This window comes from Erpetoichthys calabaricus, chromosome 7, assembly GCF_900747795.2.
Source record: "Erpetoichthys calabaricus chromosome 7, fErpCal1.3, whole genome shotgun sequence".
Lineage (NCBI taxonomy): Eukaryota > Metazoa > Chordata > Cladistia > Polypteriformes > Polypteridae > Erpetoichthys > Erpetoichthys calabaricus.
Window position 1 is genome coordinate 145,607,608 of NC_041400.2, and position 144,179 is coordinate 145,751,786.

Here is a 144,179-nt window from a genome sequence, read left to right on the forward strand (position 1 = left end):
AAATGACACAGAAGAAGAACATTGCACAATCATTCCAGCTGTTGTGTTTCCGGTAATTCACACAGAAAATTGCAGAAAGCAAAGCTGGCAGAGAGTCTGGAATGTGTTTATAACAGCAGAAGACTTTGTTAATAGATACTAGCCAGCAGATTCTGGCAGGTTGTCAGGATAATGTTATCAATTCACTTTTGAGATAAATGAAAGGCATCATCGTTTACTAATATGGGGCCAACCAGAGTCACTGATTAATTAACCAAATACATTTTGAACCATTGATCCATCCATTCGTTTTCTGGTGTTGTCTTGTGTTGTTCATGTTTCACAGAGCAGAGTATATTCAATCAGCATTGGTTAGAAGGCAGGGATCAATCCCAGGCAAGACATCAGTGTATCGCAAAACATATCTACGCTCCTTCATTCCTAAATAATTCAGATCTTCCAATTCATCTAACCTACCAATACCAAAACTCAGTTTTGATGCTACTTAAATTTGCATTTTTTTCCATTGCATAATTACCATTTTCCCCAATTACGTTCAACTGGATTCGATAATAAATAGATAGCCAGTACAAAAGTCCTGAACCCTTTAGGCTACAATTGTATATATTTTTATAATTTACTGAATTGTCTGAATTTTGTGTTCACCCACATCTCCAAAGACATGTTGGTCATGTTAAATGGTCATTCCAAATTGGCTCCGTTGATATTGCATAAGTGGGCCCCAAAATGGTATGTCTCCGTGCCCAGGATTGTTTCCTCCCTGAACCTGAATGGGAAGAAGCAGTTTTTCTGACTGTTATAATTTGTTGTGTATGTACATGGTGTTCTGATGTCACTGGGGATTCAAAGCATTTGTTGCCAATTATAACTCAAGGAATGAGCAGTGTGTCTGTACTAAAGCAAAATAAATCAAAGGTTATTTAAGTCACCAAGGTTCAGATTATGCAAAAATCATGCTCATGGATTTACTGTCCTCAGTGAAAGGCATAGCTGTTTCTAACACGATTATAACAGAGATAAGATTCACCCCGGTATACACGACTAATTGTGCCTTGGCTGTATTCAGGCTATAACTCTCTTAGGCTATCTGTGGGCAGGGCTATGAGTCTGAGCTAAAGAAGATATTCTACTAGTAATGAACTACTCAGTGAACTTTGGATTATACCCACAATATCCATCTTATTAACCTGCTCCTCCAGAGAAGGGACAGCTTTAGCCTTTCCTAGCAGTCACAGGGCACAAGGCAGGATCTGCACCAGGACAGGGCGGCAGGCCATCACAGAGTGAACACACATGCATACACCTTAGGCAAATTTAGCAAAAATGGCATTTATTTCTATAACACTTTTTCATGCACAGGCTGTAACTCAAAGTGCTTTACAAGATATCAAAGAAATTAAATTAGGTAATAATAATAATGAACAAATAATAAAAATAAATCAATACAGGCTTACAAAGGTCATAGGAAAAGACAATTTCCCCCCATGGATTAACAAAGTATATATATATATATATATATATATATATATATATATATATATATATATATATATATATACTGTATATATATATATATATATATATATATATATATATAAATAATCAGAAATAAATAAATAACATACAGTAGATATAAAGTTAGAAAAGCAGTGTCCTTATATCTTCTTATATAATACGCTACCATTGCTGTCCGTTTGTCTGTCCAGGATTTTAAATCACCTGTAGCTCGCAAACCATTTGACTTATTGACCTGAAATTTGGTACACATACGGTATACTACGTGACATCTACTATCCACTTTCGGGGTGATGATTGACCTCCAAGATTATTCCTCTTTTCATTTTTATTTTATTGTAGAATCAACTCTTGGCAGCGGGTAGCTGGGCGGCCATGTGGTGCATGTGTATGAGCGCCGTTCTCATCTTTCCCACCTTCGCCATCACTTCCCCTACCTCTTCATATCTAAAATCATTCTTGAGGCAGATTGAAGACTTAAGTGCCAGCTTAAGTGAAAAATTAAGGAAAACGTACTAAGTAATTGCAACACAAATACTGACTTAATCAGTTTTAAAAAGAAAAGATCCTGACGAAAGACGAGAAGAAGCGGGCCGCTAGGGTAGAGAAAAGAAGAGCTGCTCAGGAAGCAGCAAGCGCATCAACCTCTGAGCAAATGAATGGTAAACGTACAGAGAAAGAAAGAGGATGAAAACTAGGAATGCTCAAGTCAAGTGTATTCACTGTATGTTATTGTGCAGCGCGCCGTTACTGGTATTATCATTTTCTAAGTCTCTCACAATGAGCAATGCCAATTCACTTAAACTGCATGTATTTGGATTGTTGGAGAAACTCCACTTGCACATAGGAAGAACATGTAAGCTCTATGCAAGTAGCACCCAGGATATGAACCCTGGTCTCCTTACAGCCAGACAGCAGCTCTACCTCTGTGCCACTCTTAGATCTACAATATATATAACTTATAGGAGACCAAGGAGCTGGTGGTGTATTTTAGGAGGCCCAGGCCCCTCAATTACCCCGTGATCATCAGAGGTGACTGTATACAGAGGGTACAGACCTATAAATACCTGGGAGTGCAGCTGGATGATAAATTGGACTGGACTGCCAATACTGATGCTCTGTGTAAGAAAGGACAGAGCCGACTATACTTCCTTAAAAGGCTGGCGTCCTTCAACATCTGCAATAAGATGCTGCAGATGTTCTATCAGACGGTTGTGGCGAGCGCCCTCTTCTACGCAGTGGTTTGCTGGGGAGGCAGCATAAAGAAGAAGGACGCCTCACACCTGGACAAACTGGTGAAGAAGGCAGGCTCTATTGTAGGCATGGAGCTGGACAGTTTGACATGTGTGGCGGAGCAACAGGCGCTGAGCAGGCTCCTGTCAATTATGGAGAATCTATCTATCTACATGAGAAATAAAGGCCATTTTATTGTTGTCATATTGAAAGGACTTGATTTTTTGCACCGATATAGATGTTGATTTAACAAAAAAAGTAATAATAATAATACATGATTTCATGGAACTCCTCTGCCAATGACTTCAGTTATGTATAGATAACCAAAAATGTACTGTAGATTTGGCCAAATTATTTAAATTATTTATTTTTGCTCTATATGACAAATCAAAATGGATATGTTTAAATGTGTGGACTGGTGAAATGGGCAAAAAAATATTGTAATCATTTTTGCAAATAGCATGTGCGCTGGTTTTACTGCATTTAATTAAAAAAAATTAAAAATATAATTGTAGTTAAACCAGTGCTTTAGAAATGCTGAAATGAATTTATAAAAATTCATTTTCAAACTCACTACTTGTGGCTGGAGTTGATGCTGGCAACACAAGTCAGTCTTATCAGCATCATAGGCCCCTTGGTAAAGTAGTGTGCTGGAGCCCCTTTTTTGACAGCAAAAAAGAAACACTCATACATAGGCATTAGAAACACTGTGGGTCCATATGCTCCTGGGGCCCCCACGTAATGCCCATTATGCCCATACATTAAGATGGCCCTGGGCACAAGGCAGGAAACAGGCCTGGACGGGTTATGTCCCGCTCACACACACACACATTCACGCGCACACACACACTCACACTAGGTCCAACACAGACATGGGGAGCACAAGACAACTCCACACAGTTGACAATCAGAGGCAGAAATCAAACCCAGGCTTATTGGATCTGTGATGCAGTAAAACAGTTCGAACGATCTACTCAGGCATCCATTTACTCCCTCGCCGACTTGTAAACTGTGTCATTTCTAAAATACTGTAATCGTGCTAGCTTTTATAAAGCACTTTTGTCATGACATGGTATGAAACGTACTGCATAAAATACATATTTCCTGATTGACAGATCAGCCGTTATTGAATCCACTTAAATCAATAATAGACAATATAAATAAATTACTGAGTTGCATTCAATTAAAGGAGGGCTACCTACGTAAGACATAAGAAAAAAAATCTCGGAGAACATCGGACGTCGCTCACATTTTAACACAATTAAACATGCCTTGAGTATCTAAAAAAAGGAGGCTTGAAAAACAGAAATCGGGAATGTGGAGTTGGAAAGAATTCACGGGCGCTCTTATCTCTCCACTGCGTGTTGCGTTTCAAAGGAAATCAGGACAGTTCCCGTCATTTGTATCAATCGCGGCATCTCGCCAAAGATAAAGGTAAACAAGCCATGTGTGTATTACTGCTGCCTGCTGCCTTTCACTTGGGGGCGGAGGGCATTAGGATCCGCGACTGGAAACAGCCTCACTTCGGCTGCTTTGCAGTGGAGCGTTTTCCGCTTAGCGCTGCTTGCTCCGGTAAGTCTGGGCCGTTGGCTTCGCTTGCTGGCGCGTTCAGCATTCGAGTTCAGTGCAGGGCTGGGCACGCAGCGTACTCGACAAGAAACTGCAGGAGAATTAAGGAAACATTTGAGGGCGATTGGATAGGAAATACAAGTAAGACATGTAAAGTATGATCGCGCAGACCGAAAAATTTGCTTATACTTTAGATTATAAACAAAATCTTTATACAACAATAGGTGAAAACCATAACAAACACATTCGTGCAAAATATTTATAGAGAATAAAGTGAATCTAAAAGTATGCCGAAGACGGGCAGTGTGCTTATAAGGAGTATCGGGAACCAATCTCGGACGGGACGCAAGTTTATCGCAGCGCACAGTCGCACTCACTGCCAGTCTGCATAAAGTGCACATCACCAACATGGGCCGGCGGAATGGCGGATGGTTAAAATCGACAGACTGTGGACAGGTCAGGAATGCAATCGGCGTCTCCGGGGTTTTCAGACAGTGTTATTTCTTGGTGATTCGATGTTGAAATGTTTATTCGCTTAGTTTTTAGGCTTAGCCAGTCTACACAGAGGGTATAATTTGCATTGATTGGTCACTTCATAGTCTCTTATTATTTTCGCTTTAGTTTTTCTAAATACGTTTAATTTATTGTTTTGAGATGTACATACAATTTATTGTCCAAACTTTCTTTGCAATTCATGTTGTAAATATTTTTTTCCTGTAACGAATTAGCGGGCACAACGGTTCAATAAGACGTTCTGGGGGGTTTTCTCTCTTAAAATTGTGAGCGGCTAGGTTTATTAATAATCGGACCTTGAAGTCTTCAGTCGTTAGGTTTAGTGACAATCGAGCTAAGGTCCTCCCTCTTTGAGGTTTTGTGTGTCATGTTTTATTGAAAATCGAGCGTAAATCAAATAAAAACGTTATGGTGGACCATTGCTAGTGAATGGGTAGCTTCGCTCCTGCTTTAATATTTCCAGAGGAGCACCTTCCCTAAAACCAGCGTAGATAATGCTTTTGGCAATAAATATTCAATTTGACAGGGTTTGAACCCTGCTTGAAATCTGGCAAGTACTTTCCATGACACCAAACTTAGTGTCTTTGCCCTGGATATTTGGAAGTTGTGCCTTAGTCTTTAACTGTTTGTGTTAGTAGGTGGCAGCCTGTTAGATTATTGAATGCACGTTCTTTTAAGATGATGCATGTAAAGGCTTCTGGAGCTGAGATAATGGAAATAACGGGTTGCTGGCTGGATGGATAGTAATCAGAATAAAAGAAAGAGTAATGGATGTGAGAGTGGATGTGTGATGAGAAGGCGAGCCACCTGCATCCGTGGATAGATGGGCATCATTGGCATGTTTAATCGGACCCAAATGTAGCAAACACATGCTTATTATTTCTATTTACATTCTTTGGGTGGCCTTCTATCTTTATGCATATACTGGACTGCCTCTTCTTAACAGCATTACAAAATCACAAAATCTAAAGGGTTCTAAAGCTTTCATATTTATGCAGTGTTACCTTATTTTGTTAAAACATAATTTTATTCTAAAATGGTCTTTTTGCAACTACTCTTGCATGATGTTTTTCTCATTTCTTTATATTCAGTCTACTTTTTAAACTTGGATAGTCAGTACACAATTTTGTTCTTTTGCAGTGTGATCGTCTTCTTAATTACTTTGTGAAGCTCCTTTTGTAATTACTGTATACTTAGTAAAAAAGATCCTGTGAAAAGAATCAAGCAAAGAGTGTCAAAGCATTGGAGCTCCAGCTGAGAACTCACCTTTAATGGCAGTTGGGCTGGGCAAAAGTTTAGAAAAAGGATGATGATGGTTGCTCAATAGGACCACTGCCATCTTAAGGGAAAGAAGCAAAGTTCCTGCGAGGGTCTTCTGCTGTGGTTGGTCTCTTTTGGTCAAATGATGCCACTCTTTGGTAGCGTGAACTTTTTATTCTTCCTGGGTAGGAGGGTGGCAATGAAAGTTACACCAGTCTTTTTCCAGACAGTGTTCCCCCACTCTAGAGAGGGAAACAGAAATTGCGTGAATAGCTATTCCACCCCTCTCCCATTACCCCAGTTTGCCAGTCAACCAGTCCCAGTAAGAGACCCCAACACTGCCATGTTCGACAATCCAATAATTCATCCATTTTCTAATCAGTTAATTCAGTTTAGAGTAGCAGCATCTCAGCCACCCTGGTCACAAGATCTGAAGCAACCTTGGCTAGGGTGCTTTTCCAGCCCAAGATGGCTGCATAAAATAAACTTTGACTCATATTTTATGCCGTACTTTTTTTTTTTTCAACAGGTATAAACTTCCTTCTGTGCCATGGGGTATTTGGGCACTATTCCCATATTCGTGATTTTTTGGGGTTTGGTTAAAGAAAATGGAGCATGCTATTGTGACCGATACCAATGGACCCCATGGACATCATGCACCAAAACCTGCAACTATGGGATTCAAACACGGCAAAGGTTAGAAGTAGATATCTCTTACAATAGTTATAACTGCAGGAAGCATTTCTTGTGCACAAATGAGAATGAAGTTAAAAAATCAGGAGTGGTCTCCCCTAGACTTTCTCGTATACTCAGATACGGGGATGGATATTTGAGGAGTAAACCGCAAGGCAATAATTATATTTTTATATTGTGTACATTAAAGAAACATCAACAAATCAAATCAAATTAATAATATATTGAACAATTATTATAAAAGTAAAGTTGAAAAAAAATCGTACTCTGCAGCCACATGAATAAAAAAGTAGCACTTCCAGTTAGTGGAAATAACTCAGAATTTGATAGAAATCAACGTTTTGTACCTAATACTTGTATGCAAAATTTGGCTGACCTAAGTGAAAGTGTACTTAAGTTATCGTGTTTACATATACATACACACATAGACAGACACACAGACATAATTTAAAAAATGGTATTTTTGGAGTCAGGGAGGTCTAAAACATCGAGATTAATCAAAATCTCGAAACTGAATTTTTGGATGATTACAATACTTTCCCTATACTTTGTGTACGAGAAAATCAGGGAGGTCTAAAACATCGAGATTCATCAAAATCTCGACATCGAATCTTTGGACGATTACAATACTTTCCCTATACTTCGTATACAAGAAAGTAAACATAAGGAGTTGTGCAATGAAGAAAATGTAATTTATACGAATAGGGGAATGGGGCACAAAGAGCAGTCTCAGGAAGCAGTGGTTAAATTTGGTGCAAAATAGTTCCCAGCACATTTTAATTGTTGCCATTTACTGGAATTAATAAAGTCTGAGTGGAGCAGTAAGAAACACATCCGATTTAACACATCTTCTCAAAGGAGAACTAACTTCCTGTCTCTTGGAGAACAAGTTGATAGGTTCAGAATTCTCAAATTCTCTAAATAAAATAACGAATAACATACTCAAGGTGCGTCTTCACACAAAATTAGGAATAAATTAATAGTAGATATAGACGAACTGGTACCATAAGAATAATTTTGACAAGAACAGGCTGTTAGATCACATAAAGCTTCTCAGTCCTATTTACTTAATTTCTCCAAAAGGATATTGAGTCAAAATTCGCTTTAGTATTATGGTCTACCATCGTGCTTGGTAAGTTATTTCATGTGTCCATTGTTCTTTGTGTGAAGAAAAAAATTTAATTTTTATGAGAATTGTTTCAACCGTGTCCCCATGTTCTTTTTCAAGGACTGCCTTTAAAGTAATATTTTGACTCCACTATATTAATATTAAAAATGTCAACCATGTCACCTGTTAATTTTATAACAGTGTCAAGATGAGATACTAGACCAGTGTAGCTCTTATAGTGAGTAACTAAACAAGCTTGATGTACTGAATAGGTTCCTTTTTCTTTTGCATTTTGTTTATGATGTAATGCTGGAGAAATTATATTCACATTAAAATATGAAACTAGTAACTTGGAAGCAACATTGAGTAAGAACCATACTACAACCATTTATTTTAAATACTGGACACGTCCCATAATTGCTAGGTCAATATGTAATTACATTGTGTAATGTAATTAAATGACATTTTATGTATGCTACATTTCTAATTGGGGTAACATGGTGGAGGAATGGTTAGTGTGGCTGCCTCACAACTCCAGAATAATGGGTTTGATTCTCAGCCCGGTCATTGTCTGTGTGGAGATTGCATTGAGACAAACAGTTAACCTACCTGAGCATGTTCTGCTTGGAATCAAACTCAGGTTCTTGAAGCTGTGACACCGCCCTGCTAAACACTGTGTGACTGTATGCCAATGAAAAAAAAATACTTAGGTTAAAAATGTAATGTAAATAAGAAAATGTGTTTTTTAATTACTGTTTTTGTGTGTTACCAATAGGCAAACTGTTAAAGATGAATACTTCCATAAGAACTTTTGTGAAACGTTATGCACATTTTCAGAGCAAAGAGCATGCAATGAAGAAGCCTGTCCCATGAACTGTCATCTTGGAGATTATGGGGACTGGTCTGAATGCTTGGCCTGTGTAAATAAACAGGTAATGTGAACATACAGTAGACTGTACACTTATTGTTGCTATGAATGCATTGTACTGCAGTGGTGCACTGATTTTCTTTCAGTGTTACAAATACATGGATACATTTGCAATTAGAGAATATGGCATGTAAAGTGGGTGAATGGTGAAACTCCTCTAAAAAACACAAATTATTTGTGGCTTTTCTTACACGTACTCAGTTGCATGATAATATGAAGTGTCATCCTAAGATCTATCCTTATGCTTTTAGATCCTTGTGTCATGAGGGCAAATTCATTATGTTGACAGTATCACATTCTATTTCTGCATGCTATAGTAGTTAATGCTTAAAACTGTGTTAGTCTGTTAATTTTAATCCAATCATTGAAGGATTCAAATCTGAGCCAGTAACATGGTGAAGTTCTCACAAAACAGATGTGATTAGTGGAGCATGCAGTACATTATTATAACCAAAAGAATGAAAGGAGAGAAAAAATGTTTTTGGAAGAATGATAAGCTAGTTTCATATAGTGTTCTGTATTACTATTATTTCATTTATTGCTAATGCTTTTTTTATTATTAAACTGGTTACATTGTAAAACCACATGTATGCAACTGTAATGGGTCAGTTGTTGAATGTTGTAGCATTTATCCAGCTATCCATCCAACCATCCACTTCAGAGGTATTTCCCGAAGCTCTGGGCACAAAGCATGACCAACTCTAGACAGGACACCAGTTTACTGCAGGACTCACATATGTACAGACCACGCTCACTCTCTTGTGGTTAGTTTTAAATTGCCAGTTTAGCATATGTGTAGGAGTACCCAAAAACAAACCAAACTGCACCGGCTTAGGGAGGACATTTGTGGCCAGGCCAAGAAATATATACTGATGCTAGATTGTCTCATTTCAGTTTTGTTTGTAAAGTGCTGTATGGGACATTTGCTGTTTATCTGCTTGGTTGTAAATATAACTTGCTTAACACCTTGATAATTTTATAAACTTTTCATACCAGATTCGAACAAGGTCACTGCTCCATCCTAGCCAGTTTGGAGGTCAAGCCTGTAGTGAAACACTGACTGAGTCGAGGAGGTGCTACCCAAAGGACTTGTGTAAAACAAAGACCACCGACTGCAAGAAACTGTTCTCCTGTGATAATGGTGAATTAAACCTTAGCTACGTAGTTATCAAGAGGATCAACAGGTTTAGACTGGCACTGATCAATGAGCAATGTTCTAAACTTGCTCTGCAAGTTATCGTTTTTCTACTAGCCTGTTGTGTTAATTTATGTTACCAAGTCTTCACTTACTTTCCATTTTATTTTTGTATATGCTCATATTTTATGGACTGATGCATAATACCAACTGAAATAAACATTACTTTAAATTATGAAATATATGTGTAGAGTGGTACAGCAGTACTCCTGCCTCACAGTACCAGATCCTGGGAATGGGCACTGCCTGTCTGGTGGCTGCTAAATCTCCACGTGTCTGTATGGATGTTTATGGTGGGTACTGTAGTTTTGGATGTGTGCATGAGTGTGGCCTTTGATGAATTTGCACTTTATGGGGGGTTCATTACTGTCTTGTGTCCTATGCTGCTGAGATAGGCACCAGTTCCCCATTATGCACAACTTGATAAGCAGTTTAGAAAATGGCTGGATAAATATATCTAGGGAAGTAGCTGAGGTACAGCTGATTTACCAATAATGTTTTTAAAAATGACAATGACTGTGGTAAAAAATCTTGATTTTTAAAATGAAAAGTAGTTTTGCATTACAAGATGGGCAAGCTTTATAACAAATTATTACTGGCATCCTTTGGTAAGCATACATATACTGTAAAATGTCTTTACATTTCAGAGTGTTTAAGAGGATGGAGTGTGTGACTTTTTTGTTTTGTCCTAGAGTTTATTAGGCCACATCAGAAGTTAAGGATAATTTCAAGGTTTTGTTCAATTATGCATCATTTGTGAACAGTGGCAGTGGAAAATGTAAGATGCGGTGCTTTCATTTGTTAATGACGTGGTGTAGACATTCGTTTGTTTTGGCTGCTATCAAAAAAGCACATTTGTTTCTACTACAAAATTATTTCAAAGTAAGAGCGAACCATTGTGTTATTAGTTTGGGATGAATTGAAACAGTTTTTACAAATTGTACAGAATTTGTTTTATGTTTGTTACTCTTCTTAATTCCATATTGATTTCTACTTCATTAGGTAAGAAAAGGTTCATTGATCCAATATGTTAAAACTAAGTAGAAGTAACTAATTTACATTTGCTGTAAGGTATACCATTTAAGGGGAAGTGTTTGTGCTTACAGACCAGTGACAGACTGGCACAACGTCAAAAACTGGTCTATACCTTGGTTCTAATGTTGTTAAGATAGATTCTGTATTGGAATATAAGGCAAAGAAAACAAATAAATGGCTATTACATGATATATGATATTTATATTATAAACAATGACTGATTTTGTCAAAAAGAACCATGTTGCAGTTAAATGCCATCTTTACAAATGTAGTTTCTCCTCATTCTTGGTTTATCAGGTCGCTGTATCTCTCCCAATCTGAAATGCAATGGAGAAAATGACTGTGGAGATGGGTCAGATGAGCAGGACTGTGTGAGAGTGAAGAAGGTCTGTAATCGGGTATATGAAAACCTTCCAAGTGTTCAGCTGATGGGAAGAGGGTAAGAATTTGTTCCATCCATCCATTCTCTGTACTTGCTTTCAGCCTACAGTGTCAGCCTACATGACAGCGGTATTCTTTAAACCACACACTGGTCGACTGCAAGGCCTGCATACATATCCATTCCCAATCTCACTTCATTTATTTGTTGGTTGATGTGATATGCAGTCATCAACATGGAAAAAATGGTGTGAAGCTCCAAAAAGAGCCGCAAAAGCAGGCCACCACCTTCACCAGTCAGTCTGAAAGAGGCTCTTCCCAATTCAGCTAGTTCCCCAACTCATGCCTGCAGGCTTTGGCCTAAGCAGGCTCCAGAAAAATATGAAACTGGCATTAAAAATTCAAAAATATAAAGAAACCACAAAATATTTTAAATTGTCTCATGAGGGAGAGGCATCCATAAAACCCAGGCTTATAGAGACAAGTCAAAACAGGAAATCTTTAAAAGTGAAGCTGTATTTAGGAAAATAGGAAAATAAGGTGATCAAAAAAAAACACAAAAAAGGACTTGCGTTAAAGGCAATCCACAGCAACCAAATCCTAAAACAATATTCACAAACAAAATTCAATAACAGAAGTGACAAAAATCCAAAAATCAGAAATGAAGTGATGCTTAAATAAAGACCTCCTAACAAACGCCATGCACCACTACTGTATCTTCTCTGATTCAGTATATAACCAGGGGAGGTCTCAATAGTGGTGACATCAGGGTGGCCCTGTCTCTGGGGATTCCACCCACAGGACACAAGAAATGGATGCACATTTAAACAGACAGCATCCAAGTAAACAAAACGTACAATATTGAGAATAACATCTAAACATGAAAAATAATAATTCAGAGATGGTAAAATCAACAATAAATTAACAAATAAATACAAGCCAAGGAAAAAAAAAACTCCGGCTGTAACATAACATTGAGAACCATCCAAATAACATATACGTTAACTATGGAAACTACAGTATGTCCCCCAAACAGAAACCAACAAAACACATGGAGAGCATTCAGTGTTCAAACAGAAGGTGTTCCATTTCCATGTGTGACCTTTTCCATGGCCCACTAATATTATGGAGATAATGGATGCTATTGGCGTATCCATGTTTATAACTGGATGTCATACTTCAGTTTATATAAACATTTCTGCCTACAGAACTTGTTAGGGAATATATTTGAAATTAATAGATGACATCAAGCTCCCCTATTTTCTTTTAATTTGTTTGCCTGCTTTTTAAGTTATTCTCACAGACCATATGCTTCAACAAAACCATACACAGTATTAACCTCACCGTTGCATTGTCACTCTTAACCATATAACTTGACATTCTCATACACCTGTCAGAAAGAAATGTTGGAGTACCACCCTGGTAATCCCTCTTAATTATACAGAAAATAAAAAGGCAATATGGGTACTTAAGTACACAAGTAAAAAGACGCTGACTTAAAGTCAGTCTTGCAGGCTTTCTCGCTCTCTGCTCTCACATTCTGGTATGCGTCTCTTAATGAACTCAGGTCCAGGACCCTTAAAGACGCCATAAGAATCAACCTTCCTGTACTGTCAGTTTATGTGGCGGATCAACCAGGGGTGGCGGGGCTTGTCTCAGAAGTAACATTTGGATGGGAATACCCTCAATGGGAGTCTCCTATAGGCTGTGGAGAAAGGACAGGATACTGTTAGTGACAGCGCCCCCTCTCACCCAGAGTCGTATTGTTTACCTCAGTTGAGCTTGCCTGGGGACCCCCAGATGTGCGTGTGTGACAACAGTAAAACTAACAGATTCTTGGTTACATTAAAAATAATCTTTAGCCCAAATATGTTTTGTAGTTATCCCTTTTCTTAAAGCAAAGATTTTCATAAAGTATCTAAATTTTTATTGTAGAACCTTAAGCATATAACTTGACATTCTCATACACCTGTCAAGCACATTTTTCACTCTCTGGGCATAGTCAGGGTGAGTTCACTATTATTTACACTCCTTTAATTAAGTGTCTTTTCTCTTTCCAAACTTTTTCCCATTGTATACACAATGTTAATATATTTAATTCCTTTATATCATGCATACACTCCATGAAAATAGTTTTTTTAAACTTAATTGCAAGCCCATAAAACCACACACACTCATCTTAAAACAGGTCAACCAAATACAAAACACTTAGCAATTACAAAAAATAATAGTTTGACTTTTGGTGTTGATATAGCATTAATACAATCATACTTCACAACTTTACCAGCTATTTTCAGTTACAGACCTCATTTACGTTATTTTAGTGATTTGGGGGCAGTCGTGGATCGCTTTAGTGATTGACAATTATATAGTTTGACATCATCCCCGAGACAATGAAACTGGACTCCATCTCACAATGCAACACAATCAAACAGATTTTTTTTGTCTTAAGTTGAAGAGGCAGACTTTTGTGTGTGTGTGTGTAAGAGCTGACAACCAACGAGAATTCATCTGGAAGTACAAAGCATACAATGTAATTAAGAGAAAAGAAGGAGCATGGCTGTTTGAGACCAAGCAAACAAAAGAGTGGCTTATTTGTCTAATGTGTTGTGTTTGTTGTACCATGATAAAAATGACAAAAGAAAATATAGGCTAAACTTGCCAAACCTGATAAGCCTTTATACAGACCCAGGCACAGTCAGCAGCATGTTATTGGCAGTCAGAACTTGGCAAACTCGACATATTTTGGAAACGTGAAACTGTATTTGTGAGAAGTGTGTATGGTGTTATGTGATTTGTCATAATCTGACATCCTCAATGTTACAAGATCCAGTGACTGTTGTTATTAAGTTTGACATCCCCGCTGACTAGGGGTCGTGTAATGTGCCGCCGGCCTTTGCTTTTACAAGCAGCTGTAGAAATAAAGACCATATCATAATGATCAGCAGAGCAGTAATATCTTGTCCAACAGCTGAAATACAAACATATGTCAATATCCTGCCTATTGCTGAGATTGTGACCCTTCACCTTTGTCCAAGTAGCTAGCTTCAGAGAAAATAGATTCAAAGGCTGCTTGGAATTTCTGAATGACAGATTGATGTTAAAATATGTTTAAAATATGTATAGTCATAAATGTTTACTTTTTGCCCAAATTCATTCTACAAACAGTGTGACCAGTGGCAAGAAAGCAGTCAGAAGCAGGAAGAAATATTGGAGTACCACCCCAGTAATCCCTCTTAAATATACAGAAAATAAAAAGGCAGTATGGGTGCTTAAGTACACAAGTAAAAAGACACTGACTTAAAGTCAGTCTTGCAGGCTTTCTCGCTCTCTGCTCTCTCTTTCTGGTACGCGTCTCTGGCTCTTACTGACCTCAGGTCCAGGATGTCTAAAGACGCCACAAGACTCCACCTTTCTGTACTGTTGGTTTATGTGACAGATCAACCGGGGGTGGCGGGGCTTGTTCTGGAAGTCACAATCAGATGGGGATATCCTCAATGGGAATCTCCTATGATAGATAGATAGATAGATAGATAGATAGATACTTTATTAATCCCGATGGGAAATTCACATTCTTCAGCAGCAGCATACTGATACAATAAATAATATTAAATTAAAGAATGATAATAATACAGGTGAAAAAAAAAAACAGACAATAACTATGTATAATGTTAAATATTAACGTTTACCCCCCCTGGTGGAATTAAAGAGTCGCATAGTTTGGGGGAGGAACGATCTCCTCAATCTGTCTGTGGAGCAGGACAGTGACAGCAGTCTGTCGCTGAAGCTGCTCTTCTGTCTGGAGATGACATTATTTAGTGGATGCAGTGGATTCTCCATAATTGATAGGAGCCTGCTGAGCGCCCTTCGCTCTGCCACAGATGTTAAACTGTCCAGCTCCATGCCAACAATAGAGCCTGCCTTCCTCACCAGTTTGTCCAGGCGTGAGGCGTCTTTCCTCTTAATGCTGCCTCCCCAGCACACCACTGCGTAGAAGAGGGCGCTCGCCACAACTGTTTGATAGAACATCTGCAGCATCTTATTGCAGATGTTGAAGGAAGCCAGCCTTCTAAGGAAGTATAACCGGCTTTGTCCTTTCTTGCACAGCGCATCAGTATTGGCAGTCCAGTCTAATTTATCATCCAGCTGCACTCCCAGATATTTATAGGTCTGCACCATCTGCACACAGTCACCTTTGATGATCACTGGGTCTATGAGGGGTCTGGGCCTCCTAAAATCCACCACCAGCTCCTTGGTTTTGCTGGTGTTCAGGTGTAGGTGGTTTGAGTCGGACCATTTAACAAAGTCATTGATTAGGTCCCTATACTCCTCCTCCAGCCCATTCCTGATACAGCCCACGATAGCAGTGTCATCAGCGAACTTTTGCACATGGCAGGACTCCGAGTTGTATTGGAAGTCCGATGTATATAGGCTGAACAGGACCGGAGAAAGTACAGTCCCTTGTGGCGCTCCTGTGTTGCTGACCACAATGTCAGACGTGCAGTTCCCAAGACGCACATACTGAGGTCTGTCTTTAAGATAGTCCACGATCCATGCCACTAGGTATGAATCTAATCCCATCTCTGTCAGCTTGTCCCTAAGGAGCAGAGGTTGGATTGTGTTGAAGGCGCTAGAGAAGTCTAGAAACATAATTCTTACAGCGCCACTGCCTCTGTCCAAGTGAGAGAGGGATCGGTGTAGCATATAGATGATGGCATCTTCCGCTCCCACCTTCTCCTGATATGCAAACTGCAGAGGGTCTATGGGCTGTGGAGAAAGGACAGGATACTGTTAACGACAGCGCCCCCTCTCATCCCGGAGTCGTATTGTTTACTTCATTTGAGCTTGCTTGGGGACCCCCGGATGTGCAAGTGTGACAACAGTAAAGACCAACATGATCTTGATTTTATTAAAAAGAATCTTTAGCCCGAATTTGTTTTGTAGTTTTCCCTTTTCTTAAAGCAAAGATTTTTATAAAGTATCTAAATTTTTATTGTAGAACTTAAATACTTCCAACTAGGAGTATAAGTGCAAGCTAAACCCAAGTGTAAAGATGTTAATTTAGCAATCATATACAGTATATGTCTCTTTAAAGAAAAGTTTGTTACTTTTGATATAAAAGTAACTTTTTCACAATTGTGGTATATGTGAGCCTGTAAACACGAGTTGTTGAACAAAGCAATTTTTTGAAGTTAAACATAAATATTGTCCCCCAGTGGCTTGTGTGAAGATGCGGGTTCTGCTCCATGCTCCCGTCTTGCTTCTGGGAGCTCTGAACCCGACACCGTGGGCAATGTCACTGATGAGCTGGACAGTGAGGCACAACAATGAAGCAAGGGATGGTGCAAAAAGTGCAAAGTGCTTTTATTTAAAGTCAACAGAATCAAAAACAAAGTATCCAAGTTAAATAGTGAAGTGTCTCAAAAATAAGTCATTAAATAAATAATCCGATAAAAAAACGAGTGAACTAGTGGAGGTTAAAAACACAATGAATAAATCCTTTTTAAAAAATGAGGTTAAAATAACGGCTGGAAGCAGTCTTTTAAAACACAAAGCCCGGTGCATCCTTCTTTAACCTGGCAACTCCCATGCTTCTCCCTTCCAGGCTATGCACCAGGGGAGCCACCCTACCAACAAAAATGCAGCACCTTCAATACTGGTGTGATAGCCCTCCAATCCCCGGCTATGTCGGGCTCCAGCCGGATCGAGGCTTGGGTTCCTTCTCCAGCAGCCAGGGTGCTAACGCTGATGCTCAACACGGCCAAAGAGCCTCCACAACTCTGCTCCATTAGATGGCCAGTCGTCTCCACTGCTGGTCACTCCAGCTCCTCCCAATTGCTCAGCTGGAGCGACCGCTTCAATCTGCCCCCTCTAAGAGTTGGCCAAACACTCCTCCGGGGCTCTCCTACCAGCTGCCTGCCTTTGCTCAAGTGAGCCTGCTGTCGCTTGCACCGGCACCCCACTTCTCCAGCCTTCTTCCTGCCGTCTTCTTCACCATTAACCACTCTTCACATTCTTTTTTTTTTCCTGTTCCTTTTTCTCCTTTCCTAGCCGCCTCGCGCTTCTATTTATTACGTGGACGTGGATCAGATGTGGCAATCAACAGCTCCTGGCACCAATTATGGATGCGGACGACTCCTCACTTGTGCACTTAAGTGAGGACCATCCGCATCACGCATCACCCGGGAACCGCTCCAACCACACTACCACACCCCCTCTCTAAGCTGCGAGTGCAGCAATTATTTATTTAAAAAGTGGCCCTGTTGACTTGAGCTGTGGACCCGCTACACCACAGCTTGTAATTGGGGCCAGCAGAACACCAAAAGAAATGTGACATTAAAGGTATATACCGTATATTACTAAAAATATATAGACGTTAAAGTTGACAGGTTATGGTTTCAGAAAGCATGCTTTCAGTGTTCTGGTGGTATGTTTATAACAACAAAACAGAGTTAAAAATGTGTATTTTTTATTGCTGATTCTTTGTAATATCTGTTTTCAGAGAAGTATACATGCCTGTTCATGGTGATTAGTGTGGGCAGAATTTTCATGTAAACAACAGCTCATTTAAAGGATAACTCGTAATCAAACGGAAAGCTGTGACAGGTAGCAAATGATGAATTCCCAAAATAAAGCAAATTTGTATAGCTGTTTAGTACATAATTGCATTTTAGCTAGGTGGACTTTAAAATCTGCATGATTATGATGTGAAAAAGACATATAATTGCACGTGTTCCTCCATTCACCAGCTGTCCAGTGACTTGCAAAAGCTTCTGCGATAAAATCCCTCTCTCCCTCTTTCCAATTCTGCTTCCTTTTTCTCTGAACGTCAATCTATGGCAGCTCTTTATGTGTGCATTCTGATTCATAAGGTGAGAATTAGCAATAAGGCTGAAAGTTTTGTCATTTATGTGGATAGAAATATTGATCATATAAAATGTGCTTAGAAAAATTTTAACTTTCACCAATTTTTGGTTTTGTTCTCTATCAATTTTGTATTATGTTAAGCGTCTTATTGTTCCTTGTTGTGCTGTCCTGCCCTCTGTTTGTGGAGCCTGGAGAGGTGGGGCCACCTGCTAATGTAGCCAGGAGACTGGCCTAGCTGCATAAAAGGAGAGGCTTCACATTATGCTGATGTTTTGGCATTCTGTTTTGTGAATATTGATTTCAATTCTTGATTTTGTGCAACATATTTAGATTCTCTAGCTTATGACCCCTGCTTTCACTATAAGGTATGTTCTACAATATTAGTTTCAGATTTGAATTTGTTTGTTTTTAGGCAAAACGTATGTCGCCCTTTTTCCTGCTTTGACTTTGTGATATTCATTTTCCTGTAAAGGGTGGCACGGTGGCGCAGTGGTAGTGCTGCTGCCTTGCAGTTAGGAGACCTGGGTTCACTTCCCGGGTCCTCCCTGTGTGGAGTTTGCATGTTCTCCCCGTGTCTGCATGGGTTTCCTCCCACAGTCCAAAGACATGCAGGTTAGGTGGATTGACGATTCTAAATTGGCCCTAGTGTGTGTTTGTGTGTGTCCTGCGGTGGGTTGGCACCCTGCCCGGGATTAGTTCCTGCCTTGTGCCCTGTGTTGGCTGGGATAGGCTCCAGCAGACCCCTGTGACCCTGTGTTCGGATTCAGCGGGTTGAAAAATGGATGGATGGGTGGATTTTCCTGTAAATAAATCTGCAAATGTAAACACTCTTTGTTTTTGTTGTCCTTGGGACCAGAGCTTCACAGTTTCCTTCTCCTCCTTTATGTAAATTTTTGAATTTTTGAAAAGCTGTAGTCCATTTTTTTGTGCCTGTAAAGGCAGTAGGCCAACCCTTTGAGTTTGGGCTGGGCTGCATGGGACTTGGCCTGTCCTGTGGCCCCATAACCGTAAAGAGTACAACTCTGGCCTTTTGTGTGTGTGTGTGTGTATGTTTGTGTATGTGTTTCCCATGCCTTCTATCACAACACCACATCTTTGGAAGTGGAAGGCTGATGCATCTGGAGAGAAGGAATGAAATAAAGAGTGAAGGCAAACCTCTTTCAAAATAGTGAAGTCTCACAAAAAATATTTTCGCAAACATTGCATGACTGCGCAAGGTTTCCATATGTGTTCTCCACATGTTCATCTCCACATGTTAATCAACACCATGGAACATTGTCAGTTTTGAAGTGGATGCATTTACTAAGTTTATTGCTTTTGTTTCACATTTTCTCCGGTGCCCCACTGGTATAAGCTGCTGAGGTAAACACATTTTTTAAATTTGCAAGTACAGTTTCACTTAAGAATGCAAGTTTGTAGAAAAAAATGAATGTATACCATGATTGTGAAACAAAATCACTTTAACATCCAAAATGCCAAACTTACACTATAACCATTTAAAACATAAATCACAGTGAGAGAGTGATAATTTATTACTGTGGCCTAAAGCTTCCATAAACACCAAAATCACATTGGAGCAGCTTTTGAAAACAAATAAAGTGTTTTGCTGTAAACCAGAAGGATTTTATCTCTAGAGCCCAACTACAGACATATTGAATGTCAGAAAGACTATGCCTAGAGAGAGGAAATAATATACTGTTAAGTCATTTGCATTTTGTTCGCAAAATTTCTAAGTAGGACTTCTAAACAAGTGTGAGTGAAACCAAAAACAACAGTGAGCTTTGGGCAGTGAACGTACTTAAGGTTTGTTTAAGGCCTGAGTTGCCTGCAGCTGGCATCTTCATCTGTTGCACTGGAACATCGATGGTCATGCATTGAGATGGACTAGGGCAAACGAGGACACCGAACAACGATATTTGTGCAAGTGTGCAGAATACTTTTGATTCAAAGACAGTGTGGTGCACATCTTCTACAAATAAATAATTACTCTCATAAACATAAGTACAGAAGCTCTGAACCGCACAGTGAAAAAAAAAATTAGATAACCCTATCTCATACGCACAGGAAACTTTCATGCATGTACAAGATGTTTTCACACACATAAGAGATAAAGTTAGATTAAAAAATGATAAAAGTGTGATTCGGGGGTACCTAATTACAACTTTACCAAGGCTGCAGTGCTTTAGTTTTTTTTTTACATTTTATTAATTTTATTAAAATCAAATAATATTCAATACAAGCAAGTCAATTTTAATAAAACTAGGTTCAAAACAAATCGACCCCCACCCATCGCTGTGCTTCAGTTTGACGTCACTTTCATCTGTTGTAGCACGGTGATATAAAAAGCAGACGGGTGGGCTTTCATTTATTAAAGGAGTGTGGAATGCTTTAGCTACATGCTTTTTGATTACAATTATAAGCCTGTACACTTGTACGGAGCCCCTGAAGGGATATCATGTATTTTTTTTTCTGGGGGTGGCTTTTCTAATAATTTACAATGAGATGTCAAACAAAATGACACCTGTTATTGACTAACTGAACAAATTACGATATTCCATCTTTCGAGGCAGCTAAGGTCCCTTCTTCAGGCAAGATTTTACTTAATTTTATGGGTGATAAAAATTAAGATAATAGACCTGTAATGAAATCAACTTAGGAAAAGAGGTTATAGATGTTCAACAATCAAAGATGGATGACTTTCTATACAAAAGGTGAGCAACACTCTCTCCTCGTTATTAAATTCAAAACTAAAATATTTCTTTGCAGTTTTTTAGTATTTCATTTAAGACAGAAATTTTTTGTTACAGCCATGTAATGGACTAGCGCCCCATCTAAGGCTGATTGTACCTGATGCTGCCAGAATAGCCTCTTGCTCCCAAAACCAGAACTGAATTCATTGTGTTGAATAAGAGGGGAATGGATATATGGTTTGTTATATGCTACTTAAAATGTGTCAACTTTGAAAACATCCCATTTTTTAGGTTTGATGCTATGGCAGAAGAGATACGAGGGGATGTACTTGAAAACACATTTTATGGAGGCAGCTGTAACACAACCAAAAGCAAAGACAACCGGAAATCCTATAGAATGCCCTTTAATGTTGAGAGTGTTGAATTTAAAGTAAGTATACATAAATATTAAAAAATACAGCAGCTGAGAAAAAATAAATATTTTTAGATATTTGTGCTTAAAGATTAGGGGAAAATGTTACTATAAATAAAAAATAATCTGGGCATCCTTTGATGGCATTTGTAATAATGAGCAGGCATCTGTAGAAGTAACATATGGAAGAATATAATATTAAAATATGATGTTTTGAATAAAGAAAGTTTTTGGTATAAAACCTAGAACCTTAGCAGTATAGCTAAGTAAATGCAAAATAAGCATCAGCATTGCTCAAGCAGAATGTAAAAGAAGGATAGTAATATTAAGTGCCCGTTATTTCAATGTAATTACACTTTAGGTTTTTATTTGTTACCTGGCTAAATATTGTGCTTCAGAAAATGTAGCAAGAACAAATACTGCAGGGTTGCAGGGATATCGACCTGTTCAATGTGGAATTCTTACCTTGTTTTTCATGGTATTATAGTTACTCTGCTGTACTTATGTTACATAATGTGTATGAAGATCTGAGATATTAGGATTATGTTCATTGTGATTGCTGTTGCATCCTGGGACTTTTTGGGCTTTACCTCTGCTTGCTGTTTTGCCATGTTTTTGGATATTTGGCTCATACAGGAGGAAGCAGCCTAGGAGACAGAGAATTAAAGCAGAGTTTTCACTTGGGCCAGGGTAAAGACAGTGCTTGTGCAGCTGGTTTTATTTGCCTGGTCTGTTCAGTCTCATTTTTGGAAGCATGATCAAACTAATGACTATTGCTGTCTTTGTCCTGTGACACAAGATAACCTCATACTTTCTTGGTGATGGTGCCGGAGGCAGCAGAAACACTTAGAGTTTTTTTTCTGGGGTAAAATTTGACAAACAAACATCACCAAACTCAGGTGTTATAATCCCTGAGAGAATGGTGCAGGTGAATGTCTGGTCATTATTGAACTTGTCTTTTGATTTAAATGATTTTATTGAGAACCACTGCCTTGACTTTCTGTTTCTGACCAAATTGTAGCCCACTGCCAATGACTTTGCCCCAGTTGTGATACCTATCCATAGAATTTGTATTGTTACATCCTCTAATTGAGTTTTTGGTATTGTGGTGGTTTTTAAAAGTTGTTTTGAATGTCATTTAATACAGACTTAACAATTTGAGAGGTTAAGTGACTGAAGGTAATACTTTTCTGCTCTTTGCATTCTGGAATTGTTCACTGACTTCCTAGGCAAATAATGCATTTAGTAATGAATTTTCTGCCTTTCTATCATCACAGTTACTTAGTTACTATGAATCATTTGTTGGTTTTGGCCAATTTTAATATCTGAATATTCTGTCCTGAAATATCAATACATATTGAAATTGGAAATATCATCCAACAAAAAGGTCCAGTGACCTACGCAGTAGAGGGATTGCCAGGGACAAAGAAAACTGACACTTAATATCGCCAACCTCAAGCCTTGGTTTGGCCGTACGCAATGGCCTGGGGGGGGGGAGAGAGAACTTCACTACCGTGGAGAGAACTTCACTTCCCAGCAGCCCAAGGAGGTTACCCGCATAGAATGACAGGAACGGAATTAGGGGCTGCTGGGGCCAAAAAAGGCCAGCGGGAAGGTTTAAAAGGGAGGCCTGGCGGAGCAAAAGGAGATTAGTGTTTTGTGTATCCTGTCCAACATGTCGTCTAAAAAGTCAGTTGTGCCCTGGATCGTTTCACGTTAGATGAATGGACTGTCTCATGCCTGTCTGTCGTGCGATAGTAGTGGATTAATTGTCATGTGTCTTCAAAAGGAGCACTCCTGGAAATCTCACTCCTCACCGCTCAGGACTACTGGTCGGACTGTTTCATTCATTTTCTATGGAAGCTGTTCTCGGGATTCTCATCGTCACACCATTTCACCTGCTTTTGCTGTGTTGGACATTGTCTTGAGTGTTTATTGTTGTGGTTTGTTTGTGTTTATTGTACATTGCCTTAAAGGGAACTGGGGTGGGATTATTTAGCATGTAATTATATTTTGTTTATTAGTGTTTAATACATTCTTTAATTGTTTTATCACCTGTTGCTTTTTGTCTCTGCTTGTGAGTGTGTGCGGGTCAGGCCAAGGCTGGGTGCTTCCCTGGAATCTCTACCAATAAAATAAATAAATCACCATCTCTTTGATGGTGTGAATTTTAGCAGCACCAGACCGCTATATGCTTAAGGACCCCTTACACTTATAGCAGTGGGCAACTGGCCCTACACATGTCCATGAGCACACATACTTGATTTGTTTGGTTTTTTATGGGCTTCACAATTTCTGATTTCACTATTGATGTTTCTCCACTGTTGGATCATTCTTTAATTTTATCTTCTGTTGAGTTACTTGTAGCTCAGTCTGTAACCTATCAATGTGGATCTTTTACATCAGGCACTATAAGTTTCTTTTTGAATGTTTTCATTGACAGTCCTTTATTTTCAATCTTGGAGCTATCATAAGCCTCATAAGATAACGAGGAGCTTGTAATCTTATTTATCTCAACTTTCATGGTAAGTTTAGATGACTATTCCCCCAGTTAAAGTCAGAATGTTGAGCTCTAAGGCTTATCCTTAGGTAAATATTGAAATTTGTTCTCTTAGAAGAACCTATAGGAGAGCAAAATGGCAATGGAAAGATTGATAAACTTCAAGTCTCGTATGATATCTTTGGTCAAAATTTTGCTGAAATCTGCTGAAGCCTGCTTGGTCTGCTAGGTCGCCGTATTCTGCAGATCTAACTGTGAACAACCTGAATAGTCCAAGAGCTGTTTAATGTTATAAATGTTGGTGTCAATCTGACATCTAAGTCTACTTTTGTATAAATTAGCTGTGAAAAATATTAAACATTTTCTATTGATACAATTATTGAGTTCAGGTGTGGTTTTGCATTTTCCAATTCTCCTGTTTAGAAGTGATATCTTCGTTTTGTTTGGATAGGTTTGTTCCTGTCATACCTTCCAATCTAACTGTAGTTCCTTTTAGACACAATTGCTCTAATGTTTCTGTGTATAGTTAGTAGCAGTTTGGCTAATTGAGATGTTCCATCAGATTACAAACGTGCTATGGTTGAACCATTAATTAAAGAACTGCATCTCACTTCCTTAAGTAGTTGAAGATCTATTGAAAGTGTGGTTCCTAAATAAAGTACCCGAGAAAATGATAATAACATTTTATTTATAAATTGTTGATAAATTTCAGTCAGATTTCACAGCATAGAGAGCCTTCTGTTATAAGAGGTGATCAATGATTTATTTGTTCTTTATGGACTTTACTTCTGCTTTTGATAAAATTGTTAATTCTATTTTGTTAAGATATTTAAAGCTTAAAGCTGGTATCTAAGGGATAGCTTTGAAGTGCTGTACATCATATCTTAGAGATTTTTTTAAAACCTATAATTGCTTTTTCTCTGTAAGCTCTATTGGCTTTGTGGAGCTCCTCATGGATCTGCTTTGGGTCCTATATTTTTTCTAAATGCCATCATAAAGGAGCATAATATTATGTACAATTTGCATGCAAATGATATTGAGATTAATTGGTGTCTGACTTCTGATGATACTCGATGATTTGAATCTCTTGTCTTCTTTTTGAGATCAAGGACTGGATGACACAGTGTTTTCTTCTGTTAAATCAAACCAGAAGTGTGATAATAGTTTTTGGCAGTTCTGATAAGGTTAACAATTTGAACCTAAGCCTTGGGAATATTACTCACAATGTAACTGTTAAGAGTTCTGGGCTCAAATTTGAGGATCAGATTAATTGTCTTTCTAGGAACCACTTTCATCAACTCAAGTTAATTTCCAGGGGTAAGCGTTTCCTCTGTTTTAAGGACTTAGACATAATTAGGCATGCTTTCATTAGGTTTGATTAGATTACTTCAATGAATTATACTTGGGTGATAATTAGTCCAGAATGTAGCTGCTAGGATGCTTACTGTTACTGTGTAGAGGTTCAATTTATTTTTGGCCACTCTTTATTTGCTTTCAGTAAAGTTCAGGATATAATTTAAGATATTGCTTTTGGTTTACAAAGTCCTCCATGGTCTGGTTTCCTGTTACTTCTCTAAGCTTTGGTGTCCAGTATCAGTTTTGAGATCTTTAAGATCAGTAGAGCAGTCAGTTTTGATTTTTCCCAGCTTTTACCTTAAATCATTGGTGCACTATATATTTTTGGGAAGTAGATGACCTTGGAATAGTCTACATATGTTTATTATAATTAAACATTATTTTATTGCCTTAAGACTCAGCTTAGGGACTTTATAATTTTCCATACTTTTAGGGGTGCGCTAGTTAAAAGTTGATTTAATGTGATTTTGTTTGTACTTTTCTCAATTGTTTTATTACTTTTTTGTTACTTATTATTTTAATTTTGGAGTTTTAGACAATGTGTCTCTGTCAAAATAATGTCTTCATCTGGTTATAAAACAGCATACTAAACCTGAGGAGTCTGGTATAATCCAGTGGCCTACAGGGGTGACACTGGTGGGTGGAGCTTAACCAGGATCAAAGAGCCCCTTCTAGGTTGACTTCCACCTAACTGCGGAGAAGAAACAGTTACATGAGTGCTCATACAACTTTAAACACTGTACACCAAATGGCCACATGTTGGACACTAGTCAAACCTGCATGGCAGTGGGTTTCATATTCTATGGCCAGGTATTATTGATTATGAAGCTTATTAAAGATGGACACTTGAAGATATTTTTAAGTTTAGTGTTTTGCCTTGACAGGGTCCTAGGTGACTCTATTTAACCCTTTTCTACTCTTTATTATGTAGACTTTACCAGTATGTCTTAAATCCTACACAATTCCCAAACTAGCAGGTACTGTAGAACATTAGAACATTAGAACAATCTAGATGAGAACAGGACATTCAGCCCAAAAAAGCTTGCCAGTCTTATCCACTTAATTCTTCTAATAAAACATCAAGTCAAGTTTTGAAAGTCCTACAATCAACCACATTACTTGGTAGCTCATTCCAAGTATCTATGATTCTATGTGTAAAGAAAAACTCCATATTGTTTGTGTGAAATTTATGCTTAACAAGTTTCCAACTGTGTCCCCATGTTCTTGATTAAGTCATTTTAAAGTAACAGTCTTGATCCACTGTCCTAATTCCCTTCATAATTTTGAACACTTCAGTCTTAATCTTCTTTTGCTTAAACTGAAAAGTCTCAGCTCTTTAAATCTTTATTCATAATTCATCCCCTTTAGCCCTGGAATGAGCCCAGTCTCTCTTCTCTGGACCTTTTCTAGCACTGGAAGTTGATAGTGTGGAGTCCACTACAACTCCAAAATCCTTCTCATAAGGTGTCCTTTTCATTTTCAGACCTCCCATTGTGTATTTAAACCTAACATTTCTACTTCCTACATGTAATACTTTACATTTACTGACATTAAATTTCATCTGCCACAAATCTGCCAAATCTCTCCAAGTCCCTAAGTAATGATTCAACAGATTCCAGATTTTTGCCAATCCAGCTATCTTGGTATCATCTGCAAATTTAACCTTTTTATTACTTATATTCCTATCCAAATCATTTATGTATCTTAGCAATAGCTGCAGCCCTAGAACTAACCCCTGTGGAACACCACTCTTAACATCAACCAATTCTGATAAGGTTGCATGCACCATAACCCTCTGCTTTCCGTGTCTGAGCCAATTTTGCTGCCGTCTACAAACATCACCCTGAACTTCCCAATTCTTTTAGACTGATGCCCAGGCTCTCGTGTGGCACCTTATTAAATGCTTTCTTAAAGTCAAGATAAATAACATCATATGCTCCACTTTGATCATATCCTTTTGTTGCTTCCTTATTGAATTCCAGCATGTTAGTAAAACATGACCTTCCTCTTCTGAACCTATGCTGACTGTTCAGTAAAACTCCTGTCCTTGCCAGGTGTTACTTTATCTTATCCTTAACAATTCCTTCCATTAATTTCCTGTGATGCACATTAAGCTCATGGGCCTATAGTTGCTTGGATCTGCCCGATCACCTTTTTTATATAACGGGATAATATTTGCCATTTTCCAGTCCTTCAGAATTTTCCCAGTGCACAGTGACTTTCTAAAAATATGCATCAAGGGTTTATAGATGTACTTGCTAACCTCCTTAAGAACTTGAGGATAAATATTATCTGGTCCTGGTGATTTGTTTGATGTCAGCCAATTTAATCTAAGCAGTACTTCTCCCTCCACAATTTCTAAATCCCTCAGTACCTCGTTAGTTGTCGCTTTACCACTTGGAGGTTATCCACTTCTTCACTTGTGAAAACCTCAGAAAAATGCAAGTTCAGAGCATCTACTATTTCACTGTCAGTAATTTTTAATTCTCCTTTACTATTCCTGATGCATTTCACCTCCTCCTTGACTGTTCTTTTACTGTTAAAATACTTAAACAATCTGTTTGGGTCATCTTTTGCCTTTGTGCTGTATTCCTCTCTAACTGACTTTTAGACTCCCTGATATCATCTATATATATAAAATCCCTATGTGCGTCCAGCTGTCCGTGTGTGGGTGTCTTCTGATGAAGTGCGCATGCGCGGGGCACGGTGCGATGCGCGATATTACTGTTAGAGAAAGTTAGAGGCGTTTTACGGAAATACAAACCAGTATTACTGTGAGAGGAAATTAAAGGTACACAATACAGTGATGCATATTACAGGGACTTACAAGCCAGTATTACTGTCAGAGGAGATTAAAGGCATATTACTGACGCGCACGCCTGTATTACCGCCAGAGAAAATTAAGAGTATATTACGGACGTACAAGCCAGCGGACGTACAAGACAGTATCCTTCAATAAGGGCGCGCACAAAAAGGAGAGCCTCAAAAGGGCGACCTCAATTGGGTGCAGCGAATAAAGGCGCACGTAAATAAAGATCTGCACCTTTGTTGCTCTTCACATATTCCAGAGCCATTTGAACTAAATTATCTACGAACGCCTTTATTCGCCACGCTCAATTGAGGTCGCCCTTTTGAAGCTCGCCTTTTTGTGTGCGCCCTTATTGAACAGAGCCGTACAAGACAGTATTACTGTCATAGAAAATTAAAGACACACAATACACGTCGGCAGCCCACGAAGAACGGTCAGCTCAGCAAGTAAACATCAACAAAAGAAAGGCTGAAAGAAAGAAAAATACGACCAACAAAAAGAATGAGGTCAAAGTCCCTTGCCATTTAATATAGACTGTTCCTACTAATGTTTATGCACTACTGTTCTAGCGCCCGTTATTGTAACGGGCTAAATGACTAGTTCTTAATATTTGCCCTCATGTTCTCATATACACTATGATTCACATTGCCATTATTAATGCTGTTTTTCCTTTGCAGCTTCTTTTTTAACTCTCTGTTAACCCACTGTGGAGTTTTTATTAATTTCCTCCTAATTCCAAATTTAGGTATGCACCTGTCCTGCATTGCATGTAAAATGTTTTAAACCTGTTCCACTGCTCCTCGACTGTCTCCACACTTAATAGCTTATACCATTCTATCCTCTTTAGACTGTGCTGCATCTGCTCAAAATTTGCTCTACCAAAGTTAAACTTAACAGTATTAATCTTAACATCCACACTCTTCCTAAACACTAAGAATTGTACTATATTATATTCACTTGATCCTCGTGGTCCAATCATCTCTACAACCTCAATTCAATCCTGATTATTACAAAATACTAAATATAGACAGGCTTCACCCCGCTTTGGTGCTTTAACATACTGTGTTAAAAAACAGTCACTGATTACTTCTAAAAACTCCTGCTCTTGTGCTCAGCTATTTGCAAGGTTATCCCAGTTAATATTTGGGTAGTTAAAGTCTCCCATGACTATAAAATCCCCCTTTAAACTTGTCTTTTTAATATTTCTATACAGATGTTCATTGAAATTACTGTCTGCATTGGGCGCTTTTTAACACACTCCTAAAATAAGACCTCTTTCCCTAATGCTTTCCAGGCTTAGTCACATGTCCTCACTAAGATAGGGCTCATCATCCAACTGAAGAGGATTTGTGTTTAAATTCTGTTTGACATAAACAGCAACCCCACCTCCTTTTCTGTTCAGTCTATCATTCCTAAAGAATGAGTATCCCCCTGTGTTATACTGTCCCCATCTTTGTTATTTAGCCAGGTTTCCGTTATTGGTATAATATCATAATTATGCTCCTCTACATACAATTCCATCTCACTTGTATTATTTTTGACACTTCTAGCATTAAGGCAAACTATTTTCAATATGTTACTCATTTTGCTTTTATATTTAAAATTAGGGTTAGAATTTACATCACTATACATTTTTATTTTTACACTATTGTTTGTTTCTCCATGTACCTGGCCTGTCCTAAATTCCCTGTCCCCCATTCCCTAGTTTAAACAATCCTTGACTAACCTACTCATAATCCTCTCCAATATATTGTTACACTTCCGGTTCAGATGTAACCCGTCCAGCAGAACAGGTCCCATCTGTTCCAAAATGAGTCCTAATGCCCCATAAACCCCCTTCTACCCTGCACCAAGATATGAGCCACGCATTAAGCCTTCTGCTCTCCTCAGTCTTACCTGGACTGGAGTGTGGCACAGGTAGAACTTCAGAAAATACTACCTTGTCAGTTCTGCTCCTCAGCCTGGCACCTAACTCTTTAAATTTGCATCATAACACTGACAGACTACCCTTATGTATGTCATTTACTCCAACATGAACAATGACAACTGGATCCACCCCTTCTCTTACCAAAAGCCTATCCAACGTTCCATGTAGGTCTTCTACCTGTGCATCTGGAAGGCAACACACTGTGCTTCAGTCCCCATAATAATTGAATCCCCAACTATCACTACCTCTCTTTCTGGGAACTGTTTTTGAGGTCCATTGGAGCTCCCCATCCCTGCCTACCACCTCAGAATATTCATAGATACTGTCCAGCTCTGCAAGGACCTGAAAACGGTTTCACACTTCCAATTCTGGGATTGATGACCCTGGACAGTGTGCACCCTTTACCTTACGCCTTATGACCATGACCCACCTATCTCTATCTGTCTGGTCTGGAATCTCCTCCCACGCTACCTTAGGGGGTACACACTATTTTTCTAAAGGACACCTGGGCCAGGCCCGTCAATTCTCTTCTACAACGCAGGCCAGCCAACTCCTCCACCAGTTCAATGACCTTAAGCTCGAGGTGCTGGATCAGCTAGCATCTCCTGCAGATGTAGCCTTCATAGAAGACTGGCTCCTCCAAGCCGTCATCTAAGAAGTCCAACATCCAACAGGACTTGCATTGCACTGGCCTCATTATTAAAATTTTAGTTGGGATTACTAAATCTGCCTTAACTTTTTTTCTTTTTTTTTAATTAAAATTAAATATTTTAACTTAAGTGGGCGGCACAGTGGTGCAGTTGGTAGCGCTGCTGCCTCGCAGTTAGGAGACCCGGGTTTGCTTCCCGGGTCCTCCCTGCGTGGAGTTTGCATGTTCTCTCTGTGTCTGCGTGGGTTTCCTCTGGGTACTCCGGTTTCCTCCCACAGTCCAAAGACATGCAGGTTAGGTGCATTGGCGATTCTAAATTTTCCCTAGTGTGTGCTGGGTGTGTGGGTGTGCGCGCCCTGCTGTGGGCTGGCATCCTGCCCAGGGTTTGTTTCCTGCCTTGTGCCCTGTGTTGGCTGGGATTGGCTCCCGCGACCCTGTAGTTAGGATATAGTGGGTTGGATAATAGATATGGATGGATATGTTTTAACTTAAATGGTAAAAATAAAAATAAAAAATTGAGCCAAAGAAATTAAATTAAAAAACTGCTACAGTTGTTTTATACCTTCTGGCCTCTTAAGCTCTTGTAGTATTTTCCCCCCTCAACTACCTGCTGTTTGTTCTTCTATGATGTCAACTTCACTTTTCTCTATCTGCTCTCATAACTTTGCACTTCTCTTATTCCTTACTTAAAAGCTCTCCACTCACAGTTTGTAGTCCTTTGCATTAATGAATCCTTATGCTCTCGCTCTCTGAACTGCTCTACTTCCCTGACCAATAAGAACTGTTCAATCTAAAAAAAAACTTGCATAGTGAATATCTGCTGCTAGTAAACTTCTTACTGTCTTGTCTGCTCCTACCACCGCTTGTGTCTGATTGATGTCTTATTGAAGGCCGCCTGCCTACGTACCGCTGAGCCTTCCCCTTTATTGCTTTGAAGTCAGCCAGTGTCTTTTTTTTCCCACTAAGGAATTGCTGTTTCTGTTACTTATTAACTATTCATGTCTACAATGCCGGTTATTTACTTACAGATGCTGCTTACTGCACTACTTTGCCGAAACTAATTCGAATACAAGTAACAATAACAAGAACAAGTACATGTAACAGGTTACAAGTAACTTTTCCAAATGCACCCCTTGTAGTTCAGTACTTCCTCCCCCCACCCTTATATCCAACCTCAGGCAATTAGACAGAATAAAAGAACAGGAGAAGGTTTTACATTTAATTATGTATTATATATCGAAGATTTTATTACAGCTAGTGTCATAGTAGTACTAGGGTGTTGTACCGTGTTAGCCATTATGAATGTAGAGAAAAGCCAAGCAAAATGACACCTTTTATTGGCTAACTAAAAAGATTACAATATGCAAGCTTTCGAGGCAACTCAGGCCCCTTCTTCAGGCAAGATGTAATCATTACATCTTGCCTGAAGAAGGGGCCTGAGTTGCCTCGAATGCTTGCATATTGTAATCTTTTTAGTTAGCCAATAAAAGGTGTCATTTTGCTTGGCTTTTCTCTACAGCTAGTGTCATATAAATCAAATAGAATGTGGCATTAAAGAACAATCTGTATAACCTGATGATGGTAAATGTGTAGTGTCAGCTGGCAATTTAACTTGAAGTTGCACGTGATTCTTTCTGGTCAGATCTCTCTTCAGATTATCATTTTGGTCTGTTCTCTTCAGGATGGAAAATGGCAGAGAGAATGAGCCTTTGCAATGCCCCCGTTATTGTCGCTCTGCTGCTCCTGACACACATACACACCTCCTGGGTTATTCACCAATGACACAGTTTAGGCACAACCCCCCACCTCAAGTTCAGTTTTGCTCTTTTCAGCATTTTCCCCCAGTTTCAAACAATCTAGAAAGAAAAATTCCAATTAAGTCATAAAACTGGCCCTGTTGGTTGTTCAAACATGTACAGTATATATGGTTAGGCATAAATAGTAATAAAATTACCAACCTATATGATAGATATAATTATTTTGTATACTCAACCACAGTTGGGAAGAAAAGAGTAAAGTTTGGATAGCTCATTCTGCTTACTATCATGTGCATCTCTGGAGTAAAGGGCAAGTTCTACTTTAATAGGGTAAAGGAATTAAACCTCCATAGTCTTCAGAATATTAGGATGTGCGGTGGCTTAATTCACATGCAGATTTCTCAAAGACATCAGTTAAAGTTATCCATTCACAAACACTTATGGAAATTAATGAGTAGTACATTCAGGATGGATGCCAGGAGCCATTGCTGAACACAGACAGTTTGTAGAAATCTGTAAACAACAAAAAAAAAATGAAAACAACCAAGTCAAGAAGATGAAGTGGGAACTTCAACAACTTTATAATCATCTGTATGTGATACTGGGTTCACTGTTGCTCACTTAGCAAATCAAAGGAGCTTGACAGACTGAATGGTCTCCTCTTGCTTGTCAAATGTCTTATGTTCAATATCGCTCTTGATTCCAGAACACTAAACAACATGCTTTAAACTTGACTGTATTATTATCATGTTCATCACCCAACCATGCATCTAAGTGACCGTCATGCCTCATTTCAGAATGCTCCCATCGTGGTACCCTCCTGTACCCTCATCTTTAACTGCTGTTTAGTTCTGAGAAAATACAGATCTTGATGTACTTTTACTGCTAGGTTTAAGTGACCAGATATTAAGTATCAGGGAGGTAAAAGATAAGGAGAAGCATATTTGAACTTTTCATTTTTTCGCAAAGTATATGTTAAGACCACATTATTTATAAAGATTAATTTTTTAGGTAGAGAAACTTGAAGATTATGAGGCAGAACCTGAACCAGTTGAAAGTGAACCAGTGAATTTATCTTCGGATCAACATCATCAAAGTAGTTTTTATGAAAATCGTCCAGGATCATCCATATGGATCCCAATCTTTTATTCGAGTAAATCAACGGGTCATAGGAAAGGTTCTTCAAGTTTTAAAAATGCAGTTCGTGCCTCACAACAAAAGGTAGGTAACCTCTTTGAATCAGAAGTAAAGCACATTTAGTGAGCTGCAGAGTTTAAATAAATGTTATGCTGTGAAACATTACACTTTTTACATTTTTAAGGCAAATCTAGACATTTGTTTCATGGAATCAGATAGTAAACAAGTCAAGAGACTTCACCTCAGTGATTTTGATTTGTCCGTAGCAGCAATATTAGTTACGGGCTTTCTTCAGTGAATGTGATTTGAATTCCGAATACAAGAATATGACAAGGACAGCAGAAAACTCTCCAACACGAGATTCCACCTATACTTTTCTTTCTTTCTTTTTTTTTTAACTGAAGGGCATCTTTCCAAATACATTATACAGTAATCCCTTGCTATATCGCAATTCGACTTTCGCGGCTTCACTCTATCACGGATTGTATGTGTAAGCATATTTAAATATATATCGTGGATTTTTCGCTGGTTCGTGGGTTTCTGTGGACAATGGGTCTTTTAATTTCTGCTACATGCTTCCTCAGTTGGTTTGCCCTATTGATTTCATACAAGGGACACTATTGGCAGATGGCTGAGAAGCTACCTAATCAGAGCACGTATTACATATTAAATTAAACTCCTGAAATATATTGTGAGCAGGGGGGCTGTTCGCACCCCTAGAGCAGGGGTAGGCAACGTCGGTCCTGGTGAGCCGCAGTATGTGCAGGTTTTTGTTCCAACCCAGTTCCTTAACGAGAACTCAATTATTGCTGATGAAGCACATATTGCTTAAGTGACATTTTGATGCTTCATTTTAGTGGTCTCGCTTGTTAAGGTTCTCCAACCTTAATTGCTTATTTCAATCTTAAACTGCTGCATTCAGTGTTTTAATTGCTCCTTATTAGCAATAAGATGTAAAAGACAAAGCAGCCAGCAGTTCTCCAGCTAGCTTTTTTCCAATTACATCTGTGTGTGTTCATCATGCACTGTTTGATTTAATAAAACACTTAATAGAAAAATGTGACAGACTGAAAATGATCTGTTTTAGGCTTCATATCATTTGGATGATATCCTTGGAAAGGAAAAAAATCTACAATATAAGAGCCTTACATTGCACAGACTAACAAGCCATAATATTAAATAAGGTCTGAGATTGGCAATGATTGGTTTCTAATTAAGCAATTGGGTTGGAATGAAAACCTGTAGCCACTGCGGCTCACCAGGACCGACGTTGCCTACCCCTGCCCTAGAGGATACGGACGCTCCTCAAAAACGCTGAAAGACTACCTTCACGTTGCTCCCATCCTTGCTGGGCTTACTTGTGGCTGCTTTGTCAAGTGATATGCTTCCCGCACGGTGCTTCGCATACTTAAAAGCTCAAACAGCATCTATCGGTTTTTGATTGTTTGCTTTTCTCTCTCTCTCTCTCTGACATTCTCTGCTCCTGACGCACACTCCTTTGAAGAGGAAGATATGTTTGCTTTCTTTTAATTGTGAGACGGAACTGTCATCTCTGTCTTGTCATGGAGCATGTTTAAACTTTTGAAAGAGACAAATGTTCATTTGCAGTGTTTGAATAAAGTTCCTGTCTCTGTACAACCTCCTGTGTTTCATGTGCAAATCTGTGACCTAAGCGTGACAATATAAAAATAACCATATAAACATATGGTTTTTACTTCGCGGATTTTCACCTATCGCGGGGGGCTCTAGAATGTAACCCCTGCGATAGGTGAAGGATGACTGTACATCTCTTTGACACAGAGCTACACTGTACAACTTAAAAAGATAAAATGATAAAGACTTAAACTTCTTCTATTTAGGGTGTTACCATTTCTAATTTTTTCCACTGAAGAAATGTCAGAAAGAATTTTAACAGTGTGTCCATTATTTCATATTACTTAACTTTAAATGTGACTAAATTCACTTGTGTATTCAAGGTAAATGACATGTTATATATTTTAATTACTTTTAAATCTTTTTGAGGATTCCAAATTCTTCAGAGTCCACCAAACAGTAGGAGTATCCAAATTCAAATTAAAAGAGTCCAATCTACAAGTGTCTCAAGTATTCCTGGACATCTTGAACAGTCTCCCCTTGACTTACAACTATGCTTTATACAGTGAGGTCTTCCACCGTTTTGGAACTCATTACTTCACTTCAGGCACTTTAGGTGGCAGATATGACGTCCTTTACCAATATGACAGAAATGAACTCAGCAACTCTGGTAAGTATACATTTAAAAATGATATACAGATGATACATGTACAGATAATGTTTGCTGCTTTTGGAATGTGCTTATCTGCTTTATTTTCTATTTCTACAGGAAGTAATTGTGTTTTCTATGTAGAACTCATGTCAAGAAAGCTTTGTTGCCCATGAGAAATACTGCTTTATGAGATATTTTAACATGAGGGCACCCCACTAGGCATTTCTCCAATGTGGTGTGTGTTTTAAAAAATGATGTATTATAATTTCAGACATACAAAGGGGTGATGAAAAGGATAACACAAATTATCAAAAGAATATACAAACTTGTGATGAGGAGTATTTTGTATTATTGAATTGTATTTCTGTTGTGGCCATGATAGATTGGCCATCTAGCTCTGTGAAGACGATTACTTGTGTTCTGTTTTGTACGTTGTATTTACCCCAATTTTTGAAACCCATTGTACGGCCAAACATCTACCTGGAAGTGGGTCTCACTCTTAATTGCCATTCCCAGGATTTCTTCCTTTTTTTGGGGGCGGGGAGAGAGTTTTTTTTGTTGTCTTCTTAGGTTGTCAAGTTTTGGGGACTGTTAAAAAACACAGCCTGTTAAAGGCCATTGTTGAATTCCTTGTGTGATTTTGGGCTATACAAGAAATAAATTGTTGCTGTTGGTGGTTGTACCTGTTTGTCAAATGGGATGGATCCCTAATTCTCTGTCTTCTAAGTAATCCCCATCTCTTTCTGTGTCTCTCACTGTTTATCTTTGGCCATTTTTCTTCAAGAAAAATATCTTCGGATGTGAGATTCATGATTCCATAGTGAGAGACACCGTTTAATCCCCATTCCATGAAATCACCCTTCCCTGTCATGCTTATTCCACTGCTACCTGTTAAAAGTTAAAATGGCCTCCTGTCACTTTTCTATGACAGTTTCTTGGTGGAGAAGGACACTGTGCTGAATTGTCCACACCTGAGCATCATGAAAGAATGAATATTGCAGGGATTCTACCAAGGAGCCATAAAATCTCTCTCTTTGGTTTGATTTCAGAAATGTCTTCTGTAGGACACAGCATGAAGTGACTGCACTTCTCCTTAGTTTTCTGCTGTTCCAGAAAAACATACAGAAGAACACCATCAGCTAATGTGCATGTTTAATTTTTCCTTTGCCCCTTGAATGGCCTTGTTGTTTTTAATATTATATATTGTGACTGACCAGGACACCAACTGTTTAGAAGAACCAGGGGGGTGGGGGGGGGAGGGCATCAGCAGGGCAATACCTTCCCTGGGTCACTAGAGGGCAGCTTGCCTGGCTGACTGTGGCACCATGGATTCCCACAGAGTATGCTGGGAGTTGGAGTTTGGCACAGCCCTGTTGGGTTCCATGGGGGCCACCAGGGGGAGCTGCAGAGCCCTACATTGGGCTCTCACCACACCTGGGAGTGATTCCAGGTCAGATTAATGAGCCACCTGGAACACTCCCAGGGCCATCATAAAAGGAGCCGCCTCACTCCATTCGGGGAGACAGTCGGGTGGAGGTGGGCGAAGCTTGCCAGAGAGAGAGAGAGAGGAGGCGGAAGGACTGAAAGGGAGAAGAAGAGAAGAGAAGAGTCAAGATAAAAAGAACTGGACTGAGACTTGTACTATGGTGCATGGTGCTGTGCTCTGTGGGTAGAGAAAAGCAGCTCCCCTCTCTAAATAAAAAGTGTGTTGTGTGCTGCACTTGCATCTCTGCCTGTCTGTGTCAGGTTAGGGTGGCTGTACGCACCCTGGTGATCCACAATATATATTGGATTAATGCCTCTATCCTATATGACTTGTAAGATCAGCATACATTCGGCAGTTAATGTTTTTTGTAGTTGGTGTACAGAACATTCAAATAATAATATAGTGGTACCTTAAGATACGAGTGCCCCAACATACGAGTTTTTTGAGATACGAGCTGTCACTAGGTTTTTTGCCTTGAGTTACGAGCGAAAATTTGAGATATGAGCCATCAAAGAGCTTGTCACCACACATTCCATGGAACTGACAGTGGAGGAGATGACGGAACTACAGACTCAGCAACATCTGCAGGAGATTGGTATCGAGATAAAGGAAGTGTTGGCAATGTGAGAAAAAGTTTCAGACTTTATTGAAAAGAAACAGCCTGGAAAAGTTGCAAATGGTCATGCAGCGGCGCTATTTAATGACACTTGCCTAACTCATTTCAGAAACATTCTAAAGGGGAGAAAGAAACAAAGCTCCTTGGACAGGTTTCTGTTGAAATGCTCTGCAAATGAAAGTGATGAAAGCGTGGTAAAAAAGAAAAAAACTAGTGAAGAAGAAAATTAAGTTAAGCAAAAGTGAAGTGAAAGAAAAAAATAATACAATACATTAATTGGCTTACCACCAGCATCTGTTTATTTCTTTAGATTCTCTTTTATGTATAAGGTTTTATTTTGTTTGTATACAATATTTGTTCATTATGAATACATTTTTCTTATGTTGAAAACATTTAACAAAAAATTGGGGTGGTTTTTTGGGGGCTGGCACGAATTAATCTCATTTCAATTCATTTCAATGGGGAAAATTGATTTGAGATACGAGCATTTTGACTTACGAGCTCGGCCATGGAATGAATTAAACTCGTATCTCAAGGTTCCACTGTAATAATAACCCATTTTATTTATATAGCGCCTCGCCCAAACTCAAGGTGAATGAATTCCTTAGGATCACATAGTGAGGCATGTATAAGAACTGAATCAGGAACTTGGGGTTTTAGGTTGAGTGCCTTAGCCATTGCACCCTACTGCTCCCTATGCTATCCTACAATTGCAAGCTGGCCAATTCTCTATTTGGCATTCAGGTTTTAGTTTTTACCAACCAAAAAAGAATTCTATTCCAAGTGTGAAATGCTTTTTAAGCATAACTTTCTTTTAAGCAATAGTGTTCTCACAGTCTGAACTTTAGATTATTCATGTGTTATATTTCTAAACTAAACAGATGTTTAACAGTAATATTGATGTCTGTTTCATTCCCTTTTAACAGGTTTCACAGACAGTGAATCCAGTGAATGTGTAAGGTCAGAAACAACAAGACGTGTCTTAATATTTTTCAAACGTACTACAGTAAAGGAAAAATGTGTTACAAACAAAATGTCAGAAAAATATGAAGGTGAATGGGAATTAAGTATAACTATTTCATAGAGTTACTTAAGTAAAAAATGCTATTTGTTCATTAAATCAACCCACCTAGTCTAATACAGATTTGTGAGGTAATGTTGTAGAACTTTAATGACAGGAATGAAGACAGAAATATGGCTCCAACATTACATCATACCTCTTCCAGTATGTTTTGCACTATTAAAGAGTTAACAAATTAATAATAATAATAATAATAATAATAACATTTATTTGTATAGCACATTTTCATACAAAAAAGTAGCTCGAAGTGCTTTACATAATAAGGAACAGTAAAAAAAATATAACAACATAAGAAATTAAAATAAGACAATATTAGTTAACATAAAAAAAAGAGTAAGGTCCGATGGCCAGGGTGGACAGAAAAAACAAAAAAAAAACTCCAGACGGCTGGAGAAAAAAATAAAATCTGCAGGGGTTCCAGGCCACGAGATCGCCCAGTCCCCTCTGGGCATTCTACCTAACATAAATGAAATAGTCCTCTTGTGTCTAGGGTTCTCACGGAAGGACTTGATGATGATGGACATGCAGACTTCTGGCTTTTAATTCTTTACTGTTGGAACATCATGGTGCTTTGAGTAGATGCCAAAAGGACACCGGAAAAAGAAACAGAAGAGAGAATAGGGGTTAGTACAGATTTTAGAGCTACCTTGGATAATTATTATAATGAATTGGATATACAGAGTATCAGGATTAAATTACAGTGAAATTATGAGAAGGCCATGTTAAAGTAATGTGTTTTCAGTAGTTTTTTAAGTGCTCCACTGTATTAGCCTGGCGAATTCCTATTGGTAGGCTATTCCAGATTTTAGGTGCATAACAGCAGAAGGCCGCCTCACCACTTCTTTTAAGTTTTGCCCTCGGAATTCTAAGGAGACACTCAGTTGAGGATCTGAGATTACGATTTGGAATATAAGGTGTCAGACATTCCGATATATAAGACGGGGCAAGATTATTTAAGGCTTTATAAACCATAAGCAGAATTTTAAAGTCAATCCTGAATGACACAGGTAACCAGTGTAGTGACATCAAAACTGGAGAAATTTGCTCGGATTTTCTTTTCCTTGTTAGGATTCTAGCAGCTGCATTCTTCACTAGTTGCAAACGATTTATGTCTTTTTTGGGTATTCCTGAGAGGACTACGTTACAGTAATCTAGTAGACTGAAAACAAACGCGTGAACTAATTTCTCAGCATCTTTCAATGATATAAGAGGTCTAACTTTTGCTATGTTTCTTAAGTGAACAAATGCTGTCCTAGTGATCTGATTAATATGCGATTTAAAATTCAGGTTACAGTCAACAGTTACCCCTAAGCTTTTTACCTCTGTCTTGACTTTTAATCCTAATATATCCAGTTTATTAACAAATTAAGTCAGTGATTGAATCAATCAATCTTTTATTTAATGCAGTATTCTTCATAAGGCAGTTTACAAAGGAAACAAGAATCCAATTTAAAATGGTAAATTATAATACTAGATTTCTTATTCATCCATCCATTTTATAAACTTGATCATTTGATTTCATAGTTACTGAGTGATGAACATAAGCCAAGGACCAACTTTAGATAAAGGTGCTCTTCAACAACAGACCACATTTGCTCATGCCAGCTAATTATTTTAGTGAACGTAATAGTACTTTTCGAGTGCTTCCAAAAATCTTATAGCATTAGAGCAAAGGCCGTCTAAATATATTCAACCTAGTGCCATGACCATGTGCCAACCAAAACAAATTGTTTTTGCATGGTGTGCCATTCTGAGAAATCCTTGTATTGATCTAAAATAATACAAAAAAAAGCAAAGTAAACAAGCAAATTAAAAGTCTTAGTTTCATCGGAGTTATCAGAGATGGTGTCTCTCTTTTCTTTTTATTCTCCGTTTGCTCTTCAGCCAACTGCCTAGCCTTCGGGGTAGGAATTCTTTGGTGATGTTTCTTCTTTAATGCCTATTTGGCAGATGTAAATGGTGCTCAATTCCCTATTGACTACTGGAAGTTAACTTTCCATCTCCTTTCCTGCCCAAGGGCAGTCTTCAATTCCTGGTCTTGACATCCATAGGCTTGGTTAGACATTCAGGGACTTACAGCTCACTGTCCAATCAATGGTTTAAGCTTTCATTATTTTGTTATTCTCAGAAACATGAACATTATTCTCAAACAGTTTAAAGAATTAAATAGAAATCACTTTATCTTTTTAAAAAAGGATCCTTTCTGAAGTCATCGGAAAAGTGTATTTCAATGGTAAGAGGAGGCCGAACAGAGTATGCTGCAGCTTTAGGCTGGGAAAGGAAGGGAGTTCTACCAGAAAGTACCGTTTATAAAGACTGGGTACAGTCAGTGATGGATAATCCAGACATTGTGGAGTATGAGGTAAGAAATACTTGACTCCTTTAAAAGATATTTCTGAAAGATTATAGGTGAAAATTTAAGAAAAATACAGATAAAAAATATTTACATTAGGTGAAACTTTATTAATTTCATGGGGAAATTCAAAGCATACAGCAGCAAAAACATGAAAGACAAAAATACAGACACATAGGACTGATAATACAACCAAACAATCAATAGATAAATAAATGCATAAATAATTAAATAAATGTAATGAGTATATCGGATGGAAGCATTAAATTGCCTGATAGCAGTAGACAGAAAAGACCCCCTAGAGGCGCTTCTTAGCATACTGTGGTGGAATGAGCCTGTGGCTAAAAGGGCTCTAAGAGAGCACCTCCTGGATGGGATAGGGAGGATTTTTCATGATGCATCCAATTTTGCCACCGTCCACTTTTCCACAACAGCTTCCAGTGTACCCAGGGTTTGCCCTGTAATGGAGCAGGTTTTCTTGATAAGTGTACCCAGGGTTTGCCCTGTAATGGAGCAGGTTTTCTTGATAAGTTTGTTCAGGCATTGTGCTTCTTTTGTGCTCAGGTTGCTTCCCCAGGAGACTGCAGTGTAGAACACCACTCTGGTTACTATGGACTGGTATAACATTTCTAGCAGCTTGTTGCACACATTAAAAGTTCTGAGTGTCCTTATCAAGTAGTGACCCTTCTTGTAAAGATCCACTGTATTGTCTGACCAGTCCAGTTTGTTGTTTATCTGAACTCCTAGGTACTTGTAGCTCTGCACCACTTCCATGTCCTCCCCCTGAAGGGTGACTGGTCTCAGAGGCTTCTTGGCATGTTTGGAAATTCACCACTAGTTCTTTTGTCTTTTGCCAGTGCTGGACAAATCATCTGAAAATGTCTGTAGGTGGCAAGTGCTGGTATTATGCTGGAAGTCTGTTGTGTTTCGGGTAAACAGGATGGGAGACAGGACAGTTCCCTGAGAGTCTCCAGCATTATACACTAACATTGCTGACACACAGTCTCTCAGCCATGATCCAGGAGATTGTGCGAGCATTTACATACAAAGCCTTGAGCTTTATCTCCATTTGATTGGCCAAATGGTGTTAAAAGCACTGCAAAAGTCAAAGAACATTACCCTGACTGTGGTAACATCTTTGTCCAAGTGGGAGTAGGTTCTGTGGAGCATTTAGATGAGAGTATCCTCAACACATATATACAGTATGTGCCTGTGTGTAAAAAGAATAGCAGGAGTGAATGTTATTGGCTTTTCTTACTATATTATAGAGGTGTTATTTTAAAAATTAGTTCAGTAAACTGTGAACATCTAAAATAACATTAGTTGGCATATCCATTTAAAGCATAAATTGCCACAATGTTTTTAATTACTGTATTGAGTTTATTTACTAATGCCCTTGATGTCTTTGCTAGAGAATTCACTCAGGGAGTTGCCCCGTCTCGCTCAGCCACATGCCCTCCCTGAGAAGGTGACCCTGGGCTGCAAATCTTTGCTGTAAGGATGGCAAGCAGCGAGTTTTGCCACTGTTATAACAGGCAACTCCATCATCCAGTGGCTGATCTGGCTGCTAGCTGTGAATGGGTTTCGTACTGTATGTGACTCTCTGTCATCTCTCTCTTTCAGCCTTGTCACAAGCCAGTTACTGTGCCTTTTCTTTAAAAAATCCTTTCTCATCCTTCTACTGATCATCCCAAGAGTCTGCCTCATGACTCAGGCGCCGCCGCGAGTGGCAGCCTTCCAGGCAGCTCTGTGTATGACTTTATCTTTCTTCCTTTTTCTCTGTTTTTCTCTATTTCACTGATCACTCCTACCACTTTCTTTTATGTGGACTCGTTCCCTGGACACTTTTTACTACTTTTTACTACTTGGACATGGATTTTTACATGCTGAGACTCGTCTATTCAGGTAGTCAACTTCAAGTGCTGAGAACAAAGGCCCATGCTGGTGTGGTTCCCTATTTACCCGACGTTTTGTGAATTTCCCCTTGGGATTAATAAAGTATCTATCTAATCTAATCAAGATTGGCCATAGATGATTCATGTATTTAGATTGGTCTCCTCCGTCGGTGAACCAATAACAAAACATGTCAGGTGAGAATCCCTGTTGCTGGTGTAAAACTTCTGTTCTATGAACGCTAGAGTGTGCTCTCATACCATTTCCTGAACCCTGATAAATTACAGAGAAACCAAAATCCAATGAATAAAGCTTGAGTGTGTGTTTGCAAATCTACACTGTTAAATTTCTCTCTGACAGATTTTCCACAGATGAAGATTTGTTCACAGGAAGATCATTAGCTATTTTTAATTCTGATTTTTTTCCATTTGGAGGAAACCGAGTGACTGCACCTGCTCTTTATTAGAGAAGTGCACCTAGGAGGCATTTTTGGGATTAGGCACAGATAAACAAAATTGCTCCCCATGGATGTTCCCACAGGGGATTTTATTTAGTGACTGTGCCTGCACTTTATTTTACCCCGGGCAGTGCTCAACATAGGGGCTAAAACAAAGTACAATGCATTATACTACATTGTTAAACCTGCACATCAGAGTCTCCTTTCATCTCCACAAGTTGCCTTAAAACCTGTGCTTATATTTGACCAACCTGTGTCTACCTTTAGTGTCTTCTTGCAGCATTCTTGAGGTGCACAATATTTATCAACAAGGTATGGTACGTGTTGCAAGATATCACCACTGCTGACAGGTTTCAGTCAAGGATAGGTGTGACCTGCAGCATGTATGGAATAGAGTTAGCTTTTGGTTCAGAAATAATAAACAGCTTTAAATGTAAAAGGTTTCCAATAGAACTGGGACTGGATTTAATAAATTATGTCAAAACAAAAGTCTCTATTATATAATAAATCAAGTGGAGGGATTTTCCTAAAGTCATTAGTCTAGGGTTATGAAACTGATGTAGAGACAAAGGCAGAACAAACTGCTTAAAATGACTTTGTGCTTTTCTTTTCTTAGCTTCTTCCCATCCTGAATCTGGTGAAGGGTTTTCCTTGTGCAGGCACCAAGAGGCAAAATCTTGAAAAAGCACTCATTGAGTACCTGGAGAATTTTGACTCCTGTAAATGTGCCCCATGTCCTAACAATGGAAGGCCTGTGTTGTTTGGTACAGAGTGTTTATGTATTTGCCAGCCTGGAACATATGGACAGAATTGTGAAAAACGAGCACCTGACTTTACATCAGGTATGGACTTCAATTTTGGTCTTTTTCTGGAATACAACTCAAGATGCACTAGATCAGAATCATTAGTGATGTGATCTGGGGTCATTGGATGTTTTCAGGGTTTAATTTTGAGCACCTAATCTCAAGTGAACCAACCATGGTTGATTAGGTCATGACTAGAGGTCAGCCTGCATGTTCCGCAGATCGCCATGGACTTGGTCTCCTCATCTAGAGGCATTTTGAGGCTCTCTGTTGCCTTGGTGGAATTCATGATGTGTCTTTGTTATGATCAGGCCTTTGATTTAAATTTTTTCTGATGAAATTCTTCACCTTCTAAGCCTCCAGTTTCGGGAGTTTTGAAAGTCAAGGAAGCAATTGGTTGTATTTATTTATTGTTCCTTATGTATTAAGGTTGTTAAAAATGATTCATGTTCTCCCAGAGCACTGTCTCGTTTTGCTTATGGGTGCCGCCATTTTAGGATAGTTTTGCTAGGCTAGGCAACCAGGATTGTGCAATGCAGGACATCATGGCCTTAAAGGTTTAGAGGTCAGGTTCAGGCACTTCCTGGATGTCCAAGTTTGGATTCATGAACAAAAACCCCTTAGAATCACTTCTTATTATTAGTTTTGAGTTAACTGGTTATGACAACGTTTCAGCTGTCTGACTACATGTAATGTATTCTTTTTTGGTTTACAAGTTCCCACTCTGTTTAGACATTGTTTAATTGTAGTCTTCCTGGCTATAGTCCCTGTTTTAATTCATACCATTTTATGCTGTCTTCTGATTCTCTCTCAAAACTGCTGTTGCTATTTGCAAGCAGTACAGTCTCTAGTCTCCTTCTTGTGCCCAATTTGCTGAATGTTTTGTCAAAGCAGCCTCCTGCAGCCCATCTCTATAACTGTGCACTTTGCCTTCCATCCCTGCTTCTTACAGTTGCTAGCCAGTTCTTTGTATTTGTTTAATATCCTTTTGTAGGCCTCCTCTAGGCGTTCCTCCCATTACACTCACAGCTCCAGCAGGATCATGTATTTTATTGACTCTGAAACTTTTTATTTCATGAGAAAACAGTCATAACATGAAATCTTGAAGGCATCTGGTGCCTCCAGGGAAGTCTTTCCTCTTATATCTGGCAACTGACTGTGAGCTGCTATGCTATTTCAATTCAACAGCACTTGTTGGCTTAATAAACACCTATCAATATATTTTATGAACCGATCAATCCATTACAAGGTTATAGGAAGTTACAGCCTAACCAGGTGAAAGCCTTGAGCAAACCATGGCTGGGGTACTGCGGCCTACACACTGAAGAACCCTGGAGAGACCATTCAATCTAACATCAAGTACTTTGAGAAAAAGACTTAATACTGTAGATGGAATACTTTTCTTTCTTTTATTAAACTAATTTTGTTCAAATGTTGGACAACAGTGGAATACCAAGAGAAAAATCATATAAAAATAGACACACTCCATACAGTCTGCAATTAGGTTAGGAATATCAACCAGGCCTCTTGTTAATTTGAATTTAAAATTATCTTTCACCAATGTTTTTGCTTGTTTTTACACTTCTCTCAAAGATCATTCCCAAGCCTCTCTGTTTAGAATACAATTCAAAGAGAACAAAATCAACCATAAATGGAAAGTAGCAGTTATCTTGACACTTAAGGAAATATTTGGTTCACAACAATGTAAAGTTCGATAAAAATAATTTTCTGGTTAAAGGATGAGAAAAGCTTGTTTGAAATAACACTGACATTGCTGCTTTGTGTTTGTTCTTATGTCTAAACTGTAGCTGTGGTAGATGGGTATTGGAGCTGCTGGTCTCCCTGGAGTACATGTGATGCTATGATGAAGAAGACACGCACAAGGAGCTGTAACAACCCAATTCCAGCAAATGGTGGCAAGGGCTGTGTAGGAGTGAGTCAGGAAGAGCAAGATTGCCACATTGCCATTTTCCATGATCGGTAAGATTATTTTAGCAGCACTCAGATAAAAGCAATGACATTAGCAAATGAATTGGCCTGTTTTAGGAAATCACTATTTTTAAAAGTAATTTAATAAATTCATCCAGTGATAGCCTAATGCCCAGTTCAGGGTTAGTCTCTGTTTTGTGGCCAGTACTTCTGGGGATAGACACCACCTCCAATGATTATCTGAATTGGATTATGCAGATTTCCTAATAAAGATGTATAACAAACTATAAGTGAAGACTATATATTGTGATGAATGGCAGGCAGGGAGATGGTCCCTAACTCCTTTACTTCTGGGAGGCCAGAAAAAGAGACACAAAGTGCACCCTACCTCAGCCAGGAGGCTGGCATGAGATGCCAGCAAAAAAATAAAGGCGAGTACACTGGCATCCTGACAGGGTTGGATAGTATAATACTGGCTGGGAGGCCAGTATAATGGAAGGGCGGTATACACAGCCTGTGCATATGTTTACACTGTATGCTTTACCAACATTCTTGTGGTGCAGTACCCATATGCAGCCCTGCTGGGTTCTATGGGTGCCACCAGGAGGGGCTGTGGAGGTTGTCTGACCCTACTTCATTGGGCTTCTGTCTGACCCAGAAGTGCTTCCTACATGCCACATCCTACATTTACATTTACTTATTTCGCTGACACCTTTATCCAAGGTGACTTACAATATTTATGATACAATCTATATATATAATTCACAAAGTCGCCACCAGAGCAGGAAGACACCCATGAAAGCACGCACACCAAAACAAGACACCCATGAAAGCACGCAGGAAGGGGCGTGGATTCACTAAGCCGCCGACAAGTAGGAAGGAGCCACGCCCACCCACTCTATGACCCTTGGATACGACGACAACTCGCAGAGCCACGCCCACCACCTCGGACGCGACGCCTCAGAAAAAACAGCGTCATGTATGTTTGTCTGTGCAACAGTACACATGGACCTCTGAGCCACGTTGACTTTTCATTAGTCAACCTCAGTGGAACCTTGGTTCACACAGAGGCAGCACCAGAGAGAGACAGAGGCACACACAGGCAAGCCCGAGAGAGAGAGCCACGCACACACAGGCAGCGCATCAGAGAGAGCCGAGCAATCCTTTAAAACTGAGGTAAAAAAACACAATGAAGGAAGCAGTCTTTAAAAACCAATAAGCCCTGTGCCTCTTTTACATTAGCATCTCACCTGCTTCACCGCCCTGCAAGAGTCGAGACGCTTTCTCAACAGCTGACCTTCTCTGTGCCTGACTCCACTACTGTCAGTCGCCTGATTAAAAATGGTGAACTCCTGCAATGTTACTATCTTGGTTGGCTTTTAAATAAAGTTCGGATTTGTTCAAATGTTCCTTTTTTTCCCACTGTGCTTAAAACTCATTTTAAAAAATAAGTGTTTATACAACTGCTGCAATGTTACAGAGAGAGAGAGGGCTCGGTGCTTCTGAGAGACAGAGGAGGATGGGGCTCGCGTGCTGCTGAGAGAGAGAGAGAGAGAGGCGGGGGGGCTGGGGAGGCTGCTGCTGAGACAGAGAGAGCCTGCGCATGCAGCTGAGCAGGGAGCCTGGGTGTTTGTGTCAGTGTTATTCAATGTTTTTACTATTACACTGTGCATTCTATGGTGTAATAATTAACTATATTTGTGCTTAAAAATCTTTAAAAAATATATTTACATACAGTTCATACGGTCTGGAATGGATTAATTGTATTTACATACAATCCTATGGGGGAAATTGCTTCGGTTCACGACCAAATTGGTTTACGACCAGAGGTTTGGAACGAATTATAGTCGTGAACTGAGGTTCCACTGTATATTGAGTCTAGAAAACATGATCAGCAAGTCTTTGATAGGCTGCAACAAAATGATGAAAGAACGGGCACATTTTTTTCTCACAAGCTGGGTGGGTGGGTGTTAGTTAGTTAATTAGTTACTCGAAGGATTTCAAGATTTAATAAGCACAAGCGGTAACACTGCAAAAGCAGCCAAAACCAGAAAAGACGGCTGGCAAAAAGTGGCTGACAAATTAAACGCGTGTGCATTGTACTTGCTGAAAGCGGCGTTACGGATTTTGCAAATGTTCATTTTTTCCCTCTGCTTAAAAAACATTAAAAAAAGCGGCGTGATTATGCGGCGTATACTACGCCGCGGGTTGGTATGCAACGTGTAAAACAGTTTGTTTGTCACGGATAATTTGCCTTTTACTTTAGCACAAAGACAATTTCCTGTTAGATTTGCCTTTGCGATGACAATTGATAAGGCACAGGGCCAAACTTTCAAAAAGATATGCCTGTATCTGCCAAAACCAGTTTTCAGTCACGGACAGTTGTATGTTGCTCTCTCCAGAGTTCCATCTTTTCATTCACTTACTGGTATGCCTGCAGGAACACGTGCAGCGAGCGAGAGAGAGCGAGCGACACACACACGCATACAGGCGCGCGCGCGAGAGAGAATAAGAATAATAATACTTTATTACATTGATATACCGGTGTTTTCAGTATTCAAAGCGCTATCCACACAGGGAGAAAGCGAACCCAAAATCTTCCACAGTCTCCTTACTGCAAAACAGCAGCACTACCATTGCGCTACAAGGCAGTTAAAGAATGCACCGGCCTCGATTTTGTTTTCACTTCTGTTTACAGCGATCCGATCGTTGCGTGCATTGTTGCAATGTTACTTTTCTTGGTGGCTTATTACATTATGGATGTTTCACATGTTAATTTTTTTCCCTGTGCTTAAAAGACATTAAAAAAGTGTTTCTCAACTGTGACTCCGGAACAACTCAGTACGCAAGCTATATTAAGCGTCGCTACACCTTAATGAACAAGTGCTGAAACTTATCCCTACCGACGAAGTAACTTTCACCAGCGTGGCCTCCTTCATCACAGACGATCCCGCTTTCAGTCACGGACAATTGTATGTTGCTCTCTCCAGAGGTCCATCTTTTCATTCACTCACAGTGGTATCCACAAACCCACCCCATTTGGACAACTGTGTTGTTCAGCAAGTGTTCACCCATCAATACATAATTATGCGGCGTATGTTACGCCGCGGGTTGGCTAGTTGGTTATATTTCTTTTGGTTTTCCAATTGGAGCACAGGTAGGTCAAGTGACTTGCTCATGGTCACACAGTGTCAGCAGTGGGATTTGAACCCACAGCCTCAGGGTTTGAGGTCCAAATCCTTAACCACTACGCCACACTCCCTCACGACAGCCTTGCATTGGAAGTACTCCCACATCCTGCATGAAAGGAGCTGCTCTGCCTCACCCAGGAAAGTTGAAGTCGGGTGCAGAGGAGGGACAAACCTCACCAGGGGGGAGTGGAGGAGGAAAAAGAGAAAATAGAAAGAATTAAGTTGTTTGGTTTTTTGAAACCTTGAAGAAGCGTTTGTAAAGATATCTATGTAAAATTAAACTTTAATCTAAACCCAGGACTTATGTCTTTGAGATTGTGTATGGGGTATGATGTTCTGTTGCACTTGTACAGGTCACAAGATATACACAATGAACCAACAATATCCCTAAATAATTGTTTACTTTTTCTAATTGCTTTGAAGAGATGTTTGTATTAATGATAATGAAGAAAGAAAAGATGATGAAGAAGAATTTTCCCCACAAACAGACAAGCCTGGATGTTCAGTACCCCAGGCACCAGACAACAGTTACTTGAGAGTAAGAGTCTAAAATATCAATCCTTTATTGCATTCTTTCCTCTGACTGTTTGTAACAGATTGCCGTGTTTTCTTTTATAAAGTCTTTTCAATGATTGAACCCTTGCCAGAGCAGTAACTGGGTCACCTCTGCTATTTATTTATTTACTAGCTGTAAAAACCCCTGGCTCCTAGAAACCATGGATTCTGGCACTTCAATCAAGCATTCGCATCGGTTGTGTATTAGCAGCTCCTCGTTGGTTTCGTTTTGCGGACGTGCTCTCCTCCGTTGTCTATCAGCGGCTAAGCGAGTTTTTTCTCTCCTCGGAGGTTTCATTTTGCTGATGTGCTCGCCTCGCTTGTGTATTAGCAGCGGCAGTTTCACTTTGTCAACAGAGTCGATTTCTTTGAGCGTCTCTGCTGCTCGCGTTGTGAAGAGGTGGGCTGAACGCATGCTACGGAGATGCAGTTGTTCTTCTAAAACCCCCTCTTAAACAGTGATCCACTGGGAAACAAATACATTTTATTTACCTCCTCTTTGCTCAAGCAGCTGATGGCTTGCTGCCGCTGCCGTGTTGCGTTATCTGCATGTCGTGCAGCACTTTGAACATTTAAAAGCCTGTACAGCAGCTGTCCATTTGTCTCACGGGATGTTAAAGTGTCTCCGAGAAGGTCACATCTCGTCTCCTTCCAAACCTTCCAAGATTTTTTTTTATAATAGAGAGATTTATTTTTGTACTTTAAAATGGTTTCACTGAATTTCTTTGGAATCCCATCAAAAATGCTTCCATGAAAATTCCACACAATTTTACGTCAGAAGAGAGAATTGCAACCAGAATGAGGACCAGCTATTGTATAGTGCATAATTAAGACTTAAAAAGTTAAGCTATGGATGTTATAGTCTGAGGACAGATTCATTCTGTCCTTTCCTCCATTAATTTTTTAATCTGCTTACCCAGTTCAGAGTAATAAGAAGCCAGTACCAAACTCTGTAACACTGGGTATAAGCTGGGAAGTGCATGGACAGAATTCAACTGCTGAACTGCTGAAAATGTTAATTCACAGGACACAAGTTATGAAAAATATTCTAGGTTAAGACGTTTACTAACAATTGTATCAGAGCTGCTGGTGCAGAGGCAGGTTAAGTAGCTTGGTCAGGGTCAGGCAGTGAGCCAGTGGTGGAGATTGAACCAGCAACCCATTAGCTTATAACCCAGTGCTATACAATGCAACCTGCAGCAAATCTTAAAGGAAATGGCTTGAGAGATCAACTATTTTTTTCAAATTTCAGCATGATAAAGTTATTTTTTGTACAGTTTTATACTGTATATACTATGTTTTTTCTGCTACTATTTTTGCATTTTTTAGAAGAGATATTTTAAAAATAATCTGTTTTTCCTAATAAAGATTATTTGTTTCGTAGAACAAGAAGAGACATTACAATTTTGGTGAAGTTGTGGAAGTTCTTTGTGTGACTGGTTATAGACTTGAGGGATACGCCTATTTCAGGTGTTTGCCAGATGGTACATGGGATCGCAAACCCATGAACTGCATTAGTAAGTACCGGTAATTTATTTAATATAATTAAAGTTCTCAGTCCGCTGAGTGACAGACTTCTTAACAGCACTGTGACCTGAGTTCAAAGGTATGTTGTATTTTGTGAGTATGGTTTTGCATCCTACTGTCACTGGGGTGGCCACAAAAACCAGTACTTTGGTTGCCAACTTGATACCAAAATTCCCAAAACGTAACAGTACTAGCTTTATTACATTATCGGCAGTACCAAGTGAAAGTCGGTACTTGCACTCATGTGTGACTGCAGGTAAACAAAGTACTTTGAAAGGCACAATAATACATGAGAAGAACATAAATAAAAACTAAATATGAAACTAGCTCACAGTGGTGATGACACAGCACTGCCTTAGCATGCAGTATGTCGAAAATGAAAAACAGCCAAGTCATTACTGAAATGCATTGTGTTTAAGGGAGGAGAATTTCAGTGCCTGACTGAGGCAATTGTGCTTATTATTTAAAAAAGAAAAAAGCCACAACACACATATGCTCTTTGCTTTTGTTGTTTTTGTTCTTTCTGGATCAACTCAATATTTCATTATGGAGTTACTCAAGGAAACAATTTGTGTGTTCTTTTACTGCACAATGATTGACAAATTAGATGTGAACTGTAATTGTAACTTTTAGTGTCACGGATTTCTAAAACGAGATGAAATGATAGCAGAATTAAACACCATTTATTACAGTGCCATATACAGATCCAATAAAGGAACAGTGGAGCAACTGAAGGGCAATTATCAATTAACATGGCTCATAAGAGTTTGACTTTAATTGGGTTAACAAGATATAATTATTTAGAAAAAAGGGAAAATACAGAGAAAAAAATGAAAAGAACAGGCAGAAACATGACACCAGAGATGCTAACATGACTTGTCACTCGCATGTACAAGTGTCCTGAGTGGTGGATTGCTGCCTTGCTCATTCTACTACTAAAGTTTTGAAATAATTGACATAACCTGATTTGAGGCTGTGACATTCCCTACACTCAGCCGTTACTGGAACATGGAATGTGGACACAGTATATTTCATGTTCAAGGTTTAATTTTAAGGTACATGGGGACAAGCAATAGTGTGATGGATATACTTAATGTTTCTTAATTTACAAAACCATGTAACCCTCATTAAAGTTACACCCCTAAGTGAATCCCACCAATTTAAATCCAAGCAGTGACACTGAGGCCTTCCCAGAGCAATATGCAAGATTTCTGTTTCAAGATGTGGGAAACTGCTAGCTTAGGGAAAAGGAAGCTCTCCGAGTAAATTATGTGCATGTGTAAAATGTGGTGACAGAGTAATAAGAGTAATAATTGTGCCATTCCACACTTTCCATACCTTTTTCTTGGTGACCCCTCCAAGATATTCAAAATTTCTGCTCAGTACCCCAGGGGTATTTACATATGCAGCTATATTTCTGAATGGCAGTAGAGAAAAAATGTCATGTTTACACTTCCAAACAAATTCTTAATTATTTTCTACACCTACTGTAGTAACTGATGTGTGACTGGTGAGTTTTACATATATTTTTGATGTCAGGTCAAGAGTTGGATGAGTTAACTTCCTTTTCTTCATCCAGCATTTGTAATCATCTGCATTTTAATGTTTTTCTAAAGTATATTAATGATTTTTCTTCTTTTATTATAATGGCATTAACATTACAGGTTTAAAGAGCTTTTTTAATTGTCAGCAATGCTCATTTTAGTTACCTCGGGCAACATGCAATTAATATGTAGCCTGAATCTAAAGTGGCTGCTGGCTTGGCACACAATGCCTAAAAGAGCAAGATGTAATGAAAAATAAATATTATTGTCACATGTGGTGCATTTTTGATATAATGATAAAGAAGGAAAAGAAAGTAAGTTTAGTTTAGTCCTGTACGCTATTTATTAATCACCTGCAGCAATCTTATGGCGTCCTGTGCCATGAGATACTGAAGATAGATAGATAGATAGATAGATAGATAGATAGATAGATAGATAGATAGATAGATAGATAGATAGATAGATAGATAGATAGATAGATAGATAGATAGATAGATAGATAGATAGATAGATACTTTATTAATCCCAAGGGGAAATTCATATACTCCAGCAGCAGCATGCTGATAAAGAAAATATTAAATTAAAGAGTGATAACAATGCAGGTATACAAACAGACAATAACTTTGAATAATGTTAACGTTTACCAAACCCCCACCCCCCCCCCCCCCCCGGGTGGAATTGAAGAGTCGCATATTGTGGGGGAGGAACGATCTCCTCAGTCTGTCAGTGGAGCAGGAAAGTGACAGCAGTCTGTCGCTGAAGCTGCTCCTCTGTCTGGAGATGATACTGTTTAGTGGATGCAGTGGATTTTCCATAATTGACAGGAGCCTGCTCCGTGCCCATCGCTCTGCCACACATGTCAAACTGTCCAGCTCCATGCCTACAATAGTGCCTGCCTTCCTCACCAGTTTGTCCAGGCGTGAGGCGTCCCTCTTGTTTATGCTGCTTCCCCAGCACACCACTGCGTAGAAGAGGGCGCTCGCCACAACCGTCTGATAGAACATCTGCAGCATCTTATTGCAGATGTTGAAGGATTCAAGCCTTCTAAGGAAGTATAGTCAGCTCTGTCCTTTCTTACACAGAGTATCAGTATTGGCAGTCCAGTCCAATTTATCATCCAGCTGCACTCCCAGGTATTTATAGGTCTGTACCATCTGCACACAGTCACCGCTGATGATCACGGGGTCCATGAGGGGCCTGGGCTTCCTAAAATCCACCACCAGCTCCTTGGTTTTGCTGGTGTTCAGGTGTAGGTGGTTTGAGTCGCACCATTTAACAAAGTCTTTGATTAGGTCCCTATACTCCTCCTGCCCACTCCTGATGCAGCCCACGATAGCAGTGTCATCAGCGAACTTTTGTACGTGGCAGGAGTCCGAGTTGTATTGGAAGTCCGATGTATATAAGCTGAACAGGACCGAAGAAAGTACAGTCCCCTGCGGCGCTCCTGTGTTGCTGACCACAATGTCAGACCTGCAGTTCCTGAGACCTACAAACCTGGCCTGTTGTCAACATTGTCAATGTTTTATTTTTTTAAAACTACAATAATAATGAAGAAGAATTGATTTGACTGTGTTAAATATGTATGAGCAATCACAGGCAATCCTGTCTGAGTGTTCTTGTGTCCAAACTGTGCTCCATTATGTTTTCTCTTTGATTATATCATTTGATGCCTGTTTTTGTGAAGGGTTGTGTTTTCAATTGTCATATTCTTCCGAAGTTTGCAGTTTTTACCTGCTTGTTTTAAACAGATGAGCTCAAATCATAAGCAAAACAAGTAAAAAATATTAATATGAACAAATATCAAAGAGTACATAAAGTTCAAACTTGTATGCATTTGAGCTTAAGATCAGAGCAATAATATTTAAATTTACTATATTACATTAGGGCGGCATGGTGTCGCAGTGGGTAGCGCTGCTGCCTCGCAGTTAGGAGACCCAGGTCTCCGGTTTCCTACCACAGTACAAAGACATGCAGGTTAGGTGCATTGACGATTCTAAATTGTCCCAAGTGTGTGCTTGGTGTGTGTGTGTGTGTGTGCGCCCTGCAGTGGGCTGGCACCCTGCCCGGGGTTTGTCTCCTGCCTTGCGCCCTGTGTTGGCTGGGATTGGCTCTAGCAGACCCCCGTGACGCTGTAGTTAGGATATAGCGGGTTGGATAATGGATGGATATATTACATTATAGCAGAAGTTTGTTAATGTTGTATGCTAAATAACTAAGTTTATCAAACCACCATGTGTCTCAGCTGTTTTGTTTTCATCTTCGCATGGAAAGAGAAACAAAAATAGAGCTAGAAATTAATTCTCCTAATGCAAAGAATGTGTATGTTCATGCTGTGTGTTTTATTTAATACAGAGCGCACTTGTAACAGGCCTACAGTAGAAAAAACTATCAATTTATCCCCATTCAAAGACGAATATGAAATTGGGGAATACATTGATCTTAGTTGCCCAGTTGGATTCAGAGTGATTGGAGCCAGCTCTTCAAGATGCACAACTGGTCTCTACTGGGCTCCATCAATTTCTGAAGAGCTAACATGTGTAAAAGGTATGTTACTTTATAGTTGAAAAAAATCAAAACTCTTGCATGTCTGTGCCTAATGCTAGTACATGTTTTACTTATACATATACTGTAAGTCTACCTAGCATCTTTCAGCTCTGTATTCCAAAAACTTCCTGGAATGCTTATCAAAGGAATTATTAGAATTTGCTTGCTCGCACATATCTTGAAAAATTCTCAGGGCAATGGCATTCACATATGACAATCCCAGGTGTTTATTAAGAACCAGCAGCAGCACCTGGAAATTTAAGGCAGAACTATCTAACTTCTATAAATGGTGTTTCTTAAATTGTACCCTCCCAGAGATAAATTAAATTAATTGAATTTAATTTATTTCAGGGCTCAAAATCCACGAAAAGGCACTGTTCTTAAAACCGTATTAAAAAGGTACCGCAACGGTCAAAATGTAAGGTTCCAAAGTAGTCTAATGTCTCTTCCTGACAAAGTGGGGTATGTGTGCAAACTTTTGTTGAGATTTTACCAAGGGTATGTAATTGTGTAAAGATCAAACACCCCCCCCCCATTGAGCTTTATTTATTGATTGCTTGCCCACTGTCACTCTGAATCTCTTTCTTCAATGTTCTTAACTTGTTAGTTTAATGCTTGCTTACACCCTAAATTGTGAACAGGTGAAGGAATCCCATGGACCAAAACAGTGTGGAGTCCCTGATCACTGGCTCTGTCCTGTTAAGGGAAGTAGGAGATGTTGTACTAAGCATTGTTAGTGAGATGTTTCATCTGTCTACAACAGGGATGCTCAATCACAGTCCTGGAGGGCCGCAGCGGCTGCAGCTTTTTGTTCTAACCCGGTTGCTTAATTAGAAAGCAATTTTTGCCAATAATTTAATTGCATGGCTTGTTAGTGCTTTAATTCTGCTATGTCAGGTAATTCTCATGTCCTAGACTTTCTTCCCCTTTCTAAGGATATCATCCAAATGATTTGAAGGCTGAAATGGATGAGTAATTCTCAGTCCTTCACTTTTTTCTCTTCACTTTCCTTCCAGTATTTAATTAAACCCAATAATGCATGATAAATACACACAGGTGTAAATGGTAACAAGCTAAATGGAGAAATGCTGGTCTCTTTTGTCATTTGCATGTTATTGCTAATTAGGATCAATCAAAAACCAAGAATACAGCTGTTTAAGACTAAAATAAGCAATAAGGGTTCAAAATCTTAACAAGCGAGACAAGTATAGTGAAGCTGAAGTGTTACTTGAGCAATAAGTGCTTCTTATTAAGTAATTGGGTTGGAACAAAAACCTGCAGCCACTGCGGCCCTCCAGGACCGTAAATTCTTTAATGTTTGCTTTTTTTTTTTTCAAAGTGACTCTCTGTAAATTATTACTTAGCCTTTTGAACAACTAAAAATCCTGCTTTGTGTTTTGACTTTCTGAGCCCCTGCGTGTTTGTGGATTAATGACTTAAAACTGACCTGGCAAGTTTGGCTGCTCTTTTAGAACTCTGTGTATAAAAAACAAACAAAGTTTTTCCTCTCCCATATTCTTCACTTAAATGGTTTTATTCTAAGAATTACACTGACTTCCCAAGTAAGCTGTACAAAAGAACTTCAGACATCATCTGCAGGATAGGTTTGCTGGCCCAAAGACCCATTGGCTAAAAATACAATACAGAAGCATTTACATAAAAAAAATCTACTCTTCAGATTTCCAGATATTTGTCCACACAACATTCCTACCAAATCAAGCATTTGCTAGCTCTATGCTTTATGTCCTAGTGTTGAGCTACATCTAGGTCAATCCCTGGAATCTCTTCTGGGGTCATGGTTGCCCTCATAATGTTTTGTTGCTGGTGATGAATGAAACAGGGAGGTTTTGATTTGCTTACTGTTTCATAAAACTCCTACTAAAATTTGTTTCATTGGAAGTTGGAAAACGCAAAAGTCACTAACTTACTTAGATGGAAAGGAAAGGAATATTGCTCCTTAAAGCCTCTTTCAAACTTCCTTGTTTACCTGTGTTTATTTTTCACAGCTGTATAATGCAGATAATTGTCAGCACACCAGTAAAATCAATTCTAATTATGTCTCTTCTTCAACTTACTGCAGTGGAGCCCAATTCACTTTTTAAAAATGTAACATGCTAGATATTTTACGCACTAAGACACACCAAAATGCACCGTTGTACTCAATAATACAGTAATGTGCGGTGGCTTTTCTCTACAGGAAAACTGTTGGAAGCTACCTTCTTCCACATTACTTAGAAGCTGACTCTTTCCTGTTTCTTGTTTTCTGCAGATGAAGTTTCACATACTCCATGCGCTGTTTCACTTCTGTCTCCAATGCGTCTTTAAGATTACAATCACCAAGATGGTCATAATTGGCAAAGCTGGTATTCTTTTACCAGAACAAACACAACAACACAGCTGATGGTTCAACAGAATTTCTACATTTTACAAGACATGAGTCTGTCAATTTTTTTTTTACTGCATATCTTTATTTAAATGCTAAATGGCAAGCAGAGAAACACATTCAGAATTAATGCATTAAAACACTTTCAAATAAGTACCTTTTTTCTTATGTCAATGGCATGAACTGAAAGTAAATAGAAATGAAATGTGATTTGTTTTACAAATTGTTTTGAAATGCAAAACACTGAGCTGTGCAGCAAATTCAGTTTTGTGCAAATTGTTTCAGTCATCACTACGTCTGGTCTTATCGGCAGAGAGCTCTCTGATGGCCCCAGATTACCCTGAGCACTTAAAGGGCGAAGCACCTTTTAATTTGTGGAGATCCAACTGCTGTATTATTTAGATGCTTCCATTAAAATCGGTGAAAAAAAGCTTTGGAGTTTCAGTTCAATTTAAACCTAAATAAAAAATTTAACACCTTATTATGGTCTTATAAATAAGATTAAATATAGTAATCACTTCATTGTAACAAAATACTGTAGTACTACTAAGCAATCATAATTACTTATTGTGTAGTTTTTGCTCATTCATTTGGCAAAGTGTTGGATATATTATCATAAATGAATGCAATTTAAACATTGTATCTAAGGATTCAATACAGTTTAATACTTGTAAGAACAGGCAAGTTCAATTATATGTAATACTGTATTATTAAAAATAACATACTTGAAGCATTCTAAACATATTATTCAGTGTTAATATATTAAAGTACTGACTGGTATTTCAGAAACAAATAATTAAAAATGAAAAGTCATTTGTCCTGTTTATTTGAAAGAAAAAAAAACATTATTGCCTTGATTGCTTAAACATGCTTTATCTTTTTAAAAGGAGCTGTAACTGTGTAGTTTGCCTTCACCTGGCATCTACAGAAATGATATTGATTAGCCTTAAATAACATTAACTGCTTCTGTAGAATTTCCCTGAAGGTTATTTGATTCAGAGATAACCATAATCCACAAGGAGCTAACAAAACATGTTCAAAGTCTTACTTTTAAAGATACAGATTAGGAGAGGAACCTATAGGAAACTTTAAGGCACTGTACCGTGAAGCCAACTTAAGAAGTGACGGAAATATGACACAACTAGGACATTGCAACAGCCAGGATGTCTGCCTGAAAATATTGAACAGGGTAAGGAGAAATCGCATCAGGGAGGCTACCAGGAGTTCTATGATGACTCTAAAGGAGTTGCAGGGATTTATGGCAGTAACTTTTTCAATCACAAGCCTGTATCAATTTCTCAGTAAAGAACATTAACATCTGTATACATTTTTCAAAACTTGTTCTGTCCTCTACAACATGTGTGGATATTATTTTATAGTCTGATGAGTCCAATGTAGGACTTGTTTGGTGCTAATTTAACAAAGTTTATCACCTGAAGAACATAGTACCTACTATCACACATGGTTGTGGCAGCTTAATGATACGGGGTTGTTTCTCTCTAGTCTAAACAGAGACTCTGGTCAGGACAGAAGTTAAAATGGATAGCTCCAGATAGTAAGATCCTATGATCAATGTCTGCAGCCCTCTGCCAGACTGCAGACTGTAATGAAGAATCTTATCTTTCAGCATGTTTAGAATTCCAAACAGACATTTAACCCAACCATGGAATAGCTCAAGAAAATGAAAACCAGCATTCCAGGATGGCACAATCAAAGTTTAGAGATAACTCCAAAATCCACATGTGCTCCATTGTTAGACACTTTATGACTGGAATTAAAGCTTAAACAAAGTTTTAGTTAAAAGGTGTGCACACTTAAACCACCAAGGTGTTTAAAGTTGTTGTTATCATTCTTAACTAATTACTTAAAATGGAAACTTTGCTTTTCTCTGATTATGCCTTTATTTAATGTTGGTTACAGGATAATTTTGTTCTGACATAATTTGTCTTGATTATAGCCTTTACTTCAACATAAACTGAAATTTCAATAAGAATGTGAAGGCTTGATATTTGCTGCAGGTTTGTGAATTATTCTATATTGTTGGTCTACATAAAAGAATATGTAAATTATATACATTACACAAAGATGAACACATTATAGCTGAATATATACTGGAGCAACATAAACGTGAAATGTTTAACATTCTGTGAGAAAGGAGATGCATATACATTTTCTGTATTGCAGTGAAACCCTTTGTTCCTGATTCCATCTGTAACTTGGGAGAAAAACGTGTGAATTCAGTATGTGTCTGCATGATTCCTGAACAAGATTGCAGGTATGAAAAGTTTATTTTAAACATTTGAAGTGTAAAGCTAGAGTTAGACATGTAACCAGAATTGTTATGAACTATTGAACAATTTCATAAAAATGAGTATGAGCTGCTTTATGGAGTTGAATGAGTTAAATGTAAACTCTGCCATGACTGCATACTGATGAAAAGAAGATAAATGATTTAGAAAACCCATAAACTTATCTAATGAGATCTAGTTAATTTATCTTCCAAATGACTATTTTGGACAAATCGTTATTTGATGAAATCGGCATGCTGGTACAGTGGTTAGTACTTCTATTTTGTGGATCCAAAGTTCAGGGTGTCAACCCTGTGCCTGGTTACTCTTTGTGTAGAGTTTACATATTCTCCGTGTTTGCAGTATAAACGTATTGAGGTTTGTGTCTTTCTTACGGCAAACTAAATAGCCAAACTGAACAACAAGGTGACATTACAGAGAGAAAAAGAAGAGAAGAGACATCTGCTCAGCAGCAGCCGATTACATGATATGAAGAATAATAATGACAGCCCCGGCCTCATTTGTGTGCAGCCTGCTGGTATTCATGAAATGTGGCCGGTGGCAACCTCCATAAAGTTATGGGGCTTTGTATCTTTCTTATGGTAAACTGCACAGGGAAACTGATCAAGAGGATTTTAGAGAGGAAAAGAAGAGCAACAACATGTGCTGAGCATGAAGCAACTTACAGAAACTGATTGTCTAATAGGAATAAGAAGAATGACAGCCCCAACTTCCACCTCATGCAACTTGCTGGCACTCGTGAAATACTGGGGCTGGAACCTTGATCTTGGGAGGACTGGAGGTCCGCATGATTTCTAGTTTTATATATTTTCATTTTGTGTCAGTTTAGGTGGGTGTAGCCATCTGTTATGACTTGGTGGCAAGAACTAAAGAGTTCCAAAGCATGTAGTCCCAAAAATGCCTGCTAGTAATAAGGACATACTGTATACAGAATCTTAGTTGATAAAAGTGTTTATTTTTCACAAGGAAAATGGAATGTAATAATCTGAAGTTGCACAAAATACAAGAAGACAAAAAGAAGTTGCCAGCAACGCAGCCCAAGGGGAACAAAAGTCCCAGTACAAAATCCCAAGAATAATTGAAATACAGAGTAATAGGACAAAAAAATCCAGTAAAGTACTAAGCATTTGAAAATCAGTAAAAGCACAAGAATTCACCTTTTCTAAGTGCATTTGAAATGGACCACACACACATTACATGGAACATAACACGTAATAAATTAAAGTAACATTAACATAAAAAAATGGCCCAAAAGTGAACAAAAAGTACATAAAACAAGAAAATGCACCCCAGACAGGGAAAGAACCCTGGCCAAAATATAACACCATCTTGTTTGCAGTTACATATCGATTATTATCATGTTGTTGGCGTGGCACATGTTGTTACTACCTTTACACTAGATGGGAGCCCACAGACTTCTTTGTCCAAGTTTTTGGATTTAAAACAAAACAGTTTCAACTTGTGCTTTGAGTCTTGGCAAAGCATATTTTAGTTTTGGTATTTGAACTCTTGGTTTTCTTCTTTTGACTTTGATTGTCGCTTCACATTTTGGTTTATCTGCCAAACCTATGAATAAATCACCAATATTAACAAATAATCTTTTTAAATTATCCCTGAAAATCCTTTGTTTAGTAATGCATTTTCCCCTTTGGACACATCACTTTTTTCTTTCTCATATGCAAAGTATAGGGAAAGTATTGTAATCGTCCAGAGATTCGATGTCGAGATTTTGATGAATTCTCGACGTTTTATACCTCCCTGACTTTCTCATATATGAAGTATAGGGAAAGTATTGTAATCATCCAAAAATTCCATTTTGAGGTTTTGATAAATCTCGATGGTTTAGACCTCCCTGAGACCGAAAATTTAGCATACAAGTATTAGGCACAGAACGTAGATTTCTATCAACTTTTGGGATATTTCCATTAACCAGAAGTGGTACTTTACCTTTTATTCATGCAGCTGCAGAGTCCAATTTATTCAACTTTACTTTTATAATAATTGTTCAAGGAATTATTAATTTGATTTGATTTGTTGTTTATGGTTCTTTAATGTTCATAATATAAAAATATAACCATTGTCTTGCAGTTTACTCCTCAAATATACAGTACATCCCCATATCTGAGTATACAAGAAGATCTAGGGGGGACCACTCCTGATTTTTACTTTTGGTCCTGATGCTGATGAATACATAAAAGTGGTTCTCTCTATTATAATAAAATAATCTTGCAACGAGACAAGATGTTTTGGAAGACAAGACTTTTTGGAAGATTTTGTCAAGTCCCGCGAATCGAGACTTTGGCGAGAGATGTTTTCAAGTCATGCCCTCCTCTCAACCATAGAAAACCACGCACACGGTATTCTCACCTCTCATTTGTGTGAATGCTTTTGACAGACACAGTTCCTGCTGTCTCAGCTCTCACAGTATAAATTTTAAAGTTTTCCTCACTTTAAGTTCCCAATTAAAGAAGATGTATTATTTCCAAATCTTATTGAAGAATTTCATCACAAAGGGTTTTCAACAGAAAAAATGAGTACACGGGCAATCCTAGGACCGAGAAACGATGAAGTCAAACGAATTAATGCCAAAAATGACGATCGGTTACACTTCAAATTTGTTAAATGTGTATCAATAGACTATGCTGAAACAGTTGGTGGAGATCGTGTGGAAGATGAAAACATCAACTTACAATATTCTGAAGAATATCTATAACCATTAACAACGTCCGGTCTTCCTCCACACAAATTACTGTACAAAGGATGTATCCAAGAAAGGTAATGTAGTACATCTTCAGGAGATAACATTAGACAACAAAGCAGATCTTGACATGCCATTCGTATTAAAACGTTAACAGTTTCCTGTTAGAATAGCTTTTGCAAAGACTATTTACAAATCTCAGGGCCAAACATTCGAAAAAGTTGTTTTATTTAATAGAGACAAAGAAACGAAATTCAATCACGTGCAATTATACGTGGCTTTGTCACAATGAAAGTCCAAACAAAGAATCACAATTCAATGCGATATTGACAAAAATGTAGTTTAAAAAATTGTTTTTACTTAAGTTTTACTGTAAAAGTGTAAATTTAAAAAGTTTTTGTGTATTAATTCCAAAGCCAAACGGAACAAAATCGTAATACGCAACGAATAACTCTAACGCAACATGAAACATAATTTACATTTAAATTATTACGTTTTAATATTTTTTAATATGGTTAATTACTCACTGTAATGTAAAATAGTGAATTGTAAATCCGCATCCCCATACATGAGCGGCAGAACCGCAAAGTGGATAGCACGTAACCCAAGCACAGGGGTTGGCGAGTGAAGCGAGCCCCCTAGTTTTCACTATTTTTGTTTTATACAATATCTGACTACTGTGATGAATGCAATTTACATTTATTAGCTTAGCAGATGCTTTTATCCTAAGCAACTTACAAAAAGAGGTTAAAATGATTGAGTAAACATCAGTCTGAGGGACTGTTTAGGGACAAGGTAACAAAGTTGATCTTCATAATTGCAGAGCTCAGAACAATATACAACATACATATAGTGAGTTACAACTCTTAGGTTACAAAACTTAATTACTTAGAAGAAAATTCTTCAAACATTTCTTAAATACATTGAGGGAGTCCGAATTTCGAGTGGATGTGGGCAGCTCGTTTCACCAGTCATGAGCTACACGTGAAAACAGTCTGGACTGAAATATGATGTCACCCAGAGGTGGCATTACCAGGCCATTCATCAGCAAACCTGATTGGTTGGGAAGGAGCAAAGGACCTCTCCCTATATATAGGTGCTGATGCATTGGTTATTGAGTAGGCAAGTGTCAAGGGTTTTAACTTAGTATGTGCTTCTACTAGGAGTCAATGTAGTGATCTGAAAAGAAGAGTGACATGAGAAAACCGGACTGCCGCTGCATTTTGAATCATCTGCAGAGGTTTGGTAACACATGACAAGGCCAAACTCTGGACCAGGAGTTGTGCTGCATCCTCTGTCAGATGTGTTCTGATCTTGTAGATATTGTATAGAGTAAATCTGCAAAGCCGAAAGACTGTAGCAATATGGTCCCTAAAGGAGAGCTGGTCATCAATAACCATCACAAGGTTCTGAACAGGCTGTGAACAACATGGAGACAGAAACCATGAGCAGACAGCTCTTGTAAGATGTCCATCAAATTCCTCTGTCATGCCTTCCTCCAAACTCCACTCTAAATAGAATCCATACAGTAAGAGTAATACCTACAGATAGATAATTTTTTGCCTTGTTCCTGTAGTGTTACTTCAATTAGTTTTCTGTCACTGCTTAAAGCAAAGACTCACTTGAGTATACAAATGTCCATATGTCTGTTTAGCAACAATTATAATAAAACTGTAAGTGTATATTTAGTTCCTTTTCCGGTATCCTTTTGGTGGTGGTGCATCCACCACCATCTACTCAAAGCACCGTGATGTTCCAACAGTGATGGATTAAAAGCCAGAAGTCTGCATGACCATCATCATCAAGTCCTTCCGTGAGAACCCTAAATACAAAGAGGACTATTTCATTTATGTTAGGTAGAATGCCCAGTGGGGCCTGGGCGGTCTCGTGGCCTGGAACCCCTGCAGATTTTATTTTTTTCTCCAGCCGTCTGGAGTTTTTTTTGTTTTTTCTGTCCCCCCTGGCCATCGGACCTTACTCTTTTTCTATGTTAACTAATGTTGTCTTATTTTAATTTCTTATTTTGTCTTTTATTTTTATTTTCTTTTCTTCATTATGTAAAGCACTTTGAGCTACATTTTTGTATGAAAATGTGCTATATAAATAAATTTCGTTGTTGTTGTTGTTGTAGTTAGTTTTGACGTATAAACTAACATTTGATTGTTCTCTAAACCTGATCATTTAGGTTTTTGTTTGGAGTAACAAAATTTATGTCCTGTCTTTCACCGGAGCAGCATTATTATTAATTTTAACACACAAATTTATAGTTAATAAAACACATAAATATTTAGTTACTTAAATACCTATGCATATTAATTATGAATGTTTTTAATTATTACGTGGCTTACATCTTCTACCTTCACAATTTTTATACTCATTCTGGGACTTTTCAATGAAATAAACATTGAAATTACACTAACAAGTTATCTTCTGTGTGTCTTGAGAAACATTCCCTTTGCTACTGAGCTATCTGTTTTTAAGAGCCCATATATTATAATTGTATTTTTGGAAATTCTTTTGGGCAGTTGACAAAATCAGAGTATCATTACAGTGTGTTCTGCTTTTACTATAGACACAACAATAACAAAAAATTGTTTTCCTTCTTATTTTTTAGCGATTATGTAGATGACATTTGTGTATTGGATACAGAGAAAAACCAGTTCATGATGCAATCCGCCTGTACCATCTATGCTTCAAAATGTCTTGGAAAAACACTCCATTTCGTAAAGGAGGGTCCCTGTGCTGTTGATGTCAACCAGGAGTGGAGTCAATTCAGGTCTAGCATGGCTGCAAAGAGCACTAAACAAGAGGCCTGCAAGTTTGACACCTGTTATGACTGGGAGAAGTGCACAGGTAATAGCTGCTTGTTAAAACTTGAAATACAAACTTCCTTTTTTTCATTGATTACATTCCTTATGAAATTAAAATGGTGGTTATTGTATTTCTTAGTTTAGCTTAGTTCTAAAAAACTAACTTTTAAGAATACAATTTTCAATTTGCGAAACAATATTTTTGTTTAATATGTTCCATTGGTTAAAAACGTTAACCCAAAGCAATAAAAATGTTATTTTATGCTTTATTATTATCAACCGCAAGTGAAATACATCATTATTATCCCAAGGGCATCAGTACAAACATTAGTGTCCTAATGCAATTACATAAAACATACAGTCCGGACCTTTGATACAGTTTCGGTCGCACTTAATGTCCACTTTTTGTGAAGCATTGTAAATATTTGATGAAAAAAACAAAATAAATTTTGGAATGCACATTTTAGAACACATGATGTTTATAGATTTTGTTTGTTTGGATACTGACGACTTTTTTCCCCTCTGTAAATCCAATTTCATTAAACAAGAGGCCATACATCAAAAATAACAATAATGTTAACATGCTGTATCTACCCTTCTTCTTCTTTCTCTTCATGTTTTCCCACTTCTATGTGGGGTCGATGTGCTTGATCAGCATTCTCCACACAGCTCACTCCTGCACCTCCTTGCCAGTCAAACCCTTTTCCTTCTCTTCTTTTATTTTATCCCTCCACCTCTGCCTTGGTCTTCTTTGTGTTCTCCATCCATCCATCCATTATCCAACCAGCTATATCCTAACACAGGATCACGGGGGTCTGCTAGAGCCAATCCCAGCCAACACAGGGCGCAAGGCAGGAAACAAACCCCGGGCAGGGCGCCAGCCCACCGCAGGGCGCGCACACACACACACACACACACCAAGCACACACTAGGGACAATTTAGAATCGCCAATGCACCTAACCCGCATGTCTTTGGACTGTGAGAGGAAACTGGAGCACCTGGAGGAAACCCACGCAGACATGGGGAGAACATGCAAACTCCACGCAGGGAGGACCCAGAAAGCAAACCCCGGTCTCCTAACTGCAAGGCAGCAGTGCTACCCACTGCGCCACCATGCCGCCTGTTTTGTGTTCTCTTCCCCTGTAATTCCATTCCCATCACTATTTTATCCATATATTCACTGTCTATTCTCATTACATGTCCATACTACTTCAACATACTTTCCTGTCCTTTCTTAGACATCTCTCCCACTTTTGTTGTACCTCTGAGTGTCTCATTTCTTATTCTGTCCTTTTTGTAACGCCACACATCCACCTCAACATTCTCATTTCTGCCTAACACAGACTAGTTGCAGAGTTTTGTAAATGGATGTTACAACTAAAAGTCACTGGAAAAGTTTTCTAATGTGAGATAGGCTTAAGAGCCGCTCTCAGGATGTTAAACATGACAAATTTCAAACATAAACATGACGGCTATCATTTTAGTCTCTTTCAAGGACATTGATTATGAATATATTCTTATTTTTCATTTCTAATCCTTTACTATGGATAGCCCTATATGTTCCTCTATCAAAGAGTGAAAAGCGGAATAATGTCTATTACAATCGAGAATCTGCGGTGGGTTGGCACCCTGCCCGGGATTGGTTCCTGCCTTGTGCCCTGTGTTGGCTAGGATTGGCTCCAGCAGACCCCCGTGACCCTGTGTTCGGATTCAGCGGGTTGGACAATGGATGGATGGACAATCGAGAATATTTAAACTTTGAACATTTTAAACTGAAGCACACATTTTAATATCTCAATTAAACTTTAAACATTTTAAACTGAAGCACACATTTTAATATCTCAATTAAACTTTAAACATTTTAAACTGAAGTACACATTTTAATATCTGATATATTTGGCACTACTATTCTTGCTTATTATGTACTTTTGGCTCATGAAGTCAATCATTACATTTCTTATGAACACCCCATATTAGGGTGACTTATCCAATTTCCAACTCTTCTAAATGTTTTTTTTTTGGTTAGTATTAGTATTTAGTATTTTTTTGGTTAGTATATATTTAAGACATCAGCTTGGGGGTTTGGGAGGGCAAGAAATCCAGTGGTTATGTTTATTTCTTGTTTCAAAGTCATGTCATGTCATTTTCTGACCCTCTTAATCCTTACAAGGGTCACGTGGGCTGGAGCCAGCATAGGGCACAAGGCAGGAACAATCTCTAGACAGGGCACCAGTCCATCACAGGGTGAACACACAACCCCCCCAACATGCCAACTCACCTAACCTGTATATCTTTGGATTGTGGGTGGAAACCTGAGCACCTGGAGGAAACCTACATAGACACACGGAGAACATGCAGGGGGAGATGAGACATGAACTCTGGTCTCCTTTACTGTTAAGCAGCAGCACGAATGCTGCACTGCAGTGCCACCCATCTCCTATAGTAATTTCGTTAAAAAATATTTAACAAAAAATAAAACAGGAACTCGTGGATAAAGATATTGTTTACTCCAGCTGCACACATTACATATTTAAGATAAGAACATGGATGATATTTAAAAATAAAGGTTCTTGTAGAGAAAAGCCAAGCAAAATGACACCTTTTATTGGCTAACTAAAAAGATTACAATATGCAAGCTTTCGAGGCAACTTAGGCCCCTTCATATTGTAATCTTTTTAGTTAGCCAATAAAAGGTGTCATTTTGCTTGGCTTTTCTCTACATTCATAATGGCTAACACGGTACAACACCCTAGTACTACAGATATACAAGGTTCTTGTAGAAATCCAGAATAATGAATAGGTAAAGTACATAAATGAACACTGCATCGAAATCATAATTAGGTTCACAAACCCTGAGATATTCTGTGGGACTAATATTTGTGCTTGACTTTTAAACATGTGATCCTCTGAGAGTCTGGATATTCATCAGAGCCCTAATTTCATGGCATCATCTTGTTTTTCTTATGGTCTTAGGGGCACCTGATATTTCATTTGTTTTGGTCAAAGAAAGCTGGGAGTTATGGCCATTATGGGAGTTATGGTGTTTCACAAAATGACAAATCAAATGGGGTTAAAGCCTGTTCTTTCTTGTAAGGCTGTTTGGTGCAAATTTAACTTTTAATATATTTGATGGTGCTACATGACCTCACAGTATAATGTGCCACAGTGTTACATTTAACTTAAAATATGAATGAGTTAGAAGCAATGCTTAATGTGTAATTGCATATTATACATTTATAATCGTATAATCTGTTAACTCCTAATTAGCATAGCTGGTTGTTTTTATGCTGTACAATGTGTTCAGTGATGTCACAAACCAAACATAAATGGGGCATAAGAAACAAAAAACAACTTTTGTCTTCACAGGTTCAAAGTGTGAATGTCTGCTGCCATATAATTGCCCAAAGGATGGAAAATTGCTGTTTTGTGTGGAAACTGGGACATCTAAAACTAAAAGAACATTGAATTTGTGCAGTTTGGGAGCGATAAAATGTTCCAGAATGCAAATAAATGTTCTACATGAAGGCCAATGTTAAAGTTGCAAAGAGACATACAGGATATATTTGGTTCCCAGTGAAAATGACTACATGGCACAAAATCAGTCAAGCTGCAGTATTTAACGGATTGTATTTTTGGATTAATGAATCTGCATGCGACTTTATGTCACACTTAGCTGTACTGTGACCATACGAATATATAATTACAAGGTGAATGTAAGCACCTGCCAGAGATGACTTCGAAATTAAGTGGCAAGCAGTTGCTTTTTAGGACCTCCCTGTCATCAAAAAGTATTGGAGCCAAAAACACATTTTTCTCTCTCGAGAATTATGGTTACATCTTGTCCTGAACCCCTAATATCTTAGTGCAGGCAAAAGGGCGGCATGCAGCGGCAATCACAGAATGTATTCCGTGCGTACAACGAGTTACTTATATATTGGTTTCACTTATTAATTTTAAAGGCTGATGTAATAACGTCTGTGGCTCACCAGAGTGAGAACTGAATACCAAAAACACAAATGCATTTACAAAGAGAAAATGCATTCTTAATAGTTACAAAGGGACACATCCTCCAATGAGTACCTGATGTGTTTGTGTGGGTGAAGAGAGGATTGCGTTCACATCAATTTGTTGTAAGTGTACAGTTGGCTTGAAGAATTTCCCAAATTAATAGTTTTGTCACTCGTGTCCTTGGCACTGTACACCTGTAACCCCAAGAGGGTCCGACGTTTAGAACTTCAGTATAAACATCCACCTCTAATCAAGTGGGGTTACAAATATAATTAGTTATTCATTTCTTTTTACAGTAACTAGCTAAAATGCTACAAGTGTAAGCAGATGAAGTGCATAAAATATTGTTTAAATCATTTATTTTGTATGATTACAATGTATTTTAGAGGACTTTATTTGTTAAATATACTACTTAATTTTTCAACAAAAATAACATTTTTATTATAACAATTTGTGTGGCCCTTTTATTCCATTAACTGTGAATGAGTATTGTTGTATTAATGTGCATACATATACTGTATAATCTTACCTATGTGACATGTTTCTGTAAGCCTCACTTATATTACTTGTTGTTGCAAATATTCTTTTATAAAATACTTTTAAATAACAGTGGAGATCACCATTGCAATGACAATGGACCCAATGAAGCCTACATATGAACAGGTGAGTTCTCAGTGCAGGTGGTCCAATATGCAAGTGCATCGGTCTTAAATAAGATGGGATCATTTGCATAAAATGGTTAAGAGACACGTCAATCTGCACCAATCAGCACAGAGATAAATGGTATGATCTATGGCACGCCCAATATCTTTGCATATCTGAAGGTTCCCAAATTATTAAACAGATTTAAAGTCTTGAGCAAACATCCCATCATTCAATAGGAACTTATGTTCTCTTCTAGAGAACAAATAAAAGGAATTAACTGCCATTATTATATAATCTCCGTAGTAAACGTGTTAGAAACCAACAGTGCAGACATACAGGCACAGTCAGAAACACTTCACAGACTAACACTTGTATACCTTTGTTTCTGTACTTTATGGCTTTGCTTATTTGTATTCTAGAAGTGTGATTTTTGATATCTTAAGTGATTAGTACTGATAAAAAAATTAAAGTAATGGGGTTAAAATACCCCCTTTGAGTTTTCAGTGTATCATTTTACATATTATGGGTATGCTTGTGGGTGTGTGAGGCTCGTCTGAGTGTGTTTTTGCGTTTGTTGATGCTGTGTGTCTGCGGCCAGGCATAACCTGTGAGTGAATGAACACTTTCTTATCAGATTTTTCACTCTCATTACACTACGCTGGAACCTCACTGATTTAGAAAAAATTGGGTCTTGGGAATTTCCATTTTCTAATACTAACAACAACAAAAGTTTATTTAAAAAAAAGCCTCAAATGAAAATTTAAAAAAATATATGAGTTTCATTTGATGTGTTTCAAGTGTACTTGTAAGTTTTGATGTGTGGCGCTATGAATTTGTAGCATAACATTCTCAAACCCGCGTAATTCAATTTAGCATTGCAGAGCTGCTACTTTGTTTTCTGTAAAAATGCTGTATATCTGAATTGGTAGAAATAAAATATTTAAAATATTTATTTGTAACATTTTATAAAATTGGCAATTATTTTAAATATAAATATATTATTTTAAATTAAAATATTTTAGCAAGCTAAGAAATCTTCAACTTAATGTGTGAAGAGACAACACATCCACTTGGAAATATTCATCCATGTCCAGCCTTCTGCACTCAATGGATGTTTATGCTGGTTTATTTCTGTTAAATGAGTATTGATGTTGCTTTTGTTATTCATATAGCATGGAGTATAGATAGATGTGCAGTGGGCGGTCACAGTTTTACCACACGTCCATTGACGTCTAAGGATGCCGTGTATAATCAGATGCTACAGAAAGATTTTTTCCATGCAAAAGGTTATGCTTATTTTTAAAACATGCAATATTCTCTTTGCATACGTGACACACATTTATGTGTCTAATTAGATTTTTTAGGAGACTTTTCAGCTGTAAATAGTTTATTGTAAACAGACGAGGTTCATGAGTGTACCTCTAATTTTTGCAATTTAAAATCATGGCCCCTACTTTGAGTGCCACCTTTCACTAGACATTGGATTGGTTTAGAAATGTGACCATCAGTGAGCTATCTAATTGTTCCCACCCAGTTTTAAGCAAAATTCACTTATGGTTGTCTCTTGACAAATATGTTATATGCCTAGCTTCAGTGAGACTAATGCATACATCCATCCATCCATTTCCCAACCCGCTGAATCCGAACACAGGGTCACGGGGGTCTGCTGGAGCCAATCCCAGCCAACACAGGGCACAAGGCAGGAACCAATCCAGGGCAGGGTGCCAACCCACCGCAGTGAGACTAATGCATCCTAGAATAATGCAGTTGTAGTTGTTTGTTATGAGCTACTGTAGACTAGAGCAAAATGAAAATGAATGTACGATTCTTGTAATCAAGGAGGATCAACACCTTAACAATAAAGGTTATACCTCCACAAAAAAAGTACATATCTAACCTTCATTTACAGTTTTATTTTTGTAGCCTGGAGATGCCTTTTACCTCTTTCTTTCCATTTACTATGCATACTGATGCAGACCTTTATAAAATTCTTCAGAATAATCAGGCTTACCAAGACAGTTACACCAGGCATGTCAAACACGCGGCCCGCAACAGAAATCTGTGCGGCCCGCATCACAGATCCTAGTTAGCACTAAACTTGCACAAAATGATTACTATCGTTTGCGATTGAATCATTCTGCATCTTCGGTGTTACTTATTGACATTTCTTACTTCCGCCTTCTGACAAAAGCGTGTTTTCCCATGGCATTACGGTACCAGAAATGTCATCTGCTAGTATAGTTGCAGCTGCGGCGTCAGCTTCTTGATACCCTAGGCATGACACTGAAACATCCCCCAACTCCCCAACAGAGCCTTGACCAAAGTTTAATGAGCCGCGACGTCGCAACTGAAGTGCTAGGCTGCAACTACTGGCTGGGCTGCTGAGGCTGGCCACTGGGCAGAGCTGACCATCACGAGTAGTAATAGCTCGCATATTTTCACGTTTTTTTGCTCTAGTTTTACGTAATTTTGTGCTAGTATTGTAACGAACAGTTAGTGCAGACTACAGCTGAAGATCTGAAGTGGACGTGAGAAGTTGGTGAGATGTTTATTAGCTCATTTTTGTGATTTTGAGTTTGTAAAATTAGTGTAGGTCAGGGGGCTTTTTGCATATCGGCTTATTTTACAATATAAACTTTGAAGTAAACTTAGTAAAATAAAATTTGATTTTTGGAGGATTTGTTTTCTAACTTGAATTACTGAGCAATGAATTCAGTGAGCGTTTTCGTGATTTCAGTTCACACGAACAGGACTTTGCGCTGTTTACGTCACCATACTCTTACAACGTTGAGAATGCGCCTGAGAATAACCAAATGGAACTGATTGAACTGCAGTCAGATTCTATTCTGAAGGCAAAATACAATGAAGTTGGTGTGCCAGGCTTGTATGCTTACCTGCCACCCTCGTTTTCTATAATGAAAGCTACCAAAACCCCACATCGCTCAAGACTTACCATCGAGCACCTTTCATCCCTCATAAAAGTTGCAGCTGCACAAGATTTCAAGCCTGATATTGATGAACTGGTTACTAACAAGAGATGCCAAGTGTCGTGACAAAAGAAATAGATCTCAGACAGTAAGACTCCTATATAAGGACCTAGCCAAGAGGCTAAGACTCTAATTGTATGCTGTTGTACGAAGATTGGAAATAAATTGCTTTTCTTTAAACTTTCAGTGTTACATTTTTTAAAGTTTTCAGTATTGCAAAGAAAGCTACAGTAACTTTGTATAATAGTATTTGTTACAGTGCGGCTCGCTGACGCACATATGGCAGTCGAAGCGGCCCACCAATGGTAGTGAGTTTGACATGCCTGAGTTACACAATACAAGAGAGTCGTGGTCTACAGCGGTCTCATCTTACAACGATTCCCCCAATATGAATGAGCACATAAAACCCTGAAATTTTTCTTTTCAGCTGATTTATTTTTTTACTTGTAAATGACACAAAATAGTTTTGACACAAAAGAAGATGTAGCAGTCATTATTAATGATAAAGAATAGTACTTCAAAGTATGGGCATTGTCACTGTGTTTTAATCATTTTGTGCTTTGTCACCGATTGTAACTGGCAACATGCACAGTAAGCTTAGCCACAGGTGAGCAGCTCAGTCAGCAGTTGTCTGTTTAGCTGAGCGACGGAAACCACTGTTTGTAATTCCCTAAAGACCCTGTCACATCACATGACTTTTCCAGCAATTTTTAGTCACAGATTTCATTTGCATAATCATAGCAAGCTGGAGAACCCCGTGACTGCCTGCTGTGTGGTCTGATATCTCCAGTGACTCAGTCTAACCAGTCTGTGACTCAAGCAGGTTTGATTTTGTCTTTCGCCATAGGGGTGGGCTCTGTATGTGCCAGAGCAGAGAACCAAAGAGTGTTCACCTGGAGGTGCAATGCGTATAATGCAGCTATGAGGAAATATTAACGCGACTGTTTTGGACCTCACAAACAGAAGAGAGGCTCATCTGTCTGATATCTCGTATTTTATGTGCCAAGATGGAATGAGTAAAAAAGAAAAAGGGCAGAGATTACAGCTGAACGTGCCACATGTATGAAGCGGATCTATCAGGCAGCACATTATTGGCGGTCAGAAAAAGGAGTGACCTTGTGATGGTTTAGAAATGTGAAACTGTTCTGAAAAGTCATGTAATATGACATCAGTTCAACACTTGCCAGTCATCACGTTTGACATCCCTACCAACTGAAAGTCATGTAATATGCCAGCAGTTTAAGTTTGTGTTTTAGCTGTTGTACTTCAGCCAGGGTTCCTCCCCTGACATTCCTGTTTAATGTTTTTTTTGTCCATTAGCAGTATTTTGTTAGTGTTAATATTGTTGATTTTTTTATATCTATGTGTTTATGCATCTTGTGTTTTGTATCATGTGTTTTGTGGGTGAATCCTCAAGACGCGAGATGACCTGCACATCACCACAAGGGACTGCCTTTAGCCCTGTAAAGAAGGGGCAACCCACAGATTTTCGCGGTTGAACCGAATGTGATTGGCAGTTGTTGAGTGTTTCTACTGTGATTTGCTGTGCTGTTGATGTTTTCTGATTTATTGGGTTTTTTTGACTTCAGCTCTTGGATTTCATATTTTTACTTTGTTCACCTTAATTGCCTTTGTTGGAAACTCCTTTTTTGCCTTTAGTGCTCCAGGGAGCTTACCTTTTTTCCAGAGAATTTTTTAACTAATGAAAGTTTTTATGTTTAAAGGTAATGTGTTTGCCCTTATTACTAGCTGGGGTTTGATGGTAATATCCCCTTCTAGTGGGCATTTTTGTAAGTTTGTGGGACTTAGGGAACTCTCAAGAATCACAATTAACTGTGTCATCTCAGGGAACATAACTGCAGTGACAGGGAGGTGACATTCTGGGAGATCCCTCAGTAAAAACAGCACATCTTTGCTGAGGGTTTAATCGCCTGTGAAGTGGTGGATTTCGTGCCATCATTGTTGCTTTTCCAATTCTATGAGATACTGTATCAGTATTAAAAAAACTGTAGAATGTTTACACATAAGGTCAGCAAGCTGTACATGTCTGTGGTTCATTTTAGTTTATATTTTGCATGATTTGAAGTACTGTAGTATTGCTTCACTACAATTTTATTAATAGGTTTGAAATGTGTTACTGTAAAATAAATAGTAAATCAGCATGCACTCTTGCCAGTTTCTCCATTAAAGGGCATTTTCAGTGTTGGTGCCAACTTACATACAAAATCAGCAGATAGAGAACTCATTCGTAAACTGAGTAATTAGTAAAATTCAGTTAAGGTACATTTCAAGAAAGATGTACTAGATAAAACCAGAAATGCAGGAATAGAGAAACGAGAAGAGGGAGCTGTTGCCTGTAGCTTCTGTTGTCTATAAGTTTTACATGTGTAATTTTTTAAATAGTATGGCCTAATTGGTAGTTATGGGATCAACCAATTATTTTTTTCTTGACTTAATATGTCCGCATTGTAAATTACCTCATAAAGCTCATGAGATCACCATTTCAAGCAACATAAACAACATTAAAAAGCCCTTAGGCCATCTCTTTCATCCAGCTCTGTAATGCTGATAATCCAAACATTACTAAGCCTCCCCATATCTTCTGTACCTGAAACGTTGTTTGCAGCTCATGTTTTCAATTTTGAAAGCTTGTAGTTGTGAGAGAGTTTGATTCTGCAACATGAAAATGTAATTCTTGCCAGAAGTATTTTGATCCTAAATGTCATATAGATGATTCTCATGTTGGAACAAGAACTTGTGTCTCATGTTCGTAAGAAATTGTATTTATTGGAGGCAAAAAATGTAATGCTCTTTTTTGGTTAACTCTTGCTGTCTACATTGTCTTCAGTATTCAAACACCAAAACATTTGAGAAAATATAACAGGCAGTCTTTTTCAAACCTGCAATGTGGCCACCACGATAATGATGTAGCCAGGAAATTATCATCCTTTTTAACAAAGTTAAGGTAGCGGGCCCTCTTTGAACCTTCTCAATAGAATGAGATGCTTCTTCTAGACAACTGTATTCAATTACTGTATAGATGGTAAGTCACACATTCTGTGGTGGGTTGGCACCCTGCCCAGAATTGATTCCTGCCATGTGCCCTGTGTCGGCTGGGATTGGCTCCAGCAGAGCCCCGTGACCCTGTGTTCGGATTCAGCGGGTTGGAAAATGGATGGATGGATGGATGGATGGAAGTCACACATTTGGTGTATTTTAATTGCCACCTTTATTTCAGTTATGCTTTTGACAATGAATACAAATGAGCGACATGTCGATGATGGCAAAAAGCTTACAAACATGATCCATTGGTACAGCCAATCTTAATATAATGTAAATGTTCCAAAATTTACAGTACATCATATTTCTGAAATACTTCTTATATTTCACATGGTTTAATACTGACAACAGTAATATGCTCTCCTCGACATCCTCTAATTCCTGCTTCACATTCTGTCATGGTTTTGTTTGAGTTGTCCACTGCCATCTTGATGCAGACGTCGGCACCTTTTTCCTTACACTCCTTGATTTGTTTGCATTCGCATGTGTTGGTTTGATCTGAGTAAAGAAATGACATGAAAAATGGTGAGGGTTGCCATTCCCTTTTACTATTAATAACATGTAACCAATATCTACAAACCGTTGCATGACTCCCAGATTTCGCAAGCAGCACAAGGCCGACTTTGAGCTCTGGATATGCCACACGTGTCATCTTCTGTAAGAGCGTACTCTCGTCCAAGACATTGTAAAGTGTGTATCTTACAAACGGTTAGCTTCTCTGTTCGGCCAGTCTTAGCATTGGTTGCACAAACTGCCAAAGATGATCTGTAGGAGAATATGATAATAAATAATATTGTTTTGAAAAATATTTAAAGACGGTATACTGTTATAATTTCACATTAACAATACATCGAGTAGTGATATACAGTGCTATAAATGAAATGATCAAGAAATGATGTAAGCTTTGTTTTGTAAATCTTGATAGTTACCAACATATTCCCTTGTTGGAAATTTTTAAAAAGTTTTTTGTTATGTGATTTTATAATAGAAAATAAGAATACAGTACTGATACTAAAAGGTCTAAGATAAGTAAAACATAAATGTCTGAATGTTAATTTAGCTAAAAACAATACAAGATGGCCACGTTCAAGTCTGTTAGCTGACCTCTTCCACTGGTAATTTAGCTTAACAGAAGTGCCCTGCTCACAAACTCTGACATTAACGGGATCACAGTAATTAAGGGTCAATAATATGGATATGAATTTTTGAAATTAGAAGGAAATGTGGCAGACACTTGCATGATAAAATACTCTAAAGGAACTGTGTAAAGATCTTAATTTATATTTTCTCGCAGAAAATTAATTTTTTATGTATATGAAGGATGTAGTTGCTATATATATACTAAACTGGAAGGTAAGCTGGTCTTTTGGTCAGAGTTGGATAAAAGGAAATGTTTCATCCTGAGCTGAAGTATTTTGTGGAAGCCTTCATGTTCTTTAAATAAAACCAACAAAATATTAGTGAAACACAATCTTCACCATTTAAACCCATATTTGAATATTAACACACCAATTCATGCTAACTGGTTCTCTATTTTCAAAATAATTTACTCATGGAACACATTAATCTGGCCTGGACACGACTGGGTCACCCTGACAATATTTTTATAACTGGTTAAAGTTTCCTGGCCTCTAATCTTAGGGACAAGGGGGCTCCGCCCCCTGCTCGCTTCGCTCGCCTACCCCCGGTGTTGGGTATCCTGAAAAACATTAGTCGAGCTCGTTCGTTTTGGAGCCGTGCCCGCTTTTCCCGCGGCATTGCAGACGCGCGTTGTAGGCGCCTGCGTTCATTGAATTTATCCAGGCGAGCTCGTGTTTGTATATCCGTCATTCGAGCTCGTTCGTTTTGAACCCGTGCCTGCTTTGCTTCCGCAGTTTCAGACGCACGTTGTAGGCGCCTGCGTTCATTGATCTTATCCAGGTGGGCTCGTGTTTGTATCGTTGAGCTGTATTGTGTTTGAATTTGGTGTAAAGCGTTGAGCGGTTTATACAATCCCAAGCAGCACATTATTCATAACTTCACTCCGCAGTAGTGCCACTCACAATATGGCGGTGACGCCTGCGCCTTCCGTACTATGTTGGGTGTCACTATGCTGTATAGGCGCCTTTGCCTATCGTACTTTCCCGTGCCTTCCGACGTGTGATGTAGGCGCCTGCACCCTCCGTACTATGTCGGGTTTGCCTCTGCTGTGTGGTGTGGACGTTTAGGGTTCCGTATTCTCTGGGCTTGTTGTTGTATTTCTTATTTCTGTTAGTTGAGCTCTTTCGGTGTTGGCGGTGTATAGCACGTTGTAGGCGCCTGTGCTCTCCGTACCATCTCGGGTCTGATTATGCTGTGTGTTGTGGACTTTTGTGGACTCTGTAGTGTCGTTACCACTTTCCGTACTATCTCGGGTTTGATTTGTGAACCTTTGTGTACTCCGTAGTCTGTCCCGTTTCACTCTGGGGCGGGGAGCTAATTCCTTGTTTTTGTGTGGCGCCTGCGCACTATGTCTCCTGCGTCCATGGGCATGTACCTGCGTCCATATCCGGTTTACCATTCTCTGTTAGTAATATGGATGTGACAGGTATGCAGTTTTTATGACATTATGCTATGTGCACTGATCACTAAGACTGATGGGTCTGCTTGTCTGAGAGTGGACGTGGGACGTGTCCTAATTAGGGGCCTACAGTGACTAAAATTTTACTGTTGCCCAAAGGGAATACTATGCCAGTTCTGGATGTTATCCCTGACTTCTGGGTCTAGAAATGAAGAAAAGCAATAAAAACAAGTGAAGAAATTCCTAACCAACCGGGCCCCAAATGAAATGACCTCATCTTTATGGATGACTGCTTGTTCTGATAACACTTACTTGCATTCATAAGGCATTTTACATACGCATGTGGACTGATGGAGCTTCTGCCATGACTGGCACTTGTCTTGGTTTTCATTCTTAATGCCAGGTACTGAAATACATCAGATACAGAGAAGATTTAATTTCATATAGTTGTATTAGTGTCTTTATGTTTCAACTTGATAAATAATTCTACTACAAAAATGATCTTTTATGTTCTGCCTATTTATAGTAGCATTTGAGATTAAACTTATCCATCCGTAGTGCCGCTTTTAATATTATTACCTATTCCTTGACTGACTCTTTTATCCAAGGTGACTTACAATATTTGAGATACAATTGGTTACATTTCTTTCGTTTTTTCCAATTGGAGCCCAGGCAGGTCAAGTGACTTGCTCATTGCCACATAGTGTCAGGAGTGGGATTTGAACCCACAATGTCAAGGCTTGAAGTCCAAAGCCTTAATTACTACACCACACTGCCTGCTTACTTGAACCACTTTAGTTTTGGGAAGAGAAGAGAAAAGCTTCAGACATTTTTCTGTTTCAATTTACATTATCTGAACTATTTTTCCTTCTGACTAGTCTGCTTTTCTCTTATCAGTTCCTTGACATGCATGACAGGTTAATAGGTAACTCTAAACTGGCCTGTTGTGTGTTGGTTTTTAGGTGTGTGTGACTATGTCTCATGATAGATTGGAACCTCATTCAGAGTCCTACCTTGATTTTGGTGCTGCTAAGGTAGGCTCTGACTCCCTGCTACACTTGAAATCTAGAAAGAGGCTTCAGTACATGGATGGATGGCACTCTACGTAAATCCTTACCTGTCCTGCACCGAATCTCACTGAGGCTAGGTGACCAGTTCATACTGGAGTCACACAAAATCTCTGACGCCCCTTCAATTGTTTGCCCTGCTGGGCAGGAAATGGTCAATTTCTCTCCTATCATGTAGGTTTGCTTCCAGGGGTGGACCGTAACATCAGACTCAACATGTGGAACATCACAAGAAATGCCTGCAAAAAATGAAATCCAAAAAGCTGCTAGAGTTTAGCCAGCACGGAGGTTACACCGATGATGAGAAATATAATACAGTGCCAGAGGCAATACTTAACGTTTGCAGTGAATGGGGGGTCGTGTCCAGTTCAGATCTTCACTGCATTCTGCCACAGGATCCCCCATAATATAATAACCTTCTATACATGAATACACAGCTTTACTGCCAACAGGGTAGAAGTTCTGCGGTGTCTGTTTGTTAGGAAAGAAACAGAACAGTGTGCTGGTTTACCAACATTTGTTCCTGGACAGAGTTTAACTTTTGGAATATATTGTTTTAATTCAATAATAATAATATTATATAGACTCTTGAAAATCTTTTTGTAATAAAGTGTTTTGTAACATTTGTGCATAAACACTATTGCTACACAACCTTATTTTTACAAAAGTGAGCTAGCATCAAGTTTAATTATAGGAATCACAACTTGACTGGCACACACACACACACGTATATATATATATATATTTTGTAGAAAGGTGCTATATATACAGTACGCCTGACCAGACACAGATTCACACTGGAGGCACATGTATGAAATAAAACAAACTTATTGTCTTCAGCTGGAGGGCACGTCTTCCCCGTGTCTCCCAGCCACAACACAGTCCCAAAGCACCAATACAGCAATACCACACACTTTCTTCTCCTGTACCACCACTCCTCCCAGGCAACCTTGTCCTCCTCCACCGACTCTGGCCACTGAGTGGTGGTTGCTGGCCCCTTTTATTGGACACCTGGAAGTGCTCCAGATGTTTGATTGCCGACATCCGGCTGCACTTCTGGGTGTGGCGAATATGCTGCCCAGATGGGCTCAAGAGTCCCAGCTACAGCACCCCCTGGCAGCGCCTGTGAGACCATCAGGGCTGCAAAATAACTCCAACCCCCATGAAGTCCTAGGGGAGTCTGAGGCACCGCTGCAACCCAGGGAGGCTGCCATCTAGCGTCCAGGGGGAGATACTGGGTTTCCTATCCCATGGGCCCCGAACTCCTGCCACAATATATATACTTTTTTTCCTGAACGGCCCCTCATAATATACAGGTATATATATACAGTTAGGTCCATAAATATTTGGACAGAGACAACTTTTTTTCTAATTTTGGTTCTGTACATTACCACAATGAATTTTAAATGAAACAACTCAGATGCAGTTGAAGTGCAGACTTTCAGCTTTAATTCAGTGGGGTAAACAAAACGATTGCATAAAAATGTGAGGCAACTAAAGCATTTTTTATAAACAAATACATATATATATATATATATACACACACATACACATTATATACATATTTCTCTCTCTCTATTATATATATATACTAGCAAAATACATGCGCTTCGCAGCGGCGAAGTACTGCTTTAAAATTTTTATTAAGAAGAAAAGTAAACGTTTTTAAACTGGGAAAATATACCAATAATTATTTGTTAAGGATCTGTTTGTATACCATGTTGTCAGTTCGGCCCTCCGGTTGTAATATGACCAAGCTGTGCGCTGAGCTTACTCTTGAGCATGCAACGTATAGTTGGCCATGTGAAAAGCAATCTTGCCTCAAATCAATGCCAACCTTTTGTAGGGTCTGTCCCTGAGACTTATTAATTGTCATTGCGAAGCAGAGCCTTACTGGAAATTGGAGGCGTTTGAATTGAAATGGGTTTCATCGATAACTTCGCATCCAGCTTTTGAGAGTTTAAACATTCATAAACATCAAAGTGTCCATAACTCAAATCGTCACCTGTGAATCTAAGATGTTTAAGAGGCATTGGCGGTTGTCCAAAGGTGTAAAATATTTGGCCATTTCGGTACACTTGAAAGCGACAACCGAACAATTCAGTGACAGCCATCAACTCACATGCAGAACCATAGGTGAAGGGCTTAAGCATTTCACTCTTATAGTGCTCCTGTGTAGTATAATTATCTCCTGTACCGTTATCAGTCCACACCTTGAACCTGTCCCAGTCATTCAATACATAAGACACAATGTTCCTCCGGATATCAAGAGTGAGCCTGATATGGCTGTGCAATATGTAACACAGAGAATGGAAAAGGCAGCCGCCATCTCCAGACATGGAAACCACTCGGTAAGTGACAGTTCTTTGATCGATGGTGATCACCTTGGTAGACATGTTAATGGGGGAACGGTTGGAACGATAAAGGAAATGGGTACCTGAACAATATAAACTAAGTAAAATTCTAACACAATAACTATAATCGTAATAAATGAACAATAAAACAGCGGAGAAGCTGTAGATTAAATAACAAGGCTGCAGTTATCAGCAGGGAGACGTGAATACCGTGGCGAAGCAAGGAAGGGAATGAAGAGACCGGAGCGATGGACGGCCTTATATAGGCAGGCAGCCAACTACGTGGGGGGGGGGGGGGGACCCAACGCCGCCTCTCACGGCGACCGAGCTGCGGGCTATGGACGTATATATGTACATAAGTAGGATTCAGTTAGCGCTGGGAACCCGCGTACCAAATTTCTTGAAGATGGGCCCATAAGTAACAAAGACCGTTGGAAAGTTCAATATGGCGGCCGACGGTGGCGTCATACCACCGAAATAAGTACGTACATCGGTTCCGGTTAGTGCAGGGAAGCCGCCTACCAAATTTCGTGAAGATGGGGCCATAAATAAGAATGTTTAACATGGCGGACGTTGTCGACCGTTATGACCGTTACTCGCAAAATTTCAAAATGAAACCTGCTTAACTTTGTATGTAAGCTGTAAGGAATGAGCCTGCCATCAGCCTTCTACCTACATGGGAAGTTGGAGAATTAGTGATGAGTGAGTCAGTGAGGGCTTTGCCTTTTATTAGTATAGATACACATAATCTATATCTACCTATAGACAGCAGTGTTTTTGTTAAGGCATACAAGGAAAAATCTGAAAAGCCCTTAGTGGAATTTAGGATTGGGTGGCAGACAATCCTTAAAAACTAATTGCATATTTTTAAGAGTCACAAGCATATTGGTAAATATTTACATAATATCATCAACTATTTGTAACATAAACTTACAATATAATCTAAAACTCACTTTCAGAAATTTGTTTAAAAGTTTGAAATTATAAAACAACAATATTGAAATGACAAAAAAAAAAAATTTTAAGTTAGTTTGTCTGCTTATTGTACTTGTGGCAAAATAAACTATTTTTTAAACAAGGTAGAAAATGTAAATATTCATTGTTAAATTAACATGTCCGTTATCCAGCTTTACTCTGTTGCATTGTGTATGTCTTGGTCTGTCATCTTGCTGCTTGCTATAATATCATTCTTTATGTTGTTGCAATGTTATTGTTTCCTTCTTCTTCTTTTCCTACTACTACTACTTTAAATATTATTATTTTTATCTTTATGTTGAAGCCTTAGCGTTAGTATAAGAAAACTACAAAATGTCATCATGAGCACCATTTTGCAGCTCTGGGTGTTGTAAAATCATGACGTCATTCATTCTCAAGCGTGACCTCCTACTCCGAGCTGAGATTAGGTGTAGGACGCTGCATAACTACTTCTCGTGTTCTACTCTGAGGTAAGACTAATTTTTTCCTTGTCAGACTTTTAGTGTAATTCCTGTGAGTAACTCTGAGACACCTGATAAATACAAACAGGAAACAATCTCCTCCATACCCTTGAGACTGTGCTGGGAGACACAGCAAACCTTTTGGCAATGGCACGTGCCATCCTGGAGAAGTTGGACTACCTGTGTAACCTCTGTAGGGTCCAGGTATCGCCTCATGCTACCAGTAGTGACACTGACCGTAGCCAAATGCAAAACTAGTGAAAAAACAGTCAGAAAAGATGAAGAGGGAAAAATGTCCGTGGCCTCCACCTGTTAAACCGTACCTGTTTTGGGGGTCGTCTCATTGGTGCCCCTCTAGTGCACCTGTTGTTAATTTCATTAACACCAAAGGAGCTGAAACTGATTAACAACCCCCTTCTACTACTTAACTGACCAGATCAATAGCCCAGAAGTTTCATTAATTTTTTTAAGCAGTGTAACTCTATATCTATATCTACACAATATATGAAAGTTGTTTAGTTAAAATAATGTATAAATAAATTAATGAGCAAAATTAAGGATCATTCTAAATAGCAGTTTATTAAGGTGTTTCTCCCAATGGGCCCTTAAAAAGTGAAAAAAACAAATAGTTGTCTACAAGTTACAAAAAAAATCAGACTAACACAACTGGTTCTACAAATTAACCAGTTAACCTAACCTGTATGCCTTTGGAATGTGAGAGGAAAGCAGAGAGAACATGCAGACTCCACAAGGGGTGTAAACGCAATCACCCAGAACTGTGAAGCAGTGGCGCTGACTTCAGTTCTACACTTAGGGTCAGGTTTGGTACGTGACGTCAGCGTCGATGTTTCAGGCTTGCAGCTCTAAGAGGATCAATATGCGTGCCTTGATGTTTCATGAATGGTTTGATGTGGTAAAGCAAACCATCAAACTGAAATGCTGACATGCGAGTGTCTTCCTGGCGTTTTTCTTCATCCATTTCTTGCATAGGCATAGACCTTACGACACCAGGAGATGTTCACGTATTTTACACAATTCAAGTGGAAACAGACTCACCTGAACAAAGCCATTTATGAGAGCTGGAGGAGAATGGCACAACTTTGTGGGGATAACAGATATGTCAAAACAATGTGGTTCAAGTTGTCTTGAAGGAAAAATAAAAAAGTAATAAATTAATATTATAACACAGTAGAAACAAATGTAAAACATAATATTGGTATTATTTCTAAAGCAGTCATTTATTAAAAATGTTTAAAGGAAAAGATTTAATATATGTGGAAAGTGCAATTAAAAAGCTTATTTGCTGTTGCCAGCTCTGTCTTTTCCTGACACATACAGCAGAAGTATGATTGTTTTCTGAACCTGCTCATTCAATTCACAAGGGGTCGGTGTCCATTTTGGAAACACAGGGCACAAGGGAGGGATTAACCCTAACTGAGATGCCACATCATCGTGGTGTTTAATCTCATGCACACTCTCACTGATACTTACTGGGTCAATCAACCTAATCTACACACCTTTGAGTCATGTAGAGTAACCAGATTTCTTGGAGGAAAATCCATGCCAACTTGGCCAGAATGTACGTATGAAGTCCACTCAGAGTGATGAGACTGGTATTTGAACCCAGTCATCTGGGGTTGTAAGGCAGCAGGGATAGCCAGCTCAGGAGACATTAATGTAATTTAATACTTTTTGATAGTTTAATAAACCATATGCATACTGTATGTGTCATAATAGCAATTTATGCACTACTATATGTGCTGCCCATCAAAGACAAGGTGAAATCTATGCAATGCATATGTCTCTGTTATATGCCATTTGGTATGGGATTCGTAAAAGCAGTGTTAATGTTTGTGATGCACCTCCTGTTGGAATGACAAATGCAATGCATTTTATTACTAAAAATGTTTGTGGTGCGCTATCCTTTGGAATGACAGAGACAAAGCATCTGGACAGACCCACAAATAGACACCCAGACACATATCCTTTTATTAAGGTAGATTAGCTTAAATGTTACTTTGTTGCATATTTATTCACACTGCAAAAAAAAAATGTCTAGAGGAAACTCAGTACTGCTGTAATGAAACTGGATCCTACCTTAAATATTCAATTTCATCATCATCACATGGCTGGGAGTCTGCACTTTCTCCAATGCAGAACTTGCCACCTCCTGCAGGCGCTGGGTTGTTACAGGATCGTCTTCTGGATCTTCGACCCTGAGAACAAGAACTCCAAGAGGACCAGCAACTCCAACTGCCATCAATTACCCCTTGACAAAAAGTAATGTTAAATAGTTCATTAAAAATTGTTTATTTATTGCTTTCTATAAATAATATCCATCCATCCATTGTCCAACCCGCTGAATCCGAACACAGGGGTCTGCTGGAGCCAATCCCAGCCAACACAGGGCACAAGGCAGGAAACAATCCTGGGCAGGATGCCAACCCACTGCAGGACACACACACACACACACACCAAGCACACTCTAAGGCCAATTTAGAATCACCAATCCACCTAACCTGCATGTCTTTGGACTGTGGGAGGAAACCGGAGCGCCCGGAGGAAACCCATGCAGACACGGGGGGAACATGCAAACCCCACGCAGGGAGGACCTGGGAATCGAACCCGGGTCTCCTAACTGCGAGGCAGCAGCGCTACCACTGCGCCACCGTGCCGCCCATAAATAATATTGTAATGTTAAATATTTCATTAAAATATTTCATTTATTGCTTTCTGTAAATAATGCTGTATATTAATGAACCTTAGCAGTTACATTTATTTAAGAGGAAAGTACATCACCTGCATTTATTCATCAAATTCATTTTAAAAATCATTAGCTATTATTATTGTAAAGCAATATAAAGCTCAATAAACTGAATATTTCTTTTGAAAGGAAGAGTGTGAAGTGTCAGACATACTGTATATTCAGCCACTCATTAGCATGTCCCATATGCTAGGGAAAGCACTTTCTACATGAATTCTAACAAAGTAGCAAAGAAATGGTAAATGAAGGAACAGAAACTCTCTCTTGCCAGCTGATTACAGTCATATAAGGCCTCTCTTCCAATCACTCTCAAAAACTCCTTTTACAGAATCTCCTAAAACTGCAGGATTTGCCATTCTCCTGAATGCATGGTTACAGAATATTCTGTATCTGTACAAAGCACTCAAGGTAACTGGTTTTGTTGTCTTACACCTTTAATCTATGATTCATATATTAACAAAGTGTACTAATGAAAACATCATCCATCCATCCATTTTCCAACCCGCTGAATCTGAACACAAGGTCACGGGGGTCTGCTGGAGCCAATCCCAGCCAACACAGGGCACAAGGCAGGAACCAATCCCAGGCAGGGCACCAGCCCACCGCAGGACACACACAAACATCAAGCACACACTAGGGCCAATTTAGAATCGCCAATCCACCTAACCTGCATGTCTTTGGACTGTAGGAGGAAACCGGAGTACCCAGAGGAAACCCACGCAGACACGGGGAGAACATGTAAAATCAACGCAGGGAGGACCCGGGAAGCAAACCTGGGTGTCCTTACTCCGAGGCAGCAGCGCTACCACTGCGCCACCACTGAAAACATCATACAGTGGGAAAATCATAATTTATGTTTAGTTTCACATTAAATGTTCTTTATGAAGTTAAGTAAATAATCATCCACATTTTTATGATAATTTTATTTGGGTCGGCTATACAGTACAGTTTTCTCCACGCACATGTGGTGTGTCTGTGGTCACAGTCGTAAAGTTTCAACTTTGATCAGTCAGTTTCTTTTGTTTTCTAGCAGTGAGCAGCAGTTCAGTTTTAACGGACGGAAGGTGTACAGGGTCCGAAATCCTTTCTGGTCCAAATCATGGTACAGACTTATTTAGTATTAGCGGTGTAAGCCCATGCTGTAAAAAGCCCAGGGTCTTAGAAACTATTGAAACTATCAGAAAAAAAATTGAAATGTAGAGATGTCAGGTAATTGAAAGTAACTACTCTGGGGGTCTCTCTCCTAGGAGGATTTGTTTTGCCAACGTGCTCGTATCACTTGTGTATTAGCAGTGGGAGGAAAAGGGATACCGTTTTGCTGATGTTAGCGGCTAAGTAACTTTGTCTTTCTTCTGAGGTTTGGTTTTGCTGACATGCCGGCCTCGCTTGTGTCATTAGTGGCCTATCGAGTTCTGTTTCCTCTGAGGCCCTTACCCCGACTCCACCTCTCACTTCGGGGCCACATAGACACACACACTTCCATGCGTAGACGTTTATATATAAGATTGTTGTTGGTAGTGAATGTAGACGAGCACCCTGTCCCCTTCCTTGTGCGTAACTCTTGTCTAACCGTTTTTGAACTTCTCAATCTATTTGTAAACACTTCATTTAGGTTGTGGAAACTGGCAGACATTGTTGTTACACCCAACACACGTTTATTAACGGTCCCAGTATTTACAAAAGTACCACACAACCCCAAAGTCCAGGCCAACACACACTGCCTTCTCACTCTTCAGGCCGCCTCCTTGCCTCCTTCAGAGACCTTGTCCTGCCTCTCTCCTGACTCCAGCCATCCTCTGAAGGGAGGCGGCCCCTTTAAATAAGCACCCGGATGTGCTCCAGGTGTGTTCCCGGCAATCTCCCACCAACACACCCCAGTGTGGCGGAAGTGCCGGCTGTATCCCTGGAAGCACTCCGGGTGTCCCCGCTTTACTTCCCCCCAGCACTTCCGGGTGTGGCGGAAGTGCTGAGGTCCAGGGTCCTTCAGGTATTGGGGTGCCCTCTGGCAGTGACCACGGGCCGCTACAGGGTCGAGCTTCCCAGCTCTGTACCCGTGGCCCCCAGGACGGTCGCCCCCTTGAGGTCTGGAGGAGGCACAAGCCCTCCTCCGGTCTTCTAGGGTGTCCCAGCTGGGTACCACCCCCATCCGGGTACCACAAGGTAAAACACTGTCTCCATATTATGCAGAATGTTTCGACGTTGATCAGTCAGTTGCTCTTGTCGTTTTTAAGAAGAAAACATAACCATTGCATCATAGAACAGCAGCGAGCAATAACGTGGTTTTTATGGATTAAAGGTGTACCAGAATGCTTTCTGCACAATATCGAGACAGTGTACCAGGATTCTGATGAACCAACGAGGATTTCGGCCAATACCTTCAGCGTTTAGCAAGAAGACGGGGCAGGATGCTCGTCCATGTCCACTAGCAACAACAACACTGAGCAAGTCTGTATCGTAATTCTGAAGAATTCACAAGGATGTTGGCCCTGTTACACTATCAGCTCATAAAAAGTGGATTACTACTCACAGTTATTCTTTGGTGCAAATGGACAGCAGAGCTGCCAAGTTTACTCTAGAAAACTGCAACAGAAACTGACTGACTAAGGTCAAAACTTTGCCATTGAGCCCACAGTCACACCATGTTTCCACATGTACACGGGGAAAGATGTATTGTGATCCCAAACAACAATATCCCAAAAGCATGGGTAAGTATTGGCTTACCTTTATATGTTGAATATAAATAATTAATTATTTGTAAAATAATGAAAAATATATCAAAAGAGTGAAAATAGAGCAGACAAGACTTGCAGCCCAGTGCTCTTTGTATTGACATCTGAGGAATGTATTGCATATTGTGAAGTGCGATGATGAATATTGATTTGCACTGGGCAGCAGTCATACATTAGACTACTTTAACAATAATATCAATTATGGTATAATTATAATTTTTCTTCTTATTTGTTAATGAGAGAAAAGTGTTAATATGAACTCCAAAATGCCAGTGGTCACAACATGGAAAATAAAACAAGAATAACAATGGTTGACCTATTTACATTTTAAATTATTTCAAAACTGTATTATAATGCATATGTTAAATATTAAATTACACTAAAGTCATATTTAAATGTGATACATTAAACATTTGCTATTTTGTTCAGTGTCTTACTATACCTGGTTGATCTTCCAGCAGGGTGCCCTGTTCACAGGCTGGGCCAAACGTATCTGGTTTACAGTTACAAGCACACAATGTGCCGGCAATCCCAGGCAGGCCCTTATTTTGGCACGGTCTGCAATGGCAGGGGTCATTCTCACTCAAATATTCTTCAATTGCTTTTTTTAAATAATATTTCTTCACAGAAGCACAAGGTACTTCTTTTACCAGTTCATACAGAGGTGTCAACTAAAGAGTAAACAAAGAATATTGTAGTTAGCTCTGTCATCTCTAATTGTTTCATTGATAATAATTTGCACCAAATTTTCAGATGTTTGAAATGATGCCAACTAGATAATTTTTCGTTGCAGTTATTGTGGATTAAACTAATAATTTTCAATATTTTGAGAGCAAGAGCTGCTTTTGGTGTAAGTGTAACCACTGAAGAATAAAATTTCAAAAGTTGGATTTGGCAGATGTCATGTATAACGCTATTCACAACATTATATAGTCATTTTTTCAGTTGTATAAGTATCTTTAACAGTACTCCAGTGACCCAAATGCTATTTACAGTATATAGTGTTGTTTTATAATAAACACTTCCTTTTACCTCCCTGAATCTGATTTCTCCATTGCAGTAACATCTCTCACAAGGTAAGACATAACCCCACACATGGTGCCAATTCATCTCATCAGCTCTGAAAATCAAACTGGCTTTGATAAACACTATGGCATATCATTTGCAGTGGCGTAGCTATCAGCGGGTGGAGGGGGCGGTCCGCCCCGGACAGCACATTTTTGGGGGCGGCATTATCGGCCAAAAGGCTCAGCACAAGTCGTGTGTAAGCAGCAGGGTTCGGAAAAATATCACTCATGAATGAAAAAAGTAAAATTCTCTGATTTTTATCCACAAATGCTTCAAAAATAATTTTCAGACTGTCCTTCGGTGACGGCATCAGACACAGCAGTTGAAATTTATGAGGTAAAAACAAAATTAAACATAAACATTACACCGATAGTTTACAATTTCGTTATCAATCTGAATGTGTTCTTGCTCTGCGCAGAAAACAACCCCACCTATCACTTGTACACTACACTGGTTCTGATCTTCACAGCGTAATTATATTGTGGCGATCTGCGTAAATAATAACAAGAGCACTCGCAGCTGTCAGGGCCTCTTCAGTTTTATTTTACTTAAATTGGTCCTATACAAAAATGGAGCAATCTCGTTGACTCCGGGAATCCTGTCACTCCCAGCACACACACGGAACACCCTAAAAACAAGAAACCCCCCCCCACACAAGGTGTGTCCGCCCCTTTCAATGAGAAACCTCCCCTTCCAGTCCTCCCTTGACCTCAGACAAGGCTAGAAAGCATTGCCTGCACGTTACAGTATTAAACTAATAATTAGAACACGGCTTATCAATGAGTCTATACGATATTCTTGTCTAGTTGATGCTTATAGATAATTATATGTGAAAATGATTACTGTTTCTCTATATATGAATAAATCGATGTAAAATGTATCTTAATTTTTCTCTATACGTCATTTTAATTTTCTATTCAAATAGGTTAACATACAAACTCGAGCTACGCCACTGCTCATTTGATCACAAATACGCAGATATTTAAAGTAGCCTAAACAGCTAATTGTTTGGCATCAATATATGTGGCTATTTGTTTATTTTTGATAGATAGATAGATAGATAGATAGATAGATAGATAGATAGATAGATAGATAGATAGATAGATAGATAGATAGATACTTTATTAATCCCAGGGGGAAATTCACAATTTTTGCTGGTGTATTTTATCAAATTATTATTTGCTAAACCCAGAATGGGAGTTGCATATTTAGTGTTTTTTAAAACTGCATGAGCACAGTAACCTTAATGATTTTATGTTCTTTCAACAAACCCTTTTACCTTCCATAACTCTAAGTTTATGCATTTTTAGGTGTAGATTCTTAGATTATCATTTAAACACATATTTACTGTATAGTACTTTTCTTTTATACATTCTGGTGCCACTCAGTTTCGTTTATTCTGTTTGATGTGTGTGTGTTATTAAAGTTGTCTTATGACCCAGAAGTTTCCTAAAGTGTGTTATCTGCAGCAAGAATTAACTTCTTAATCCCCATGTAAACAATCCATTGTGGTAAAACGCTGTGTCCATACTGTACAGAAAGTTCTGATCTTAATCAGTCAGTTTCTCTTGTTTTTAAGGAGCAAACATGATTGTTCCACTGTCTGTTTTCACCAAAGAAGGGCAGCGACCAGTAATGTGCTTTTTATGGGTTGAAAGTGTACCAGGAGCAGAAATCCGTAGCAGGCTTTCTGCACAATGTGGGGTCAGTGTTTTACCACGGTGTAGTGTTTACAAATGGATTAAGAAACTCAAAACTTCCGACTTAAATCCTTACATAAGGTCAGGACCTACATTTTATTACCCGTTGTCATGTGACTAGCACCATAACAAATGATTATAATACACCCTGTGTATGTATTGTCATCAATAATAATCAACAGCATTATTTTTTTCAGTAATAAATTACTTACAACATTGTTACCATAGCTTGATTCTCTACAAAATTAAAGGTACTGTACTTTGGAGATGGCAATTGTCTGAGGTGTTGATTCTAACTATTTGACCTTGTTGACAGAAGTGACATATTAATAGTGCCAGACCAAAAAAGAGACCCTGTGGTTCCACTAAAGCATTAGCAAAATCAGAAGAATCTCTAGAATGCAAACCAGTCAGTACCAGGGACTGCCAACCCTAATGCTGACAGTAAACTAGACAGACAGAGAGAGAATGAAGGCCTGAATAAAGTCTTTGGTCACATCAGGTCAGATATTTTAATCACTGAATTTTTAATAGATTTGCAAAAATTCCAAAAATCCTGTTTTCACTTTGTCATTCTGAGGTATTGAGTGTTGTCTGATTATGAAAAAAACTAATTTAATTTATTTTAACATAACAAAATGTGTAAAAAGTGAAGGCACCTCAATACTTTCTGAATGCCTTGTATATATAATATATACAATTGATGCTATGCCTTTTGGAAAACTGGTGCTGCCCTTTTTCTTATTTTAATGTTTGGAATGTTTGAAATACATTTCCTTTGTCCATCCATCCTTCCATCCATCCATCATTCAACCCATTTAATACAATTCAGGGCTGCACTCTTTTTCAGCAGTACTCTGCACTAAATGGAAACCTACACGGGATGAGGTGCAAGTCACTTACAGAGCACCCACTTTCATTCATTAAAGACCACTTTAGAGTTATCAGTAAACCTAAAACTACATGCCTTAAAAAAAATAATAATAGAAACAGGTTAGTGCAGCATCATACATGAATCATCAATTTGTATACGGTATATAAATGTTTTTTATACAGATCAAGTCAAGTCAAGTCAAGTTGGGGAGCATGCACTGGTACAGTGCGTTAACGCACCCACTACACGACAAAACAACTCCTCAGACAGACACGCAGTCCAGTCCCACTGACTATCTGCTGCAGTCAGGTGTTACGTGGGCGACCCCTTGGCCTGGTCCAGCCACTTGAGTCCCCAATAATGAGGATCTTACAAGCTGGATCACCTTCGGGGAAACGAGCCACATGGCCGTAGTGCCGTAACTGACGCTCCCTCACAATGCAGGTAATGTGCCTCATTCGGGACTCCATGAACAACACAAAGTCAAACCAACGGTATCCAAGGATTCTCCGAAGAGACACAGTACCAAAGGAGTCCAGTCTTGGTCTCAGGTCACTGGATAGCGTCCATGTCTCGCAACCATATAGCAAGATCTACAGATCTCACACTGCATAATAAAAATATAGCATGCACAGAAATTAGAATGTATAATATGATTAAATATGTATTTTAATTAAGCACTTGTACTATGTAATTCTGCACACTATTTTTGAAGTATATTGTAATCTCACCAATAATATGGTTTAAGTGCTGTTAAAACATTGAATTGCACTAAGCCTTATATAGTTAAAACACTGGAATGCACTGATATGCACCCAGTCTCTAATGTAACCACTCCACCAATTTAAACTGACAATTTGAAATCCAATGCCAAAGACTGGGTGGAGGGTTAGCCATAAGGGGCTGTGGTTGAAAAGGATAGGAGACAAAGATGGCAAAATGCTTAAAGGTGTTGGCTATTAGCATAATGAATAACGGGCAAGGATAAACATAACCTAATGTAAAAGTGGGCTTGATGAAAAGTTACCAGTGTTATGGACAACCAAGGCCCTTATCTGGCCTGGACACCTTCTTAAAGGAAAGACCCGGGGGATAGATATGTGTTCTGTGGGGTCACCAAGGGGAGGTGCAGAGCCCTACTTTGCTGGGTTTCCACCACACTTGGGTTGTGCAGGTAGGAAATGAAGGGAAAGACTTTCTCACACCTAAACAAAAGACTTTGTGTTGCTGGACTTGTGCCTAGCGTCTGTCTGTGTCAAGTTTGGGGGGCTGGTGCACCCCCTAAAGGCCACATCAGACAAAAGTGGCAAAATACCATTAGGCGTTGTCCATTAGTATAGGCCGTAGTCAATCAATGTTAAGTTATGAGTAAAATTGTCTCATAGCCTTGGAACAGCGGCTTTCTCCACGGACAGAGCATGACTGTTTATTATCTTAAACAAAAGTCTAAAGTGAAACCAAAAAGGCTTTTGAAACCTGGCTTTGGATATTATTGGTTTGAAATTTTATTCTATGATATAATTACTGCATCACTAATGTCATGTAGATTTAAACTGAATCCTGAAGCATGACAGTAAAAATGTGCCAATTCAGCAAAATTAGACTCCTTATCTGCTTGAAATGCACGCTAAGACAAACAGTTCTTGTGTTGTCTTTGGACTGACTGTTATTTTGTCAATTGCATCTTTTTGCAAATATGCAATGATTTACAGCAAATGGTGAGCACCAAAGAATATTTATCAGCTGTCAAGGTGGTGGTGGCAACTTGTGTGATTTTGCTTTTTTTTTACATACCGTTTTACAGAGGGGCACAACTGTAACCTGTTGAAGGAGAGTGACCTTTTTATAATGGTGCACAATAATAAACATTGCTCAATAGCATGTTGCAAACCTTTTTAAAAGGCACATTGCTTTGGATATCCTGTTCCTCTGGCATCTGGGTGCCGGAGATTAGTGTGCCAACTGTTTAAAGAACTCTGTTATTTCAATACTATCTCTCTTTCTCCTTATAAAGAGGTTTTGCAATTCCTTAAAGGCTTTTCATTCTCCACCTCATGTGAGTGCTTGGCAAATTGCAAGTGATGCCAATCCAAGATTCTGATGAGATCCTGAAACTGACATAACATGGCCTGGCATACTGTAGCTACATTCCCTGAAAGGCTTTGGAGTTTTGGTAAAGGATGGAATGTTTCATAAATTGGTTTGGAGGTTAATGCAATGCGATTCATTTTAGTGTGAATGGCACATTGTGAAGATGTATGCTATACAAATTCAATTAGTGTTGCTGTCCCACATCTTTGTGCTTCAAGTCTGAGCCTTTCAGTCATTGCTGGAGTGGGGTATGCAGCACTCTCGCTGTCCATATAAGTTTTCACTCACATTCTAAAAATGAATCTATTGGGCTAATTGCAACTGCATTTTGGCTTCTGCAGTGAAACGAAGATAGGCACCAGTGCCTGATGACCCTTACTGGATTAAGCAGACTTGAACAGGAAATTAATAAAATCCCTTAATGATTTAACACTATCAGCAAGAGTGAAAGGGAAGGTCTACAGGACAGTAGTGAGACCAGCTATGTTTTATGGGTTGGAGACGGTGGCACTGACTAAAAAACAGGAGATAGCTGGAGGTGGCAGAGTTAAAAATGCTAAGATTCACACTGGGTGTGACGAGGATGGACAGGATTAGAAATGAGTGCTTTAGAGGGTCAGCTCAAGTTGGACGGTTGGGAGACAAAGTCAGAAAGGGTGAGATTGCATTGGTTTGGACATGTGCAGAGGAGAGATGCTGGGTATATTGGGAGAAGGATGTTAAGGATAGAGCTTGCCAGGCAAGAGAAAAAGAGGAAGGCCTAAGAGGAGTTTTATGGATGTGGTGAGAGAGGACATGCAGGTGATGGGAGTAACAGAGCAAGATGTAGAGGACAGGAAGATATGGAAGTAGATGATCCACTGTGGCGACCCCTAATGGGAGCACCTGAAAGAAGAAGAAGAAGAAGAAGAAGAAAAAGAAGAAGAAGAAGAAGAAGAATGATTTAACACTTGGCCTCTTTCATAATGTTGTCAATGATTTTGCTAAATGTATGGTGATAGTGTTCACTAAGAAAGGTGTACAAATGCATTTCATAGTACAGGGGTTAATATGTAATATGCTATATTCTTAATATAAAACACAGTAAGGGGTTCTGTAAAGTATATCACATGTGCACTGTAAATATTAAGTGATAATTTTCTGACTTTTTGTTTGATGACGCTGGGGTTGTTTTTCACAGAGCCAGCCCATTTAGAATATGTTTCCTTGTTGGCAGCAGGGTCGGATGGATTTATATAACTGAGACCAGAGACAAACCCTGCATCTCCTCCAGTTATCTTTATGTCGCCTTTTATGGTCTTAGAATCATAACCTGAAAGAGAACAAAAATATGAAGAAAATGAATGTAAGTTTTGAGTATATTGTCTGTAAAGCTTTAACTAAGATTAAAAGTTAACAATCAAGTATCATTATGTAGATGTTTGCTTTACTCTCTATTCCACCTTTTGCATAAACAATACTTTTAATCTCAAGCCAAATAAAATTGGTGCCATCTTCAAAACTGCTTAGTCCATAACTATTTCCTTTAACAAGAAAAATACTGGATTTTGGAGATTTTATAAGAAATTCGTGAAATTTTGGTGTATCAGCTATGACTCCTACAAAGTGTCTATTGTAAATTTCTGTTGATGTGCAAGACTGGGTTTGCAGGTCATATAGCATACTTCATTTTTGATAAAAAATAGATCTCTCTTGTGAACACCAAATACCAAAACTACATACAGTAAATAAAAATGTACCTTCTGACCGGCGCATTGCATCGTAAAGTTTGTTGCATTCCGTGCTGGAATATTTTATGAAGAACAAGTCAACGCCAGAAGAGGTGCATTTGAGTGCATCGTTAATTGTCATGCCTTTTAAAAAACAGAAGGAAAAAAAAAAAACACTTGTTCAGTGAACACACCGTTTAATTTGTGCTAGGCCGTTAGTTCAAACTCAAGAGGATCTGGCTTTTCAGTAAATCAAGTCAAGTCAAGTTTATTTTCATAGTACAATTAAACTAAACTAGCTTGTCTCCTCAGAGATGTGGCAAAAATATAACACCATAATAAATAAATAAAACGTAAACTTAGCAGATAGTATATATATTCACAATTATATACAATAAATACTACACTATGTACTGGCAAGTATTATATATTTACACACACACTGTTACTTATATTGCAATATCTGAATTCTTATGGTTGACTGTTCAGCAGCCTTATGGCTTGTGGGTAGAAATTGTCCTAGAGTCTGTTGGCGCAAGTGTTAATGGTCCTGTACTGCTAGTTAGAATGGAAGAGAGAGAAAGGCAGCAGTGCGGGATGGCTGACATCTTTAATTATGCTGTTTCCCTTTCTAAGTGTTGTATATATACATTCTAAAGAGAATGCAGAAGTATCCATGAAAACATTACTGTTTATTTTAGAAAACTTTACAAAATCCACATGCAGGACCAGGTCACTGAAGCCATGCTCTTCAGGCTATTATTTGTATAGCACTTGATCAGTAGCAGGTTACACTTGTCACATAAAATAAAAAAAAAAGAACTGTGGTTAGCTCTACATACCTGTTTGCTTCCTCGGCCTTACACATCTTTATGTCAGATATAATTGTATATTTTTTTAAATCAGTTAGTTAATCAATAGCTTAAAATAAAACCAAACAAAAGCTTACCTGAACTTGTCGCATAAAAATTTACAGGCAATACATTTCATAGAGTGTTAGGAATCATTAATTAGTTAATATGGAGCAAAAATATAAGAATAGGAAACAAAGCTTAGGAAAAAAAAAGGAAATGGTAGAGCAAAAACTACCACACTCCACCAGCCCAAAATGGTCGCCGCAATCACAACAGATTTAAATAACTTTGGTTTTTAATGATGTAGGAACTTTTCTGTGTAGAATGAAGCATTATTAATGAAACTTGCACTGGATAGTCTTAAAAAACTGAGGTAGTAGCACAAGTAGATTAAAAAGTTATGTTCCAATTCTCCAGTTCTGGTATGAAGCACTAGAAACATTGCAGTTATGAAATATAAGTAAAACTTGCAAATGAAAAGGAATTTTTAAATAAAAGAGAAAAAACCTGGAAAAAATAAATAAGAGTGAAAAGCAGAGCATGTAAAAAAGTGAGTACAGGGCCCTCATGTGTAAAACCTTGCTGAGACTCCATACTAAACTTTTGCTTATGACTGAAAGGCATAAACGACATACACACCAATAAAAATCAAAATCAAAAAACCATATGTACATCCCGTACCACACCAAGTTCCTTTATAAATCTCGTATCAACTCCTAACTATGCGCTTGTGCACGCACCTTAAGCCACTCCCTGTCACCGCCTGTAAATAACCATATATGGCATGAAAACGCCTTTTTTGAATATTCACGACCTGATCATCATATAAATTTGCCCACATTCCTGTGCGACCTCTTTACTACAAATCAAAAAAGAGCAAAGGAAGTAAGGCAGAAAATGAAAACTAAGAATACATGAAGTTGTGGTGGCATCATACAGAGTCCAGACTGCTGGCAGTACAGAGCGTGAATTGACATGGGCTTAATGCACAGAACTGCTATGTTATTGAACTTGTAAAAAAAGACAATAATTTTGCCAAGTAAATGTCAACGTTGCCATATTAACCCCCATATATTCAATGTACAACATCCAAACATCTTCAAGTTGCCATTGTGTTTATTGTGATTGGTGTTCTTTATGAATTTTTTTTTTCGCTTTTTTGACAAGTTTCTGGCACTTCTTGATGGCTATTCCGGGGTTTTCTGAGGTTAAGGAAAATGATTCACACATTTATTCCATTCTATATTAGTTCCCGACAAAGTAGTCATTTATTAGCTTCATTTCACGTGCCATTTTGAATATCAATTGGTGGTGTAATTTAGTAATCTTTGAATCAGCCATTGCTAAGACAACATCCCAGAATTCCCTTAGATTGTGCTCACATGTCGTCAACTGTGTGCCCCTATAAAGGGTCATATTATATGTCATTTTTGTATCCATGTTTGGATAAACTGAAAGGCTTAACCGGCACTACTTATTATTTTTGTTCTTGGTTTTCTGGCTTACTGTCTGTCTAACGGTTTTGATTCTTGTCTCATGTTTATGGCTTGGTGAAAGTTGGGTTTCTCTCTTTGGTTTCGACCCAGGTGGTTCTTCAGATTAACATTTTATCTTCTGATCCCAAGAATAAATATTACTTCTGCTTTGGCAGAACAGCATTGATATCCTGAGGCTGTCCATGTTCTGAGTCATGATATGCAGTAGTGCACAAGCCATCACATCACATCACAGCTCAGCAGTGTGCCGTCTGACGAGTCAAAAAATCACCATCTACCTTTAAATAAATGAAAGGTCCCTGCTATCACCGATTGTGTACAGGAGTGAGTGCCTTTCATTATGTATCCTCTCTTGTTGTGTACCCACTATTACGTGAAAGAAAGATTATACAACTTGTCTGTAATTTATTAAACACAATTGCAATCCTGTCAATTAGGCTTACTTACCAAAAAGCCAACCATGACATACAGCATGACCCTGAAGTCTGCCTACCACACTTTATTTGGTAAAATAAAGGAATTGTGGATTGAGCTGTGCAACAATGTTAATCAGACACATTTGAGCATCACATATTAGTGGTATATTAATTGAATGAAAGAGCTTAATATTTACAAAAGCAAATATATTCTGTGATGGTGTCTTTAATTGTGTCAATTAAACTAGGAAAATCAGCAATCACTGCAAATTACTATTTGATCTTGGCCTGCTCAACCTGATGGTCATGTGTCTGGATAGCGCTGAAAGTTTACCATTCCATACAGATGGCATGACGCAGCTCAGGGATGACTGCAAGATTCTTGATCAGTCAGCTAATTCACTTTGAAAAGCATCCATCACCAAATGTTCTACGGTTTTAAAAACCTGTAAGAAAACAGGGACCATGTGATATCAGCGTGATGATCTCTGTAATGCAGACTCCAATTCAGTGCACTACTCCAAGAGAATGGCTGTAGGAAGTCTAAATAGACTTATAATGATACCAAGATAGGTGGATTATGATACCAAGATTGGTGGATTAGCAGATAATTTGGAATCCGTTATATCATTACAGAAGGACTTGGATAGCATACAGGCTTGGGCAGATTTGTGGCAGATGAAATTTAATGTCAGTAAATGTAAAGTATTACACATTGGAAGTAAAAATGTTAGGTTTGAATACACAATGGGCGGTCGGAAAATCGAGAGTACACCTTATGAGAAGGATTTAGGAGTCATAGTGGACTAAGCTATCGACTTCCCGACAGTGTTCAGAAGCCATTAAGAAGGCTAACAGAATGTTAGGTTATATAACACATTGTGTGGAGTACAAGTCCAAGGAGGTTATGCTCAACCTTTATAATGCACTGGTGAGGCCTCATCTTGAGTACTCTGTGCAGTTTTGGTCTCCAGGCTACAAAAAGGATATAGCAGCACTAGAAAAGGTCCAGAGAAGAACGACTAGGGCTGATTCCAGGGCTACAGGGGTTGAATTATGAGGAAAGATTAAAAGAGCTGAGCCTTTACAGTTTAAGCAAAAGAAGATTAAGAGGTGACATGATTGAAGTGTTTAAAATTATGAAGGGAATTAGTGCAGTGGATCGAGACTGTTATTTTAAAATGAGTTCATCAAGAACACATGGACACAGTTGGAAACTTGTTAAGGGTAAATTTCGCACAAACATTAGGAAGTTTTTCTTTACACAAAGAATGATAGAAACTTGGAATAAGCTACCAAGTAGTGTGGTAGACAGTAAGACGTTAGGGTCTTACAAAACTCGACTTGATGTTTTCTTGGAAGAAATAAGTGGATAGTACTGGCGAGCTTTGTTGGGCTGAATGGCCTGTTCTCGCTAGAGTGTTCTAATGTTCTAATAAGCCAGGCATCATCATAAGCCAAAAAATCATCATGATCCTTGAAAACTTGCTTTAGTCAGTCCCTGGCGATATCCTCCAAAAGAGTTAATGCTGTTATTGCTAGTTATATTATACAACGAACAGCAGTCCTTTTTTATAGACAAAATAAATAGGATGCACACTACAGCAATTTACATTAATCATATACATTGGGCATTACTACCAACACTGAAGTCCGCTCTATTGAGACAGCATGTCAATAAATTATGATATAATTATATGAAGGAGTCTAGAATGTGACTGACGTGTCATAGAAAAGTGCAATGAAATGAGTTTTTCTGTTCACTTCATTGTCCTGGAGTCACTAAAATCCCAGCTCTCAAAGATTGTGTAAGACTTGTGGATGTCTGAAACTTTAAGTCAATTTTCACGCCATGTTCATGTTTCTTAAATCCTGATTTTGCATGAGAAATGGATTATGCATGATTCTGAGAGTTAGCAGGTTATATACATGAGGTCATTAAGCATCTTTCTCCATGTTCTGATCACTCTCATTGGCACCTCACTTTTGAGACCCTGTCAGACATTTTGACTTTATTGTGCCCACTTTTGGCAGCCCATGAAAGGGCATGATAATACTTGTGTAATCAAACATTTAAAGACAGGCTCCAGCCCCAGCAACCCAGAGAGGTACCAAGTAATAAGAGTACAGTTACATAGAACTAAATAAAAAAAATATAGATAAGCCTTAATAGGATGGCCCAGAAGACTTTTTCTTATTTTTAACATTTTGTTTAAACTGTCATACAGGTTTACTGTAATCATTAAATGCGTAACCTAAATGTTCTTCATATTTCCAAAGTCAGCTGTCATTTGATAGTTTTTAACAAGGTCCTTCTTACAGTTCACTAAGCGTTTATGTATGCCTGTGGACCGAAATACTTTAAGTAACACAGCACTAGTAATATGGGGTTGTACCTTTTTGCTTCATGACCTCTGTGTCCATATAAAAGAACATTCTGTATTGACCCCCTAATGAGCCCTCTTTCATGAAATGAGTGCCGTAGCGCTCAATCAACTTGAGGTACGCAGGATAATCATAGGAAGTCGGGAGGACAGTCAGATCTTTCCAAAAGGCTTCAGACAAAGTCAGAAATTCTGGTAGGCTGTTGATAAATTGGGCAACTTCGACATCATTCCGAACAACCATCATCTGTCTGCTCTGAAAATAAATAAATAAATAAATAAATACAATTTTGACAGTCAAATGACTGATGGAATTAAAGATGATGTGTGTCTTTGCTCTTCTTACCTTTTTATTGCTGATTTCAAAATCCTTAATGTCATGTTGAGACCCCTCATAATTGGAAGTCATGTGGTATTCCGTATGCTTTTTATAAGACCAGCTGCTGTTATAAAATTCATAGCTAAAGTCATTATCAATTTTGACCTGCAATGATAAATAAAAAATACACATGGATTTAGTTTCACGACAGATGCAAAGCTGGCTGAAAAGAAGAATTAGATAATCCAGTTTACACAACCTAAACTTAGCTGTATCCAACCATACAACTAAAATACAAAAAGAATTTGGAATATTAAATGTAGAATGTGTTTTATTTCAATTTAATAAAGAGTTCAATAAAAGAAGCCCAAACAAGAAAACAAAACAGCTGTTTAGTTCAAACTTGACAGAATGGAAATTCCAATCAGACGAGTTGTTATTTTAAGAGCAGCAGTGTTAAACTTTTCCTTTAGGAATTAAACAACAGAGAGTTGACGCAGAGGGTCATTAGATTCAAATCGTAAAGCAAAATTGTAGTCAAAAGCAAAACAAGGTTTCTAATCCAGAGTTCAGTCTCTCTCATTAAAGGGTCTTAAAGCTCAGCTGCAAACAGCTGTCTTATATATCACGGTCAACCATCATGTCACGGGTCACACGGCATGTGCCTCACCAGCCTATTAGCTATGCAAAATGACATGTGAAAGCCAGTATCAGAATGAACTCACCTAAAATTCTCAACTGGTTTTTTAATTAAATAATATATTTAAGAAAGATGAAATTAACAAACAGGAAACTCTGAATTCAATGAAACAAACAGGACTCAAATCAACACTAAATCATTAAACAAGGAAAGTTATAACCATAACTGTGAAAAAAACAATGAAACAACTACATAATAAAAAAATAAATTCAGGAGGAGCTCAAAGCAGGGCCACTGCTTGTCTGCACTGAAAGCAACTGGACCTCAGGGCAGACGTAGGACATGTTGAAGAGATTATAGTGTATATCCCAGCTTGGAGGAGATGGTGGGGAAAAGGTATGCCTGTGCATCTTTACTTACACTATTGTCCCCAAGACCCAAACCTGATAAGTAGCAGAAAATGGATGGATGGATAGGTGATACTTAATAGAAAATGAACTAACAAAAATACAAATAGGAGAACTAAGGGAAAAACTGAAGAAAATATTACAGGAAAAAAAATGTAGGAAGTGCGTAACACAGGCAAAATGTGAATCTTAGAAACATTCCCAAAAAATGACTTATTCATAAAACCAATGCAGTTTTTATTTTGTTGCATTAAATTTGTTGTCTTGGAAGCTATGTGAGAAGCATTGCAATTATGAGCTTTCTGGTGCTGTAAGACAGTTTGAGAAGCTGATTGCCTACTAGAAGGCAGTCAGTGCACTTTCAATTAAAAGTTTCTCAAATTAGTCTGAGGTGTCCGATTTTATTATTTCCATACTTTCTATTAGCATCCCCTTGCTTCCCCATATTTTCCTACTTCTACACTTTGCTTTGCATTATGGACAATCCCCCTCCATGTGACCTCTAAAGGCACACGCTGGATATCACCAATAGTAACACACTAGCAATCACTACAACAAAACTACACAAAATGGCAGCATCCATGAGAAAACAAAATGGTGTTGTGAGAAGATTCCAAATACTTTTAGGACCGTTAAAATAAATGAATCCCAGAAAATGAGATAGCAGAAATGAACTCAGTGTCTACCAAACCCTCAAAAAGAACAAAGAAGGACAAAAATGTTGAAATAAAGCCATAAAAAATGAATTATGAAAACAGATAATGAGATTAATTTATAGATGCCCACAATTAAGCAAATCTGTTATACCAGACGTTTCCTTTTACTCTGCATTCTGGATGTCGGTGTGTGTCAGCTTTGTCTCAGATTGGACAGTTGTCCTTGTTTTTCCTAACACAGACAGGCATTTTAATAAAGTCAGTATATACTGTATGCCCCAAACGCTGCACAGTTGTCAGTCCTACATAAGCTTGAAATACAAGACTATATTTTGAACAGCCTTCATTTTGGCTTCAGCTGAAACTACTTTGAGAATTTTTGGCTGGGTTTCATTTCTGAAATCAAGACGAAATGTTTAGTCCAGCTTGTCGAATGAACTGTGTACGTTAATCAAACCTGGTTTTTTTTTCTTCCTTACAGGCTCAGAAGGGAGTAGAAGACCACCTCAAGATCTCACGAGTAAGGAAAAGAGCCAAACCTGCATGAGGCACTAGTCCCCTAGAAGGCACACTCCAACATACCAGCACTATTTGGAGTCTCCCCTGAACCCCTAACAAATGCTATTATGGGATGTCAGAAGAAATCAGAGCTTTTGAATAAAACACTTGAAAACACTGGAGGAATGAGCAAATTGCACAAAAGTAGAGACCTGGCTGCAAATCAGATCTTTAATGCCAGAAGGCAGCAGTGCTAACCACGGTGCTTTGTGCTTTCAGTCTGAACAGACGACACGGAGTATGCTGCACTGTTGCACTGCACTTTAGATATGATGAAACAGGTGTGTGTTTTTGACATGAACCAAAAGGGCATAGTTGTTACATTCCAAAAAATGTGTTTTTGTTATTTTATATTACTTTGACATTTTCTGTTACCTCACTATTTGAAGATGAACTTTTAAGACCTTATTCATAACTGATTTAATATCTGATTGACGTGTGGCCTAGGCTAAGTTATATTAACAACTGTAGTGCCAATCAGTTTGCACTGCCAGTTCCTTTCTAGTCTTATTGTTACTTGGGCGGTCTAATTCAGAAGATGAGAGAGGATGGGCAATATAATTAGATTTTTTTTATTGTTTTCTTAAGATAATGGAATGATTTTCTCGAGATCTTGAGAAAACAAAATGTTTCCCAAAGATAAACGTTAGCTTTTTGGACACATATGATAATTAAAACCTTGTGTATGAAGTACAATCAAGTTAAGACCCAGAGGACATTCTGCAAAGAAGACACAAAGTAGGGGACCAGATTAAATTTGGCACATGGACAGCTATAAAAAAACTTGCACATCTTTGGTATCGGAATAAATGGATGCATCGAAGCCTGGTATCATCTGGTGGCAAGAGGATTTCACTAACGGTAAACTTGAAGCTGTTGCAGTTTACTTTATTAGTGGTGTCAATGAGTGAGGAGGCAGCTGCCCAAAATAAATCAGATTGGATCTCAGTACTGAAAATGTGCCTACGTTAGCATTTGCAGTTTGACACAAAGCAATGCAAAGCAGACAAACCATCCAACATGGTTGCACCATCAAGAGAAATGCGTGATGCAAATGGGCTGATATTTGTGTAAATACCACACAAATTCTCATTAGTTGCTATCATTGTTGTTATCAGTTGTTGTCAATTGTTGTCAAGTGTTAGCAAACTCACCAGGGGCAATGGTTAAGTGCCACTTTTTAAGACAAATAAACCAAGTAATTCTCTTCACAAGGAAAAAAAATAATGATATTGCATGTCCCCTCTCAGCCTCTATTGTCTGATACATATTTTATGCTACTATCTAATATTTATATATAGTCACACACGTGCGGATGGGAGGCAGTCAACGGGCTTAACTAAGGCTAAAATGCCAGGTCAGGGGTTGAAGAAGCACACTAATGTCTTTTCGCCTCCCTCTGCAGATCACCAGAAGGAAAGACCACCTAAAGCCCAGCCAGGTTCCACTTCCATCACCAGACCATGCCCTCCTACTGACCTCACTTCCACCTGTTCCTCATTGGACCCTCCTCTTCCTTCCCACCACCTATAAAGCCAGCCACTTGCCTTTCCCAGTCATTCCCGTCTTAGACACAGTCTTTTGAGATTACTCGGCAGTGTTGCGGCTTGCTTCACTATAGCATTTATAATATATGGGGTGGAATCCCAAACTTATTTCTGTCTGTTGTGTTTCCTTTTATCAATATATATACAGTATAACTCCAGTTGGAATGGTTAAATGTTTTATTTTTAAATAAATAATAATCCAGCGTCTAGTGAGTGCTTTTTCTCCTTGTTTCCAATCAGAAATGATCTCTACCTAAGAGAAAATTCCAGGTACTCTATGAGAAGTGAAATCAGAGAAAATGGAACTGACAAAATGACTTGTCTTTACTCAAGTCAGCCATATCTTCACAGAGTATTAGTGATGAACACAACTAATAAAACATGACTGGATTCAAAAGAATCCCAAGGCTCCCCAAGTCCTGGGGCCTCATGTATAACGCCGTGCATAGAACTCACACTATAACATGGCGTAAGCACAAAAGCGGGAATGTGCGTACGCACAGAAAAATCCAGATGCAGGAATCTGTGCGCACGCAAACTTTCACGTTCTTCCACTACATAAATCCCGATCAGCGTGAAAAGTAACGCACGTGCATGCGCCTTCTGTCCCGCCCCAACTACTCCCAGAATTATGCCTCTTTGAATATGCAAATCAATATAAATAGCCTTCTGTGAAAAGACAATGGGAAAAGCACAGGGGAAAATATAAGAATTTCAGTGAATACCAAGTGGAGGCAAAGGAAAAACGTACTATTTGTTGGTTTAAACAGTGGTATAAACAACAAAAGGAAGTTGATCGAGTGACATAGTGTGTCGGAGAAACTCGAAAGCTCAAGTTCATAAAGTTGCACAGTGCCCGAAATAAAAAAGAAGTTGTCACATATCAAAGTCGCCGTGAAAAGGCGAGTCGTAGCCCACCGTCTGAGTGTCATATGAAAGCTTATTAGGGTACAGAGAAAAAAAAAGGCACACAGTGGGGAAAAAAGCACGAAATGTCAACTTTAATCTCGAAATGTCCACTTTAATCACGTAGTATATTTTGTCATTAAAGTAAAACATCATAAACTTCATCTTAAAATCATTTATTTTACTAGTTTCTCAAATCCCATCGTAACTAAAGTAGGACGTTAAATGCTTTGTTCTGTGTTTGATCTTCTATGTGCTCTATGTGTGTGAATCACTATGTGCTTCCGTTCTTTCTCTTTCTCCGACAGGACACAGAATCCATTACATTCATGATATTACAGCTCTCTGAATAATTAAAATACTGAGATGTATACGTGATATCTTTTTCATGATGATAGGAATGAAAGCATGTTATTAAACATGGGAACACGGTGGCGCAGTGATTGTTCATATCTCACGCAAGAGGCTTGCTGCGCCATGAGCGACCTTCGATGAAATAGTACTTCTGTAATAAATTGTCTCTTTCAAACATACTAACCTCCAATTCCTGTCCTTACTTTTCTTTCTCCAAATACCACACAATCAGCTCTGTAACAGACGTTAAGCCATCTGTAAGCTTAGAACGCTGATTCTTCAAAACTTTTAAAGAACATTGAAATATCTTCGTAGTACATGTTTAATTATTCTATCCGTCTATCCTTCCAGTGTCACGTCAGCACCAGCAATAATACAATGCAAGGCAGGAGCTATCAGTGAACTAGCTAGCGCTGCAGCACCGTGTCCTCACATGTTTAATTATTAACAATACTGATTATTTAAATGAAGTTAAAGTTTTATCTGTATACTATAAGCAACATATTTTGCTGCATTTCATCTTAAAAATGATATTGTCATCATACGCGCTTTATAAAGTGGCGCAGGTTGTGCAATATTATAACTGTAGTGCAAGTTTACAGTGAGGTAATTGTACTTATAAGTACAAACAGTTCTACAAGGAGCACTTGATGGACTGATTGAGTGTGTTTATAGTTCTTGGGATGAAACTGTTTCTGAAACACAAGGTCCGTACAGGAAAGACTTTGACGCGTTATGCCATGGCTGAGGTAGTGTGTGCTTGAAACTGTATACCGATAATTCTCTTTCCGATCAGCTGCTGCTGTGATTCCCCACTCAGATACAGTGATATAAATACTCTGAGTGGTGCAGTGAGAGTAATATGGAAAAAGATGATTGGCTGTGGCAACCCTGAACGGGAGCAGCTGAAAGAAGAAGAAAATGCAGTGAGAGTTACAATGCTAAAGCAGTTATGGTATTTGGAATACTATGGCTATTCCCTGGACCATTATATTGCTACAGGTTAATTACAATCAGATGCATTACACTAATAAACTATATGCAGATAATTTCAGTGTATTTATAAAGCCGCGTCAGGAATGTGGGTCTAAGAAAGAAAGGGTGATCACACAGGAACAGTAGCACTGCTTTGACGCTGGGTGCCGCCAGTCTGCAAAACCGAGCGGAGAAATTGCATACGCCAGGGTATGAGGCACCGTGGAAATGTGCGTGGCTTTACGCCAAGTTTAGGTTTTATACATCGCAATTTGAGCGTGCAAACGTTCGTACGCAACATTTCTGTGCGTATGCACCGTTTATACATGAGGCCCCTGGTGTGCCAAGTGTCTTTTAGAGATTAGAATATAAAAACAAAGCAATATGTTTTCTGAAGTAATTTTTTAGCCTATCTTAGAAAGATCAGAGGCAAGTAAAAAAACTAAACCCAGAAGGGAATACAGCCAGTCTGTCGCAAGACACACACATGACCACCAGCCTCGCCTTTGGTAGGTCAGTTTTTAATCACTTGTTAACCCACCCTGCCCATTTTGGAGTTACCAGAGAAAATTTACATGGAATTAGCAAAAATGTTCAAACTCCGGAAAAGCAACCAAACTGAGAACAGAAACCAAATGCCTGGAGCTTGCGAGGCAGCATTAATATTCACCGTGCTATCAAACCTGCACATACTTATAGAGGACAAAAAAGTTTAATTTGCTGTGTTATTTTACCTAAAATACACCACTCTAATTTATGTAGACATTTGTCTAGATTTTTAAAGTTAAAATGAAAATTCAGACACAAGTGATTAATGTCTAATCCTTAAACTGCTAAAGATGGTAGAGGTTGCCTGCAGATTTTATTCTGTGAAATTTTTGAATAATTAAAAAACTGCTTTACTTGTATGCCAGTGGACTGTGCTGCAGAAGTGTTACGATATTACCTTAAGCAGATCTGTTCTTTCAGATTTAAAAAAGTTTTAAACAACCTGAAATGTGTATTTAAGCAGGCTCTGAGTCAGCCTGAAGAAGTCTCGGTGATCTCCGCTGAAGACCTTCCGACACTGGCCACCAAAACTTTGTGTGTTGATGACGTTGCTCAGAGTAAGCCCCTTTAGAATATCATAGCTGAAAAAAATCAAAGGGAACAAACATTATGGAGTGTACAAGAATGAATAAAAACACACTTTATACAGTAACTTATCATTTTCATGAGGAATATCAGTCATTCTAATTCTGGCTCTTTTTTTTTATTCCAATTGTGACTTTGCCTCTTTTTTTAACCTCATTCTTTGCTGACCATGTCCATAATACAGCTTAATTCTTTGAAGGAACACTGGATGGATCCATCCATTCATAGTTCTTTTTTTTGTATGAGCTGAATCCAGTTATCAAGATGTCAGAGTGCCAGGGCATTTTGTGGTGAAAGGGAAGAAACAGTCCTGGATGGGGAACCCGTCTACTATAGGGCAAACCCACGCACACTCAAACCTCCTTACGCTAGGCTTATTTATGTTCACCAGTTAATCTAACATGAAGATCTCTGGGATATGGGAGGAACATCTGGTTGCTTGAAAAAAAAAAACCCAAGGAGACATGTGGAGAATGTGTACACTTCACAAAGACAAGGACTGGGTCAAGATTCAAGCACTGCCTCCTGGAAGTGTAAGGCACCACTATGCAATCTTGAGTCTATTAATCTATTTAGAGAAGCGTATGGATTTACATATCAACAGACTTCCAAAAATATATTTTCACAATTCGCACTGCATGTCAGGACAAATAATAAACCATGAAGTCCACAGAACTCTCTATAGACATTTGTGATCAAACTATGGTGAGACAGAGAGCAGGACAAGTGCACAGAACCATCTGTAAAGCTTTGAGTGTTCCCACAAGCACATTGGAATCAATAACTGTGAAATAGAAAAAGGTTGGAACCACCAGAACTTTTCCCAGAGTTGGCCATCTGTCCCAAACTGAGTAACTGGGCAAGAAAAGCCTCGGTCAGGGAGTTAACCAAGAACCCAATGGTCACTCTAACAGAGCTTCAGAAGTTCTCTGCTGAGGCAGAAGAACTTGATTGAAGGACAATAGCACTTAACAGTACTCAATCAGGTGTTCATGATAGAGTGGCTGACTCCCACTTGGAGGTTGACAAAAAGCATTCAACGCACTCTGAGAGCATAAGGATAAACATTCTCTGGTAGATGAGACAAAAATTGAAGTTTTTGAACAGAAGCAAGTACTTTGCCTGGCAAAGACCAGGCACTGTTCATCATCTGCCTCATCCCATCCCTACAGTCAAGTATGGTGGTGGCAGCATTATACTGTGGGTGTGCTCCTCAGTGACAGGAAAAGGGGGACTGGTCAGAATTGAGGGTGAATACATCCAAATACAGAAGGGCGCTTGAAGAAAACCTGCTCCAGAACGCATGTGACCTTAAACTGGGAAGATGGTTAATCTTTTAGCGTGACAATGACCCAAAGCAATACAGCCAAGAAAACTTTGGAGTGGCTTCAGGATAATGTCTCTGATGGCACTTGAGTGAATCAGCAAAGCCCAGACTTCTATCACACAGAACACTTGTGGAGAGACCTGAAGATGGCAGTTTACTGATACAGCCCATCAAATCTAACAGAGCTTGAGAAGATCTGCATGGGAGAATGGGGTAAACTGCTGAAATCCAGGTGTGCAAAGCTTTTAGACACTTACCAAAGAAGCTGTAATTGCTGGCCAACGGGCTTCTACACAGTACTGAACTGAGGGTCTGAATACTTCCATGAATGAGAGATTTTAGTTTTTCATTTTTAATAAATTTGCCTTTCTGAAAGTGTGTTTTCAATTTACAATTGTAATAATAATAATAATAATAATAATAATAATAATAATAATAAGTGTGGTGTGAAATTTTGCATTGTGGAAAGACAGCCCCCAGGCACAGACAGACAGACACAGAATGTCCCAAAACACACACATTTATTAATCTAAATATAATAAACAGCCCCACAATGCCTAAATCAACCAACTCAGTCCCTTCTGTCCTTTAGTCTCTCCGCACTTCTGCCGCCTTTACTCCTCTCCTCTTTGCTTCTACTCCTTGACAACTAATAAGCTGCACATTGGGAAAGAGCAGTCAGAGATAATGGACTCTACTTAACATACATAAATTATCTGGTCAGATAATTGGCATTTGTGAGTCAATATCTGGTGGTGGTTGTTGACAGGAAACAGTATTTACTGTACATACCACCTTTCTTTAACAAGCTCAATCCTTAAAAAATCTGAAAATTGAGTTTTCCAAGAAAGAAAATGTTCAACATTCCATTTAGTTTTCTGATTTTCAGTTAAATTAGACATTTGTATTGTTTATGAAATTTTAGTCAATATATATGTAATAGTAATTAGTTTAGAAGATGGATGAATGGATGGATTGATGAAGTGATGTATACATGCACTGTAAGATTCATTCTTGTAGCTGATTGTGCACCTTATATTCCTTGTATTTTTATGTGGGATACACTGGGTACATTTTGTGCTGTTTTGAGTTATGTTCTGAATTGTTATCTACTGTATAATAAAACAATAAGGTCTGTGTGTGTCCTGTCCCTGAGAGAAGAAGGATTGGTCAGTAAGGCTTTGGTGTGATTGGTCAATTTGACTTTGATGACACAATCGAAAGAGAAAGTGTGAGTGTTAGACACACAAGGAGGAGAAGCGGTGGGATGTATACAAGTGAAAAGGAGGCAAGAAAGGTGCCTCGAAAATAATGACAGAGTCTGAGAAGCAGGCCGTATAGGAACACATCCGAGAGAGGGAGCACCAGTGAAGAGACACTCGCGAGGGAAGGCACTTAAGGTACATTTAGGGCAGGAGATAGAATAATCTAAAAATATTTGCTATTATCCGTTTTCCACATGTAGCGTTGCTAGTTACAATATAAATGTATAATCTTTTTACATTAGTACACGTTTTTTTTAATTAGCACTGTATACACAGTGTTTGCGCAAAACTGAGAAAACAATATTAGTAGCCATTTTCGGTTGTTTGTTTGTTTTAAGGACTGTGCCATGTAGTAATGCAGCAATAATGAAATCGTCTTGCTTTCATAAAACCATTTGAGTCAAGCTGCACTCAGGCCGACATGAAGTGCAAATTACAAGGCCCATTTTGTTTTCTTCTCCTAGTCATTTTTAGTATTTTAGAGATTACTCTCTAAAATGCTCTGCTTTGCTTTGGCTTAGACTCTGCCAGGTCAGTGAGTCAAAACAGAGAACAGCGGAACGAGGAGTGAAATACACCAAGCTTTAGGAGACGAAACTGCAATGTCATTTTGAGAATTCATATTTAACACAATTTACTGTTCAAAATGATTAATTTGAATATCTTAAATGATTTTTGTTATTCTCATTTTAAATTGATTCTCCAGACCTTTAACTGATGTTCTGGTATAGCAGTAAAGAGGCAGAACTAAAATGTGTGGGCACAGATTATTAAAAAAAACACACAAAAAAAACAGACGATGTATAGCACTTCACAAATCTAGACATTTATCATACGTGGGTGCATTTTAACATTCTGCTATTGAACACAAATGCCATATTTGCTGCAAGGTTTATCCTCTGAGCTCCACGGAATAAGCCTGATCTAAGCAATCATCTTAGCTTTAGTTTAGTATGCATGCTGCTCATACCCAGCTCCAGTCAGGTGTGCTTTGGGCGGAACTTTATCGTTGTCACACACTTTGGTCACATCATCACATTGCTGCTCATCAGAACCGTCCTCTTCACAGTCTTGGTCTCCATTACATAGTAGAGACCTGCTGATACACTTGCCTTTGGGGAAAAGAAAAAACAGGTTTTAAAATTAACAGCAAATAAATGGATACAGTAGGTTTGGCATTGGCATTTGGTTCTCACTTTTGAGAGATATGCATAGGCACTAAATTGAAGCATTCCTCTTCAGCTACTCCTTAATAGCCTTCCTGACAAATGTGCTTATTAAGGATGTGTTTCCTTCCCATCCCTTACTATGGATTATGTCATCTAAACAGGTCATTTATTACGCTTTCCTAAAAACAGGTTGCCAAGATATGCTTCAAAGTAAATCCACCATGGAAAAAAAAGTGCATGCAATTCTTTTCTCTACTTTGAGTTTAACCTGCTGCTTTAAGTTACTGCTCACATTCTTGGTACTTAAAAAGAAGTATGGCCAGTGTCACAAAATGACACAATTAGAAATGTAGCCTAAGCCCGGATTTTAAAGCAAGGGGAATAATAAGCCATTTATAAGATTCTTCATCTTTTAATATTATAAAATTGTATGGTGAGATTCCAAATTTACAAATATCAAAGCATCTCTATAGCAAGGTAGAGAGAACATTGTTTGTCCCCAGGGCTTTTTACAGAAATTCAATATATATATATATATATATATATATACTGTATATATTGCCCCACAGTGGGCTGGCACCCTGCCCGGGGATTTGTTTCTGCCTTGCGCCCTGTGTTGGCTGGGATTGGCTCCGGCAGACCCCCGTGACCCTGTGTTAGGATATAGCGGGTTGGATAATGGAAGGATGGATGGATATATATAGGAACACTTTTAACACTCAATGGGAAAAAAAATCCTGCTAGATAGCTCTACTGATATGGACCGGGTAATGTGTTAGGAACGAAAGGATGCCACATCGTTTCATGGAAATGAAAATTATCAACCTACAGAGGGCTGAATTCAAAGATCCCCCGAAAATCAAAGTGAAAAAATGATAGTCCATTTTGTTGAAATTTCATTGCAGCAACTCCAAATCATACTCAGTAGTTTGTATGGCCCCCACGTGTTTGTATGCCTGCCTGACAACATCAGGACATGCTCCTAATAAGACGACGGATGGTGTCCTGGGGGATCTCCTCCCAGATCTGAACCAGAGCATCACTGAGCTTCTGGACAGTCTGAGGTGCAACCTGGCGGCGTCAGATGGACTGAAACATAACGTCCCAGAGGTGTTCTATTGGGTTTAGGTCAGGCAAGCATGGGGGGCCAGTCAATGGTATGAAGTTGTTTATCCTCCAGGAACTGCCTTCATACTCTCATCACATGAGGCCGGGCATGTTGTGCACCAAGAGAAAACCAGGACCCACTGCACCAGCACAGGGTCTGACTGTGGGTCCAAGGATTTCATCCCAATACCTAATGGCAGTCAAGGTGCCATTGTCTAGCCTGTAAAGGTCTGTGCATCACTCCATGGATATGCCTCCCCTGATCATCACTGACCCATCACCAAACCGATCATGCTGAACAATGTTACAGGCAGCACAACGTTCTCCACGGCTTCTCCAGACCCTTTCATGTCTGTCACATGTGATCAGGGTGAACCTGCTCTCATCTGTGAAAAGCATAGGGCCCCAGTGGTGGACCTGTCAATTCTGTTATTCTATGGCAGCTGCCAATCGAGCTCCATGGTGCCGGACAGTGAGCACAGGGCCCACTAGAGGACGTCAGGCCCTCAGGCCACCTTCATGAAGTCTGTTTCTGATTGTTTGGTCAGAGACATTCACACCAGTGGCCTGCTTGAGGTCATTTTGTAGGGCTCTGGCATTGCTCATCCTGTTCCTCCTTGCCCAAAGGAGCAGATACTGGTCCTTCTGATGGTTTAAGGACCTTCTACGGCCCTGTCCAGCTATCCTAGAGTAACTGCCTGTCTCTTGGAATCTCCTCTGTGCCTTTGAAACAGTGCCGGGAGACACAGAAAACCTTCTACCGCACCCACTACATGATGAAACAACTCGGGATCCCAGTTGGCATCCCCCAGGCAGACACGCGGTCCAGTCCCAACCTCCGGAAATGACCCTCTATCTGCCACAGCCAGGTGTTACGTGGGCGACCCCTTGGCCTGGTCCAGCCACTCGGGTCCCCAACAATGAGGATCTTACGAGCTGGATCACCTTTGGGGAAACGTGCCACATGGCCGTAGTGCCGTAACTGATGCTCCCTCATTCCATGACTCCATGAGCAACCGCTCATTCGACGCAAAGTCAAACCAACAGTACCCAAGGATTTTCTGGAGAGACACAGTACCAAAGGAGTTCAGTCTTCGTCTCAGGTCGCTGGATAGCGTCCATGTCTCGCAACCATATAGCAAGACAGGAAGCACCAGGACTGTAAAGACTTGGACCTTCATCCTTTTGTATAGATATTGGTAGCACCACACACCCCTTTCCAGTGACCTCATGACACCCCATGCACTCCCAATCCATCTACTGACTTCATAGGAAGAGTCACCAGAGACATGAATGTCACTGCCAAGCCTCTCGACAAGGTCGACATTCTCTCCACAGACAGACACACTGCTAATGGCTGTGCCCAAGAGGTCATTAAAGGCCTGGATCTTGGTTTTTATCCAGGACACTCGGAAGCTCAGACACTCAGACTCCTCACTCAGTCTCTCGAACGCCCCGATCAGAGCCTCCATTGACTCCACGAAGATCACAGCATTATCACCAAAGTCAAGATCCGTAAATCTTTCTTCACCAACAGATGCCCCACAGCCGTTGGACCCCACGACCTTGCCCAACACCCAGTCCACACAAGCATTGAACAGAGTAGGTGCAAGAACACCCCTGGGGAATCCCAGAATCAACTGGGAAAAACAAAGAGGTTTTGCCTCCACTCTGCACAGCACTCACAGTACCAGTGTACAGGCCAGCCATGATATCCAGCAACCTCGAGGGTATCTCACGAACCCTCAGGATGTCCCAAAGGGCAGCTCGATCAACTGAGTTGAACGCTTTATGAAAATTGACAAAGCCTGCAAAGTAACTCTGCCGATATTCGTGTTTGCGCTCCATGAGAACTGTCAGTGCCAGGATGTGGTCGATGGTAAACTTCTTAGGCGTAAAATCAGACTGTTCCGGTCGCTGGTAGGTGAGCAAGTGATCACGGATCCTATTGAGGATGACCCTAGCAAGGACCTTACCTGGCACCGAGAGCAGTGTTATCTCCCTTTAGTTGCTGCAAACCAGGCGGTCACCCTTCCCTTTCCAGATAGGGATGACAAGTCCTGTTTTCCAGTCAGTTAGGATGATGCCAGTCTCGTAAATGGAAGCAAAGATTTCTTGCAATGCCAGGAGGACAACCTTACCACCAGTCTGGAGAAGTTCACCTTGGATACCACAGATCCCTGCAGCCTTCCTCCCCTCAGCTAGTTCACCACCTGTGCAATCTCAGTGAGATTGGGTGGTTCACAGCTAATTAGAGGATCAGCCTCAAGAACCATGGACTGCTCAAAGTAGCCAGCCCAACGGGTCACAACTGCAGTGTCATCCATAAGGACCGTTCCATCAGCCACCCTGACTGCAACTCTCCGAGGAACAGATTCGGATGTGCGTAATGCTTTGATTCCTCTGTAAACAGGAGATGGGTCGCTAGACCACAGATGGTGTGTCACTTGCTCACAGATTCCTCTAACAAACGCCTGTTTATCTGCCCTCAGAGCCCTCACATCCGTCCTTCTCTGTCCCCCGTACAGACCAGAGTTGCCACTGAGCCATGCACTGTGACTTCTCTCGATGATATCCAGGGTGCCCTGCGAGATACCACAGCTTTGAAAATTGCATTGGTCATCACAGAATTCTAGAAGTTGTAAAGGATGTCACTACTCATATTAAAACTTTGCAGTATCCTAAGAAAAAAAGAAACTACTCTGCCCTTTCTTTTATAGTTCTTATGTGTCTGAGATGAGTCCAGCCTATCATTGATGTGGAATCCCAGGTAATTGTAGGAGTGGACCAACTCGGCATCAATTCTCGCCAATATCAACTCAACATCAAGTTGAGTTTTGAATGTCCCTAAACTCCTGCTGTCTACCACGCTAGTTGGTAACATATTTTATGTGTCTATACCTCTCTGTACGAAGAAAAACTTTTTAACAGTTGTGCAAAATTTGCCGTTAATGACTTTCCAAATGTTTTCCCATGTTCTTGTTGAACTCATTTTAAAGTAACAGCTGGAATCCACTGCACTAATTTCATTCATAATTCTAAACACTTCAAGTACGACACCTCTTAATCCATGATTGCATAAACACGGAGGGGTTTATACTCCGGAGTACAGCACATTGGGGGGTATTCTCACTCATGCACACACATCTACCCCACACTGTGACAGGAGAGGCAAGTCCTCAAAGCAAACTGAAATGAATTTGCAAACTTGAAACAGAAAAAAAATGATTTTCTCTAAATTATTTTAGTAAAATAACATACTTTAATAAATGATTTAAAAACTCCTTGGGCAGGTCTATGACTTTCAAATTGCTGAGATGTATTTGATATCTGAATTTATAAATATGTAAATAATAATAAACGTAACACTACAATTGCCTGCAAGTAAACAAAGCGAGGAGACATCATTGAAAAGAATGCAAACGAAACCAGAGTTTTAATGCTGTATTTTGATGTAGCAGAGCAGGATGCTGAACTTCAGTGTGTTGCTTCATACTATGTAATTTCATGATATCAGTGTAGTAGATGTAATCACTGAATACAAGGGGACTACTGGGAGATCAGATCTGTCCTGTTACTGCTTACAACACCCATCGATCTCTCCACTTTCTAAACCCCTTCATCTTGAGCAGGGTCATAGGGAGACACGAACTCTGTAGCTTAAAACAAGTTAGACAAATTCCCAAGAATTGTTTCATTTGCAGCCATTGCAGAAATTGTTTAATTGAATGTAACCCGTGTTCTGACCACATCATACTGATCATGCAAAACATTTGAGTCACTTACTCAACATTTTGTCCATCTTTCTTCTTACTATTTTCTTACCTCTCTTTGTTTTCTATTAACAGAAATCAGTCAGATTTTAGGAACACTATGCTGTATATTTTTCCAAACTCTTTTGAATACTCTAACTTTATTTCTTTTACTGCTACAAAACATACTTATGCTAAGCGGTTGCCTATGAAACTAATGTTATTGATATGTAAGTTTTCATTATGTTCTGTGTTAGAAATGTTAATGCGACATAAATGCGGCAAAAAATGTTAAAATTGATAGAGATTTATTAGTAACTCCTCCTGCCACCTCTCCAATACTGACATACCAAACATTGCTTAAATAAATAAACAAATCAATGATTGTCCCATCTTGGCCATATTGCTACTGTACTCACCTGAAGAACACCTGAATCGACTCCCACAGCCCTCTTCTAGAGGACACCCTTTTGTTGGAACACAGGAGCGGGTCTCCGTCGGTTCTCCAGTGCAAGGATTTCCACCGTATTGCCCATAAATGAATATTCTGCGTCTACGTATCTATATAAAAAGGAAAAAGAAGTATTTATTGCTTGTAAACATCTTCCATCATGAACACAATACACTAACGGATTGCCTCATGTGTTCATTTTGTGTCGCTACTAATCAGTTAAGAAAGGTGAGTATTAAAAAAATGACTCTGTGAAGTAGAGAAATGGAATTTCTGCTGGATTGTATAATGTTGTTGGTTATATTAGTGATACCAGTCATTTGTATAACTGGAAATTCTTATGGTGAAATTTCTGATCACTTAAGGAACGTCCAAAGGAAAACACAAAACAGTGTATAAAGCATGTGGCTGGATGTGGCAGCCATAATTGTAGAGGATTTATTACGAATAAAATTAGATAAATATCTGAGTAGAAAACCCCTCATGTTTATCTCATGGATGCCACATTTTGTGTTAAATGCTACAATATGGTTTTTGTTTTCCAGGGCCAAACTATCATCCAGCATCCATGGCAAAGGCAGCTGAGGTCTTGATGTGTGCCGTAAGGCTGGAGCCACCAAGATATAGCACAGCACTGAAACGCACAGTTTTTCAATCATGTGGTGGATTCCCTTTACCGTTCACCTGATGTCTAAATGCTGATGTATCTCTTCTGGCACAAGGAAAAGAGGAACCAAATATTTTTCAGTTATATAAATGGAGATGAGTTATGCTGCTTTAAAGACGATGGAGAGACACATTTTGAATGTGAATTGTAACTGCTTTTGAGGAAGTGTTGAACTTAAAGAGATTTGTAAGTATAAAAAGAAATTTAACATAATTGGAGACTACAGTATATTGAAGTCAGGAACCATGCGGTCACTCTGTCTGCCTCAGAATCCTTCAAATTGCTTTCCTCAATTCTATCAGTCCAGCTGCACCATATTTTCACACCTTCTTCTAAGATCACTTTGGGAAGGTAAGTCAATGGTTATCATTTTCTTTTTTTACAAATAGGCAATCCAAAATTGATATGTTGATAGATAACCATACAAATGTTTCCTAAATCTGCTTAGTACAATTTAGGGATACAAGGTCTGAAACCTGAATTGGGCCAAAGGCAGGAAATCAGTTATGGTAGATCATACCAGAACATCACAGTGAAAAAACAACCCACACTGGAACAGTCAACCTAAACTGATTGTTTTGGGAATATGGGAGAAATCTCATGAAGACTGAAGGACAACATGCAAACGCTACACTGACAGAGAATGAGCCTGGATTTGAACTTCATCTTGGTGAACTGAAAGGCAGAGGTAATAGCCAGTGTGTCACTATGTTGCCCAAGATAACAATCCATCCATCCTCCAAACCCGTATTATCTATCTATCTATCTATCTATCTATCTATCTATCTATCTATCTATCTATCTATCTATCTATCTATCTATCTATCTATCTATCTATCTATCTATCTATCTATCTATCTATCTATCTATTGAAAAGTCAAGCAAAATGACACCTTTTATTGGCTAACTAAAAAGATTACAATATGCAGCTTTCGAGGCAACTTAGGTCTCTTCTTCAGGCAAGATGTAATATCTATCTATCTAAAGCATAAAGATCACACAGACCTTCACAGCTGTATTTTTAGATTAAATCATTAGTATGAGTATCTACTATATATCCACCATATAATATAATGCTAAGGTCTGTGTGTGTGTCCGGTCTCCTGGAGCAATCTTGTTTGGTTTTGGTGATTCGATCAAAAAAGGAAGTGTGAGTGTGGATCACACGAGGAGGAGTAAAGGTGTAGGAGGAACACTGAGAGTCACCTTCAAAGATGGGAACTATGAAAGCAGGAGGCAAGCATGGCAAGGCACCTCAAAATGACAGAGCATGAGAAGCAGGCTTTATAAGAATGCAGTCCAGAGAAAGAGCACCGGTCAAGAGAGGTTCAGACACACAAAGATACAGAGGAAAGGTGCCGAAGGAATACAAAGGGCCGGAGATATTACATTTTCTAAAAATGTATTATATTACCTGTCCTTGATAGGTAGCGCATGGCTGGTAAATATGTTGATCAACTAAGCTGAATTGAGCTGAAGGTGTGTAGCCTTACATACCTGAGTCTTTGAGCAGCCGTCACATTCAGACCATTCGCCATAAGGGCCCCACTGGCAGTTTACTGGAGTGGAAGATCTAAACAAACAGAAATAGCAATACAAATTTATAACTTTGTCATTTTCTATTGTTCCAAATCAGATGCTAGTGTAGGAGTCTTGTTAATCATTTAAAACAAAATCTAAAATAAAAGACAAAGTCAGCTTCTTCTAGTGTAGCTCCCCTATAATTCCAATGTTTTTTATTTTAATTGAAGGGCACACTCTGGACAGATCCACTATCACAAGATGAAAGTCTGCACATCAGTCCTTTGCTGCCTCTGCCCAAATAAATCTTACTATGGCTTGTTATTTCTGAAATGGTGCAATCCCGCAGCAGAGAGTTTATTTTCATTTGACCTTGGCTTCAACTAGATTAACTGCAGAGTGCTGTACTGTGTGAGTTCAAACTACCCATAAGTCATTGTGAACATGTTGTATTGCATCAGCATCTATCCATTGTGGTTACTGCATATTTTCACATTGCCTATACTTTGTGATTTATCCTAATACTAATTTCATTTTAGGAATTATCCACAAACCTGGACACTCCTGAAGTTTCATCAGCCACGATTTATAACTTTGACCCCAAACGTCACACAAAGCTCAACATGGGGTATCACCCATAGCAATGCCCTAGCAACAGACACAAAACCTGCACAAAACATTGATGCTCAGGGAAAAAATATGGTGTTGTGGGAAAATAGCAAATATTTTTTTGACCTCTAAAATGGCTGAATTTAACTTACAGAAGAAATAGATTAGGGTGTCTCAAAAAGCACCAGAAAGAATTAGAAACCAGAAAATGTGATGGAGAAAAATGAAAAAAAAAAATAACAAAAACCAAAAATCATTATAATAGGCTGATAAAAAGTTGAAAGAGTACAGTCTCCAAGAGGGTACAATCACCTTCATTTTTACACGTTCTGGTTAAAGTGGGAAACATACAAAAAGTAAAAATAAAAATTGGCTGCAAAAATCTTTTTAATTTAGTCTGTACAAAAAGCACTGGTGAAGTTCAATGTTTTTGACAAGCATCCTTCAGGTACACATTTTGGTCACACAAATGCTGGCCCACTGCTCTTTCTGATCAGATAACATTTTAGCTAAAATGATTCAATGCAAGCTGGCTGGAGAAAAGATTAGCAAGATAAGCTTCTCAATTCAAATTTAGAGTTCTTAAATTGAAAATAGCCAGTTGAAAAGAGACTCAGAAGACATGCGAATATAGTACCAAAGTTCTGTAAATTTGACAGTCAAGCCAAAGTATTATCGGTAGACCAATATGATCCATATTTAGCAGACAATCAGACTTGTGATGACTTTTATGTGATGTACTTTTCTGAATGTTATATTCACTTCTGCCTTCCTGATAAATTCCAGCTCCGATAGGCTTAGTCTGCTCAGATTTCAGCTTGTGAGAAGATGAAACGAACAGGGCTGGTGATCAAAAAACTACTTGACTGTCTCTTAATGGGTGCTTTTTGTCTTTTTCCATAAAAGTGTGAAGTGTTTTAAACATTTGTGGATGAAAAAACATTGTAAAAATATTATTCAGAACTTTGATTTTTTTTTTTATAGCATTTTATTGATTTTATTAAAATCAAATAACATTCCATACAAGCAAGTCAAGTTTAACAAAATTAGGTTAGAAACAAATCAACCCCCAACCATGAGAAAGAAAGCTAGGCCAGCAGAGAAAAACTTTAAACTAGTAAAAATAAGTAAATGGAATAATTAATAAATGACTAAAATAAATAGAATAAAAAAGAAGGGAGAGAATCTTTGATTATTTCTTTTGCTGTTGATAAAGAGATACATAATAGCATTATCCACCACCTTCACATGACTGCTTTTTTAGTCAATACTGAAATAAATTCTAGCTGTTTTATGATACTAGACGATAATCTACTGTAATATCTTGATGACCATTTCATTCAGTGAATTGTAACTCTTTCTAAAAATAACCCCGCTATATTCCGTTTGTACGTCTGTATCAAACGATAACAGAGTTGTGCTCAGATCAGTCCTGCCTCATGTTCTCAGTTTCACATAGGAGTGACAGGCCAAGGTGACATTTACTAACGTGGAACTGATACAGTATTGTAAATTGGCCAAATGAAAAGGTAAATTGTCCACTTCAAAATGTGTTTTTATGAATAGTACTTACTCTACTTGTGCAATAAAGTGAACAAGTTCAACGAGGGCACACAGAAGTAATGTTGTTATCACCTGAAAGAAAGAAAACAAAATTCTGCATCGTTAGAAGTACAGACTAAGCCTCAAATACACTGCCTTAGTCTTACAGTGGTTCCATGATGTCATCTACTTGTGACAACAGGGTCAAAACACAGTAACAAACTACATATTACATGATTTCTGATTTGTAGCTCAGATTCTGGAATTAAGTTAGACCTGATAGTGACATTGACTGAAAAAAAATCAGTGCAGTGGCAGCAGTTTAGGGACATTGTACTAGACCATGGTGGTGATGAGGAAGCAAAGTCCTTGGATGAACTGTTTGACCAATCTAACCGCATTCTCGCCTATCGTCACAGGCTCAGCACAGGAAAATTGTCAGTGTTAAATTTTGCTGTATCGGTTATTTAACTGTGGAAAGGCATATGTGGACTCGTCTCCTGAAAACAGAAATCCCTATTCAAATGCTTAGTTTGTTTTTAATGTGGACCCACAGTATAATATGTAGGTTTACCTGTTATTACATTTACCAGCCTTTGGGCATATACATTTCACATTTACAATGCACTTGCTCCAGGTGTACGATCCACTAACGTCCATAAGCTGTTCCTACAGACTTCACCCAGGTATGACTGTCAGTGTAGACTATCTATTGGAGGTGTATCTCCTCATCCCTGACTGACCTAGCTGAGAAAGGAACTTGTTTCCCAGTTCCCAGTTCCCAATAGTAGAACACAGAAAAGGTGCAGACAGGCTTAAAAATTTTAATCTTCAAAATGTCACACACATGTGCTCCAGGAGTGTATGGAGTCCTAAGCTCATGGATAGATGAGGGGGAGATACAGCTAGTAACCTCTTTTCCCTACCCAGCCCCAGAGTGGACGAGGCGCTCACCAAAGACAAGTGATGTCTCTTCCAGTTTGCCCTGGTAGTTCTGACCCTTTAAGTTGTCGGGCCATAAAAGAAACAATGCAGCTGGAAGTCAGTATTCATTCCAAGCACCATGACTGTTGGAGCTGGACTGCCCATTGAAGCATCTCAAAGATGATTGTTAGTGATCAGTGAATGTTTTGCATTCATCTTGTTTGTTGTTGTTTTTTTTGTTTGTGGCGGGGATTAGCGTTGTTGGTTTTAAGTCGGGATCTCACTAGGAACCCCAACACTTCACTCTCTACTGCCTCTCTTCTCCTAACAGAATATTATTCAAATAACTAATGGGATAAATGAAAGTAAATGGAGTGATGCAAGTCATCACCCAACCTGAGTCATCCAGTAGTTCTTTAAGCAACTGAAGATCAATAACACATCTGCCACGTGCCACTTGTCTTGTGGCATCCTCTTTTTCTCTGATCATCTCATTTGAGTGATTGTATTTACAGTCATAAAGTTTGGGAACCCCTCTCAGCCTGCATAATAATTTACTCTACTTTCAACAAAAAAGATAATAGTGGTAACACTGGGGTGTTTTCTGAACAAAGATTTTAGTGAAGAAGTATTTAGTTGTATGAAATTAAATCAAATGTGAAAAACTGGCTGTGCAAAAATTTAAGTACCCTTGTAATTTTGCTGATTTGAATGCATGTAACTGCTCAGTACTGATTACTTGCAACACCAAATTGGTTGGATTACCTCACTAAGCCTTGAACTTCATAGACAGATATGTCCAATCATGAGAAAAGGTATTTAAGGTGGTCAATTGCAAGTTGTGCTTCCCTTTGACTCTCCTCTGAAGAGTGACAGCATGGGATCCATAAAGCAACTCTCAAAAGATCTGAAAACAAAGATTGTTCAGTCTCATGGTTTAGGGGAAGGCTACAAAAATCTCAGAGGTTTAAATTGTCAGTTTCAAATGTAAGGAACGTAATCAGGAAATGGAAGGCCACAAGCACAGTTGCCGTTAAACTCAGGTCTGGCAGGCCAAGAAAAATACAGGAGCGGCATATGCGTAGTATTGTGAAAATGGTAACAGACAACCCACAGATCACCTCCAAAGACCTGCAAGAACATCTTGTTGCAGATGGTGTATCTGTACATCGTTCTACAATTCAGCGCAATTTGCACAAAGAACATCTGTATGGCAGGGTGATGAGAAAGAAGCCCTTTATGCACTCACACCACAAACAGAGTCGCTTGTTGTATGCAGATGCTCATTTAGACAAGCCGGATTCATTCTGGAACAAAGTGCTTTGCAGTGATGAGACAAAAATTGAGTTATTTTGTCATAACAAAAAGTGCTTTGCATGGCGGAAGAAGAACACCGCATTCCCAGAAAAACACCTGCTACCTACTGTCAAGTTTGGTGGAGGTTCCATCATGCTGTGGGGCTGTGTGGCTAGTTCAGGCACTGGGGCCCTTGTTAAAGTTGAGTGTCGGACGAATTCAACCCAATATCAACAAATTCTTCAGGATTATATTCAAGTATCAGTCACAAAGTTGAAGTTACGCAGGGGTTGGATATTTAAACAAGACAATGACCCAAAACACAGTTCGAAATCTACAAAGGCATTCATGCAGAGGGAGAAGTACAATGTTCTGGAATGGCCGTCACAATCCCCTGACTTGAATATCATTGAAAATCTATGGGATGATTTGAAGCAGGCTGTCCATCAAATTGAACTGAACTGGAGAGATTTTGTATGGAAGAATGGTCAAAAATATCTTCATCCAGAATCCTGACACTCCTCAAAGGCTATAGGAGGCATCTAGAGGCTGTTATATTTGCAAAATGAGGCAAAATGAGGCTCAACTAAGTATTGATGGAATATCTCTGTTGGGGTGTTCAAATTTATGCACCTGTCTAATTTTGTTATGATGCATATTGCATATTTTCTGTTAATCCAATAAACTTAATGTCACTGCTGAAATACTACTGTTTCCATAAGGCATGTCATATATTAAAAGGAAGTTGCTACTTTGAAAGCTCAGCCAATGATAAACAAAAATCCAAAGAATTAAACTTTTTCATATGACTGTAGCTATAGTTAGATATGGTCAATTTCTAAGGCAGCCTTTCCATTATTTATAAAAATAAAATGAGGTCACATGGAGTGCTTGGATAACTTAGAAACTGCTTATGTAACCATACAATATGTGCATTAAGGTAGCAATTCTGCATTATACGTTTTAAAAATGGTACTTATTATTTATCAGCAATAACATGTGAAACCAATCAACCCTAAAACTCTAGACATACAGTGCTACAGAGCTTTTTACACTTTCTACTTAAACCAATTATCATAATATTCAGGCAATTGTTAAGCAAATACAGAAGCATTAACAGTATACATTTTTTAGTAGCCAAGATGTTTTAGCATAGAAAATAAATAAAGTATCTTTGTGAAAGCACACTTTTAAATGCTACAAAAAAAGTTCTGCTCCTTCCTCTAATATTTGTGACACTGAAGAATGAGTCTGCGATCTTAAATGGCTGAAATGAGGGCTGCTCCCTGTGACTGTGTGGGAAACGTGATGATAGAGTATTACTGCTCTTCCAGAATGAGAGAAGTCAGTCGAGGTGATTTAGGCTTGTAGTTAAGATACCCCTTGGTGCCTCCCATGGGAGGTGAACCAGGCACAACACACCAGGAGAAGAATAAGAGAAAGTCCCAAAACATTTTGAAGGGATTACATTTCTCAAGTAGCCTGGAAGCATCTGGAAATTAAATAGAAAGGAGCAGGAGAAAGAGACTGAAGATAAGGTGGCCCAACTGAGCATTTGGGCACCTTGATCCTCAATGGAAAAAGAAGGACAAAAGTGATGATGATAATGGCTGGAGTTGTGGTTTCATTAGGGGAAGGCCCAACAGCTAGTGGTGTAATAGAAGTGTAATATTGATAATGGAATTGCCCAGGAATAGAATGATGGCCTGTTAGCCTTTGTCATCAAAGCTGTGACTTTGTTTCTTACGATTAAATCTTAGATCCTCGATGTTTATTTTCTCTAGGAATGTTGTTACCTGAAGTTTCTGTTTTCAGGTCTGCCATTATCAACTGAGCATATCTCAAATTCTTATGTTAACAGTACTTTATATTGGCATGATTTTGGTATGTTTAACCGTTTACATTTCTGTTTTTCTATGCAGCTGTTGTAAAGTTTAGCACTTTACTGTTATTACTATCATACATTATACCGCATGCTACTGTGCTATAACCCTTATGGGGACTTTAGACCACAACCGATATGCTGGCCCCTTTCTTCTCTAGCAAGGAAGTTAACGACCTGGAAGGAGATCTCCTTTTCTTGAACTTCTCAGATTCCTACACAGGACTTAAAAGACCTGTGATGCATCTTTATGGTGTCTTCGTTTTGGACCACTACACAGCAATATAATAAAAGCAGCCACACTGCCAAACTGAATCATCAACTTTTGCAGTTTTTTCTAATTACCTTGCCTTGCTCTCAGTAAACAACTGAACTCAAAACATTGGCGATTCTTGGTTTACTCTTTTCATTATATTATAGCTGTAAATATGTTTAAACGTGTAATCCTGTGGTCTTTAAAGAGCGTTAGATAAGAATAATTCAAAGTGGAACATTCCAAAGTCCTGGATTCAAATCCTATTCCTAGGCACCTTCTTTGTGGTTATTGTTAGGTTTAGGATAACTGATGCCATTTGTGAATATAGATGTGTGGTTGAATAGGCCTGGCATGAACTGGTGCCCAGTCTAGGATGAATTCCTGCCTACTGCCCTATTAGCCTTTCTGTGACCCTGAATTGGTTTAAGTGGATTTCAGAATGCTCTTTAAATCTGTCTATCTATGTACCTAATTTCAGAAAATTAGCAATAACAAGTAAAAAGATTTTTAAAATATTTGAAAAAATAATTCTAAGCCATTAAAATTTGTCATTTTAATTCAACCTCTTTTCTAATTTTTTTATTTGAATTGTAGTTTAAAGAGTTATCTTTCAGTGTTTGCATAGCATAAAAAATACTGAATAAGTCCTTTTTATTGTCAAGCAAAATAAACAAAAAATAAATTAAGAATACTGACAATTACATGCATCAGAACATTTTTGTGAGCCCTCATTGGTTTTCTGTGAACAATATTTGCTTTTTATTTTTACATATACTGCACCTATGAACGGATAATCAAGAATGGGAAATATTTGAACTGCATATCACCTTTAAATTGTCAAAACAGCATTTTTAAATATATTCAATGGTCACAGATATTGGAAAATTTCAAAAACTTTTAAAAAAAGACATTTCAATGTAAGGGTAATGCTGTCATTCAAAAGAAGAATGTTGTGAATATGAAAAGCTAGCAAAGATCTTGAGCATATTTAAAACAAATTAAAAGAACTTATAAAGTTTTGATTTCCAAAACAAACATCTTCCCTTTACTTTTCGGCTCCTTAGCCTTTCTTCAAGACACATTATGATCTATTAGTGCTGCTGAGCGCTGCGGCTCCTTGTCAGTTTCACATAACTTCACATTCTACAATCCCTAATACAGAAAAGGACTGAACAGTAAATTGTCCTACCTTCATCATGGATACCGAGCTCTGTTAGCTCTGAGAGCCTCTGGGATGTGTGCAGGGAACACTTGGAAATTGCGAAACTATATTACATTTAAAGGCAAATGCAGGAATTCCAACAGGGTGGAATTTCCTGACACAAGATGTTAATTATCCAAGAAGGCAAAGAAGGCTTGAAGTGAAACAGTCTGCTCCACACCTCCCTGCTCTAAACCTTCCACACTTCTCTTCACACACACACAGACACAAATCATTTTTATTCCACTAGGATGTTATTCGATTTAAATAAAATATATTAAATGTTTCTTGTTCATTGGAATTTCAATACATTTTTAACCAGCATCCACACTCTTAAGTATACGATGAGGTTAAGGGGCTCTTCGAACATATGTGTTATGTATATGTAAAAATTTAATACTAAATATAAGTTCTATTTAATGTTTCAAATAATTGCATTGAATGTGTTATGTGCCTGCACCCTGGTATTAAGGTGCACGTTACAGCCGGAACTTGTTTATATACATAAAATGGTGGAAGTTTGGTAATTGCCGTATTTGTGTCTTTCTTTATTAACTTACTATTATACTGTTGGTTTAAGTGTAAAAACACAACAATATGAAATGCAGTTAATATCAAATTCTTTCTCAATAAACTAATATTGTTAGCTTGTAATAAATTGATTCTTCCAGTAATAAATATTCCCTCTTACACTTACCCTGTAAAGTCCTAGGGAATACTTACAGGACCATGGTGCCAAAAAGAATATGGAATGCAATTCAAAACTGGATAATGACATAATAAGTTCCGAAGTATGACAAACATCAGGTCCAGCTGGAACCCAGATGGACATTTAAATAAAGTTAGGTGAAGGAGAAGGAAGCTGATCGAGGCCTTTTTGGCGTTTTCTAGCTGCACACCTCCAGGGCTCCTCTCCATTGTGGAGTTAATCAAGCTGTGCACATTCTATGATGTATGGCAGGGGTGGCCAATGTCGGTCCTGGAGGGATGCAGTGGCTGTAGGTTTTTGTTCCAACCCAGTTGTTTAATTAGAAACCAGTCCTTGCCAGTCTTAGACCTTCTTTACTTTTATGGCTTGTTAATCTGCAATGTAATCTATATATATAAAAGCCAAATACCACTGACTCACTCATCCCGGAATTTCCCGAACCATGAGGACTTGGGACTTGAAATTTGGAATGTAGGTTACCCTTGGCCCATAGGTGCTCACTAAGAAACAGTTTTAAAAATTTCGAGGTCCAAGCGCGAAATTTCTTATAGTTTTTTAGACCCGTTTGTATGTCTGTCCGCTTTTCACAAGAGAACTACTTAACGGATTTACATCGGGTTTTTTTCTATAATTTGCCTGAACATTCCGTTGATTTTGCGACTTTTCTCAGAATTTGCTAAGAATCATAGGTCACTTGCAGGAGCGATATATTCACACTAATCTGAGACAGAGGCCGCGGGCCGAGGTTAAGGAGGAAGAGTGACGTCAGGAGTAGTTACCTGGGCAGTGTCCCCCTCACTGTCCTGTTTCACTAATACGCAGGGGATGGCTAGTATTTTTATATCACAGATTTTGTTTCTTTCCAAGGAAATCACCCAAATGATTTGAAGCCTAAAATGGATAATTTTCAGTCTTTCACATTTTTCGTTTGAGTGTTTTATTTAACCAAATACAGTAATCCCTCGCTATATCGCGCTTCGCCTTTCGCGGCTTCACTCCATCGCGGATTTTATATGTAAGCATATTTAAATATATATCGCGGATTTTTTGCTGGTTCGCGGATTTCTGCGGACAATGGCTCTTTTAATTTCTGGTACATGCTTCCTCAGTTGGTTTGCCCAGTTGATTTCATACAAGGGATGCTATTGGCAGATGGCTGAAAAGCTACCCGGCTTACTTTTCTGTCTCTCTTGCGCTGACTTTCTCTGATCCTGATGTAGGGGGATTGAGCAGGGGGGCTGTTCGCACACCTAGACGATAAGGACGCTCGTCTAAAAATGCTGAAAGATTATCTTCACGTTGCTATCTTTTGTGCAGCTGCTTCCTGAAACGACATGCTGCACGGTGCTTCACATACTTAAAAGCTCGAAGGGCATGTATTGATTTGTGCTTGAAAAACAAACTCTGTCTCTCTCTCTCTCTCTCTCTCTCTCTCTCTCTCTCCCTGCTCCTGACGGAGGGGGTGTGAGCTGCCGCCTTCAACAGCTTTGTGCCGCGGTGCTTCGCATACTTAAAAGCAAACAGCCCTATTGATTTGTTTGCTTTCCTCTGTCTTTCTGACATGCTCTGCTCCTTACGCGCACTCCTTTGAAGAGGAAAATATGTTTGCATTCTTTTAATTGTGAGACGGAACTGTCATCTCTGTCTTGTCATGGAGCACAGTTTAAACTTTTGAAAAAGAGACAAATGTTTGTTTGCAGTGTTTGAATGACGTTCCTGTCTCTCTACAACCTCCTGTGTTTCTGCGCAAATCTGTGACCCAAGCATGACAATATAAAAATAACCATATAAACATATGGTTTCTACTTCGTGGATTTTCTTATTTCGCGGGTGGCTCTGGAACGCAACCCCCGCGATGGAGGAGAGATTACTGTAGTGCATGCTGAATCCACACATGTGTAAATGGACACAAACTAGACAGAGGACTGCTGGATCCTTTGTCATTTACATCTTGTTACTAATAAGAAGCCATTAAAAACAGTGAATGCAGCTGTTTAAGACTGAGATAAGCAATTAAGGGTGGGGAACCTTAACAAGCGAGACCACTAAAATGAAGCAGAAAAATGTCACTTGAGCAATAAGTGCTTCATCAGCAATAATTAATTTCTTATTAAGAAACCCTTTCGGAACAAAACCCTTCAGCCTCTGTGGCCCTCCAGGACCGACATTGCCCACCCCGATATATAGCGTTCTTTGCATTATATCTTAGAGATGTCAGGCGATAAGCCCAGCCATTTGCGTTTTTCTCAACACACTCATTTTGAAGACTTATCTTTCTCTTTGCTCTCATAAAACATCTTTACACTGTTTTTAAAATGACGGTTGTCAGAGGCTTTTCTGACTTACAAATAATGACAAATGTCGAGTAGGTGTGGCCTGTGGAAACCATGTAACGTAAACATGCAATCCAATTGGCAGTTCAGCGGAGGTCCTGAATCGCAGAGCTCAAGAGGTCTGCAGTTAGACCCTAGTCATACTTTTTTCCCATGTGGCAATAAGGAAAAAGAGAATGAAAAAAGGTAAGGGCGAATATTTTTACACAATAGCTGTTAGTGTTATCAGCACTCTAATTATATTAAAGTACAAATAGGAAAAAGGGTAAAGAGAGAAACAGATAACTCCATTATGAGAATGCAGAAGTAACAGTGAATTCTAGGGTGGGAGACATTGTGGTCAGCATAAGATGAGAGAAAACGTTGGCTCATCCAGTCTACAAATACAAGGAGTTGTAGCATCTCTGGAAGAGAATCCATTGTGTAATTATATTTTGTCGAAAATATTTTTGTTTTTTTGAATAAATTGCTCGTTCTTTGTATGTGAAGTGGTGTTGGTTAATGGCCTTTGCCACAACTTACACAAGCAGTGTTTCAGGCCTGGAACAACAGTACAGTGAACTGGTATCATTATAAAGTGGGATCACCTGAGAAAATAATCCAGGGTAGGCTTAACAAGCAACCTTAATTGTTCAAATATTCTGTCCTGACAATTGATTTGAAGTTTCTGAATTGGTGTTAAAACTGATTTCAATTGAAGTTTTATTTATATTTTACTCAGTAAGTTTCTATAAATAGTTTAACGTTCTGTTCCTTTCAAATTATTTCTGAGTTCCCATGTATTTTTTAATGTTTTACAGTGGCATTATGATACTAGTGAGCAGTTAGTCACCAGCACTTCAGAACAGGTCATCCACCTGAAGCTAAGCATGTGTGGGTCCAGCCAGTACTTGGATAGGAGGCCATCTAGTCAAAGCTTGGGTTACTTCTGGATGAGGTATTGGCGAGACCATCAAGGAGTGCTTACTCTGTGGTCTGTGTGTGAATCCCACTGCCCTGGTGCAGTGATGAAGATCCCGTGTTGTAAAAATTGAAACTTTCTTTCAGATGAGACATGTAATTGAGGTTCTGACTCTCTGTGATCATAAAAGATCTCTGGGTATCTTTCAAAAAGAGCAGGGTGTTTCCCAGTGTCCTGGCTGAATTTTCTACCATGGCCTGGTCATTCTGGCCCACTAGTCATGCCCTGTTCTTTATTGGTTAACGTTTTTTCTCTCACCCCTTCACCACCTCATAGCTAATGCTTAGTTAGTGTACTGGTGCATAAATGGCTACCATCCCATCATCCAGGTGGATGTTACATGGTGCTGGTGATTAAAGTGTCTCCTCACTCTCTATGTAAAACACTTTGAGTGTCCAGAAAAACGTTGTATAATATAATAATCCATCTACAAGACTGTGGTGCAGTGCATTAGGGGTCTGTGGCAGTGCAGAATTGTTTTAATAAAAACTGTGAAGCAGCACAGACCTTGAGAGTGAAGGCTGATAGAACTTTATTTGTCCTCAGGAGAAATTTTGCTTTATACAGAAGCTTATTAAATGAATATATAAATAGATACAGTAGATAAATAAATATATATTGTAATGGGCGGTCCCGTGCCCGGCCGGGACACTCCTGCTTTATATGGTCCGTGGGAGCAGCCATGGGCTCCTCACTACCTCCCCCGGGACGCTTGGTGGCACCCTCCCTGGCTGACAATGGTGCCTCAGTTTCCCGCAGGGTTTCATGAGAGATGGAGTTCTCCTTAACCCTGTGGGGATCTGGGATGTCCGCCAGGGGGTGCTGCATGGATCCTGGAGCCCACCTGGACATTTTTACAGCCCCGCCTGGAAGTGTAATTAGCCACAGGTGATTAAGCACCTGGAGCACTTCCAGGTGGGCTATAAAAAGGGCCAGCATCCACCACTCAGGAGCCAGAATCGGGAGGAAGAGGACGAGGTTGCTTGGGAGGAGTGGTGGTGCCAGAGGAAGGATTGTTTGTGCTGTGTTTAAGTGCTTTGGGACTGTGTTGGGCCTGTGGGACACACAGAAGACGTGTCCCACGGCTGAAGAGAAAATAAAAAACTTTGATTTTAGCATGTGCCTCTGCATCAGTCTGTGCCTGGTCGGGCGCTATATAGCGCCTTTATCACAATATACATACATACACACCCACTATGATCTGAGAACACACAAAAATGACTTAAGAGGAAGGAAATTAAAAAGAAAGAATGAAAGAAAGAAAGAAAACCTCTGACTTGGCTGTCACAGTCACAGTGAGGCATTATGCAGACTTATTGCTGTTGGTATAAAGGAACTTCCATAGCATTTCGTGACACACTTCTGTTGAATAATTTGTTGGTTCATAGTCCTCAGTGCTAGTACATCATATAGAGGATGTACACCATTGTTCATAATGGTGCTCAGTTTTGTTTTAATCTTCTCCTTTTTTACTACCTTTAGGGGTCCAAAGTCAGTCCCATAACTGTACCTACCCTTTTAATTAGCTTCTTAATTCAGCGGGCCTCTCTTGAAGTGATGTTACCAGGCCAGCCCAGCACACCAAAACCTGTAAAATCGCACTGGCCATTGCAGAGTTATAGAAGATGTCACTGCCCACATTAAAGAAAAAAGAGCCTGCTCTCTCCTTTCTTATATAGTTCCTCTGTGTTACGAGACCAGTTAAACCTATCATTGATGTGGACCCCCAAGTACTGGTAAGTGTGTCAGAGGAAAGCCGTGCGGTTGTGGAGACCTTAATGAGGGAATGTGCCAATTACACTTAACATGCACAAGAGTGGTCTCTCACTGGGGCTGTGCAGGTCGTTTGTCACTCCTGCACTCACTGGGGTGTAAAGGGTTCTGTGGGCGAGAGAACAAAAATGAAATCAAAAGGAGTAGAGGTAAAATCAAGGAAGAGGCAGAGAATGTCAGGATCGAGTGTGAGCTGGGGGCAGGAGGAAAGGAGGCGAGGTAGTCAGGTGGCCCCGGGAGGGAGTGAGAGGAATGGCACTCCAAGGTATTGTTGCTCCTGTTGAGAAATTGAAGAAGCAGGAGCTGACTGAGTGCTCCTGGGGTTCTGACAGACTAAAGGCAGGATGCAGGACAATGAAGGATGGCTTCAAGCATCTCAGCGGTAACAGACTGCGGTGGCTAGGATGAGAGCCAAAGAAGTGGCCGTGCTTCATCCGCTGAGCAGATCTGAAGGGTGAGCAGAGGACACAGGTTCAAGAGAGTGACGCACCAGGATTGAGATAGCAGAGAAGAAAAAAAAGTTCATCCTGATGGTGTTTTAATTCTTGATTTTAACATACTTTCTTTACTGGCTAATTTAGTGATTAATTTTAACCTGCACAAGATCACTGTTTTTACCTTGGATCATTTATTTATTGAAAAAGGACTGTATGTCCTTGGACACTTTTTTGGATTTTTTGAGAAATAAATCGCACAATGCACATTTGTACCAATCTTCTTGTGTGTCCTCATTGCGCTAGTTCATCCTCAGTTTTTTGACTATTGATGTTCCAGGGTGATGCCAGGCTGTAAGCAACTCGAGGAGGAGTGGGGGGACAAGGACGAACTACATACAAAGTCATGGAACTTAGGAAACCCCTCTGAGTCAAGCATTTCAGATATATCTTGTATATAAACATCTATGCGTGGAAGTGTGTGTGTGTCTGTCTATCTGTCTGGCCCGGAAGTGCGAAACTACAGCATGAAGCTCAAAGAACCGGCAAGACAGCCCCAAGTTAACGAGTTGGAAGAAGAAAGAAGTACGAGGCTACGGCATGCAGCTGAAAGAAAGCGACTCCATCACCAAAGTGAAACTGCCGAAGGAAGACAAACTCGCTTAGCTACTAATATGCAAGCAAGGCGAGCACATCGGCAAAATGAAACCTCCAAGGAAAGAGAGAAACTTGCTTAGACAAGCGGGGCGAGCACATACACAAAACAAAACCGCCGACTCTGCATTTCAGTTTTTTTTCTGACAATTTCAATAGTTTCTAGCACAGGCTTACACAGCTAGTTGCATAATAAACATAGAAAAGTCCTATCAAGAAGGAATAATAAAAAGGGTGCTTATTTGAGGAAGCACAAATTGACTAAAGATTAAAAAGATATGCAATTAAAACATCAATACATTCTTATTGTATAAAGGGGCATTCTGTCCAATGTGGGTTTCTCCTTTAAAACCTATAATGAAAATCAATGGTTACACAAGTTAAAATTGTTGGTTGCAAAGGCCCAGCAAGTCATTGCGGTGTTTTGCCAATAAATTGTGTTAGAGATTTATAGAATCATTGTGATCTGCAGATAATGCTATTGTGAGGCTGTTTTTAATGTATCGGAAATCCTGAGCACACGTTTATTCACTGTATGCAAAACGTGTCACAAGCTGTGGCTTGGGGGGGGAGAGGGGGGGTTTCTTGGTCCCTCTTTCATTCATTTCTAAACAAGGAAACTCGTTTGCATTTAAAAATTTTTTTTGGTCATGAATATCACATAACCCAGCTGCTACAATTTCAAGGAGCAGGAGAAGTGAGGTGCTGTGACAGAGGTTTGTGCAAAGACGAGCTGCAGCAACGTGCCCAGTTATGACGGCACTTCCCTGTTTTACTGTCAGGAGTGGCTGTGGGAAAGATTAAAGACAAAAATCTAAAAACTATACAAGCTGAAGTGATCTCTCTGAAGGTAAACAGGAAATAGTAAATTATTCTGTAATTGAAGTTGCTCGGATTTTTTTTTCAGTTTTAATACTGAAGAGTTTGAAAAGTCACCAATGCTTTTCAATAGGAGTGTGTGAAATTTCAAAAACATATGCAGTGTGCTGTATTTGAGATATTGCAACGAAAATTGAACTTGCTGAAAAATTTCCTTGAAGAATAAATGTGCCAAACTTAAACAAAAGGAGCTAGGTTGTTTCATGTGGACAGACAGATGGACATAAAGTGAAAGGAGCCCAAGTCAGCTTCCTCAGTCCTACCAAGAGTCACATTTGGCACAGTCCTGTTTGGCAGTGCCTAAAAATCAAGATGCAGCATATTACCTTATGAATGACACATTCCAGAAAATTACCTTTTGTTTTTTTTTTTTATTTTGTTTTTCAAATTACTATGACTACTTTTAAGGAAGCAAATGGTACTGGACTTTTTATACATCTTTGATGGCATGTGCTGCATGGCTTTGAATGGGAAAAATTTGATTAGAAGTGCAAATTCAAAATTTTAATCCAGTTAATGATCCTCAAGCCCTATCTCTAAACTGGAAATTTCACACTGCACACACACACACACACGCACACACTCACACACACATATCCAAGGGTAGACAGAACACTGCAGGGCCAATTAGTTCAGCTCCACCAGCCGGAAACAGATTTGTAGCACTAAGACAGTTTCATGCATTACAAGAAGCAATAGTAAAAGAAAAACACTGAGTATATGATAGAAAATTGGAAGCATTGTTTAAGAAGACAAAGCTGAGGGTTGTTATCCATCCATTTTCCAACCCGCTGAATCCGAACACAGGGTCACAGGGGTCTGGTGGAGCCAATCCCAGCCAACACAGGGCACAAGGCAGGAACCAATCCCGGGCAGGGTGCCAACCCACCGCAGGACACACACACACCAAGCACACATTAGGGCCAATTTAGAATTGCCAGTCCACCTAACCTGCATGTCTTTGGACTGTGGGAGGAAACTGGAGTGCCAGGAGGAAATCCACGCAGACACGGGGAGAACATGCAAACTCAACGCAGGGAGGACCCGGGAAGCGAACCCAGGTCCCCAGATCTCCCAACTGCGAGGCAACAGCGCTACCCACTGTGCCACCATGCCGCCCCGAGGGTTGTTATATACGTTTTAATAACATGTTATATTACTGAAGGAAGATTATCAATTATTATGCACAACATTTGCTGGGACTTTGTCCACTGGTCATTATACAGAAACATCACTGCTATCAATGATAACACACCATCCATGCTCCCAGTATTTGCTCTCTGATGGCAGTGACAGAAAATGGATGGACAGACAGACCATCTGACATTTTTTGTTGTTTCTTTTTTTAAACTATATCTGTAATAGCACATGCAGGTGGTGCGTGTAACGCAGCAAGATATGCAAGGAAGATATGGAAAAAGATGATCCGCTGTGGTGAGCCCTAATGGGAACAGCTGAAAGAAGAAAGAGAAGATCTGTAAGCTTTTATTAGGGCTAGCAGGAATTAAATGAATAAATACATTTCTATATGTGTACAGGATTCTGGGCATATAATTTGAGACGTACTATATAAAATGAATTAAATTGAGTTAAACATTACCTGAGTGCTGCATCTACAAGAACAGTACTTTACATCATTATTGTGCTGCAAATGTCTCAAGTGAAAAAGTTCACGCGAAACAACATTTATCTTATTGTTATTTAATTATAATGGAATAAGTGGATTAGAGAATGTTACAGTTTGTTATTTATTCTTGAAGGATTGCCTGCTTTAATATGATTTAAAGAATGAAAGTGATTATAAGAAATAAGCACAATACATAATGAACAATTTGCAAATATTAGATAGATAGATAGATAGATAGATAGATAGATAGATAGATAGATAGATAGATAGATAGATAGATAGATAGATAGATAGATAGATAGATAGATAGATAGATAGATAGATAGCACAGGATGAAATGTAACAGAAGCTCAATCAATAAAAAGTGATTATATCACAATATCATATATTTTGTAATAATGATTGTTTTGTTATTATATATTTTGTTACATTAAAAGGTGCATGCGAAACTATTAAGAATATTCTGCATATGTGAACAAAAAGTGTAATGAGAAATTATAAATAAGTACATATGTAGAACAGCCCTCAATTAAAGCCTTTTCTAGCTTTATTGTTGAGGGTTTGTTACAATTGTGTTTTTCTATGCAGTTCAGTTTTTGCATCAAACAGCATTTATGATTAGTAAAGCAGTGAAACATCGGCTCCAACGTTCCTTTATTTTATTAACAGAGCATATGTGTCATAAAGACTCTTTTTGTAAAATATCTTCTTCAGCCAGGTGTCTTTTCCTCTCCCTTTTCGCCCCCTGGGGTTTGTCTTGGATTGAACAAACAGATTGATTGCTGGTCATAATGATTATCTCTTGATGAAATCCATGTAGGGAGTAGACAAGAAAGAATTTGAAGTGCAGGGTTACTGTTAAATGTCCACATAAACACTGAAATGTATGTGCTCGAGGACTGGTTCCAGAGATTTCTCAACTTGGGGTCGTTTTAAATTGTAAACAACTGCTGCTCTAGCAGCTAAACCTTTGCAGCTGTTTTAAAATCCATGTTTTGTGCTGTCAGTCTAGAAGAATTAGTTTGAAAATTTGCTTACAATATTTATTTTTAGTTTCAATGGGCTCTTATGTATATAGAAATTTAGAAGAACCCAGAAATGTTCTTGTTTTTGATATATAATATGATTTTTTTTAATCAAGATAACATTATATTGATTTAAAAATACAGCCAAGACAATACTGGTAATGCCGTTTCTGCTTGAAATGACTGTTTTTCAATTTATTATTCACATGTGACTATAAAACTCCATTCTAAGTATCCCTTACTTCAGTGTCCAAATGGTCTCCTCCCTTAGCTTAATTAGTCATGTTTATATGCTAATTATTTAATGGATGAAGCTTTGTAATTGCATCAGAACCACTGAAAACTGCTCTTCTATTCAATAACGCAAGTCAATTGTCTTTTCTTTATTTGTAAATTACTGGCACTCGTACTGGCACTTGATTAAAAAATGTCCAAAATGAAAGGGTTTCTCAAGAAATATGTCAGTCTTCTGTTTTCTATTTGCAGAATGAAGATCATTCCATGTGCCAGATTCACAAGAAACTGAAACTTTCATGAAAAAGTGTCTGTTACTGTCTTGAGAGAAGAGGGAAAACTTGATCTATCAAGAAAGTGTCATGGGAGTGTGCATGGGAGACGGCTTAAAGGATTTGGTGATGGTAATTACGTGCTGGACCAGAATGCTGTCTCTTCTCCTCCCTCTGCAGAATAGAGTATTGACCGCCACTTCATCACTGATGTCACTGCGATGTCCATCCGCCTGGACACTGCCTCTTGAACTCACAACTAAGAAATCGGCTATCATATTTCATTTCAGTTAAGAACTCCAGTCTGAAAAGACTCAATCTTTACGCGTATTGTTTGGGTTTCTTTCTCACCTATATATACTCTCTATCTTTGTTTGTGCTCTATTTTGCAATCAAAAAAGACAGGGAAGACCCAGGTGCACAACTGCATATGAGGATAAGTACATCAGAGTCTGTAGGTTGAGAATCAAACGCCTTACTGGTCCTCACCTGGCTTCCTCATTAAATGCACTGAAAATGTGAGTGTTGTCTGCAACTGTGAAAAGACGACTAAAGGATGCCGATCATCATATGCTTTTCCAGTCATCTTCTGTTCAATGTCTTTTTTTTAATGTTTACCAATTTCATTTACACGTTCCTTTAGAATGCAAAACTGAAGCAATCCACACTGGTTCACTGTTTATTACTTTTTTCAAGTATTCATGTGGAAAATTACTCCAACCTTCTTGGCACTTTTTGCCAGAACTCTTTAAACTTTAGCTGCTTTTTGCTCTTTTCCTTTTTTTCCTAAATAAAGTGACCTTTTAAGTATTATTCATTAGATGCAAGGGTTTTCTTCTTTGTTTTCTGTCTTAAATTAACCAACTTTTTTGCTTTGTGCCTTCCCCGACCATAACCTATTGTCTATGGCAGGGGTAGGCAACGTCGGTCCTGGTGAGCCGCAGTGGCTACAGGTTTTCATTCCAACCCAATTGCTTAATTAGAAACCAATCATTGCCAATCTCAGACCTTATTTAATATTATGGCTTGTTAGTCTGTGCAATGTAAGGCTCTTATATCGTAGATTTTTTTCCTTTCCAAAGATATCATCCAAATGATATGAAGCCTAAAACAGATCATTTTCAGTCTGTCACATTTTTCTATTAAGTGTTTTATTGAATCAAACCGTGCATGATGAACACACACAGATGTAATTGGAAAAAAGCTAGCTGGAGAACTGCTGGCTGCTTTGTCTTTTACATCTTATTGCTAATAAGGAGCAATTAAAACACTGAATTCAGCAGTTTAAGATTGAAATAAGCAATTAAGGTTGGAGAACCTTAACAAGCGAGACCACTAAAATGAAGCATCAAAATGTCACTTAAGCAATATGTGCTTCATCAGCAATAATTGAGTTCTCGTTAAGGAACTGGGTTGGAACAAAAACCTGCACATACTGCGGCTCACCAGGACCGACGTTGCCTACCCCTGGTCTATGGGAGATAAGTGAAAGGTTTAGATTCACTAAAAACTTCAATCTCCAGTTTTCGATGGATTTCCTGATATCAAAAACATTGATATCTTGATGATGGGTGTGTGTCTGTCTGTTTGTGTCTGTGTGTCACAGTTTCTTGAGGACGGTGTAGAGCTAAAACGGCTAGATGGAAAAATTTCAAACCGGAAACTTGAGTCTATTATGAGATGACGATGTGCTGATTCGTTTTTGAGCCAAATCGTGCAAGAGAAAGAGACACTCTAGTGGAACCCTCAAATACTGTAACTCTGTAGTTAATTATGAATTCTTCTTGTCAATTGCTTTCATAATGACTTATTTTACGATCAAAAAGATCAGCATCAGAGCGGTAAATAATTACTGAAATGTTATAGAATAGTTTGGGTAACTTGGTTCCTAGGGTGCAAAGCCTACTGACACTCGCGTCCAAATTTGTTCAAAATTCTTTATAACATCTTACACACCTCATCCTAAAAATACAATTTAGTGTGCTGTTGCTTGTTAACTATCACCTTGCTGATACCAAAACATGATTTTATATCTAAGTGCCTTAGTTTAGTCTTTGCCATATCTCTCTCTGGGACAACCCAGTGTGTGTGGTTATCCTCCAGTTCACCCATTTCTTTGCTAACCTGTACCAGCAGCACCTAGTTCAGCTGATCTTCACCTCATTGATTTGAGTCAAGAATTTAACATGTAGCTGGCGCCCTGCCCTGGGGTTTGTTTCCTGCCTTGCGCCCTGTGTTGGCTGGGATTGGCTCCAGCAGACCCCCGTGACCTTGTAGTTAGGATATAGCGGGTTGGATAATGGATGGATGGATTTAACATGTACATGGAGTGACTAAGCTGCCTTGAGGGGAGGTTTGGGTTGTTCAAGTCTTTGGAAAACATAAGAAAATCTTGTTCTGTTTTATTGTATTTATTCAATAATCTTGTGCATTTTACAAATCATAATGAATGCGGCATCTGATTAAGCAAGTATTGCAGTAAAAGATATGAATTGCCTTCTAATAAAAAAGTTAATTGTTTAAAAAAACAGCCAAAAACATCATGGCAGCCATGTATTGATTATACACAATGCAAAGCACTGAACAATAGTGATTTGCTTTGAAAAGGTGTGTGGGTGGCATTTCTTCAGTTGTTTTTGATGAAAAATGACATGTCTTTGGAATGACATGCCACATAACAAGGCTTACAGCAATAGTTCATTTCAATTTGCTGAGAGGGGATTCACGTCTTACAGAATCAGTTTTGAGTTTCTCTTATGTTACTGGGGTGAGTGCTGCGTAATCAGCCAGAAGTTCAACGCATACAATCCAGTGACACGGGAATAAGGAATGTGGGTGTTTTGGACCACGCATATACAGTTAGGTCCATAAATATTTGGACAGAGACAACTTTTTTCTAATTTTGGTTCTGTACATTACCACAATGAATTTTAAATGAAAAAACTCCGATGCAGTTGAAGTGCAGACTTTCAGCTTTAATTCAGTAGGGTGAACAAAACGATTGCATAAAAATGTCAGGCAACTAAAGCATTTTTTTAACACAATCCCTTAATTTCAGGGGCTCAAAAGTAATTGGACAATTGACTCAAAGGCTATTTCATGGGCAGGTGTGGGCAAGTCCATAGTTATGTCATTATCAATTAAGCAGTAAAAAGGCCTGGAGTTGATTTGAGGTGTGCTGCTTGCATGTGGAAGATTTTGCTGTGAACAGACAACATGCGGTCAAAGGAGCTCTCCATGCAGGTGAAAGAAGCCATCCTTAAGCTGCGAAAACAGAAAAAACCCATCCGAAAAATTGCTACAATATTACGAGTGGCAAAATCTACAGTTTGGTACATCCTGAGAAAGAAAACAAGCACTGGTGAACTCAGCAACGCAAAAAGACCTGGACGTCCATGGAAGACAACAGTGGTGGATGATCGCAGAATCATTTCCATGGTGAAGAGAAACCCCTTCACAACAGCCAACCAAGTGAACAACACTCTCCAGGGGGTAGGAGTATCGATATCCAAGTCTACCATAAAGAGAAGACTGCATGAAAGTAAATACAGAGGGTGCACTGCAAGGTGCAAGCCACTCATAAGCCTCCAGAATAGAAAGGCTAGATTGGACTTTGCTAAAGAACATCTAAAAAAGCCAGCACAGTTCTGGAAAAACATTCTTTGGACAGATGAAACCAAGATCAACCTTTACCAGAATGATGGCAAGAAAAAAGTATGGAGAAGGTATGGAACAGTTCATTATCCAAAGCATACCACATCATCTGTAAAACACGGTGGAGGCAGTGTGATGGCTTGGGCGTGCATGGCTGCCAGTGGCACTGGGACACTAGTGTTTATTGATGATGTGACACAGGACAGAAGCAGCCGAATGAATTCTGAGGTGTTCAGAGACATACTGTCTGCTCAAATCCAGCTAAATGCAGTCAAATTGATTGGGTGGCGTTTCATGATACAGATGGACAATGACCCAAAACATACAGCCAAAGCAACCCAGGAGTTTATTAAAACAAGGAAGTGGAAAATTCTTGAATGGCCAAGTCAGTCACCTGATCTTAACCCAATTGAGCATGCATTTCACTTGTTGAAGACTAAACTTCAGACAGAAAGGCCCACAAACAAACAGCAACTGAAGGCCTGGCAGAGCATTAAAAAGGAGGAAACCCAGCATCTGGTGATGTCCATGAGTTCAAGACTTCAGGCTGTCATTGCCAGCAAAGGATTTTCAACCAAGTATTAGAAATGAACATTTTATTTCCAGTTATTTCATTTGTCCAATTACTTTTGAGCCCCTGAAATGAAGGGATTGGGCTAAAAAAATGCTTTAGTTGCCTGACATTTTTATGCAATCGTTTTGTTCACCCCACTGAATTAAAGCTGAAAGTCTGCACTTCAACTGCATCTGAGTTGTTTCATTTAAAATTCATTGTGGTAATGTACAGAACCAAAATTAGAAAAAAGTTGTCTCTGTCCAAATATTTATGGACCTAACTGTATAGGAGAGGGTGTCTATCTAATGTCTCCTGTTTTATGTGCTACAGTGGAATGGAGAAAAGAAAAAGGGGACAGTGATTACAGCCCAGCTTGACATAACAGTAAACCCTTAGCATGGGAACTGGCTCAATCAAGCAGCATGTTATTGGCTCTCAGAAACAGAGGAGAGCTCACGATACATTG

General features: G+C 38.9%; 2 protein-coding genes across 5 annotated transcripts; one reads left to right on the forward strand and one right to left on the reverse strand.

Moving 5' to 3' along the window:
* Positions 1-4,159: 4,159 nt before the first annotated feature.
* On the forward strand, positions 4,160-71,095 carry c6 (complement component 6). Of its 3 annotated transcripts, none has more exons than XM_028805514.2 (18): positions 4,160-4,182; positions 6,620-6,786; positions 8,667-8,823; positions 9,816-9,960; positions 11,347-11,488; positions 21,276-21,414; positions 33,406-33,615; positions 35,554-35,794; positions 38,805-38,930; positions 41,155-41,321; positions 44,279-44,504; positions 46,274-46,445; positions 50,009-50,123; positions 51,525-51,657; positions 55,564-55,755; positions 60,323-60,413; positions 65,760-65,998; positions 69,323-71,095. In XM_028805514.2, exons 2-18 carry the CDS (start codon positions 6,641-6,643, stop codon positions 69,490-69,492), a joined length of 2,811 nt encoding a protein of 936 aa, XP_028661347.1. In that variant the 5' UTR covers positions 4,160-4,182; positions 6,620-6,640; the 3' UTR covers positions 69,493-71,095. The 3 variants fall into 3 exon arrangements, with proteins under 3 accessions (XP_028661347.1, XP_028661345.1, XP_028661346.1); XM_028805512.2 differs by lacking the exon at positions 4,160-4,182 and adding an exon at positions 4,191-4,320; XM_028805513.2 differs by lacking the exon at positions 4,160-4,182 and adding an exon at positions 4,312-4,458.
* Positions 71,096-76,801: 5,706 nt separating this feature from the next.
* c7a (complement component 7a) lies at positions 76,802-129,395 on the reverse strand. Of its 2 annotated transcripts, none has more exons than XM_051929611.1 (18): positions 129,300-129,395; positions 123,075-123,136; positions 120,869-120,944; positions 118,673-118,814; positions 113,196-113,337; positions 109,491-109,629; positions 102,484-102,621; positions 102,150-102,393; positions 97,018-97,131; positions 96,424-96,590; positions 89,988-90,216; positions 86,150-86,321; positions 85,109-85,196; positions 80,601-80,733; positions 80,313-80,501; positions 79,508-79,601; positions 77,237-77,421; positions 76,802-77,154 (listed from the first exon to the last, which is right to left on the reverse strand). In XM_051929611.1, exons 1-18 carry the CDS (start codon positions 129,378-129,380, stop codon positions 76,976-76,978), a joined length of 2,574 nt encoding a protein of 857 aa, XP_051785571.1. In that variant the 5' UTR covers positions 129,381-129,395; the 3' UTR covers positions 76,802-76,975. The 2 variants fall into 2 exon arrangements, with proteins under 2 accessions (XP_051785571.1, XP_028661350.1); XM_028805517.2 differs by lacking the exon at positions 129,300-129,395 and adding an exon at positions 128,591-128,749.
* Between the last annotated feature and the right edge of the window lie 14,784 nt (positions 129,396-144,179).

Bases quoted from the DNA above. Each gene is read 5' to 3' on its own strand.
- c6 (XM_028805514.2), top strand. From the start codon at position 6,641: ATGGGGTATTTGGGCACTATTCCCATATTCGTGATTTTTTGGGGTTTG. The intron at 11,489-21,275 runs GTAAGAATTTGT...CCCATTTTTTAG, and splicing joins GTTCAGCTGATGGGAAGAGG to GTTTGATGCTATGGCAGAAG. The intron at 60,414-65,759 runs GTATGAAAAGTT...CTTATTTTTTAG, and splicing joins ATTCCTGAACAAGATTGCAG to CGATTATGTAGATGACATTT.
- c7a (XM_051929611.1), bottom strand. From the start codon at position 129,380: ATGTCATTATCCAGTTTTGAATTGCATTCCATATTCTTTTTGGCACCA. The intron at 120,945-123,074 runs GTAAGTACTATT...CTGTTTGTTTAG, and splicing joins CACTTTATTGCACAAGTAGA to ATCTTCCACTCCAGTAAACT. The intron at 77,422-79,507 runs GTAAGTGTTATC...ATTCTCCTACAG, and splicing joins AAAATGCCTTATGAATGCAA to ATCATCTTTGGCAGTTTGTG.